General features: G+C 35.1%; 2 pseudogenes; one reads left to right on the top strand and one right to left on the bottom strand.

Annotated features, from left to right (window-relative positions):
- Positions 1–57,822: 57,822 nt before the first annotated feature.
- On the bottom strand, positions 57,823–132,278 carry LOC149554535 (putative pectate lyase 21; annotated as a pseudogene).
- Positions 132,279–134,640: 2,362 nt separating this feature from the next.
- Positions 134,641–140,045, top strand: LOC149554534 (lysine-specific demethylase JMJ13-like; annotated as a pseudogene).
- The last annotated feature ends 4,134 nt before the right edge of the window (positions 140,046–144,179 follow it).

Genomic DNA, 144,179 nt, shown 5'->3' with positions numbered 1-144,179 from the left:
AAACAAATTTTGTGGTCTCACATTAGGTTGATCTGTAGCATGTTTCCTTTTCATCCTTGGATATTGGTTGGAGATTTCAATGCTATTTGTGAGTTAGCTAAGAAGTGTGGTAGAACTAGAAGATTGGATCCTTCTACAATGTTGTTTTGAGACAATATCAATGCCCTAAATCTTGTGGATATCAAACTGAGTAATGGTCAGTTCACTTGGAACAATCGATGGATTGGAGAGTTTTGTATTGCAAAAAGGTTAGATTGATTTCTAGTCTCTTGTTACTAGGTTGGAGGAATGTGGACTTCTTGCTCTGAAATCTTGGATTGGAGAGGTTCAGACCACTGGCCTATTAAACTTTCCACAGAGTTAGCTCAAATGCTTCAGAAACCTTCTTTCAGGTTCCAAATTATGTGGTTACGAAACTCATATTTGTATGACTTGGTCTCTGAGTGGTAGAAGAAAGGTAGACCAGCCTATGGCACTTCAATGTATGTCTTTGCTAAGCTACTTTAGTATGTTAAATTTGAGCTCAAATGGTGGAATCGTTTGCACTATGGGAACGTCTTCCATGCAAAGGCATTGGCCCAGGAAAATCTAGATGGTGTCACTAGATAGATAAGGGAGGATGGGGTAACAGTTGAATTGCTTCAAGATGAGGCTCAGGCTACCAAATTGTTAGAAGAGTGGGAACTGTGAGAGGAATTATATTGGAAACAAAAGGTGTGAATTGAGTGACTTCATGAAGGGGACAAAATCACAGCTTTCGTCTTCAACTCTATGAAAGCTAGGCACCATGGTAACTCTATCTCTGGACTGGTGAATGATAGGGGAGACCATATTTCTTCCTTTTTAGAAATGTCTAGGGAGGTAGCGCAGTACTTTGAATCTCTCTTTTGAGAGGACTCGCAAGGGGGGTCTCCTGAGGAAGCACAAATTATTTCTTGTATCCCTTCTCTTGTGTTTGGAGATATGAATCAGTAGCTCATGAGGGATATCTCACTTGAAGAGCTTGAAGGGGTTGTGTTTAATATGAAGAAAGGGAAAGTGCCAGGTTCAGATGGCTTCCCAATTGAGTTTTCTCAAGAATTTTGGGATATCATCAAACTTGATCTTCTGCCAGTGGTTCATAAGTCTCAACACAATAGGCAGATGTTAAGGGCTCTAAATGCTATATTTCTTGCTCTTATTCCCAAGAATGAGGGGGCTAATAAGTTAAGCCAATTTCATCCCATCTCTTTATGCAGTGTTATCTATAAAATTATTGCTAAAATTATTGCAGATAGGTTGAAGAAGGGGCTTGTAGATTTGATCTCTGAAGAGCAAAGTGGTTTTGTTGCGGGTAGGAAAATTTTGGATGGGATTGTAATTGCAACTGAGGTCATCCATTCTATGGCTAACTCAAATGGAAAAAGTGATGTTTATCAAGTTAGACATGGCTAAGGCTTATGAAAAGTGAGGTGGTCCTTCCTTCAGCAGATTCTGAGTGCTTTTGGCTTTGCAAAAGAATGGATTTAGTGGGTTTGGAGCTGTGTAACTTTAGTTTCCTTTTCGGTGCTTATTAATGGGAGTCATTTTGAGCTATTTGAGGCTTCTAGGGGGCTTCGTCAGTGAGATCCTCTTTCCCCTTATTTTTTTATTCTTTCGGCCGAAGGCTTGGGGAGATGGATCAAATGAAATGTGGAGGATGGTTTCATTCAAGGTTGGAGATGGGGTGGCACCTTACTTGTGCAGACTCATTTGTAATTTGTGGATGATACTGTTTTGATGGGGATGGCTACAATGAGAGAGGCCTCTAATTTGTGAAGGGTCTTGGATGCTTACCTGGTTGCTTTTGGGCAACATATGAATGAAGGAAAATCTTCCATCTTCTTTTTTAACACTCCAAGCCATATTCAACAAAGGATTGCTCTTACTCTAAGATTTCAGATCAGCAACCTCCCTTTGACTTATCTTGGCATTCCCATCTCGGCGAGGAGACCTCACAAGAAGTCTTGGTAGATAATTTTGGATAAGTTTTGAGTTAAAGTTAATCATTGGACTCATCATTGGCTATCCTTTGCTGGTCAAGTCTAGTTGATTAAGTCAGTTGTGTAGGCTCTACCCATTTATAGATGCATGCTCCAAGTTGCCCCTATGGGCTTCCTAGAAGATCTTGATTTTGTGGTGAGACAATTTTTATGGGCGGGATGCTTGGAGTCTTCCAAATGGAGCTTGGTAAGATGGGAAGTGATTTATAGCTTGAAACAATATGGTGGATTAGCTTTGAGGTAGTCGACTATGACTAGGGAGGCTTTGGCTGCTAAAGTATATTGGAGGTGGTGTAATGAGCAGGATAAGAGTTGGGCCAAGGTTCTCTCCCAGAAGGATCTCCCAGATATTTCTCAACTTGAAATTTCTAGGTATCCCCTTGTTGGTAAGGGATCTGTGATATGGGATACTCTTAAGAAAGGGGCTATGCTTATTAAGGAAGGATTATTCTGGATCTGTAAGAGGGGATCAGATGCCCAATTCTGGTCTGATTCTTGGGATGGTTTTCCTCCCATTATCTCTTAGTTTCCCAACTTAGTGGCTCTTTGTCAAAGATTCTTGGAGGCTGGTTGGTCATAGGTGAGCGACTTTAAATCTTTTGTGCCTTGTGGTCAGCTAGTGTTGGCTAGTTAGAAGTCCCCAGATGAGTGGTTGGTTGCAAGTTTGTAAGAGGAATGTGCTATGTTGTAGAACATCCTTTATAGTAGAAGATGTTGCTCTCTCTGGGAAGATGATGTGCTTGCCTGGTCCCCCAATCCTAAGGGGATCTATATTGTAGCCTCTAGCTATAATAGGTTATTGTTTCAGAAGTTGGTTGGGTTTGAAACTCAATGGTGGAAGAAGGTATGGAACAAGCTTTCTTGGCCAAAATGTAATTATTTTGCTTGGATGTTGACCTAGAATAAGTGTTTGCCTTGGGATAATATTCAGAAGAGAGGTCTTTTTGGTCCTTCTATTTGTGTTATGTGTGGGGCTAGTGAGGAAGATTCTTCCCATTTGTTCTTTCGTTGCTCCTTTGCCCTACAACTTTGGCATTTTTGGTGGGATGTTTGGACAACGCCTTGTGTTCATGCTTCTTCTTTGATCGAGTTTTGGCAAGGGATCAACCTCCTTCTGTGGCACCCTTTTTACAGGAGGTATGGTTTGTGGGACCTATCTTCTTATTGTGGAAGATTTGGCTAGAATGTAACCAAAGGATTTTTCGGGGAGAATAGAGAGTAGTGCAAAAAATTTGGCAGAGGTTATTGGGTGTGGTTCAAGAGATGGAGGGAGCCAGATGCGAAGTGGAATTCCCTTTGGGGAAAAGGGATACAAAGTTGGTGCAGAGATTGGGGATTATGGGCTCTTCCTTGGCCTTGTCTAGAGCTAAGAGAAGGTGTTGGGAGAAACAAAAAATTTATAGGAATGGCAAATGGAAACTTCCTCCTTATGGAATTTTGAAGATCAATACTGATGGTTCTTCAAAGGGCAATCTAGGTCAGGCTGGTACTGGTGGGATAGGTAAGGATTCCCTAGGCTCAGTGATCTTCCTCTTTTTGATATATGAAGTAATACAAACCATCAACTTGGTGGAAGGGTTGGCTATTCTAGTCGCTCTTGAGAGAGCTCATGCTTTGGGGTGGCGGAGAATAGTTTGTGAATCTGATTCGTAGGTTTTGATCAATTTTCTTATTGAGCAGAAAGTGGCTAATGTTAGTTGGCAGTTGGCTACGGTGGTGCAACAAATTTTATGGGTAAGTTCTTTGATGGAAATGGTGACATTTGTCCATATCCCAAGAGAATGGAATAGGGCAGCTAATTGTTTGGCAAAATGGGCTTCAGAGCATGCTGAGCGTTGGAGAATTGAGGAGTGGGAATTGGTTCCCTAGGAGATCCACCTTGATTTACTAAATATTCTTGATGAAGATAAGGCTGAGAGTGGCGATAGTTGATGTTGATGGTCTAATGCTTTTGCTTTTACTCAGGAACTCAGTCCCTTGCTATTTTTGTAATGTTGTTTTCTGATCTTCAATAAAGTTTTTACCCCTTTCATTCTAATATGTGTATATTAATATTAAACATATAAACTTGGCCAAGTTAATTAATTGTTATGCCTAAAGTTTATATATATATATATATATATAATTTATTTATTTATTTATTTATATTTGAAAATGAATAGAAACTTCCACTAGTCTACCAATTTGAATTTGATTTGAACACACTGAAATATTAATGACCAACAAGAGTAAGTTATCTAAATAAAAGATGAAGTAAAGCAGGGAAAAGACACTAGGTACATAAGTGAACACATTAGGTATTTAAGTAGGAATATGAATAAAACTCTCAACACTAGTGGTAGGAGAATGAAAACTAATTCTTAGGCACAATCTATAATAGGTTTGACATTGTTATCAATGAGATGAGAGATACTACACAAGATATTAACACCATGTTCATCATCTTGAATTATCTTCCTCAAACACTTTACTAAAAATATGACCTTGGAATTGGAGTTATCTTGTCCTAACCATTTAGAAAATTTTCAAAATCATGGGAATTTTTTTCATTCGCATAGGAGGAAATATTAAGGACTCATCTTCATCATGAGAACAGTGAGAAGAGTTGTCCTCAATAATAGGATGAATTTAATTTGTAGGCATGTTTGTCTCCTTGAGATACCAATGAAAAGAGGACTCAGGAGCCAATAAACCCATAAGTTTGCAACTTCTCCTAATTGGAATGCTATAGTTAGGACACAATATGATAGAACTAATGCATAAGAAAATAAAAGAAAAATAGAGCTAATGTAAATAGGAACTTTCAAAGATATATGCAAACACTCATCACTAAGCACAATTGCACATTTCATGAAAATAAAATGTAACCATCAAATCAAACATGAATATATAAGTCATAACATGCATACACAAGATATCTAGCCACTAAAATTAGAAGAGGAAATGTCACACAGATGGTTCACCAAAATTTGTAATGAGGAGAAACCAAAAGCATGAAATGCATACAAATGATATCTATTGAAAAAATCTAGAAGATGAAATGTTAATGTTGGGTTCACCAAAAATGTACAATGAGAAAAGGGAAGCAATGTAAATGCAATAGATTACTCTTCCTTTTCAAATATGCACACTTGGAAGGAAGATGTCCCAAATATACTCAAGTAGGACTGAAGTGTTGAATGGTACAATGATTTTTCACTAAAAATATGTAAATTATGAAATGGAAAGAGGGAAAATGAAATGATAATGTAATAAAGGAAAATAAATACTTAAATATAGAAATTATAGATTGAAACTAATTGTTAGAAACTAGAAATGAGTTAAATTGTTTATTGGGGTCCAGACTACTGTACGAACTTGTAATTTACACTTGTGTGAAAGTTGTAAGGTACATTTTTTTTAGATGTTGTGTACCTGGGTGTATAATATTATAGATATCATGTACTTGATACTTTTTGATAAAATTTGCAAGGTCTCTACGACTTTTCCCAATCTTCCCAAAAAGTTCCAATGGGTAATTCATAACCTATTCTTGTACATAGAAAAATGAGAAAAAAATGGAGTAAATGTGGTTGCCTTGGTCAGACCTCTATTTAGGAATCAACCTTGAAAATGAAGGAAATTATGTAAGGAAATGTATGTAAAAAGGTAAAATTTTGATTCACCTTGCATAAACCCACATAAACAGATTTAGAAATAACTCATATTCATGAAGATTATTGAGTATTTTTTGAGTTGAAGGTGTTGACCTTGGATTATAAAAAGGAATCAAGGATGCCCTCACAAATGTATAGATCTATGAATGCCACTGCTAGACCTCTTCAACACAAATACACTTGAAAATCACTTGCAATGAAGAAAGAATGCTTTTGGATGGAGGAAGAATCTCCTTGCTTGATTGTGAACTACTCTACTTGGGCTTCATGGGAGAGAAGTTTTTTTTTATAGTGGAGGAGATTACATTTAATTTGAATTGGATGCTTGAAGAAAAACTAGATCTTGGATGCTTTCCTTAAAGGCTTGAATCCAACTACATGAATTTTTGATTGCTTGATCTCTCAAAATGGTTGATTGCTTGCAATTAATCATGAATGTATATGAATGAATTTCAAAATAAGGAGAGATGAGGTGTTTATATATGTTCACCTACATTTTGGGATTAGAAAAAAAGCTAGTCCAACCACGAGATCTACATTCCCACTAAAACCCTAACAATGGGGTTTTGGCCAAATATGAGCCAAAACAAGTGGGTACATATCATTTATAACATTACACACCTAGGTACATAATGTCAAAGTCATTATGGACCTAGGAAAATCAACCCAATTTGAATTGAGTCTTAGGATGATAGGGAAGATGTGAAAAGAATAATCAAATTGCTAGGAATAAGCATACCAGTCATTGGATCTCGAAATCACCAAAACTGTGCCTAATAGAATATCTAATTATGGGTGCTAGCTTTTTATGATGGTGTAATAAAATCTATTGATTTTGATATAATTAATCTAGATCACACATTTATCAATCTTAATTCCATTGCATCTCCAAAAGGAGCATTAACCTCAAATGCTCAAGTCTCCCTTTATGATTATAGCTTAACCTATTCATGTTCTGAATGATTATGATAGACAATCAAAATTTTAGTTTATTTCCATTAGGCTAGGGTCTCATTTTCCAACATCAAACAAATCGCATGAACAAGGACAAGATTCAAGTATCTTCATGAAAGAAAGTTGTCATGCAATCACTATGCTAAGCATCTACTCTCTTTTACATCTATTTTTCATATATCAATGTCTATTATTTTGATATATGTAATTATTGATTACTAATATAACTTGATTTAAGATTGTGTATATTTATTTCATTTGAATAATCTAAATATGAATCATTTAATATTCACAAACTACATCATAAAACTTAAAGTTCAAAAATTATAACAATGAAGTCTCCTCAATGTACCACTCACATAATCTATGAATGTAAGTTAACATTTGAATTAACTAATAGTTACGTTGTCATTAAATGCAACTAATATGGTAATGCATATTTATATCCATCAATCTTTACTAGTTTTAATAATAATAAAATTGTAAATACATAATCTTTTCTTAGATACATGTTATTGAGTTACCAAGATAAAAAGTCAATAAATATGAATCAATCTAATTCAAAACCTTCAAAGAGAGAAAAAAAGATATTATATCATGCTGGCAAATAGTCTTTAAATAATATATAATCATGTAAACTTCATTGTAATATGTGTACATTAATATTAAACATATAAACTTGACCAAGTGAGTTAATTGGTATGCCTAAAGTTAAAAATATATATATATATATAAATTTGAAAATGAATAGAAACTAGCACTAGTCTACCAATTTGAATTTGATTTGAACACACTGAAAAGTGAACAATAAGAGTAAATTATCTGAATAAAAAATACAAGATACTTTTCAAAAGCATTTGCCCAAAATGTTCCTTATCCAATGGTGGCATTTTAAAAGTGTAATCAGCAGACCAAATTGTACCCACTTTTCTACCTTGGCAGCCAAAAAATCGTGTTGTGTCATCAAAAATGAAAAATATCCCGCGTGTATTGACATTGAAGTTTCTGGAATTTTTCCACTTTGGTTTATATCCGTTATACATAGTTTGTTGAATATCATGATCAACGGTAGCATTTAAATTTGGATTAACATAATGATCAACGGTAGTATTTGTATTTGAATATCTTTTATTTACAAAGAAGATGCCCCTTTGTATCAGATTGCAATTTACATATATTTTAGGTACTTGGTACTATTTAAATTTGGTATAATATATTTTATAATGAAGATGCCCTTGGTATCATATTGTTGTTATTTACATAGATTTTATGTATTTGTACAATATTTTTCGACTTTTGTTTGTTTTGTTTTCATTGTAGTGGTAGATGAAAAAAGTGTAAATGGCATTCGGTAACTTCTATATTAAAGTTTAAGGTTGTATATCTAAAGATGTCTTTAAGAATATGTTAATATTTAAATTTGATATAATATGTTTCACAAATAAGATGCCTCTTTGTATTAGATTGTCATTTTAGATAGATATTACTTGTACAATATTTTTTCATATAAAAAGATCATTGGTTTTGCTTTCATTATAGTGGTAGATGAAAAGGCTTAAAGGGTATTGGTCAATTTATGTAAGTATCAAGTTGCGCATCTAAAAGTTTGTCTTCAAGGATGTTAATACAAGGACAAAGTGCTTTAAGGATAAGATTGTGTGTGTGATTCAACATATAAACTACAATATATGTGAATTCTCTATCGCTCTTCCCATCCCTCGCTATGCCCTCTCCCCTCTTTCCTTTTATTTTTAAAAACTACAATAGCCACCAAAATACCTAAAGTATTATAATTCTAATTGTTTGAACAAATGCATTATCTAAAACATAGAATTCCAATTTAGTACTAAAAAAATCATCTTTAATATTTTACTTAGATTATCATTTATAAAAATAAAGATGAGTAAATAATAAACCCAAGTTAAATCAAATGACAATTGAAGAAATCAACCAAATTCAATTGGGAATAGACAAGCAATCTCTTCTCTTCTCTTCTATCTTTGAATTTGAATTGAATATTAGGGAATTAAAATACATGGTGACGGAGACAAGATATTTTCTAATGAAAAGGACTTCGGTGGCAGTTTTATAACCGCTCATTAGATTATTGCCAACAAATGTGGAGAGCAACGTCTCAAAGTCACATATTTCCTGGATTTTTCTGCCGCAATTTCCACTTTGATTTAAAAAACCTTTTTTCATGTGGAATCATTTGTTTGTTTCCATTATTTTTATCTTTATTGATATTTTAGAAATGCAATCAATTATTTGTGGCGTATATCCCAAAGGTTTCAACTTGTATATTTAGAGCTGTATTTAGATACATTTTATTTTATTTTTTAATTGAATGAAGCTAAAGTAAATAAATCTTAGTTTAAGTAGTTATTAGGTAAATAATAGAATATATTTTATATATAACAAAGGGTTTCAATTTATTTAATTTAATAATTATATTGATATATTGTATTTTTTATTTTACATATTTTTATTATCTTATTATGTCTATCACATGATTTAATTTTTATTGTAAAAATCAATAATCTTTCTTTTATTTATAGAAAACTCTTATAATTATATTTACTACCAATTTTAAAGCCTACTTATGAACTTAAGAAAAAACATTTAATTGATTTGAAAGGTGAAATTGAGAAGTTGACAAAATCACAGCCAAAGAAAAGTTTTCGTGGACAAAATTTTTGGTGTGGCCTGGTCTCATGCCTTATGACTATCATTATTCATCTAACATATGCATATGTTATGCTAACTAGTCTAGTTTTGGAATTTGACTCCTACTTTTTTGTCGCAACACTTCAACTAGTCTAGTTTTAGAATTTGATTCCTAGTTTTTTGACGCAACACTTCAACTAGTCAAACTAGTTATAATCGACACTATCGTACAAAAAACATAACACATATTTCCATCCTAGATATTTCACTTTATTCTATATCATCTTACTCAAATCTATTGTTATCGACTATTTTAAGAGAACCTATGGTTTAGTCTGTTATCATATTACTCTCTCAATTCCTTTAGGCACACCTTTATTTCCCTTATTTTTGTTGAACCTATAATTTAAATGCCTAGCCTTTAGGATGTATTTTTTTTTGTTATTAGCCTCTCATAGAATGTATTTATTATTTTTCAAGTCATTATGTCTAATTTTGCATGCCTAAGAAGCTCATTAGGCTCGTAGATCCTATGCATCAAAGCACAACGTAAACCCTTTTCTTTCCACCATAATTACTTTTATTCCTTCCATTTCTTGTGATGATCACATGCAAACTTTTTAGAAGAAAGATAAAATGATCATAATTTTTTCATTGAATTTTTAATATCAAAATAAAGAGGCTACTTATAAGTGTTTTACCCTCTTTTAATCAAATGATTAATATAGATGAGGATATGTGCACTTTGTTTCCAATGATGCTCTCGCCTAGACTCTTCTTAATGATCAACATGACATGAACAAAATTAGGGATTAGGGGGAAGATTTAGTTATACAAGAACTTCTCATATGGTGATATTTTCTTGAACTCTGGGTTCTATCCATCCTATTTATAGTTTCCCAATGGGCTGCCCAATCCTTTGTAAAGCTCTTCTTTAACAATTCTAAAAGCTTAACATAGATGTCACATCTAAGGTGAAGAATTTAAAAAGAAAAAATTTTAAGAGTAGGAAATCAAGAGAGATATGATCATAATTGGGACAATGCAATTATGTGTTAGAAATAAAGAGATTAATTGAGAGGGGAGGGGTGAATCAGTTACCACAAAAATAGTTCCCTATCCCTAAATGTCAAATCAAACTTTTCACTAATAATGCAATTCTTTATCTAGCCCAATTAAAACTAAGTTCTTTCTATAACTTGGTTAACAAAGCACTCTTATGACTATTAATCTATTTTAACCTTTAGTAACTTAGTTGTAGAAATATAAAGCATAAACAAAATAACATGAACACAAATGACGCCAAGATTTAACATGGAAACCCAATTTGGAAAAACCACCATGCAACTAGTTAAGATATTTTTCACTCTTCTAAAGTGAGCCATGTTAGGAGCCAACCTTGTTAAAGGTCACAATACATACTGCTAAGTATGACTTGTTAGATAAGATAAGATAAAGATAAATTTATTAATGTCCAACAAAAGACCACAACGTGGGTCTATGGGACTGGAAGCTTACAAAAAAGAAAAAGCAGACAAATGGAACACCAAACAGTGTCCAAAAAAGAACAAGCACAACAAAAGAAGAAGAAAGCAGGAAACATCACGGAAAAGATTAGGTATCCATCTTTATAGGGAAAAAGTCCAGCAGTGACTGATTTGTGCGGCTACCAGAAGCCCTATGATGAAGCTGAGTGCTACGAGAGGAGTGTCGCTGGCAAAAAGGTCTCTTGCGGGGTCTCACCGATCTGGAACCGCTTGTGCTAGGGAAACTGTACGATCGCTTCACACCCCGAGCTGGAGTTAAGGGCAAGAAGAAGGTCGTAATAAGCTATGCCTGGGTTTGACTCCTGGGAAATTAAAGCTGTAAAGCATGGTCACAAAGTTGTAAGGACTCATGGAGAGAGAGTGCAATGCAACGCTGATCGGTGTACCTGAAAAAATATGAGAGGGATCTGTAATCTCTAAACAGACAGTAAAATCTCCCTCTAATCTTGTAGTATATGGGGCATCTGAAAAGAAAATGAATCTCAGATTCTTCCTCTGCTAAGGTACAAAGTGTACACACCTGATCCTCTCTAGCAATATGGTGAGGATTCCGTTCACCCTATTAGGAGTGGCCTGATTAGAGGTCTTCAAACACTTCAATCTTGAAATGTCACCTTGTTAGAGGACTTACAATCTAACAATTAAGTCAACTCTATTAGGAGATTTCTTCATTACTACAATGGTAAGAAGGTAATAGTAATTTGACCTAATTTATGAATCAACTTCTTTTGTAGATTCGGATCTCTATTTGGCTTGACCTCTGGATCCTTAATGATTAGAATGTTCTTTGTTGCTATCTTTCACACTTGCCTGCTCTTCCTTCTTTGATCACATATCCATCTTCTTCTCCTTCCACATTCACACTTTCATTGCACCTCTTGATCTTTCATATATATCATAAGCTTTTCCAAATTGTCTTGAATACCTTTTCAAATAATCATTAAACATCAAACTAGTCAGCCTTAATTAATAAATAAATTAATAAGTGTAATATGTTGATACTTGGTTAATAATGGGATTAACTAGTTAGTTAACACTATAATTCCTTCATTTCCTAACTACTTGGTTAGTACTGAGATTTATTGATTGCCTGACTAGACTCAACTAATACTATTCTTTCTTCAATTCTTGACTACTCGATTAACACTATGATTTGGTTGGTTAATACTAGCATTTGTGTAACATCAATGACAACATACAATTTGTAGAATTGTATCCAACAATCTCCCTCTTTGGCATTGATGGCAAAACAACGTGTCAATCATAGTGATAAAAGTATGAGCAATTAGATAATATCCTTAATTTCATTATGATTCTCATCCATACCAACTCCCTATGTAATTTTTCTTGGATTTGTCTCAACAACTTCCAAATGAATTCTCCCTCTTTCATCTATCATTACTTTTCTTGGTACTTTTTTTTATTACTCCCTCTTTTCTATATATTCTCATCATCCATATAGTTTCCCTCTTGAGACACTAAACTATCCCTCTTTGACATCAAATTCCAAAGGATACATACTTTGATTATACTATGTACCTTTTGTATTGATTCATATGCAATATGTTCTAAATTTCACATCTATAGTCTGACAATTTGCACCAGCTTGATAAATCTTCAATGAAACTTGGTTGATGCATCACTATCTTGAGCTTTAGTGAGCATTGGATAGGGGAATAACCCCTACTTTACCTCTTAGATAAATAAATGCATCCTTAGTTAATGCCTTGGTGAATATGTCTTCTATCTACTCCTTAATGTTCACATATTCTTATCTCACCTCTTTGTCTTGAACCAATTTCATTAGGCAATGATACTTGAATGCAAATGTGTTTTGTCTTTGTGTGCATCATAGGGTTTTTGGATATATTGATTGAATTTGTGTTATCACAATAGATGACCACTAGTTCCTTGATTTCTTCCTTCATTCTTACCAATAATTGTTTGATCCATATTATGTTAGAACAGTTTACTATTGCAACAACATATTCTACCTCTTTTGTTGATTCAAATATACAATTCTACTTCTTGCTTGTCCATGATATTAATCTCTTTCCAAGAAAGAATGCTCCTCCACGGGTGTTTTTTCTATCATTAATGCTTCCTACCCAATTTGCATCAGTAAAGGTTCTTAACTCAAGATTTCCTCCTTTCTTATACCATAAACCATATTCCTCATTTCCTTTTAGGTACCTCAGAATCATTTTTACTACCATCATGTGATTTTCTTTAGGATTTGCAAAAAACCTTGCAACTATGTTGATTGCCAATGCAATATGAGGTTTGGTGTGTACCACATACTGAAGTTTCCCAATCATTGATCTATAGGTAGTTTAATTTACCTCCTTTGAATCATCATACTTTGGCAGTTTATGACCAAAAGATATAGAGGTAAGTACACAAGTTGTGGTGCCAAAAATATGACAAACAATTTTTTTTTTAATTTCACAAAGCGCAAGCCATAATTTTTTATATATGGGCTGCAAACCCATGACCCATTTTATTATTTTTTGTCTTTACATTGTTTCTCCTTAATAGTGTGCACACAGATTGCAAACGTTGAAGAATTTTTTCACCCACCTTCTCAAAATGCCTCCTCGTCACCAAAAATCAATATCGGGATCACGTAATATGTTTTCTACTCTTGTTTTTGCATTGTTTTGTAAGTTTTTACATTGTTTTGTAGGTTTTTTCAGTTTTTTAAAAAAATTTGTTTATTTATTTAGATTGCAATTGGTTTCTTATCAGTGAATAATGAATCACCAAATCCCCAGCTAGATCAACAAAATCAAAATGAAAACCCTCCACAAGATCCAAATCAAAACTCTCCACAAGATGAAAAAACCCTCCACAACAAGAGCAAGAAATTTCACAACCTCCACTGATTGGAAGACCTCATCCTAGAACCTAAGACAACATAATGAATGTTTAATAGAAAAAGGGAAAAATGAATTAGAAGCACTGATTGGTAGGTTGAAAGCTTGTGGAAAAAGAAATCCAATGAGAGCACAATTGGCATCCTCCCTTGAGTTCATTATGACCCATGTAGCTCCTATTAGTGGTTAGTTTGATATTTGGCATGTTAAGAAGGATAAACAAAGAAGATATTATGCAAAAAAATTATCATATAAAGATGTAAAAAAAGAGAAAATAGCAGAAGGTAGCATTTGTGCATTGTTTAAAAAGCCTGGAGAACAAGACACTATTAAACATACAACTAAAAGGTTCCCCATCCATTGGTGCATACATGATGATATTAGAAATAACTTTTGGGATAGATGATGGGTGGTTTTCGATGCCCATCCTTGCAATAATCACGAGGTTCCAACGTATTTCTTAAATAAATTGTATAGTGAATTTGTACTTGGGGAGATCCCCAATTATTTTGATATATTAGAATCTCAGGGTAGATGTGGGGGGTCATCATTTGAGAGGCAGGGGCACGTCATGACCCTAATGTAGTTAGGGCACATGTTGTCAAGCCACAGGGTGAGCATGTGATTATTCCTTCAGTTGTGAAGGAACATGTAGAGACTAGCACTCTAGGGACTATCAATGCTTTGACATAGACCCTCATTCATTGTGCTAGTCCATTAGTTGAGGAGTGTTCTGTGCATCGCAATCACATGTGCACATTATGTGGATCCTTATGCACATTTGGCAGTCATGCTAGAGATAGTATGGATGATGGGCTAGTCATTGATGAGTTCCTAAGTGACACATTTGGCATTGACACATAGGTAAATTACAATTATAATAAACTAATTTGATCACATTTCATATGTATAGTGAATGACTAATTAATTAGCATGTATTGACATTGTTCAAAATTCAAGGTAAGGATGTTGATGGCCCTACTATAGATTCCCCTATCCCATTTTTTGTCCCATCAATGAGTCGAGAGGTATGTATTGATTTAATTGTTTAAATTAATACATATATTTATTAAGTAATCATATGAAAGATTGACAAAAAAAATTATGCATGTGCATCAGTTCTCTACTGGACCATTGACATTCACAAGGGACTCTAAGCCTAGGCATGATACAACCTTCATAGAGGTACATTTATTTCATGTTAATTTAATTCATTTGATTATATTTGTTTCATGTTTCATGTTACATGTTACATGTAAATTGTATTATATGACATGCAACTGTTGATGTCATAGACTCCTCCTCATCTTCGTTAGTCCATCGATCATAGAGTTGTTGTAGTGATGGCTAGTTCAAAGCCTTTGACCGAGGTATGAAAGAATTTTCTTAGTTATAGTTGTTCTTTATAATAGTTAATATCAAAAAATTTAATGTTATTTATAAATGATTATATTGATTGAATCGTTGTAGGGCCTTATTATACCCGATTGTCCGTGAGCCTTTGATGTGGATGTACATAGTGACTATTTGATGATGGTAAGTATATAATTAATTTTGTTTGTACATATATTTGATTTCAATGTATAATAATTATTGATTCATATCTACTTTATTTGTATCAGCTTGAGTTATAGAAGAGCCTAAACAAGAGGATGAGCAAGCGTGTGAGAAAAACCCCATCATCCCCATTAACTCCCTTCACACAATGACCAAAGACCTCTAGGGATTTGTTTCCTTCCCCTTGTGGGAAGGAGAAGATATAGTTGATAGACACACATGTATAGGCATTAATGGACATATATGTTGGATTTTATGTTAATGGACATATTTGATATACATTTGATTTATATATAATATTTTATATTTGAAGTATGATATATATTTGATGCATGACATTAATAGAATCATGACATTATTGGTTAATATATGATATGTTTGTTCATGTATGACATTATTGGTTATCATAATATATTATATGTTCGTTCATGTATGACATTATTGGTTATCATAATATATTATATGTTTGTTTATGTATGACAATATTGGTTATCGTAATATATATCTTATTTTTCTATTTTATGTTTTAAGTACATTTCATGTATTTCATTTTAATGTAAATTGCATCCAAAATGATGCAGAGTGCTCACACCAAAAGCTAGTGGATTTCCAACAAGAACACTTTTAAGGCAAACTACCTTTCCCACCTTCCTAAGTGTCTTCAAAGACTCTTTCCAACTTGGTTACAACATTGAACAAAATTCTACCCAACTTCACAAAACTACTTGATCACTTTCTCTATTCAAGACTTGGGAAGCAATAAGGAAAAAATGAGCAAATTTGAGAAATGGATCATAATCAACTTCTTGCTTCAAACTAACACCTTAGACACTTCAAGGAATACCTAATAACTATCTCACAAACATCAGTCTGTCATCTATTCCATCATTCCAAAAGATTCTTCAACATCCTATAAGTGAAAACAACCTTCCAACATCCTATGACTGTATTTTATTTGCAACAACATGTAATTTGTTGATTTTTGGACAACTCTTCACTAAGGGAAGTGATTATGTTTAAAACCCATGAAACAACTATTAAGGCAACCAAGAAGATGCTTAACATCTTCCATTAACTCCATTCAGTGATGACATGCAGCTAAAGTGGTGTTTTATTTTGACAAAGTACGAGTTTGTTGTTCCAAATAGGAAGTAATGATATTTGACAATTGTAGACACCTAAATTTGATTACATCACTTTGGTAATCCTATTTAGTTATCTCTGAAGGCATCATTAATTAAATTCTTATTTAATTAATCTTTTGCCATCCCCTAGCTGATTAATTTAATTAATCATCTATAGTCCTAATTGATAAATCAAATAACTTATTATTTATCAATTAAATCCTATTCTCCTATCTAATTCCAAATCCCCATTTATTAAATAAATCTATTTAATAAATCTATCCCTCAAATCTAATAAGCCCCTAACCTATCCTTAACCCTTCATTTAGCCTAATCCACCCCATCCACCCATACTAACCAAGCTTAGTCACTAACTCACCCACCCTCATGAATGTCATCCACTTGCAAATCTCTAACAAGCCTAATCTAATCCTAAATCATCTCTAATCCCCCCTTAACCTTGTCACATTCCCTAAGCAAGCTTAAGACTTTCCTAAGCTAAGCAAAGTCAACAATCTCAACTCCCTCCAAAATATTCCAACCACTAAGCCTTCAATGCTCTTACAAAGCCATAAAGACTCTTACAAGCCCATTCATTACTCTTACAAGCCATTTATGAAAATTTTTTATGAAGATATTATCCCTTGAGCCTCTTTTGTTGACTCATCTTTTCCCTTTCCTCCATCCACTCACCCTATGACATGTGTCACTCTTTGGTTGGTGCTAAACAAGCACAATCCATGTGCTCCCCTTTGAGTGTATCCTTGCCCTCCTTAAGATTTCATCTCTCCTTGCATCTTAGGCCTCCATCCCTCAAGCCCTTAGCCTATAAATTGAATCCCCTCCCAAGCCATTTCATCACAACCTTTGAGCTAAAGTTATAATGCTAGTTTGAGAAGAAAAAAGCCTTAACCATACCCTTATAATGCGAAATTGAGAGCTCACAAAGCTACCAATTTGCCATCACCCATCCTCACCATTGAAGCAAATTTGAAACTTGAGCATACATCCCAAATTCTATCAAATAGACTCATCCCCAAATCAAGAGAACAATCTCATTAAGAGAGCCATTCTATGGCTCATATTCTCATTTGAGTTTTGTTTCCTTTTAGTCTCTCTTAAATTTTATATTAATCTTTGTTAGTTAATGCTTTGTTTCTTTGATAGATTAGTATTACTTGCTAACATATTAGTATACACATTTTGGCACGCTTGGTGGGACCCCACTATGGGTCATTTAATCATCCATTTCAATCTATATGTTGCTTTTATTAACTAACCATCTAATGTTTCTTGTTGTTTGAGTGGATTGTAGGGTATTTTGCTTGTTTTTGTAGGTTGAAGGGCACACTTGGGAAGAAGACATACCCTCTAAAATTTGAAAATAACTAAAAAATTAAAAAATTCTGAAAAAATTCTGCGCATTTCAGTTCTTTTCGCGCAGTGTCGTCTCCATAGATTGGCGTCTACGCCTGCAAACTGTCGTCTCCACTTCTTACTCTGCCATCTCCGCAACCAAACTGACGTCTCCGCAATTTGGCATCTCCACCTAGTCTTCTGCTGTCGACACCGCCCATAAACTGTCATCTCTGCATCTTTTACTGTCGTCTCCACAGATCAGCGCCTCTGCTAGATACTCTGTCATCTCCACTGCTGCCTCTAGTCTTTTGTTATCTCCACCGCTGCCAACCTCAATTGTCATCTTTGCAAATTAGTGTCTCCTCTTGTCTCCTATTTTCTACACCACCAAACTAACCTGTCGTCTCCGCATCTTTTTCTGTTGTCTCCGAAGATTGGCATCTCTGCAGATCAGCGTCTCCAAATTTTGGCGTCTTCGCCTGATGAACTGTCGTCTCTGCCTATTATTGTTGCATAGAGTAGAGGTTTTTCTAAGTATTTTTATGCCTAAGAAAAAGAACAAAAAAAGTTAAATTTTTTTTTCCCTTAGTAAAGTTTCATTTTGGAAGATTTTGGGTGACTAATCATTTTGCTTTTTTGTCTCATTGCAGGTTGGAGCAACGAACTTAATCATGTTTTTTAATTTTTTCTTGGAATAAACTTGCATGGTTAAACACATTTTTCTTTCAATGAATGTTGCTCAAACATAATCTTGAATGCCATGGACTAAAATCAATCTTTCTTGGAATGCATGCTTAAAAAAAACAAACTCAATCTTGAATGCAAAAGATCAATTAACCATTGCAATATCTCACACTTCAATTTTTGGGCATAAAAAGAATCTGCATTCTAGAAACTTTTCAAATTATAAAAAATCAAATAAAGACGCTTTAAGTGAGTTTGTAGTTGGACTCACCCTCTTTAATCACCCATCAATTTAACCATTGGTTTCAATCTCAGCACCATCTATGGGGATGGGTCCACCTAAGAGGGTGTTATGTGCTCCACAAAGATCAAACTTCACTTGTGTTTTTATTAATTTTTCTAACTTAGAATATTCTTTGAATGCACATTAGGTTCGCTAACACTTCATTTGGGCACTAAAATTGAACAACTCTTGACATGGAGGGCCTCCAAGCGCGCTTTTGAAATTGAATTTTACACACTTTTGTTTTAGGCTTAAAACAAACTCACACTCAATCTTGAATGCCTTAAAGAAAAATCAATCGATACTTGACGTGGAGGGCCTCCAGGCGCATAGGTTTACTTTTTTGTTGACCCTAACTCTTCTTCTTGTATTCATTCTTCGATCGATTTTACTTTTGTTAAACGCTTCAAGTTGGAATTGAACATTGTCTCTTAAACACGAGTGCTTGCAAAATCTAGATCAACACACATAAGAGTCAGTTGGTAAAAGAACAACCGTGTTTTTTAGCCCAAGGTCATCCAAATTTTCTCTCCCCTTGTCATCTTTCGAGGCCATCTTGGGTGCATAAGATTAGGATCCAAAACCTTGTTTCTCTTTTTAGGAGGCTTGCTTGAGGATTTCATCACCCCTTGGGATGACATCAACTCCAGTGTTCTGGCAGAGTATAAAGATCGGGAGGTGAATCCAAAGACACCTCTCTTGGAATCAAGATTTTGTCACTCAGGCTAAGCCTCAAGGAACTTTATACCCTTGAGAAGTGAAAGAGGAGAAGTGGGTTACCGCTCCTCTCGGCTGTGTGACATCTTTTTGGTTTCATCTATGGATTTGGGCCTCACGTACCTTGGGTATATCGAGGACTCCCTAGCTAAACCAACTGTCAGCCTTGCAGACAACCATCTAGGGTGTTAATGTGTTTGAAGTAACTGATCAAAACATTTGTAAAACATACACACTCCTTGGCCCAAGTATCACATTCTGAGAATCAAAAAATTCTATCTGGTTGTTCCTATCTATTGCTTAATTTTTTATTTGTTGAATGAATACTTTCCAAACTTGGTCAATCCTAGCTTAGGGCATACTTAGTGTAGTCACTGCCTGTTCTAGAAGTTGAATGAGTTGAAGCAAAATAACTGAGATCTCTCAAAGCTAAGCAGATTCAGGAATTCATGTCAGAACAACCCAAACCCAAAAAAAAGTTTCATAAAACCAAACTCAAGCCATCTCAGGCATACCAAGAACTTTCAGCCAAGAGAAAGGAACTAACACCAAGCCCTCGAATTGCCAAACTCCATAAAGCAGAGGACAAAGCTACCGACAAAGCCCTTCAAGACACCTGGTTAGATTGCACCATCCAACTTAACCAACATCCAAGAGTTAACAATGTTTATGCCTTACCAACTAGGCATGACTTCTATGATTAGACCCCCTTGTTTCTCCACATCTTCTTGCATATGGTCCACTTTAGAGTCATCCTTGTAGGTAAGCCAGCCATCCTTAGTCATCCCCTTAAGCATTTTAGCTCATCCATCTCATTTAGAACCAAACCATCTAGCCAGCAATCCAAAATCTTCACATCCAAGCCTTCAAAATTGCTGTCACCTTGCCAAAAGTTTGCCTTTCCTAACATCTTCCAAATTCACCAGCCTCACCAAGGTTATCTCTTTGACAGAGCTTTGTCTAGGGTAATCTAGCTTTGTCACTTGTTATCCCTCATTACCTTGAGCTAAAGGTTGGGATCTACAAGTGGTCAATCTCGTGTTCTTCCTAAAGGATCATCAGTCTATCCTTAAGTTGACATAATCACCACCAAGCTTGCACATAGGAAAGTAGACCTTTCATGATTTGGCAACATATCTTTGAAGTTAGAATCCCCAACCCAATCCTCCTTAGGTTTTGTCATATAGCTTTGCCTCAACCTAGGAAATCATTTGCATAGAAGAGCCTTCCCCTTTTGCATCCATCAGCATTGTTGCATCTCATCCCTAGGAAACATTCTGCATTTTCATGCCACTCGTCACTCGCTTAGGCAAAAAGAAGAAGGAAACAATGGAGCCCTATCATTTGGATCAAACAGCTTCACTCCCCTTGAGAAGTCAACCATCCTTCAGCCCAGAGAACACTATACCATCACCTACTGACATCGAAGCTTTCATGAACCAACCAGGAAATGCAGTATTGGTGAATGCCATTATAGACAAGAACAAAGAAATAATCATGGCTAACTTTTGAAGGGACAACATAGGAGTCTTCAACTTTGGAAGACCTCCTCCCTTATTAGAACCATCTCACCCATTGTTTGAGCAACTCCCACCACCCATACGCTCTTATGATTCAAATTATCCTCAATATGTGCCAAAAGAAGAGCCTCAACCCACCCCATATGATCCAATAGACCCAAACATACCAGCCTCCACTCAAGTTGAGATCTCCCTTCCACAAGCCAATCCAGCCATCACCACTCCACCATTGGTCCATACCACTCCATCTCAAACCCCCTTCAGCCAAAACACCTCATCATTCACTCCCTTCACTATTGTTGTTGTTGCTCTCCAACCCAGCCTTCCAAATCCACCCATCTCCCAAATCAGTGCTAGTATCTTTGGTCAACCTCAGCAATATACAACCGAGATGCTACCCATGGGGCCAAGTAATCAAACTTTCATCACCCGCAACCTGTTTACCTCAGCTCAGAACACAATTCCATCATTTCCACTAGGTCCTTGGAGCTCAGTGCCATCAGCCACAAATCCACAAGCTACTACCCTCAGTCCACAAAGCTATCAAACCCAAAAAACTACTACCAATGTTCTGCCAAGCTCTCAAGTGACCCAAGCTCCTGCCACCACTCTACCAAGCTTTCAAATCTAGCCACCAAGCTATCAAACCCCATCAGTTCCATTCCCAAGCTTTCAATTCCCACCACCAACTAATCCATTACCTCCTATCACCAACTCTCTTTCTATGCCACTTCTAGGAGGAAATCCACCACCACCAACCACCAATTACTAGGCCTCTTTTGCCATGCAGACACCTTCCCAGATGGGGGCACAACCCACATATCTTGGTCAAACTCCTCAAATCTAAAATCAAGTTCCACAAGCTCCCCAATCCTTTCCCCAGGCTTCACAACCATCTTATACCTTACCTCCACAAAGTAATCCATTTATCCCACAGCTAGCTTATGTTCCTCAATCCCAACCTCAAATTCAATACCAACAGTAAGCCTCGCAACACATGCAGCAATATGTGCCACCTCCACCTCAGCAACCCATCATCCACCATTTAGTTGCCCAAGCCATGTACAATCCCTACCAGTCCATACCTCAAAACTATCCATATTCCATTTCCCCATCTAGCACATACCTACCTTAGGGCACTCCTACATTGGGGGCACCCCAACCATCACCCATTAATGCAGAATGTGAAGCCATGAAGACAGCTTTGAAGAACATCCAGGAGGGAAATGATCCAAAAACCTTCAAGTTTGAGAATGTGTGTCCTTACCCATTTCACAGAGCCATTACCATGATACCATTTCCCAAACACTTTGAGGTACCCAAGTTTGACAAATTCAAAGGAAAAGGAGACCCTGTCACACATATCAAAGAATTTTACATGCACTGCCAAGAAGTGGCATACAATGATGTCTTCCTCTTGCACCTTTTTCCCAAAAGCTTGGCCAGACCAGCTCTTGAATGGTTTAATAGAATACCATATGGCACAATTAAAAACTTTGCTGAATTGTCTAAGGCATTTGTAGCCCAATATGCCCATCTTGTTGAAACAGAGCTCTCAGTAGTTGATTTTGTCCACACTAAGCAGAAAGGTGGAGAAAGCCTTCCTGAATATCTGCAAAGATGGCAAAACCTTACCACCCGCATATCTTGCACCTTGCCAGAGCGCCATTTGGTGAAAATGTTTATTGATAATGCCCATCCCAGCTTGGCTCACCACATGACCATGAACTATTTGCAGACCTACAAAGATATCAAAGAGAAAGGAATGATCCTTGAGCAAGGACTCATTGAAGATGGTGTGGTCAAGATTTACAAAGAAGCCAACCAAAATCAATCACATTCCAATGACAAGTCTAGGTATTGGAACAAAAACAAGCACGTTGCAACAGATGGTGTCACTGACACGAGACATGTGAATATTGTTGGTCCTTCCCAAAATCAGTCCAACCCACCATATCAACCAAACAATCAACAAGCTATCAACTACCAACAGCAGAATAACCAAAGCTATCAAAACTACAATCCGAGACCCAACTTCCAAGGATTTAGCAATCAAGCTAATGCCATCAATGTAGCTATAGGGCAAAAGCCCAGATTCTGACCTGCACCTAGAAATTATACACCCCTTGGTGAGCCATTGGATGTCATTTTTGAGAAATTGACTAAGGAAAACCTCATCAAATTTCCTCCTACCCAAAAAATTGACCCAAGCCAATCCAAAGTTGCATGGTACAAAGACAATGAGTACTGCAAATTTCATAGGGTAAAAGGTCACACCACCCTCAGATGCATGAAACTGAAAGATTATGTGCAAGACCTAATTGATCGGAAAGAAATCACTGTTCGTGCCCAAACCTCTCCCAATGCAGGCTTAGAGATCTATCAAAATGCTTTTCCTCCTCACAACAATCAAAATCCTGGAAAAGCACCTATCCAAAACAACAACAACAACAACACCAACAACTACCAGCCAAACCAACAGCATGGAAAGAACAATGACCACACTTCATCCTATATAGACTATGGTAGCCTCATATGTTATATATCTAAGAAAGAGCCTTTTGTCAATGTTATCAATATCCAAGGACCAAATAATGAGTGTGCAGTCACCACTCGAAGAGTGCGATTTAACATCGTAGGCCTACTAGTTTCACCAGTAGCATCATCTCCATCAAAAAGCCAGTACAATATCTTGGAACACCTTGGGAACATGCCAGCCCAAATCTCCATTTTAGACCTCCACACTAGTCCTGTGTACAAGAACATCCTTGACAATGCTTTCATAGAATCCCACGTCCCTTCAGATATAAACGCTGCTAATTTTCATAATCTTGTTGGATACCTTTCATCCTCATGTGCCCTATCATTCAAACCCATTGACATACCCGTGGTCGAGCTAGATCACACCCTTCCACTTCGCGTAGCCATCATGGTATCCAGTTTTTCTGTAAAAAGAGTAATGATAGATAATGGATTGGCCTTGAATATTTGTAAATTCATAAAACAAGTTGGGTATACTGAGGCAGATATCATCAGTGAGGTTATCACCACCAAAGCTTATGACAATTTGGAAAGAACCACAGATGGAACTATTTTGCTGCCAATCAAGGTTGGGCCAGTCATCCAAGAAACACCCTACCATGTTATTGATCTAAACTTGCCATTTAACATCCTCCTCGGCTGCCCATGGATTCATGCCATGAAAGCCGTTCCATCCACTTACCATCAGTGCGTCAAATTTTTGCATCAGGGCACTGAGGTAACCATCCATGTTGATCCAGAACCCTTTGCTTATTGCAATGTGGTCAAAGCTTCATATGAAAACCATTTCCCTAGAATTGATATCGACACAGCCATCACCAGTTCATCCCACACTTATAATGACCCAGAAACCATCCTCGCCTCCACCCTATCTACCGTAAAGATCAATAACAAAGGTTGTGGAGAGTATAGTCTGTCAGATGCATTTGCTGTCAGGGCACTCCCACTTGATCCACACACCCATGGACGATTGACATATCAAAAAGCTAAGGAGATTCCACCTCCTCGATATAAACAGTTTGGCCCAAAAACCTTTGTATCCTCAAAAATTTCTCTTCATGAGGAGCTCACTCTAGATGTCAACAATTGGTTACATAAGGATGCACCTCCAAGAAATCAAGCACACCTTGATCACTTCAGCCAAAAGTATCCCCAAGAACATAAGCTCATCACTGACAAATGGAACTATCAAGGTGGTGGTCTAGGACCAAAAGAAAGAGGCATGCAATGCCCCATCGAAGCACACCAGTGGGAAACAAAGTCAGGTCTTGGCTTTGGCATACCCACAACTAGGGGCACCAATGAGAATGGTCATGCTTTTTTGAACATTCATCGTGACCTTGTCGAAATTGAAGACATTCTTGAGGAAGTTGAAAAGAGAGCCTACGACGATATCCTAGACCAAATCTCCCTCGGAGACTCTGTTCTCCAAGAACTATCCATCCATTTCATTGACCTACCACTTGCCCATCCACAACTCATAGATTGGGACCAACCAAGTGTCATACACATTGATGAGTTCACATCAGAGGAAGCACTTTTGAGATTCATGGGAGCTGAAACACCTCACAAGCAAACAAAGCTAGACTCAGCATATATCTATAAGCTAGATCCCAAGGGGTATTTTGGAGAAAATCCCCAACCTGGTTCCGATACACCCAAAACTGGAACTAAGGTGAATTCAGGACTAGCTAAAGTAGCAAAGAGAACCCCTCAGCAAGAAAATCTAGAGTCACAAGCAAAGCATGAGGATTTAGCATTGCCTCCTCAAGATAATCGACTAGAGGTGTCTTCTATTCTAATTGAGGACTCTAGAGAAGTCAACATTGGTTCTTTAGAGATCCCCAGACTTGTTCACATTGTTGCATCCCTATCACAAGACCAAGTTAATCTCCTCTTTGAGATCTTAAGAGAGAACATTAGCTAATTTGCATGGTCATATCAGGACATGCCAGGGCTAGATATAAAGCTTGTAGTACATCATCTTGTAGTCGATCCAAGGATCAAGCCCGTCAGACAAAAGCTTAGAAAAATGCACCCCAAGGTGGCATTACTGGTCAAAGCTGAATTAGAAAGAATGTTAGCTGCTAAGGTTATCCGACCTATTGACTACTCAGAGTGGATCTCCAACATGGTCCCTATCACTAAACCTTCCGGTGACATCAGAATCTGCATTGATTTCAGAGATCTTAACAAAGCTTGTCCAAAAGATGATTTTCCCTTACCCAACATAGATATGATTGTAGACCTTACAGCTTAACATGAAATTCTGTCCCTCATGGATAGATTTTTTTGGTATAATCAAATCAAGATTTCAGAAGAGGATCAACATAAGACAACATTCACTACCCCTTGGGGAACCTTTTCCTACAACATGATGCCTTTTGGCCTAAAGAACGCTGGGGCTACCTATCAAAGAGCTATGACAGCCATTTTCCATGATCTTATCCATAGCATTTTGGATGATTACATGGATGATATCTTGGTTAAATCTCATACCTTCATGGATCATCTTGCTTACCTGGAGAAAGTCTTTAATAGGTTAGCCAAATATCATCTCATGCTAAATCCCAAGAAATGTGTCTTTGGGGTCACATCTGGCAAGCTTCTAAGCTTTATAGTTTCTAAACGAGGTATAGAGATTGACCCCAAGAACGTCAAGGCTATCTTAGAGATGCCTCCTCCCCAGACACTACGACAGCTTCACTCTCTTCAAGGAAAGCTCCAATCCGTTCGACACTTCATCTCCCAGCTTGCAAATAAGTGTACGCCATTTACACATTTATTGAAGAAGGATGAAAACTTCAAGTGGGATCCTTTATGTCAATGCGGCTTTGATCAGCTCAAGCAGTATCTCGCCAATCCCCCTATCTTGGTTCCACCAGTTCCTAGTCGTCCCTTGATCTTGTACATATCAACAACGCCTACTGCTCTAGGGGCACTTCTAGCACAGCTCGATGACTACAGCAGAGAAAGAGCCATCTAGTACATCAGTTGAACCCTAGTTGGTTATGAACTCAATTATACTCCTATGGAAAAAGCTTGTTTGGCAGTTGTTTTCTCAACTCAAAAGCTTTGCCACTACATGCTAAGTCATACCATCCAACTAGTCTCCAAGATCGACCCTCTCAAGTATATGCTCTCCAGAACATCACTTACAGGCCATTTGGCCAAATGGGTTATGCTCCTTAGCGAATTTGACATCCAATATGTGGATAGAAAGGCAATCAAAGGGCAAGCTATAGTAGATCACCTAGTTGATGCACCTCTAATGGATGCATATCCTTTGATCACAAAATTTCCAGATGAGGATATCTACCTAATTGAAGAATAGCCCCCTTGGAAATTTTATTTTGATGGCTCATACACATCTCATAGATCAGGGGAAGGAATATTGTTGGTTACACCTCAGAGCGATTACATTCCAAAAGCCTTCAAGCTACAATTCCCTAGCACGAACAATATAGCAGAATATGAAGCTCTCGTAGCAGGATTAAAGATAGCTGTAGAATGGAACATCACTGAGTTACAAATCTTTGGTGATTCTCAACTCATCATCAAGAAAGCCCTAAATGAATATCAAACTAAAGATGAAAAACTATTACCCTATAAAGAGCTAGTTGATCAGCTATCCCAGCATTTTACAAAGCTTCAGTTTACACAAGTACCTCGAATGCAGAACAAAGTAGCAGATGCTATGGCTACTATCGGCTCGCTCTTGGAAATTCCCCAAGTAGTTACATAGTATGAGTTTTTAGTCGAGCAGCTCCTCACACCTGCCTATGCGAATGATGACTCAAACTGTGTTTGTATCTTGGTTGGTCCCCAATCCCCTTGGTACCATGAGATTCACGCTTACCTTAAAGATGGTATCATCTCCCCTCACCTCACACGTACCCAATGCCAAAACCTCATCTAAAAATCATCTCACTATGTTATCATAGCCAATACACTATATCGTCAGGGTTATCACGATACTCTCTCTCGATGTTTAAATGAAAATGAGGCTGCGATGGCGTTAAAAGAAGTACACTCTGGACTTTGCAATGCCCACACGAGTGGTATTGTCCTAGCACGAAAAATCCTTAGAGCAGGCTACTATTGGCCTACCATTGAAGAAGACTCATGTGACTTTGTCAGAAAGTGTCTCCCATGTCAGCAGCACTCAAATCTTGTGCACGCTCAAGCACAAGATCTATAGCCTATTACACCACCTTGGCCTTTCGCTTGTTGGGGCCTTGATCTAGTTGGAACTATCACACCTCTCTCATCTGATGGACATAAATGGATAATAACAGCTACAGACTATTTCACAAAGTGGGTGGAAGCAGTCCCCCTAGTCTCAGCTACAGCAGTTCAGATCTCCAAGTTCATCTTGTACCACATTGTTTGCCACTTCGGCATCCCATCCACCATCTTCACTGACCACGGAGGTAACTTTGAAAATCTCAACATGGAAGAACTATGCACTTTCCTCTGCATCCATCACCACTTTTCTAGCCCATATTTCCCACAAGGTAATGGCCAGGCAGAGGCAACTAACAAAACCCTCCTCAAAATCCTAAAGAAAGTTGTCAATGATTCCAGTCGTGATTGGCACCTACAAATAAATCCAGCCCTATGGGCCTATCAAACCTCCTTTTGTACATCCACAGGCACAACCCCATACTCCCTAGTTTATGATGCCAAAGCGGTACTACCTATAGAGGTTGAACTTCCCTCCTTGCACATATCTTTTCAAGGGAAAATATCAGATGAAGAATACAGAGTAGCCAGACTCACCCAGCTAGATCTCTTAGACGAGAAATGACAACAAGCCTATGATCATCTCAGAGTCTACCAAACTCGTCTCAAAAAGAATTTCAACAAGAAGGTGCTCCCACGACACTTTCAGCTAGGTAACATGGTCCTCAAAGAAAATATGAAAGTCCAAGCTGATCGAGAAAAGAAAGGCAAGTTTGAACCTACCTGGCTTGGTCCTTATGTTGTCACCGCATCCTTTAGCTCCAGATCCTATCAGCTATCTACACCAGAAGGAGAACTCTTGAATGATCCTACTAACATCATTCATCTCAAGAAGTTCTATGCTTAAAGATCCTTGGTCTACCCAGCTTTTGAAAAATACAAAAAAAATAGTAAAGAGAAATAAGCATCCAATGGTGAAAACTTGGCAATTCAAACGCCTTGGATAGGTACCTTAGTGAAAACCTGGTAATTCAGGTACCTTGTGTACTAAGACTAATCCATTATCTATCACTATCCTATCCCTCATCCATTCAACCACCATCCCATAAAACATCTACTTGTTCCCTTGGTGTTCCAACCAAATATTCAAAATCTAATGAAGCTTGTAAATACCTCCTGTACAACTTGTAAATCTTGTACCTCAGCTTGTAAATCTTGTATAATCCATTGTATCATAGCTTGTATATCCAAATCTTGTCCAAATCTTGTATCCTAGCTTGTATCCTATCACATGCGCACAAAGAACCCCATTTTCCTTAAGCTTTTTGCAAACCATCTACCTATCCGCCTATCAACTATTGCAGACATCCCACCCTTCACAAACATTTCCATCTCACAAAACCAAAACATGAACAACCTTATACATTTGTAACATATCTTGGTCTGTCAGCTTGTACATCCTCTTTAGCTTAGTACCATTGTATCTATCCAGCTTTCGTGTCAGTTCTTCCGTGATCAACATCACACAACCCTTGGTTAGCTATTCCAATGCATCCTTTAGCTAGATCTCCTATCACCAAAAGTGTTATCCTTCTTACTTTAGCTTGCCAGATGCATCACTCATCCAAATCCATCAGCTTAGGTTCTCTCCGATAGATCCTTGTAGGATATAGCTTTCCTCATGTCTGATCTTGGTCTATTAGTACCTCATCCTACCCATCTCATTGGCAAATAGTTCTCTTTTGGATTTTTGCTTTCTTTTGATTTGGAATCTTCCGTTTTGGGTCTTGAAATATTTTTTATAAGCAATATTTTTGTTCCCTCTTCAAGGTTGCCATGATCATCCACATCATGGTATAGTGTGAATGGGGCAATCTAAGCATAAGGTCTTGATCAGTTCTTTCATTTGTTTTTCTTTTTTGCTTGTGGATTACCCAGTGTTGGTTCCACATTGTTTCCTCTTGGACTCATGTGTGATGCTAGGGCAATCCTTGCGTGTTTGTTTTGAGTGAGTCCGTCAGTCCTCTGGACAGTTGGTGAAAAGGCCTTGATGTTCTTGGTAACCTTGGCAATTAACCAACAGTCCTATAGCAAATCTAGTGCTCAACTACATGGTGGTACTTCTCTTTGAAGTATCCCCTTGCTCAAAAGCTTCAATGGATTCCCTTCATCTCTATTATCCCCCATATCCAGCATCTGTCTCTCCTACCCTACCTTATGCATCAGTATCTCTTTGAATAAATCATCACTTTTAACTTTAGGGATCCGCAATCCTAGTCTTAGGGATCCACCAATCCAATCAATCCACCAAGCCTCATCTTTCGAGATCCACAATCCTAATCCTAGGGATCTCCAAAACCCATCTTTCGCCAATCTGACTCTTTGAAATCCTGTTGCATCAGCTTTGTCATCCCATCATCCGTCCCCCTGTCCTGGTTTCCTTTTTATAGCACTTTGCTCTTTCCTCCTCCCCCAATCCTGGAAAGTCTTAAGCTTGCTTCCTCTTGTGCCTCTGATTAGCACTTTATCATTCTCTCATAGTGAGAGTTTGAGCTAATTCAACCCCTTCTCTTTGCCAATTTGTGTCTCTGCTCGTCTAGATTTTTGGTGCTTTTCAAGAAGCCGTCGAGCCTCATTTCTCTCTTTGCCACCTTCTTGAGGGGGCATCATCTAAGTCTAGTCTCTCCTCTTCTTATTTGAGACTGGGGCAACCTTGTTGCTAATTTATCTTCCTCATGTTGTCTTCATTCGAACTTCTTTGAAATAGTGTTGTCTCAACACTATGTCAAAGAAGGGAAAAATGTAGACACCTAAATTTGATTACATCGCTTTGGTAATCCTATTTAGTTATCTCTGAAGGCATCATTAATTAAATTCTTATTTAATTAATCCTTTGCCATCCCCTAGCTGATTAATTTAATTAATCATCTATAGTTCTAATTGATAAATCAAATAACCTATTATTTATCAATTAAATCCTATTCTCCTATCTAATTCCAAATCCCTATTTATTAAATAAATCTATTTAATAAATCTATCCCTCAAATCTAATAAACCCCTAACCTATCCCTAACCCTTCATTTAGCCTAATCCACCCCATCCACCCATACTAACCAAGCTATTCACTAACTCACCCACCCTCATGAATGCCATCCACTTGCCAATCTCTAACAAGCCTAATCTAATCCTAAACCATCTCTAATCCCTCCTTAACCTTGTCATATTCCCTAAGCAAGCTTAAGACTTTCCTAAGCTAAGCAAAGTCAACAATCTCAACTCCCTCCAAAATATCCCAACCACTAAGCCTTCAATGCTCTTACAAAGCCATAAAGACTCTTACAAGTCCATTCATTGCTCTTACAAGCCATTTATGAAGGGTCTTTATGAAGATATTATCCCTTGAGCCTCCGTTGTTGACACATCTTTACCCTTTCCTCCATCCACTCACCCTGTGACATGTGTCACTCCTTGATTGGTGCTAAACAAGAACAATCCATGTGCTCCCCTTTGAGTGCATCCTTGCCCTCCTTAAGCTTTCATCTCTCCTTGCATCTTAGCCCTCCATCCCTCAAGCCCTTAGCCTATAAATTGAATCCCCTCCCAAGCCATTTCATCACAACCTTTGAGCTAAAGTTATAATGCTAGTTTGATAAGAAAAAAGCCTTAACCGTACCCTTATAATGCCAAATTGAGAGCTCACAAAGCTACCAATTTTCCATCACCCATCCTCACCATTGAAGAAAATTTGAAGCTTGAGCATACATCCCAAATCCTATCAAATAGACTCATCCCCAAATCAAGAGAACAATCTCATTGAGAGAGCCATTTTATGGCTCATATTCTCATTTGAGTTTTGTTTCCTCTTAGTCTCTCTTAAAGTTTATATTAATCTTTGTTAGTTAATGCTTTGTTCCTTTGACAGATTAGTATTACTTGCTAACATATTAGTATACACAACAATAACTCAATGATCCTATATACAAGTTTAATATCATCAGTGATTCCTTGCCATATAAAAAAAACTTAATAATCACCAAAACTGTATGCCTCCTCTAAATTCATAGAGGTTATTTTCATCATTTGACATCCATTCCAACCAATTAGAATTTTTTTTGATTGGTTAAAAGGTTTATTTCAAGGTTTTTCAAAAAACTGCTAAAATTGCCAAAAAGTTGTCAGAAACTTTTAATGCAAAATGCAATTTTTGCACTAACTCTTCCTATAACTTAACCAAGTGGTTTTTGGTAACACATAGGACCTATATAAGGTTTAATGACTCTCAAAACACTTATTGAGTCAACTTATTAACAAAAATAATAAAAAAAGAAAAATCGTTAGGACTAAGGCAACTTGGGTTTATAGGTGACCTCAAGTTCCCTGACCTAACAAACAAGGATTACCTTATTACCATAAAAAAATAGCATATTCAAAATAAGGTGTATGATCACCCCTTTACCTTCTATCACAAGTCTCCATCATTGAATGAGATGACATATCCAGTTGCCACCATCAAAGATCACTGCCTTATGGCATTTAGTGACTCTTAGGGACGATTTGGTTTGGCATGCCTGAGAATGTTTGAGTGCTCAACAGGATAGGAGGAGATTTGGGCTAGGTTTTACCCAGCCACATAGAGCTAATGAAATAGATAGTTCAATCCCACAACAAACAGTGAGAGAGATTTGCTAGTTGGAAACTTTGTACTAGCCAACACTACAAGTTTTAGCATCACCAAAGATGGGGTTGTAAAATTAAAATAGAATAAGATCTCCAAAAAGTGAGAGAGGTTATTGTAGATCTCTGCAACATAGTCTTATAGCACCTAAAATTACATCCATACCTTGCACGAGCTCCAAGATATGCCCTGTCAAAGATTGTTGCCCTATGGCACTTAGTGACTCTTAAGGACGATTTGGTTCGGTGTGCTCGAGAATGTTCAAGCAGTTAGCGGGATGAGACAACCTTGGGGCTAAATTTTACTAGGCCACTTGAAGCTAATGAAATAGATAGTTCGATCCCACAATGAACAGTGAGGGAGATTCAGCAGTTGGCAACTTTGTACTAGCCAACACTACAAGTTTCAGCATCACCCGAGATGGGGTCACAAAAGCAAAACAGAATAAGATCTCCAAAAACTGAGAGAGATTGTTGTAAGTCTCTACAACATAATCCTATAGCACTAAGAATCGAATCCATACCTTGTACGAGCTTCGAGATATGCCCCGTCAAAGATTTCTACCCTATTGCATTTAGTAACTCTTAGGGACATTTTGATTTGGTGTGCCCAAGAACGTTCGACTACTTGATGGGATAGGATGAGCTTGGGGCTATGGTTGACCTAGCCACCTAGAGCTAATGGAATAGATAGTTTAATCTCACAACGAACAGTGAGGGAGATTCGAGAGTTGGCAACTTTGTACTAGCCAACACTATAAGTTTTAGCATCACCCGAGATGAGTTCGCAAAATCAAAATGGAATAAGATCTCCAAAAAGTGAGAGAATTTATTTTAGTTCTCTACAACATGGTCCTATAGCACCTAGAATCACATCCATACCTTGCATGAGCTTCGAGATATGCCCCTGTTAAAGATCATTGCCTTATGGTACTTAGTGACTCTTAGGGATCATTCGGTTCAGTGTTCTCGAGAATGTTTGAGCACTCAATGGGATAAGAAGAACTTGGGGCTAGGGTTTACCCAACCACTTGGAGCTAACAAAATAGACAATTCGATCCCACGACAAATGGTGAGGGAGATTTGACAGTTGGCAACTTTGTACTAGCTAACGCTACAAGTTTTAGTATCACCTGAGATGGGGTCACAAAATCAAAATAGAATAATCTTCAAAAAGTGAGAGAGGTTATTATAGGTCTCCACAAAACAATTCTGTAGCACTTAGAATTGCATCTATGCCTTGCATGAGGTTTGAGATATTCCTCGTCAAAGATCATTGCTCTATGGCATTTAGTGACTCTTTGGGACATTTTGGTTCAGCATACCCGAGAATGTTTGAGCACTCAATAGGATAGGATAAGCTTGGGGCTAGGGTTTACCTGACCACCTCGAGCTAATGGAATAGATAGTTTGATCCCATGAAAAATGGTGAGGGAGATTCGATAGTTGGCAACTTTGTACTAGCCAACGCTACAAGTTTAAACATCACCTGAGATGGGGTCGCAAAATCAAAATGGAATAAGATCTCCAAAAAGAGATAGAGGTTATTGTAGGTCTCTACAACATGGTTCTATAGCACCTAGAATTGTATCCATACCTTACATGAGCTTTGAGATATGCCCTATCAAAGATCGCTACCCTATGGCATTTAGTGACTCTTAGGGACATTTTAGTTTAGCGTGCCTGAGAATGTTCAATCACTCAATGGGATAGGATGATCTTGGGCTAGGGTTTACTTGGCCACCCAGAGCTAAAAAAAAAATAGTTTGATCCCACAACGAATGGTGAGGGAGATTTGACAGTTAGCAACTTTGTACTGGCCAACACTACAAGTTTTAGCATCACCCGAGATGGGGTCACAAAATGGAAATGGAATAAGATCTCCAAAAAGTGAGAAATTTTATTGTATGTCTCTACAACATGGTCTTGTAGCACCTAGAATTGCATCCATACCTTGTACGAGCTCCAAGATATGGCCCATCAAAGATCGTTGCCTTATGGCATTTAGTGACTCTTAGGGATGTTTTGGTTTGATGTGCCCGAGAACATTCAAGCACTCAATGGGATAGGATGAGCTTGGAGATAGGGTTTACCTAGCTACATGGAGCTAACATAATAGATAGTTTGATCCCACGATGAATGGTGAGGGAGATTCGACAGTTGGCAACTTTGTATAGGCCAACACTGTAAGTTTTAGCATCACTTGAGATGGGGTTGCAAAATCAAAATAGAATAAGATCTCCAAAAAGTGAGAGAGGTTATTGTAGCTCTCTACAATACAGTACTATAACACCTAAAATCATATCCATACCTTGTACGAGCTCTGAGATATGCCACGTCAAAGATCATTGTCATGTGGCACTTAGTGACTCTTAGGGATGATTTGGTTCAGCGTGCCTAAGAACATTTGAGTGCTTAATGGGATTGGATGAGCTTGAAGCTAGGGTTTACCCAACCATTCAGAGCTAATGGAATAGACAGTTTGATCCCACAATGAACGATGAGGGAGATTCAACAATTGGCAACTTTATACTAGCCAACACTACAAGTTTCAGCATCACCCAAGATAGGGTCACAAAATAGAAATGGAATAAGATATCCAAAAAGAGAGAGGTTATTGTAGGTCTCTACAACATAGTTCTATAGCACCTAGAATCACATCCATATCTTGCATGAGCTCTAAGATATGCCTCGTCAAAGATCATTGTCTTATGGCACATAATGACTCTTAGGGACGATTCGGTTTGGCTTTCCCTAGAATGTTTGAGCACTCAATGGGATAGGAAGAGCTTGGGGATATAGTTTACTTGGCTAATTAGAGCTAACATAATAGAAAATTCAATCTCACAATGAATGCTGAGGGAGATTTGGCAGTTGGCAACTTTGTACTGGCTAACACTACAAGCTTCAACATCACCGAGACAGGGTTGCAAAATCAAAATGGAATAAGATCTCCAAAAAGAGAGAGAGGTTATTGTAGGTCTCCACAACATGGTCCTGTAGCACTTAGAATTTCATCCATACCTTGCATGAGCTCCAATATATGCCATATCAAAGATCGTTGCCCTATGGCATTTAGCGACTCTTAGGGATGATTTAGTTCGGCATGCCTTAGAATGTGCAAGTGCTCAACGGGATGGGAGGAGATTGGATCTAGGGTTTACCCAGCCACCTAGAGCTAATGAAACTAAAAGTTCAATCCCACGACAAATGATGAGAGAGATATGAGCAAGATATGTATGCCTAGGCCACTTTGTGCAAGATATGAGCAAAAGTTACTAATTAGGAAAAAATGGGTCTTTTTATTTTTTGGTCAAGATACCCTAGGATTAGGTGTTTTTAGTTGTTTTTTAATAGTTTGGAACCTTTACCAAGTCCTAGAAGTGAAATCTAGTGAACTTTGTAAAAGTTGCACTTTTTGTGCAAAATTGCAAAAGTTGCTTAAAAATGCAAATCTAACTAGAAACCTTCTAACCTTTGAAAATATGTTTCCCATGCTCATATACCCAAGCATGGATAGTTATAACTTCCCAAACTTCCATTTTGAACTTTTTGCAAAAATTGCAAAAGTTGCTCAAGTAACTTTTTGAGCAACATTGCAACTTTTGAGCAATTTTTTCTCTTTACATATTTAGGTCAAATGGGTCCATCTAGGACCCTAGTTAAGATTCTTAGGACCTATTAAGTAACCAAATACCTTAGTTTTCCATGAATATCGAAAGGTCATGAATAAGCAATTGACTACCAGCTACAGATATTTCAAAGACATTGAAAACAATATATATTATTCTTTCAAGAATAATGAGGTACTGATTATGAAAATAAGATTGAAATGATTCCCATTAGTGGCATGACCAAGAACTACCTTTTTAATACAATGACCAAAAGTTGGTCTAACTCCCCATGCCTTCTCATTCCTACAGAGGAAAGCTTAATATATAGAAGAGTTACAACTACATCTATTAAATATACAAAGGAAGATATAGAAAACCTACTTAATAGAGAGATTAATATGAGAGAAAAGGAAATTTCAAAAGAAAATGGTTATATTAGTGCCATCCAGGGTATGCCAATTACTTAAGATGAAGAGAAAAAACCTACAACTATTGGGAAAGAGTGCACATGTACATAGACACAAAAAATTTAGATAGAGAAGTAGCAGGTGCTATAGAATTAGCCATAGAGCAATGTGAAGTGAAGCCTCAAATTGGCTCATTAGTAGGCAAAGAATCTGGTCTTGCACTTTATTATAGTACCACAAATTTTTCAATTAGAAATTCCTATTCATCAATGGCCTTTCATTTATAGGACTTGGGAAGCTAGGATACTCAAGTTGGGCATGATCCCTCGAAGTTTTCATCAAAATATATTAATAATCTTAACAGAACAACAAAAAGCTCATTGCCACCTTTAAATGGAGACTTGAGTTTAAATGGAGGTTTTCAGTTCCCATACATGTCCTATTCAAGTAGATGATTGGTGTAGGAGCACCCACTCTAGACTCATCGAAGAAGGCACCTAAGGATCCTAGATAGTTCACTTAGGATAGGTTGACACATTGATCCAATTGTAAGGCCTAGTTCCAGGATTAGGCATAAATATGAGCCCATGGGTAACTAAGACCAATATGATCAATACACCTAAAAAATGAATAGGATTCTAGGTTTTTAATTGTTTTTAATAACTAGATCCATGTTGGATCACTTACTTTAGGTCTGGAACAAGTTAGCAACTTTATAAAAAAGTGTCAAATACTTTCAAATCCCTTCCTCTAATGGCTAGGTAGTTTAAACTAACCATGTAACCATTAGATAAGTCCTATAAAGCCTTATAGGCTGATGATAGGAAGCATAATTGTAATTTGACATTGAAATCAATACAAATCAACATTTTTCCTTGCAAAACACATGTTCCAAACCCTTGTACAGAACTATACGGACAAGAGGGAATGTGCCAATGTATCTAGAAGTTGGAGGGTTTCATATATTTCATTTTTCATCAAGTCTTATATTCTAATTCTTCATAGGTTGAAAGTTATCAAATTTTCTTGCTTGTTGCCTAAGATTCAGCCTAGAAATCAACACTTTACTATGGCTGGATCATTTTGACACATTCCACCATGGGAAATTGATGCCCTTTGGTGTAATTTAAGGTGTAACAATGTGCTTTCAGATTTTGCAAGTTGTTTTCCAGGAAGTGCAAGGAGTTGAGTTTGCTACCATACCCTAGATGTGCATCACCATGAGTACACCATACAACATTTGTAACAATCCCTTCTATTTTGGATTGGATTCATTAGAGGCTAAAACCTTGGATTATTATTTCTTTTACATGACCCCACATATCCTAATAGTTGGATTGAGTTTCTCCTTTGTAGAAAACACACTTGTAGAGTTAATGGTTCCCTAATTAGGCCTAGGAATCCGGTCTAATGTTGCAACAACAGCAACCTCTATTCCTCTCCATCCTTGGGAACTTTGGCATGTTTTATAAAACCAAAAAGGGCATCCAAATCCTTGGTCAAGTCACCATGTTGTTTGGAAGAATTCAAACTTATGCCTCATTCTCATTCTAGGAGAGCTATAAGCCAATTAATTGGTTTTCAAAGCAACTTGATGCTATAAGTTATCTTTGATGAAATGAATCATTGATTCATGTTAATTAGGACCTAAATAGGCCATATCAATGATTGTACACCAACCCTAGCCTTTGTATCCAATTTTTGGGGTTTGATCCCTCTTTGGCTAAGAGAATCGATTAGTGCATTTTGAGTTTTTGGTGCTTAGAACTTTGGTAGACCTAGTGATTAGGTTAGCTTGTCTTGTGGGGTTGTGATAACCTTCCTATAAGCCCATCTCCATACCTATGATAGGTATTTGGCACTAGGACCTTTCACCTTGGGTGTTGAGGGAATTTGAGAACTTCTACCATTCCTTGTTGTTTGAAGACTTGTACTGGCTACTGCTGCATCAATGACCAAGATGTTGCTTCAGTAAAGGGGATACTAGTTTATTAAGGTATCTTTATGATCCCACTTTCGTTTAATTACTACTTTTTGAGTGGAAAGCCAGTTGCTTCAGTGTGAGATTTCTGTAATATATAATGTCCTCATACAAGTACATGCCATTTTTTGTAAACATTTTCTAGTGTAAAGGATTAGTGAGCAATATCTATAATGTCCATTTTTGGGACTAAATAATATAACTATTAAAATCACAAAGCTTCCATGTTGTTGTAATGGAGATTATGTGCAATATCATTTTGCTAATTCTAATTTGGTCAATAATGCTGCATACATATGTAAGAATAATCTGGTTCATATATATATCTGGTTCTTAATTGTCTGACTATTATGAATGACTTATTGCTTTTGGTTTGGAAAAATATTTTTCATATACAACACTCAATATTTTTATTCCTTTATATTTTTTATTGGTTAATGTTCTTATATGCATATATATCCTTCAATGATGTTCCTTTTCTTTATTGGATGCACTTGTTGGACATGTTCTAGCTCGCCTAAGGCAAGAGGTTGAAATTTCTTGCCAAATTTTTGAAGGGCCCTAATTTTTCCACAATATATTATATTTTGTATACTCACTATCCCCAAGAGGCCGTACAAATCCAACAGTGAGATAGTGAGTTACACCATTATTAATACAAGCTATTGAAAACAGGATAGCAAACTAGTGAAAAGAGAAAGATTTTTAAAACTATGAAAAGAAAGACAATCAAACCAAACTTCCTAAAAAAAAAAAAATTCTAAAAAACCAAATATACCATGGAAACTAGTACAATCTACAAAAAAAATTTCAAAAATGCCTTAAAACTCAGAAACTCAGTAATTTTGCCTTCAAATATCATGCTATAGCATGCTGACCATACACAATGATATTAACTTCTCTCATTTTAGGGTTTGGAAAGTATTTATATCTCCTCCTAGATATTTCCCCTTCATCCTTATGGTTTTCATCAGCCTCCTTCAAGTTTTAAAAGGAAAATCCACAATTTCTTGCAAAATCAACATTTTATAAAAATTGCAAAATTGCAATATAGCAACTTTTGCAATTTTTCTTGCTTGCTCTTCTTAACACTTATAACTTGTTATTTATGCTATCCCTTAGCAATTCAATGCTAGGGACCCTTCCCTAAGCTAATGACTCATCCCTTAGGTTACTCATTTTCCTATGGTAATGCCTTGATTTTTAGGCCAAAATAGTGACTCTTCTAAGGACATTAAATAACATCCAATACCCTAGCTACCACACCTAGGTTCAATGACCCTTATTCTACATACAAGGCTCACATGGAGCATTAAAAAAAAAATGAAAAGGTGAGGGCCCTATGATTCAAGGTGCCCCTACACCACTCTCTCTCCCTCCCTCCCTCTCTCCCTATTCAATGTAATGAACCAACTAGATTTTCTCTACATTTTAATATCTCAAGTATTGCCTCATGATCTGACTCGTGAACTTTCCAAAGATTCTATTTATGTGGTTTTCCACCATATTTTATCAAGTGGATATTTGATGTGATAATAAGTTTTGAATAATGAAGAATCTTCCTCTCTGTTTGCCAATCCTTGAATAACCACAAGTTAGGGTTCTTCATAGAATATCATCTAAGCCATGTACCAGTTACAACCACCGCACCGATATGGTACTCTAAACCTTCACCATCTATAACCGAGTGATCCAATTTTTGTTTGGCTTGGACACAATGACACAAATAATAATTTGTCCCTTCTTCATTGTCTTTAGGTGCAATAACAACAAAAGCATGGCTTGTAGTGATAAATGTACAAAATGCAGTCATTAATTTAGAAAATACTTAGGTAAAAGTTATAAAGTTACATATTGAAATTACAATGATATATATAAATATATATATATATTACTAGGTTGCACTAGATCATACAAGTGGTCAAAGTCTATGGACGAATCCATCTCTACCATTTCCAGTGCTTGTGGAGAACGATAGGTGTCAATTGGATCCAAAACTCGTATATCCCATTCATCCAACCATTCAGTCAACTCACACTCATCCCAATTTTCTTCTACACATAATGGACAATAGCATCCATTTTTTTTGTGTGGATACTCCATGAACCTACATCAAAGCTTCTAAAAGAGTATGACTCACTTGTTCCTATTAGTGTGCAACAATCCTCGTATGGTGCAATGTTCATATTATCTATCAACCAAAAAAATGTATGAACTGTAGACTCACCTTCCTTACCTAGACCCATTGTAGTGTTACACTATTGGACGATGGATTTTGTATTTGTCAATATTGCTCAATCTTTTTACTTTATTTCTTCACGAGCTAAGGCTCTTTTGATGCATGTGTTTGCACCATCATGCTCTCCCTTTCCATTACCAGTCTTTGTGAAATTCCACATATATTAAATTATAGACAACATGTGCATCTTTCTCAACCAATAGAACATCCATGCATTCTTAATTGAGATTCATAATTGTTTGACCAAATAATGTGCTGATGATATGGTATACCCCTGTTAGCCAAATCTCCATAAAATAGTTGAAAACAACCATGTACAAACTCTATAGAATGTGATTGATCATTGCTGATGTAAAAATGGCACTCCCTCAAAATCTTCTTGTCATCCTTTGTACTTGTAGGTGAATGCATGAATGTTATGTGAACAAATATGGAAACATATTGAGAAGTTTAATACTTTTCTTGCAACTCATTTTGTGGTTCTAGTGTGTAGTTCTCTATAAATTCTACAACCAAAACAATGGTATCTAGTAGAAATGTATCCTTGCATAACTTGAATTGAAAATTCAGTCATCGAGCTCTATGTGTATGCCTTGCATACTCGTAAATAATCATTTCACAAAAAATCTTCATGAACTCATACACTAGAATCATTTCAATGACTAAATCACATCTTTTACCCTGTTTCCCATCTTTTAGGGCATAAGTTACTGTCTTTTTTTTTGTAATCTACTATTCCATTTTCAATTGTATTTGTACATGCATATGTTCACAAGTTGATAAAAGTTGCAAAGAACCACAAAATAAGCATGTACCATCCAAGCATAATGTCTTGTAAAAATTTTGGCCATCCCCTATTTCAAATAAAATGTTGAATATGAATTCCCTTGAAGATCTAGGTCACTCATTCATGTCACAATCCTACAAAACAAACTTAGAATGCGAAAATACACATATATGCCTTAAAACATCAAAAAAGTTAGAAAATTCAATATGTATCCTACAAAAACAAGTTGTGCGTGTGTGATTTATCTTTAAATAAAAAGGTTTACTCATCTCAAAAAATCTTTGACTTGTTCAAATTTGAGGATACATACCAATAAATTTTGCAAAAAATTGTGTTTGAGTTGAGTCAAAAAAATGTTTTGCATGTGGGTCACAATTTTGGCTACCAATCCTCCTTCTTACAACATCTCTTTGATTAGGGGAACACGTGTGTTATTTGTCCAAAAATATTCAATCAATGATTTCAAAGCTTCACTAATTTCTTTATCCTTTCATGGTAGTCTACCACTAAATATCCATAACTCATTTTTTGTTGGATCTTCTAATGTCTCATGCCTTAACATGGCTCTCCTTAGAGTACCTCTATCAATTTTTAATATTTTTCTTGTCTTTATCAAGAGTCAAGCTTTCTTCATTTGGATATTTACTATTGTCAATGTAAGTACTTGTCTTGTGATATTACTATCTATGGTGCATGATTTAGAACCCATTGTATCAAAAGCACTCATTAGATTCTTTACAATGCTTTTTTTATTTGAATTGTCCATTGTTCTTAGCCCAAGAGTCTTCATGATAGGCCTAAATTTTAAATCACTCATTATTTTAACAAATAATTGGCATTGATCTATAATATTTAATTCTTCAAATAATAATCTCCATATACAAGTAACTTTTCTTTGACAAGTACACTTGCTAATCTTATCAGGCATTGATTTCAAAATGTTAGTATTAATATCAATCAAATATTTTGGTCTTCTAAAATGAGTTCTAAAAAGTGTAATAATGTCTTCCATTCCCTCAACATTTTGAACATCAACATAAGGTTGAGTGTTTTGCGTACCTTGAACCGAAGATGATGTGCCTTGGCAATAAGATGCAAAAGATGGAATATCACCTACTTGATATGTTGATGATGTGCCTTCAACATGATATGATGGAGTGTGTACATCGTCAGATGTATAAATTAGCCTCTCTTCAACATGAGATGATGATATGACTCCAACATTAGAAGATGGTGTAGCTTCACAATTCAATTATCTTCTTGAATGTAACAATCTCATTCATTCTCTTTGTCTTTCCAATTCTTCCTCTTTGTTTCTTTATATCGGTGGTTCTTGTTCCTCTTCAAAAGAGAATTTTTCATTATTGCTTTGCAATTTTATTTTTCTACATAGTAGTTTCATTTTATCTCTTTTAATTGCCAAATCTCTCTCCCTCTCTTCTCTTGTTTGAGTTTTTGGTTTCTTCCTTGGCATGATGATTTCTATATGTCAAATTATTCAAACATTTAAATTACTTACAATTTTTAAATTAAAAATCATTCAAATACATATGCAAATTACAATTATTTCAATGAATACACAATATATAATAAACAACTTGTCAAATTTTTGACCATTTCCAAATAACAATTCATTCAAACATACACATTTCAATGAATTCACTATATATTAAACAACTTGTCAAATTATAATCAAATTTATCTCTATATAATAACAAAGAATATTTAAAAAAGATTGCCCTAACCTTTTCTATAGATAGAATATTCAAAATGCCTTCAAATAGTGTATCCAATGATTGAATTTGGTGTTTGCTAGCTTCAAATAGAATGAAAGAATGTTCAAAAAGCCTTCAAATAGTGTATCCAATGATTGAATATAGTGTTTGCTAACTTCCAACAGCATGAAACCTGTGTTATTTGTTAGAACAACTAAATATACAACAAACAAAAAATAGAATATGGATCAGTAGGGACCCAAACTTTGGTTATGACCAGTTTTTGGTGTTTCCATATAGTGTGTATCACTATAGCACGTACGCACTATAAAGAGCATGCACACTATAGTGCGTATGCACTATGTGAAAAAATAAATCTTTCCCTATCACACCATCCCCCATCCCCTACTCTCACTCTCTCTCTCTCCCATCCCCTACTCTCTCTGCCACCCCCTACTCTCTCTCTCTCTCTCTCTCTCTCTCTCTCTCACACACACACACACACACACACACATATAAACATCCAAAAATTGGCAAAGACCTGAATTACACAATTTCGATCAATCAACACAAATTAAGGAGGAAATGAAAGGAAAACAACAAACTTTCAAATTAAGAATTACATCGGGTCATTAATCAAGTAAATCATCTATCAAATTAATAAGACCTAAATCAACTTCAAAAGAGGAGAAAAATAATTCAAAATCATAAAATGAAATTCAAAAAGGAGAGGGAAAAAGACAAACTTTTGAAAAAAATGAAATTATTATTAAATCAGTAAATCCATTTATCCTCACAAAATAAAAATTCTCCTTCTATATTATAAAGAATTGAGAAAAATCCACATGTAGCCTCAAACCAAGACTTTTTTGCTCCTCCTCTTGTCTCTTATGAGACATTTTAGTTGAAAAGAAAAATCCACATTTAGCCTCAAATCAAAACTTTTTGGCTCCTCCTCTTGTCTCTTATGAGACATTTTAGTTGAAAAGAAAAATCCACATTTAGCCTCAAATCAAAACTTTTGGGCTCCTCCTCTTGTCTCTTATGAGACATTTTAGTTGAAAAGAAATGCACATTTAGCCTCAAATCAAGAATTTTGGGCTCCTCCTCTTGTCTCTTATGAGACATTTTAGTTGAAAAGAAACTCACATTTATCCTCAAATCAAGACTTTTGGGCTCCTCCTCTTGTCTCTTATGAGACATTTTCAATTTCACCTCTATCCACCATTTAAAGGTAAAACCCAAATTTTTACCCCAACCCCTTCTAAAATCCTATAAATAGAAGGAGAACTCAAGAGCAAAGGGACCCAAGTTTTCGGCATCTGTATTATAAACATATTTAGAGTTGTCCTATTGAGCATATTAGCATTGTTATTCTAGTAATTTTATGTCATTTTGATAGCATTTTAGCTTAGTTTTCATGTTATTTAGCATCATCTTAACACATGTTTAGGTCATTGCATGTTTATTTTGATAGCATTCTAAGAGTTGTTATTTGCATGTAATCTGCATTTTCATCTTAGATCTTGCATACATACTGATAGATCTACATTTTAAGCATACTAGTCATTCTAAAACTATCACTAAGATGTTGGTCTGAGAGCATTCTTTGCGGTTGTAGTTAGAGAAACATGGGACATTTGTAGAGTTTACATTCTGACAATGATTTCTTGGGTTTAATCTAGTTCATTGTCATTTTATCTGCACTCTACATCAAGGTTTCATGAATATGTGAATATACCGTGTACAAAATGGCACCCATTGTGGGGCTTTGTATTAAAACTTCTTTGTTCTTCAAGTTTTCTTGCTAATCTGTTATTTTTCTTTTAGATCCGTTATTATTTTTCTTTTAGATTTGTTTTTTTCTCTAGTTTTGGTGTAGATTTGATCTTCTGCAGGTTTTATAGCATGTGAGAAGCTTCATACCAAGATTAGAAAACTTTCAAAGACATTTCCAAGCTCACAAAGATTAGATCTACCACTCACCTAATGCAACAATGCTTTTACCACAACCACAAGGTAAATTTATTTTTCATTTTTTTACTTTATTATTTTATCATTTTCTTGTTTTAAATTGTTTATTCATTATATTAGTTGTTGTCCAAGGTTTTTTTTGTTATATATATATAGATGTAAAATATATATTTTTTTTTTTAAAAAAATAGTAAAAAAAAAATTTGAGAGTTGTTTTTTTGACTGATTATTTCTTAAAAATAAAAAAAATCAAAATTTTCCTACTATTTTTCTAGAGTTTGTCCCAAATTTTTTTCCAGATCGCACCACCACTACCACAAGTTGCACCACCACTACCACAACCCATATTTCCTTCTCTTCATAGCCACTTTTTTGTTCCTCTGTCGCAACCACTAGCCATCCAAAAAACCTACCCACCTCTTCCCTCCCAGTATACTACCCCCAAACTCCCATCTCTTCATTAACCTTATCATGAGGAGGTCCCTTCTGATTAGCTCTAGAGGATTCACTCTTTTCATGACTCATGAAAGGGTTCTTGAAGGTCATATGGTCTTCATTGTTGCTAAGGTTATTCACTTGGATAGTTCCATCATAGATTAATTGTTGTATGGCCCCCTTAAGGGTGAAAATATTATTTGTTAAGTGCCCCCTATTTTAGTGATAGGCACAAATGTGCATGTCATTCCACCACTTTGGTTTAACTTGGGATTCATAGGGTTTGGCCTCAGGTAGCACAATGAGTTCATTGACCATGAGGGTTTGTAAAGCACTTTCATAAGACACCCTGATAGGTGTATACTCCTTCACTAGTACATTTGAGGCTATTTTCTGACCAATATTGTTCGAAATTTTGACCCAAATTTTGACCAAATTTGACCAAACCATTGGTCACAATTTTCCTCATCAAATTTTTGACCAACCTTCTGGTTAGTCAAAATTCTGACCAATATATTGGTTGAAATCTTGTTAGATTGTGGTGACTGATCAGGAAAGTATTGTACATACTTCATAATTAGTTGGTACTATTCGCCATTCGTAGATTTGCCACTAAAGTTATGGCTAATTATGGTTGACATGTTATAACCCTAAAGTGGTTTAATACTTGTATAAAAGGGTTTAGGGTTAGGTATTTTTCATTATGTGGTGATGCAAAATTGGTTCTTGCGGGAGTATTGAGCTGTAAGGGATTACAGATTGTAATCAGGTTGTAATCACTGGATTGTAATAATATTGGACTTACTGTTTGGTGGACGTAGCCCAGGGATTGGGTGAACCACGTTAAATCTTGGTACCTTGTGTTCATTTCTATGTGAACTATTATTTTCTGTTATTGGTTATATTTGCATGTAGTTTTTATTTCTGTTCGTGGTTTATCCTAACAAATCTTTCATAGTTGATGGTACAATCTCTACCAAGAATTGGTCAAATTTTTGACCAATGTAGGTAGAAGAGTTGGTCAAAATTTTGACCAAAGCTTCTACCTGGATTGGTCAAAATTTTGACCATTTCTTGTGGAAGCATTGGTCAAAAACTTTGACAGTTGATGGCCTAATTTGTGCCAAGAATTGGTTGAACTTTTGACCAATGCTTCTCCAGATTTGGTTGAAATTTTGACCAATTTTGGTGGAAGCATTGGTTGAAAGTTTGACCAAAGTTGTGGAAGCATTGGTCAAAATTTTGACCAATGCTTGGTCAAAATTTTGACCATCAAAAAAAATTTAGGCTCACACTTGTTGAGGTCCACTTCAGCAATGGCCCTTTCTATGAAATTGCTATCTAAAACCTTTCTAATAAGATAATGTGTTATGAGCTCTTCATCAGTGGGATGGAACATGAATCTAGGAGGCAGTTGTGCATCACCCATATCATGATTGTAACTAAAGTTAAGAGCCTCTATTATTGAATTTTCTTCCCTATCACCCATATTCATTTCCTTTTCTATTCATAATTCACATGATGCATTTGTTCTATTTATTTTGATAAATGTATCATGTGAATTATAAATAGCAAAGGAAATGAATATGGGTGATAGGGAAGAGAATTCAATAATAGAGGCTCTTAACTTTAGTTACAGTCATGATATGGATGATGCACAAATACCTCCTGGATTCACGTTTCATCCCATTGATGAAGAGCTCATAACACATTATCTCATTAGAAAGGTTTTAGACAACAATTTCACATGAAGGGCCATTGCTGAAGTGGACCTCAACAAGTGTGAGCCTCAAGGAGGGTTCAATTCCCTCTATTATTATTCACTATGTGTATAATCTCACACACCCATTTGATCTCGAATGATGATATGTACTGAATGTTGGGTGTCTATTCTAAGTGCTCCAAAACTTTCCATTTCATGCCTTCATCTGTACACAATGCCTACCTAGTTGCATGCCCATTTCATTTCATATGATCATCTGAAAATTGTGTCACTCTAAGCTCTCAACTATTTCCTCTTGATTGATCATCTCATAACTGCTAAATGAGAGATCTGGGATAAGCTATAGGCATCCATCAAAGCATAAAGGATTTTGTTAGATGATGTAGATGAAGTAGTAGCATTTTCCTTGGGAAACATGCTTGCAAAATGGAAGCATAGATAAGTCATGTGAACTATTTGACAGGATGCCTGAAAGTAATGTGGTCATCAAAAGTCATGGTTGTTGGATATGCACAAACTGGGAAATGAACATAAGATGTAGCACATATTATACACTCCATAAAAGAAAACTTGTGTTTGGTTAGAACTTTTTTTTTGGCCCTCTATAACAAGATAGAGACTGTTATTTGTGATCATAATACATATGCCTGTCTTCTATCATATAAAACTAATTGCCTTATTCTATCTTCTTTTCTATAACAAATACATTCACAGTGATCTAAAATACTCCCTAAAAAATCTAGAAATGAAAATGAAAAGAAGAAAGCTTAAATCAATTATTGTGTTGTTTTTTATCTATATGAATCTTAATACCTGTATAGCTGCTAGGAGGTGGAGCTTAGCTAGTCATCTACAACATTCATAATACAAAGATGATATGCAACAAAAATAGATATGTCTTGAGAAACTTTATCAAGAGCATCTTCAACAATATGCTCTGATTCAACATCTATAGATGGAGTGGTCTCAGATCAGGGACCTTCAGCAAGTAGCCAATTCAAACAACTTTTTTTTACAAACCATTCAATTTAAAATATGGATAGGTTTTTTTATTGACAAAACTTATCTCTATTTTCTAATAGATAAGATAATTAACACAAAACTTAAATTTTAAACTATCTCTGTAGCATAACTAACTCGAAATTACATATATATTAGAAAAAAATTAACAAAGACCTTGATTTTAGCTGCCTTGGTAGAAACATCATAATCTTTTCCTCAAAGGGTTTGCAAAGCTGCTCTAAACTCTTTCTCTTGTCCAACCTTTGCCTACAAGTGAATTATATAATCAATTGGGATTGTAAAATGGATTTCTAAACTAAAACCACTAAGTAGAATTGTGCTTTGGAATCATGGATTGAGTTTCTCATAGCTTTACTCACTCTATTAACTACCTACATGAATCTAGTATGGTGTTGCCAGCTAATAAGCATGTAACATATCCAAAATTTGGTTTCTTGCACCAAGCATAAGCTATATAAAAAAAAAATATGATTATAAAAGTACTAACAATTCGCATAAATCACTGACCATGAGGAAATTATTAGGAAAAAGGCTATTCAATAACCACCTAGGGGACTCTAGAATAAAGAAGAGACCTTCCCACAAATATCATTCATGACACATATAAGTGGACCAATGTTGAGTTTCCTCAAATGCAAAATAACAATCTCAATGCTGTGATTTTTACTAGACGTGAACCTGGATGGAGACCATTCACTATTTATTGTGATATTTTATTTGATGAAAACATGTAAAGCACATTACCTATAATAGCAAGTTCCCATCATGATACCAACATCCCAAGAAGATATGCTCTTAATATCCCAATGGTTATTGAAAACTATAGAAGAGTCAAGTAACAATGAATCTCATATTTATAGATAGTATTACTTAATTTTAAGTACAATGATGTTGCTTCTAGCATTTAACTAGTATAATTATGTTATTGAGATCATTTTCATATCTAAGGATGAAAATAGCTATTCAGTATTTACAAAGTTGTGGTATATATGATTAAAGACACTGACCCAATTTGTATTTGAGCGCTCCTTTAATTCCTCAAACGGACTTCAGCTATGTAGACAAGAACATAACTAGGAATTGAAAATAAAAGGAACTAAAAAAATTGCAAAAATAAGCATAATCAAAATTCAAAATGCAACACACATCATAAATAAGTCAAGGTTAGCTACACTATACAGATAAAGATGTTGACTCACCCATTTCAATTATAATTCTAGGAAAGGAAATTTTAATCCTACAGCATCGAGATGCTAAACCAAACTGTAACAAGAATTGACCCCACAGCTTAACCTACCAACATACATAAAGGTAAGTTTGTTGAAAAATTAGGTAGTTGAAACATCTCAAGATCTATTAGTGGCATCATCTATAAGATATTATGTATTTGAATTGATGTTCTCAAATAATGATGCATAATGCACCAATATAGAAAATTTAGAATAACAACCCTTGTAATGTAGGAAATTTTGGATGTGGCAAGTGAATTTGATAAAATTACAACATAAAAGACTACAAAAACCAAGCCAGCTTGGTTTGAATTAAATAAACCACTCTACATCATTGTCAAAAGAAATACTAAAAAGAGCAAAATCGATAAACTCTACAAAGAACCTAGGTGACAAAAAAAGAAATTATATGCTATCAATGCGAGATATAAAGGACATCTTTTAGGTTTAGATCATCAAATGGAAAAAAAAAAATGCTTAATTTGTTACAATAACATGCCTATTAACACTCTAAACAAGGTATTATAGGTCCAGAGGATGTATAAGGCTCTTCTAATTTTTCCCATTAATGTGTTTAGAAAGAATAACTTACTTCCATTGAAATGGTGTACCCCAATCTTTGCAGACATAGCATAGTACTCTATTTTTGATCTACGAAGAGGAGGGTAGTTGTTTGCAATTATAATAAGCTTTCCTGCAAACCAATCAAACATGCAGTGGTCAGTAACTTTTCATTTACAAAAGAAGTGTACTTAGAAGCCATACTCATTACATCTGAATATCCCATTCTCTTTAACATCTGGACATGTACAAACATAAATGTAAATCCCATGAACCATAAGTTCTCAACACTCACCACATAGCTCCTAAGATCTCAAAGTACTTAATGTTTAATTCATCTTTCAAAGTACTTAACACCATAGCTTCCACAGTCACTAGATTACATCCTGCATATGATTAGCATAAAATTCATTTTGAGAAATTCATATCCCTAAAACAATTTTGAGACTAAAGAAATTTATATATTTGAACATGATTTCTTTAAAAAAAATGTTGGAACATGAATACAATAAAGCTCTATGATAAAATCTTAGTATAACCCATGTTGAAAATGTTGAAAATTTTGTGTGCTGAAGAATACTTACAGCAATGGAACCCTTAAAAAATTTAGACGTATTTGATGTCCAAGGTATAAACAAAAAATCTGGAACAATGGATCCATATAAATAATAAAATATGAACATAAAGAGCTTGCCAAGTCATGGGCTGGATAAAAAATTTCCCAGCCAAAAGGGATCATCACTTTCCCAATCAAAAATATCCTCATTTCCATCTCCGCTTTGATTAAATAAACCTTGCAATGTTGAGCATATCTGCTCTGCATCAAAGCAATCAATGAAATCAGATGTGGTTTGTGCTTGTACCTCCACTTCTTCACATCTCTCTCCCAATGTAGAAGCTATTAAATTGTTCTTTTCAATATCACTACGTCCTTCTTGATTAGCCATATCATGCCAACCAATCTGTGGAATACATTCAATGGGTTTTACAGTGAATGGCATTATTGAAATATTGAAAGAAGGAGCTTCATGAAATGGGTTACATCCAGAGATGAAAAATTCATCAACACCAATGTGAGTTGGATATAAATTTTGGTTGTTGGAAATAAACTCTCCATTAAACTGAGGTGGGCTTAACATATTGTTTTGAGAAGTGAAGATAACTTGATTGCACCTTTGTTTATAAAGAGGACCTTGTGGAGTGCATTCTCTTTTAACACAACTTGTCCCCTCATGTTCTGAATATCCAATCGGGATTTGGTGGAATGAGTTCATATTTTTGTCCTTGTTGTGGGAAGAAGTACGAGTGTATGTACAAGAACCCACAGTAAATTCTTGTGTACAAATGTGACAAAGAAAGTGAGGCTAGAAGCTGAACAAACAAGGCCAATACAGCCATCCCCACCACAGTATAAAGAGCATTGATGGTGAATTCAAGTCCAAGCTACAAAAGTAAAGGCATTTACATAAAAACTAAGCAACCCTATCTGGCAAGAAATGATATATAGAGATTTATGATTGAAATTACAAATTGATGTTGAAAAACTTAAACCATAAGAATTGTTTTTTAGAATAATAAAACAAATGATGATAGCATACATTTCTCATTTCCAGGCTATTTTGGTGCTCAATGGCAGATTTATGTACCTGTTGAATCATGCTACATAGAATTATATGGAATATTTGATTATTTAATATAATCTACATGCATTATGCAATCATATGATTCAATATCTTACCTAGTCGTACAATATACAAACGATAAGACAATTGACAATGATTTCTGATTTACTAGGATGTAGAATATGCAAATGCCACGACAGTCAAGATTGATCTCACAAAATTTAAGAGGCGCTGCTTGATAGCTTGACTTGTTTCAGAGGCAGTCACAAAAGGATCAAATGTCCTGGAAACAAATCCATTATTGTAATATACCTAACACTTCCCTTAACAAAAATAATATCTGCTACCAATTTATTCCAAATCCAAGCAATCAAATTCAAAATACACTAAGCATTAGATAAAATAGCTGATAATATAATGCAAGCCCCAATAAGCACAGTAACAATGCAAGATCTATAATGGTATTACCTACAAATCAACATTGCACCAATCCATAGGATGATGGGCCATAAATAAGACTTCATAAAATAATAAAAACTGCTCTTCTTCCAATTCCCACAATTTTGCTGCAAAAGATCATGATTTTAGTCATAGTCACTAACTATAATAGGAATTGTTAATGAAAAGAGCATTATTGTTCAGCTAAAATGTAAAATTTATCTATAAAATCACTTTTTGAATCTTACAAGAAGATTATATGGAAAATAAAGTTACATTCAAGAAACATTAGTGTCAATTTCAGGTTTTGGTTTGGAGAACATACATGAAACAATTGTAGAAATGGCCCAAGTTGCCATACAGAAAAAACCATGAGCCCAACAGTAGGAGCACATTGGAGTATAAGTGCATTCTCCTGCATATAATTGTAAGCCATGCACCACTAAGAAACTTGTCAAGTATGTTTTTCTTTTGGTAGGGTTTTTTAATATAATAACATATATGTATAGTATACCCTTCTAAAAACACTATGTTATCAAATACAACTACAAATAAAGTGTTATCTAAATGTTTTTCTCTTTCCTGTAGCATTTTTAATCATATATTGCTGAATTAATAAGCACTAAATAGAGTGAAACAAAGATAGTTGTAAAAACCAATCATATTGTTGTACTCAACAGTACTATCAACAAAAATTTTAATGTGGCATATTTACACCAGCATTGCACTTATTCCATACCAAAAGATTAAGGTCAAAAGAAAGGCCAAAAAACAATCAGTCTCAAAAGCAATGTTCAAAAACAGTCAATCTCAAAAGCCAGCTAGGGGTTTCAAATTTCAATTGTATTGTTGTTACAAAAGCTATTTTCAGTTTGCCACAGGAAAAATAACATTAATACAATAAGTATCAAAGTAAATGGCAGCAAAACCTCATATAATTATGGATTACCTGGTCAATAATATTTCACAAGCTTTGATGGAAAGTAATGTTATATCTTTTGGTTGTCCTAATTGACAAGTGATAGTATTATGAACATTAGGGACTGCACACAGTGGCATGTTTACTTTGTGGGGTAACTTGAGGCTCCAAGAATTATGTCTCTACAAGACAACCCAGAAGAGCACATGTTCAAAACATAAATTTGGTCTAAAAGTGTTGGTGTACAAAGCACAATAATGAAATATTGCTGCACATAAGTTTTGACCATAGATCCTTTGGAAAACTATAGACGATTAAAAAGTTTGGGGTACATCAAATGGAAGAATAAGCTACTACTTGAATAGAGTGAAGGATGAAAATAGTGACAAACTAATTGTTATTGCAAAATAGAAATCTAATCAGTGCAATATAACACTATTTGGTAAAATTATCTCTATATCAAGAGACAATGATGACATTTTAATTCATGAAAATTCAGCACTATAATTAGATACATTGCATTCCAAAAATATGAAAATTACAGAGAATTTGATTGCAAGGAAATTAAAATACTAGAGTGGATGTTGAGAACCCATGACTCAACATGCACATCTGATCTTAATGGTCTAAATTTTAGTAAAACTTTATTGGCCTGCAACAATTAAGAAAGAAGTCAACCTTACTAAATGGAGATGAAATTACCAACCATAACTCACCACCTTACGCAAAACCCCATTTACACATCCTTAAACCACATGCTGACTAAAGCTCACACATATAGAAGAAATGGAAAGAAGAAAGATGAAGAATCAAACACCTGAAGTATACAATGTTGATGCAGCTTCAGAAAGATCGTCCGAAGGACATGATATTGTCAAGCTAAAGGAGCTTTGAGATTCATTACTACACTTGGGAATGGGCTCATCTTCAATCTTCTAAAATATCATACACTTGATTTTTTTCCACATCTTGTTCAAACCATATAATGCAATCTCATCTATGAAGTGTATTAAAAGCTAACAGAGCATCTTCGATGGCTGATCTCCCTTGTGAGCTCAATTGAAAGAGAATTCCTAAAGAAACTCAATCTGCAAATCTATTTTTGATGAAAAGAATTGAAGAGAAAAAAAATCCTTATGCTAAATGAACAAACCAAAAACTCACATGCAAAAATAAAGGTGAGCAAAACCTTTGTTGGCATCTTCCCCGCCCATGCCAAAATGGGAGCTCTAGAGTAGGCATGGACATCCATCAAAGTATGATGAAAAGACTATTATCGTCAAATAATTTTAATTGTTGGAAATGCAATGATAGATACATATGCAAAATCCAGAAGAATAGACAAAGCACATTATTCTTCAAAGTAATGTCATCTCATGGAAATCCATGATTGTGGCATATGCAATAAATGGATATATTAAATATACATTGTTCAAACTTGAAAAATAATAGAATTGGTAATGGTAGTTGTTAGATAAATATGCAAAATATAAGTGATGTCATCTCATGGAAATCCATGAATGTGGGACATGCAGTAAATGGATATATTAAATATTTATTATTCAAACTTGTAAAAAAATGGAATTGGTAATGGTAGTTGTAAGGAAACATTTCACTACTTCTTTAGCCTACTTCTAAGTTGTGGTAAAATAGCACCTTGGGAACATAGTATGGACATCAAGCAAAGCATAGAGGTTAATGGTGGAAGTCTCCCTCTCCAACCAATAAAATCCTATCAAATCTGCAACTGTGCATCAAGATGTTCTAGAATGGGAAGATCTCTGTAGAAATTTGGTGCATAAAGAACCCATAGTCATCTCATATTTAAACCAATATCAAGATTCTAGAATGTCCCCACATAGGACAAAGCAATTCTCCACATCTCAACAAAATTAACATCTAGAATAAATTTTTAAGGTTCAACATTCTCAAAACCTCCAAATATTTTGCAAAAAAATAAAGCTATTGATAGAAAAGATGACTTATTGGGATGAGAAGATGAGAGGTAGATGGATTTGGGTTTTGTGATTCCTTGGTATGTTAGTTTGAGCTTCACTTGGTTTCAAGAATACTATAATATTCTCTACTTAACAAGGCCAAACACGTGAATGTGGAAACTCATCTGGCCTCACCCCCCTCCCCCTAACATCAATCTAAATTTCCCATTAATATCTAATTACATACTTTATTCATTTCATTCATCCATTTATGAACTATAACATTCAACCAATACAAGGGGAGGATTTCTGATAGAAGAACCTCCAAAAACAAATAAAAGGTTGGATCAAAATCTGTCTCATCCAGATTCCCTTCCCAACATATTGGGGATTACAAATAATAGCGGCTGAGAGGGTTACAAATATTAATGTTGGAGGAAATTGGAGCGGCAAAATTTTGAGGAGATCTCTGGTCTGGTTAAAGAAATGGTGGACACTAGAGGTAAATGTTGCAATCCTTGAATAATCTGCAATAAAAAAACAATATTCCACAAGAGCCATATGAGAATGCCGAAGATAGTCACGATGCTAATAGGCGCATCATGACTATCTTTGGCATTCTCCTATGGCTCTTGTGGTTCTAATCTTATAACATGAGGCTTCCTCTTCTTTTTTCAAGCATAAGGTTGATGCGGCCCTATAATAAGAAATAAATGGTTTTAATTCTAATTTTTTTTTTAATGTTATAAGTATTTCATTAATCTAAAGAACATAACATGGATTTTTCTTTACTTGATAAAGTAGCTACAAGAGGCACCAAATCTTTGGTAGAACATGTAAAAGTGGCCACTTTATAGAGTACAACATTAGAATTGTTAGCTATGAAGGCAATGCTTGAGAGTACATAGTGTTTGGGCACAAGATCATGGTGCCCGAAGATGAAGACCTAATAAAAGATTGTAATCCATTATTCTCTTGGCTTCCAAAAATTTGTAATCACACTTGATTTGTTTGCAGATGAATACATTTTATCAGTACAGATAAATAGTGGCAAATTACAACTAGCTGAAGCATTAGAAATAACTTGCACAAATAAGGGAAATATATTCACAATAAAAAATTTCACATCCACAAATAGTTTCACATCCAACTCAAGCTATTCCATATCTACAAATGAAGATGGTATTAGATGCTTAGTTGAACATTTTATCAGTAGAACATTTTTACTTTTACACAACTTTGGATCAGAATGCAATCAAAAAACTCATATTCAGAACAAGATAACTAAACAGGTTCAGGCAATTTGTACTGTAGTTTATAACATTCCTGTAGTAAGTTCTTTTAATGATGTAACTACCTTGAGAATTTCACTTTTCATCTAGCTTTCTCTAACAAATATCTTCTACTGTCACCATTCAATATGTCAACAAAATATTCTACAAACACATAACACTCGAATGCCTAAATATCATGAAGATATATCAATATGCCCACTTATCCAAGTATATCATTTTCTTAAGAATAAAGGATGATCTACTGAAAAAAGAAAAGACCACTTTTTACAAATTCACATAGGTATAAACCCATTCATTGTGGGAAAGTAATCTTAATAATTTTACTATTATTATGCAATTATGGAGGCAACTAATGTGGTTTGTACTGCCAAGTTCCTGAGATAGCAACCAGCATGTTTGACACCTATAGGGGACTACTCCAACATGCTCTCCACTTCTAGGGACTATACCATTGGTAGTACATAATATGCCATTGGTAGTACATAATGTTGTAACATTGTGTGGCTTGTATTGGGTACATTGTACGAACTAACTCTCGCTAAGAAACCCAATAACTTGACATATTATGCCTTATTTAAATAAATCAATTCTCATGGGAAATAGGTTACTAAAAGATGACACAAACAATAAATATTACATGTAGTTGAAATATCACAAAAATAAAACTATTTGAATCATAGTGTCGGGACTTGGACTCAGCACAGACTTGGCAAGCCATTGTTGCTTCAGACTCAACTTTGGCACCAAAACTAAGCACAAACTGGGCAATTGAAAAATATATGTAAAATAAATAAAAAATTAAAAAAATTGTTCTTACTTCAAGATGGATTTCTCATTTTTCACAATTTTGACTGCATCTGACTACCAAGACTCACTAATGTTTGCAGTCAAAATCTACCAACTCTGCAAGTCAAGGCTACTGACTCATTGAGCCTAACTTGGACCCAAATCCACAAATCCTCACTGAGACTCAATGACATGTTTGTGAAAATGTTCTTGAGAAGACACTCCTAATGCTATGTATTAGTCATGTGAAAGTTGAAACTCACAAGTTATCTAAGATATTAATGAGAGCTATAATAAGAACATATTTTGGAATCTATCACATCCTTTACTTAGTAAAAATGGGAATGATGAGTTAGCTCCCACAAGAGAAAGAACCATATGCAAAAGAAATTAATAGTAGTGGGTGAACTGACTGTTTAAAAAATAGTTTCAGCTCAAAGAATAGTTGTTGTCCTAAAGGTATATAGTTTTTAAGAAAATAGAACAATATGCCAAATACACAAATTAGTGTGAAGTTTTCTTCCTGATTTTAAACAGTATCATTGCTATATCATGATAAGAGCAAATATTTTCTCAAACAAAGATCTAGTTATAGGTTTGTCCAGTCCAAGAAAAGAATCTACGAATTAACTAGAGGCATACTAGAAATGCAGTTATATATGCTTGTTACATAATTAAGACTATTAATATATGTGTTATTTTCAAGGTCCTATGGTAGTTGGTAGCTCTTTAAAGCACTACTTGAATCAAACCAAACTAAAAAAGTTTTACTTTACCTTGAGATAGTTATATCACTACTTCGGCGTGTGATATCAATAAGTCCATCATCATAATCACAAAGGCTACAATGATCTATCCATATATGACGTGAATTTGGATTTATTTGAATTCCATCAACATCAGGCACTCGACCACCTTCAAATTCTAAATTGTTTATAATGATATGTTCACACTCTTTTAACTGTAAGCCCTTACCCACTAGCTTTATTCAATGCCCACGTCCATCAATTGTCTTGTATGAGGAAACTCTCAAATAAGACAAAAGATTAATTGTTCCTAACACTTCAAAAACAATCCACAGAGGTTCCTTATGTTTATAGCCTTCACGAAGGGTTCCAGGGCCACTATCTATCTAGGTAACAAGCATTTTTTCAAACATATATTATAGCCTCAATATTTTATTTCTATATGCAATAAGATTTTGATATTGTAATGTTCAAAAGACTTCACTTACAATCATTGGGCACATGTAAAATCATGTTGGTTGACTAAAATTGGTGAAAACATTTTGAGGCTATATTTACACTTGCCCCAAAGCAATCTTTGCTGATCTATGAATTTATCATTTACAAACCAATGAATCCTAAAATAGAAATTCACAATATTTTGTTTTTCTAGCACATTGGACCATCAAACTATTGGAATTTTAGCAAATGACAAAATCTTTCATGTACAGATGCTAAAAAATTCATGTTTTATCTATTTAATAATGAGTGAAATAAGATGAACAGAAATATGTGGAGATGTTGGAACCTAAGAATTGGCAATTTAGAAAATTTAAGACATACATTACTTATACTAGTTTATGTTGAAACATCTTGTCATAAAGAAAACATTTGTTGATAAAAATACACACGTTTCCTTCATATTTGCAGGCTGAAATTGTTTTTAGCATGCAATTTTTATGGCTGAAAAATAAAATAAAGATCTGAAAGCTACTAAAAAGTCTGCAAGGATTTAGATTACATCAGACAAGATATATCACCAAAGGTCCAAAACAGATCCATAAACTTAGCACATCTTAACACTCCTTACCATTAAGGCCCACTTATTTGGCACTCCAACTACCTCATCTCCCAAAGTATTCTCAATACAAAAAACTAGCATGGCTCAGTATTGCTCAATAACAAGGTTATACTGTGGTTAGGATTGTGGACTAATAAAAGGGTTGCAAGTCAATCTAGTCCAAAACTGTTCATTTCTCCCATAATAGGGTTAGAGCCCAGATTTGAGTATTTTCTGATACAAAGGCTCTAGTTCAATCTAGCAAAATGGATAGGCTTGCTTGACAAAAGGCATGCACTTTAGGTTAATCCAAAAAAATAATTAGAGTTCAAATTAAACCAAAACCCACTAATAGAGCTAAATCTCAACTTAATAACAGCGCCTATCTTGAGGAAGAAAGCATCAGTGGCTCAAAGACAAAAATATTAAGATCTAACTTCAAGATATAGTAAGGTAGCAACTGAATATAGAAATCATTAATAATACTAAGGTGTTTGTGCAAGTTGAATACCCTTTAATAATAGTCAACAACATTAAATAAGTGAGAGCTCAATTTTTGCAACCATAATCAGAAAAACAAGCATTTATTCCAATCCATTAAGAATTTTTTACATTCAGTAGCGTGCAAGAACAATTAAATGGCATGCTCTTCAATCAGATCAAGTAGATAGATGGACATAAATTAGAACCTTAGTTTGCTGATATCATTGTCTCATTGGCTAGCATCTGAAGTTATCTCAAATGGAATGTCTTTTGTTCTCACATCACATCTGGAGCTTTAGTTATACAAAGTTATTCTTTCATATTTGATGTTGCTCTTAATGTAGTTAGAATGTCAATGGCTTCATACCAGGATACAACAAAGAAAAAAGTGGGAGTAATTTTATGAGAGGAAAGGACATAATTGTTAAATTTTATTAACCAGAATAGCATTAACAAATAACAAATATATCAAAAACACCATAACACCAAAGATATCCGAGGAAAGCCCTCCTACTTGAGGGAAAATCCTACCAGACCAAATAGTACTCCTTTAATAGATAATAATAATAATGAGTCTCTAACAAAACTCACAAATTTTGAAGCATTCATGCACAAACAAATTACACTTTTTTTACAATATTAGACTATCTGAAACTTCAAGAACAACACACCTCAAGAAAGTTGCATACTATAAACTTTAATGGTAAGTACTGATGTTGCACACATCATGATAATCCCTGCAGTGAAAACAATAAACTCTTGAAATATGAAATATGCAGGGCTTTCAAAGCAACCTTCAAAATTAGCAGAACTCTTCTTACAGCAACCATCAATATGATTGTCAGAGAAAGAGCTATCATACCCAAAATTATTGATTCCAAAAACTTCCAATCAAACAAGAACCGATTAAAATTCCATTAGATGTGGCAAAAGAACCAAAAACCCTTTTCCTACATGTTGAATCATAAACAACCACCCTTAAACATCATAAACTAAGGGAAAAATTAAGCTTGGGAAAAAAAGTCAACTTTGACTATTTAACACTTTTAGTCTAGGAATCAAGTTTAATGTTTGATGTTTAAACCATCTAATCATAAACAATAAATTAGGGTACTCTTTCTAAATAGACATAGTGGCAAAAAAAATAGTGTGGCACATTTGGTGACAGCACTTAATGATAACCGGCGATATCGAAAACCTATCAAATTCTTTAAATACTAACAAGACTCTTCGAATGGACAAAGCCACAACTTTAATGGTTAAGAGATGGGAGACACTACACAAGATGTAGCATATTAAAATACATGGCATGAAGATGAATAAAAATGAAATTGGAGATCATTGCAATGAACACTATTAGCGAATGAAGGACTACGATGACGTAAATGCTTGAGAGATGAATAGAAACAAATGTCAAAAGAAAATGACAAGAGTCATGCGATGATGACCACTTAATCTTTTAGTAGTTATACAATGATGAAGCACATATTCCAAACAATCATGCATGAAAGGTCACCTCATAGCTCATCCAACACGCACACAGAAGACCTATAGTCCATTGTTGAGATCTCTTCAATGACTTCAAGAAGCATAACTCTAATTAAAGAATACAATTCAAAATTGGAAAATCTTCATAGTCTCATAATGATTGATCATGAGAAGAAACCAAACATCACTAAAAAGAGACATTGCTACCACACAACTGGTATGTTGATGAAGTCATTACAGGTATGAAAAATTTCTACTACAACTAAAAACTCTAACAATAAGTCTATATAATGTAGTTTTTTGAGCAACCAATGTAAACCATTGGATTGAATTGAAACCTAGATGGTAAAATCTGGGATTTATAAGTTATATTATCATCCTAGCTAGGCTCAAGCCCAAAAAAAAGTGTGACAACAGAATTAATTCTACCTGAAGTACAATATGGTAACATCTGAGAAAGCCAAAAAAATATTATCTCAGATGAAAGTAATATGTAAATGGTATTGCATAATGTAGGAGGATTGGAAAGAGATGATCTACTCATAAGCATGATCATCATAATGAAATTTTGAAGGTATAAAACCTGGGGTTTTACACCTTAGCATGCTAGCTAGGCTAGAACGAAAATAAAAGTGTAACTACACCAATTACTTGTGTCCAATGTACAATTATCACAAGATACGAGAAGCCCAAATGGCTTAAAAGTTAAATTATCATAGGTAACTCATGATGTAGGTAGATTGGAAGGTTTTGATTCAAGTTGGAGGGTTTATTTATAGTTCATTTGATTGTGGTAGAATTACAAAAGTGTGAGCTCTGAGGAATCCTTATAACTTATATAGATATATTGAACACTTGGAATACTCCAAAGCATAATCATTTGACCAAAAATGAGAAGGCACAAATTAAGATTTTATAATAATTGGAACTACGGCTAACATGGCCTTAATAATTGCAAAAACATTCAGTTGTGCTCAAGGTATTTAACATAAGATATGCAAAATCCCAAATGCCCCAAAACTAGCATTATCACAACGAGAAATAGAATATTAATGTGGGTAGATTGGGAGGGTTCTGGACAATTCTCCAAATTCGTCATTAGATTAAACCCTACATGGTATGAACTAGACCTTTATATGCTCAATCGATATACTGATTAGGGTTCAACCTTGAATATTCTGTATTTGAACCGTTTAATGTGTTCAAAGTTACAATAATACAAGATCTGAGAAACTCAAAAGACAAAAATCTATAATTATATAATAACATTAATTTTATCACACCCAATGTACAATATAAAATTTGAGTCCAAGAAACTCATATGCTCAGTAACTAGAATTGCCCACAGTAAATTCAATCGTACTTGAATCACATTATGTTAAACCCAAATGAACAAAACTAAAACCATCTCAAATGGAAATTTAATTGCACCCAAGATCTATTTTTCTTTTCTCATAAGTGTGATTCAAAACCTTTTTCTTTTCTTCAACTCTTTATCATCGCATTTAGTATGATCTAAAATTGTTTTCCATTTCTTATAGCACTCTATTATTCTAATGGTAGATCCCTAAACACTAGTAGCTTGTCAATATCCCAATATAATGATATCAAATATTTTCAATCTATAATATTTATCCTTCCTATTTCCAAATTAGATTGAGTTGGTATTTCTTTAAATCAATAGTGATTGTACACTTCAACAGTATTAAAAACTCAATTGCTTCAACCTAAGAATCAAGCAACCAACAACATAACATTTTTAGACTCTGCCTTTCTTTTTCTAATTGAGATTCTTGTGCATCTTTTCTTCAAAGGATAGATTAATCAAAAAATTTGTGTCAATTCCAACTAGCTAGCCTAAGAGACAGGGCTGAATCTAATCCCTTGTGAATTGCTATGGTTGGTAAACAATCTTTTGGAAGCTAAAGCCTAACCAGAACTTTATTTCAGCAAGTAGCAATATTTTCTTAGTTTAAAAAATGTCTCCTACAAAAATGTTAATTATTATTTAGCAAGAACTAATATGCTACATCATGAAAAGGGAAAAGATAGTTAACTTATTATAATAAATGCTTTTGGTTAGAGGTAAAACAGATTTTGGAGGGGCCCAGAGCCTTTAATAAGAGACCACAATAGGTCTAGGTTAAAGAAGAAAACATTAAAACATTAATAAACAACAACGAAATAGCTATTCATCAGGCAAGGTCCACCATCAAGAACCAAAGGCCTTAAAAGATCAACAAGAATACAAAAGCCCGCCTCAAAATAATGGTCAAACTTCCATCTATCGAAAGATGCTAAACCTTTTAATAACTAGAAATTTTAGTTTTGAATTGGTCCCCAAAACCTTAATCTTGCCTAAAACAATATCTTTGTTTGTGAAAATCCTAGAATCCTTACGGCACTATCTAGAAAAAAAAAAGAGCTGAGCCATGTGAGCACACCTAGGAGAGGAGTTAAAACAAAAAGAGGACCAACCTTTAAAGGCGACCTCCTCTATGTAAAGTTGTAAACTAATATCATTAAATCTAAGAAACACAAATTGGAAAAAACAAAAATTACCACAAAAGAAAATTTGATTGCGTCAAATGTACATAAGCATAGAAACATGGAGTACCCAACTGACGAAAAAGTAGAAGTATCTCAAAACTAACCCAAGCAACTTAAATTGAAGCAAAAACATATCTTACCAGCTAAAGAAGTGACATGGTAGAGAGATCCATGCAAGCCACTAACAGAGAATCTGCCAAAACCTTCAGCCTAACCTGCCAAGGCCCTCAAATTTGAATCTACGTAAGCATACGGTACACACTCGCCCATTGTTCCTCCTGCACCCCTCACAAATCCTCCTCCTCTGAATGGACCAACTAAACCCAAAAAAAAAGTGCCTAAAACCCTTTTGTTAGGCTTCAATCTTCTACCAAATGTGGGTGCATATCCCTGTGTTTCTAATGCCAATATGTCCTACAAATTAGTGTGATCTCTGCAAGGGTTTTAGAGGGCAATAGGACCCAGATCGACTTGCTTGTTTAATGTATGTGCTAGGTGATTCACATTTGCATTCAAACACCATTTTCTTCCTACTATTAGTGTTAGTTTGTGTGGCTTTGTGGGATGCTATTGGGCATCGATTTCAACCTACATGAAATAAAACTTTTTTGATTTTAACATAACAAGCCCATGTTGGTTGAAATTTCAACCAACACGGGCATGGATTTTTTAAAAAAGACATTTTTCCTTTCCTATTCTGAGCAATTTGACCCCATTTTAATAGATGGTCAAAAAATTTGGTCTAAAAATGGGGTCAAATGTACTAGTGCTTGGGTATATCAGAAGACTAATATCTTCGTGGAGGAGGAGCTTGATTATAAGCAACTTATTAATTAGATGTAGAGGGAATTGTCATATTACATCAGTAATATGGATGGGAATTATCTTGTCGAGGTTTGTTTGGATTGGTGTTGTTGACGACAGGGCCCAGTTGATTTAGAGGGGGTTGAGTTTGAGGTTTGACATGGTTGGCTTCAACCACCCCATCATTGGCGATGTTTTTCTTATTGTTTCTCCACCACAATTTTTGTTTGTCAATGGACCAATCAAAGGAATTGTGATTCTATGTGGAATTGTTGGAGAAACCTTACCATCTTTAGATAATTTAATAATGTCATTGTTTATCAAGATTTCTTCTACCTTAGTGGCATTTTCTAAGGTAGTCTTAAAATCTTTAGGCCCTTGGAGTTGGAGCCAATAATTCATGGGTTTTGAGAGACTATTGATGAAGATGTCTATCTTTTCTTTGTCCAGTATGTCTCTATGATACTTGGCAAACGTGTGTCTCCACCATTGTAGCAAGACCTTGAATGATTCACTAGGAAGTTGTTCTGTGTTACACAAATTGATCATTGTAACTTCCCTTTCGATGTTATAAGAATATTATGTTATAAAAATGGAAGCCAATTGTTCAAAGGTTTTAATATTGGAGGCTAGCTTGGAGAACCACTCCATGGCTTGCCCCTCATGGCTCTTGGGAAATAGATGCATTAGGTAAGTCGTGTCATGGAAAAACTCCATACTTAGTGCATAGAATTGTCTAAGGTGATATTGTGGATCTGATGTACCAAAATATTTATCATATTTTGGTACCTACACATTTTGAGGGAAAGGTGTGAAGGTAATTCTTTTATTGAAAGGTAGAGGACACACCTTTTTGAGAAATAACTCTACGGGTTGTATTTTCCCTCACTTCATCCTTTCCATTTCCAATTGTAAGTCTTCTAATTTTTGTGTGACAATATCTAAGGGTGACTCTTCTTCATCTCATTTCAGATTGGTCAGATCAAAGTTAGATGATAATTTTTTGTCTTGTTGTGCTAATCCTAGTATGTAGCATTCTTTGTGTTTCTCAAGTATCTTGTCCATGATATCGACAAGTTCAAAATTTTGTTGAAAGTCTTCAATTTTGGTTTCAATGCTCTTTTTATCCCATATGTTAGATGAACCCATTTTGGAAAAGGGTTATGAGCTTTGGTTGAACAGGGGTGACTCGTGAGTAACTACGTTTAGTGAACAATCTGTTGGCATAACAAGTTCGATGAGATCCACAGGTTTCATTTGTTTGATGGTTTTGCTCACTATTCTGGCACTCGCCTGTATAGGTGATTATTTTGGCTTCGTGGCAACACTAGTTTTGCATAGTGGCATGAGAAGTGAATAGGATTCCTCTAACTCTTATGCATTTTCACAATATGAAGATTTTTGTTCACCATGATTCGTTAGGAGTAACAAGTTAGGATAGACAAGGTGTTTGGAAATATTGATAGGATAAATTCATTCTTGTGAAGTCAAGTAGGGAATGGATGTTGTTTCTCCAGACATTTTTGACTTGATATATGAAATGAAGCAATGGGGGTTGTTGGATTAATAATATCATTCATAGCTTTTCTTGTTTCAAATAAATGGTTTTGGTCAACTTTAGGATCTCTCAGTCTGGAGAATATCAATGGGAAAAAGGGTATCCAATTTTGTCATTTGTTTGCAAATGTCGAGTATACAGATAGCCTTTTTTTTAGGTTCTTTCTCAGATGCATCACAGGATTGATCAAATGCGCTATTTCATTGATCATATGCATTATTTCACTGATCATAAGCACTCTTTAAATGTTCAAATGCACTATTTTATCTGTCATATATGTTGTTTTGCAAGGAAAATGCACTATTTAAAGCTTTAGATGCATTGTTTTGCAATTATATGTGTTATAACAAAGTTCAAACACATCACAGGATTATCTAGATGTGTTGTTTGGAGTGTTAGATGCACTATTTTAGAGTCTTTCACCATTGTTTTAGAGTCTCTCACGGATGTTCTAGTTTTGAGCTTGGTTTCTTGTTATGAGTTTATAGTCACATTTTTCAAAAGGACTGTGATTCGAGTTGGAGTTTGTTATTTTAAAAAAAAAACACATCCAATCACAATAGTAGATGCCAAAATAAAATATAAAACCACGTGCACCTAGAAAATGGAAAAAAGGGCTTCCTAACAAGGTTATCTAGAGCTGGTAACTAGTGGGTTTTAGTATTTTTAACTATCAATGTTCAGATTTAGCTCTCTTGTAACAAAGAGCTTCCCATGAATACTAAGGAGGTTTGGCAGAATCCCTTACAGGACTATTAGAGGAAGGCTATGTTCTAAACATAGGTGGCTTGCATTCAATTAAGAATGCAAGATTGGGAGGCATTCCCTCTCACCAGCCTTGCCAAGGCAACTCAAGAGGTAGCCTGTCTAAAGCTAAATAATCCTACCTAGTAGAAAGCAGGAAAATGGAAATCATAAAAAGGTCCAAGAATTTGATCACTCTAGGATAGTGAGAGCATATCCCTACTGTTCTGACCTCCCAAACACAACAAACAAATTTTGTTCAATTCCAATCCCTTAATTATAGTAGATAAAGGGGCTCCTAGTTAAATTATGTGTTTGTTCTTTCCCTATTTGACTGTTACTAACCCTCATAGAAGGTTTGGCATTCTAATCAACTCTCATGAGTTTAGAGCATAGGCCTACTTCTGATTAGATCAGTGAGGTCAAACATACTACTTAGATTAGGTTATGGACTTAAAAGAAAATGTTGCAATCTAATTCACAAGGGTTTTGATATACTCACCTGTTTTATTGCTAGCAAATGCTAGACACATTTTTGAGCGTCTTCATTCTTGTCACACATTTCTAGTAGCCTAAGAGTTATTTATAGCTTATATGAGGCCTAAACAACATCAAAATCTAATAATACCAACACCATCATGATGGCCTTGGAACCAACTTTCTGACGATATTTCATTTTTTGAAATCAGAGTCCAGATGCTCAAAGTATGAGCGAAAAACCGAACATTGCTCCTTACGGCTTAAGAGGGCATCTACAAGGTTGGTGATGTAGTGATGACATCAGCAATCTACGAGCATAAATTTGATGGCCATATGGTTGTCGCTTACAAAAGGAAATTACTTGCCAAAAAAAAAGCCTGGCTGCCTAAAAAAATAGGTGTCAATCGTCGGGAAACCTGGGCGATGGTGGTTGAAGTCTGGCTGTGAGTACCGAAGTAGGTTGCGGTAACAAAAATGTGCAATGTAGAGAAGGATGTGGGGAAGAAACTAGAAGGGAAGAGGCAGGTAGGTTTTTTTGATATTCTATTTAACCTACCTTTCATCTCATCATATTTCATTTATTACATTTCATTTCATTTCATCATTTTCATTACCATTAAACATATTTCACTTCTCACATCAGATATATAAAGTCCATGATATAACAAGTACACCATTTTGAACATCAAAAAGCTCAAATATCTCAAATATCCAAAGGATAGGATCATCAACATCCAAAGGTCATCAACATCAACATAATAAGGTCCTCATCATACATGACATACATGATAAGCCAATAAAATGAACACAAAAGCTCTACAAATCAATTTTGTGTCGTGCCACTTACATCATCTATCTGTGTCTGATCCAAAGGTTCCTGCTCACTGGAGGCACTCATCACATCTTGAACAATCAAACACCAAAAAATGAATTTAATTTTTCATCACAAGTGATCATCCTACATCAATCAAATCTCAACATCTAGCTATTTAGCTAATGGTTCTATCTTGAACTTGTTATTTGTCCTACTCTATATCCTGAGATGGACATGTTTGTTTTCCCCTACTTTGCATCCTAAGGGGGGCACTTTTTCTATCTACCCAATATCATCTTATTGATTCTGCACATCATGATGTGACTACACATTCCCTATCAACTGTTCTCATCAACAATTTTAGAAATAAAATTGGAATATTCTATTTTGCACATTCATTTTTTTCCAATTTCATTTCTAAGGGGGCAATATACTGGAGCATCAACAGTATACCAAGTCATCAAAAAAATTCAAATACAAAAAATGTTCTACCCTGGGGCATCAAAATTTTCAAATATCAACCCCAGCCAAAATTTTAAATATTGAATAAAACAAAACTGGGGATCCAAGCAAAACATCACAATATCAAAATATTGAATCAACAAAACCAATGACACTTAGACATCAAATTATTGACAATCATACATCATATCAAACTTGAAATATCAAAACATCATCGATCAGAAATTCAATCATAAGAATTTGACCTAAAATTAGAGAATCAAGACAATCTTTGAACTATTATGCTTCACATATAAACTCACAGAAGGGCATTTGTAAACACCCAAAATTTGGGAAAGACCTGAATTATGCAATTTCAATCAATCAACACAAATTAAGAAGGAAATTAGAGAAAAACAACAAACTTTCAAATTAAGGATTACATCAGGTGATTAATCAATTAAATTATCTATCAAATTAATAAGACCTAAATAAACTTTAAAAGAGGAGAAAAACAATTCAAAATCATAAAATGAAATTCAAAAAGGAGAGGGAAAAAGACAAACTTCTGGAAAAAAAAATGAAACTTTTATTAAATCAATAAATCCATTTATCCTCACAAAATGAAAATTCTCCTTTTATATTATAAAAAATTGAGAAAAATCCATATTTTGCCTCAAAACAAGACTTTTGGGCTCCTCCTCTTGTCTCTTATGCATTTCAGTTGGAAAGAGAAATCCACATTTAACCTCAAATCAAGACTTTTTGGCTCCTCCTCTTGTCTCTTATGAGACATTTTAGTTGAAAAGAAAAATCCACATTTAGCCTCAAATCAAGACTTTTGGGCTCCTGCTCTTGTCTCTTATGGGACATTTTAGCTGAAAAGAAATGCTCATTTAGCCTCAAATCAAGACTTTTGGGCTCCTCCTCTCATCTCTTATGAGACATTTTCAATTTCACCTCTATCTACCATTTAAAGGTAAAACCCAAATTCTTACCTCAACCCCTTTTAAAATCCTATAAATAGAAGAACTCAAGTTTTAGACATCTACATTATAGGCATATTCAGAGTTGTTGTATTGAGCATATTAACATTGTTATTCTAGCAAGTTTATATCATTTTGATAGCATTTTAGCTTAGTTTTCATGTTATTTAGCATCATCTTAACACATGTTTAGCTCATTGCATGTTTATTTTGATAGCATTCTAAGAGTTGTTATTTGCATGTAATCTGCATTTCATCTTAGATCTTGCATACATATTGATAGATCTACATTTTAAGCATACTTCTCATTCTAAAACTGTCTCTAAGATGTTGGTCTGAGAGCATTCTTAGCAGTTGTAGTTAGAGAAACATGGGACATTCCTAGAGTTTACATTCTAACAATAATTTCTTGGGTTTAGTCTAGTTTATTCTCATTTTATTTACACTCTACATCAAGGTTTCATGTTGTGTACAACACACACTCTCATCCCCTACTCTCTCTCTCTCTTGCTCTCCCTCTCCCACTGCCTACTCTCACTTACTCTCTCTCTCCCATCCCCTACTCTCTCTCTCTTTCTCTCTCTCCCTCTCTCTCCCACCCCTACTCTCTCTCACACACTCCCATCCCCCTCCTCTCTATCCCCCTCTATCTCTATCTTTCTCTCCCTCTCCCACTGCCTACTCTCTCTCTCTCTCACTCATACACTCTCTCTATCCCATCCCCTACTCTCTCTCTTGGGATACTCTCTCTCTCCTCTCCCATCCCCTACTCTCTCTTTCACACGCACACTCCCATCCCCCCTCTCTCTCTCCTCTCCCATCCCCTACTCTCTCTCACACACACCCATCCCTCCTCTCTCTCTCACTCTCCCTCTCCCACTCCCTCTCCCACCACTCTCTCTAACTCTCTCTCTCCCATCCCCTACTCTCTCTAGCTACTCTCTCACTCTCTCTCTCCTCTCACATCCCCTACTCTCTCTCTCTCTTGGGCTACTCTCTATCTTCCTCTCCCACTCCCTCTCCCACTACCTACTCTCTCTGACTCTCTCTCCCATATCCTACTCTCTCACACACTCCCTCTCCCACTACTTTCTCTCTCTCACTCTCTCTCTCCCCCATCCCCTACTCTCTCTCTCTCTCTCCCTCTCTCTCCCACCCCCTACTCTCTCTCACACACACACTCCCATCCCCTTGCTCTCTCTCTCCCTCTCTCTCTCTATCTCACTCTCCCTCTCCCAGTATGTACTCTCTCTCCCAACCCCTACTCTCTCTCTCTCACTACCTACTCTCTCTCTCTCTCTCATCCCCTACTCTTTCTTTCACACACACACACCATCCCCCCTCTCCTCTCTCTCTCTCTCTCACTCTCTCACTTCCTCTCCCACCGCCTACTCTCTCTCTCTCACTCTGTCCTCATCACGTACTCTCTCTCATTCTCCCACCCCTACTCTCTCTCCAACCCCCTACTCTCTCTTACTCTCTCTCCCATCCCCTCTCTCTCTCGCTCTCCCTCTCCCACTCCCTTTCCCACTGCCTACTCTCTCTCTCTCTCTCCCTCTCTTTCTCCCATCCCCTACTCTTTCTCTCTCCCATCCCCTCTCTCTCCCATCCTATCTCTCTCTCGCTCTCCCTCTCCCACTTCCTACTGTCTCTCTCACATCCCCTACTCTCTCTCACTTTCTCTCTCCCATCCCCTACTCTCTATCTCTCTCTCCCACCCCCTACTCACTCTCTCTCTCCCTCTCTCTCTCTCCCTCTCTACTCTCTCTCTCCCATCCCCTACTCTCTCCCTATCCCACCTTCTCTAATCCCCTAATCTCTCTCTCTCTCTCTCTCTCTCTCTCTCTCTCTCTCTCTCTCTCTCTCTCTTTATTTCTCCCTCCCTCTCTCCCTATCCCACCTCCTACTCTCTTCCCATTTTCTAATCTCTCTCATTCTCTACTCTCTCTACCTCTCTCCTTCCCTCTCTATTAAAATTTAGGTTTCAAGATTGTGTGTGTACACTAAAGAGCGTATGCACTATTAAGACCTAAACTTAAAAAAGCTTTAAATAGCATGCATGTGTTATTTAAAGCTTTGCATTCTACCAAGCCTAAGGCTTGGTTTTGCCTTGGGGATCCAACCCAAAGGTTTGGAGTCTCTAAACTAGTCTGAGACATGTTTTTCTGCAAACATACAAAAAATGATTGATTTTTTAGTGTGCTCTCCTTCAAGTTTCCTCGTGGTTAAGCATCGATAAAATCAGGTTACATGACATTGTAGGTCTTTTTGTTAGCTATATAACCATATAATTTATTTTTTATTTGAACTATTTCAAGCCTTTCAACTATAATTTCTTTTGAATGTATGTCCATTTTCTGTCAAAAACCAACATGTACTAATTGGGTTGTAGATTTTAGCTTAGTCATCGAATTTCACAAGAACTTACTTTTTAAAAACTATACTCCATTCTACACACTTTTAAAAAAAGAAGTTGTGATTTTAGATTAGTTTTTAGTTATTTTTGGGGGAGCACACAAATGTTTCATATTTTTGGGATGTGTCCAAATAAAAAATTCATTAAAAAAATACACATTATAAAATTACCCAAAAAATATGGAATAAACTACATAGTGTTAAGTAACTTTTGACCAAAGTGATTAAAGAATTTCAAAAAAAAAAGTTAAAATTTTAGGGGGGCCACACTTTGGACTATGTTATGTTTTTTTTTGAATAAACAATACCACTTTCTATGGCCCCCTTTTTTGAGGACCTAAAACTAAACCATTTAAAAAAAAAAATTAGTAGTTTAGAAACTAGATTCAAAGGACTACTACTTTTTTTTTTCATATCTTAAAATTTTGAGTGTAACTATCTTCAAATTCTTGTTGAAGTTTAGAAATTACTAATTTAAGAAAAAATGTGTCCACTTATACCCCGTTTTGGCACCACAACTTGGTGCACTTACCCATAGGTGTTCCAACTACTTTGGAATCTTCCATTCCAAATGCTTTCAATATTTGCATAATGTAGTTTGACTAAGTGATGTATGTTCAATCCTTCATTTGATGAACTTGTAGGCCAATAAAGAAATTTAACTCTCCAAACATAAACTTTTCAAATTCTTTCCTAGTTTCTTCCAAAAAGGTTTTGCACAACATCTCATGTCCTCTTAATATAATGCCATCCAAAAATATTTCTACTAGCAATATCTTGTCATGTGATTCTTCCTTTATTTAGAAATTGATATTATCATTTGTTCTTTCAAAACTAATTCTTACCAAATATTCATGCAACCTTTCATACCATGCTCTTTGAGCTTGTTTCAATCCATATAGTGCTTTGTGTAGTTTTCATACCATGTCTCTTTTGTTTGGTCAATGAAACCTTCAGGCTATTCAATGTAGACTTCTTCCTCCAGGATTATATTTAAGAAAGTTGAATTTACATCCATCTGATATACTTTGAATCCTTTATGTGCAACATGTGTTAGTAGTATTCAGACTCCTTCCTTTCTCATTCCATTTTTTTTTTGAATATTCATTTTGTACCAATCACATTATTATCTGTAGGTCAAGGTATAAGAGACCAAGTATTATTCTTTTCTATTTTCTCAATTTCTTCTTTCATTTCTACTATCCAATCTTCATTGTCTAAAGCATCTTTTATAGATCTAGGTTCAAATTCACTAAGCAAGTGTGTACCTATTAATTTGTTCTTTGTTAATATTCCATGGGTCTCTCCTCCAATCATTTGTTTAGGTGCATGATGTCTTCTAACATATTTTGCAAGTTTAGGTTTTTCTGGCTAGGTTCACTTGGTTCTCCATACTTGTGATCTTTGGCCTTTTTCTTAGGCTCCTCTGTCTATGACTTGGGTTCCTTTCTTTGAATTGGCTACAACTCAGGTTGCACTATCTATGACTGGATAGGTTCATTTTTTTGTTTCTCAACTTCCATTGTACATGAGTTGGGTAAAGTCTTAGGTTCCTCCTCATAGTAAACAAACTTTTTGTAGTCTTTAGGTTCGTTGTTGCTCTATTCTTCACTTTTTTATGAAAACTCATCAATCTTCACATGTACATGTTGATATGAGATTGTTTTGAAGTGAAGAACCTATAATGGTAAAATCATTATTTTGTCAATGATGTTAAACCTACTACATGTTGGTGAGACAATTGCTTTTTGGTCTGAAAGCTATCATTTAATTGATTGGTGAAGAGTATTTGAAAAGATGAGATAACAATAGCACCTAGAGGAAGGTTGAGTTATTTGGTATGTAAAAGAAGCACTAAGACCAAGTAAGACATTGATAATATAGTGTATCATTTATCTAATTAAATTTTGAAATGAAAGATTAGTCAAGTTAAGATTGGAAGAAGATCAAGTATGAAAAGTGTCAGTCAAGCCTCGTTGAGTAGTCAGTGCAAGCCGAGTAGAAATCAGTGGAAGTTGAGTGAAAAATAAGAGGTGTTGAGCAAAGATGAAAAATAGTGCAAGCTGAGTGATTATTAGTATATGTTGAGTAAAGTTTAGTTGATGTTAGGGATCAGTAAACTTTAGTGTTGGCCGAGTGACAAAACAATATAGAAGTTGAGTGAGAACATATTAATGCCAAGTGCCAGTAAATATGTTAAATCAAAGATTTGATGAATTTGAGCTAACCATTTTATTTTCTTGAATTGTGTGAAGCGTGTGAAGAATAACTATGATGAGTTGGTGGCACAAAATTCAAGGTAAATTATTTTGAGTCAAATTTAAGAAGGATCAAAGAAGTTTCTAGAGGAACCAAATGAAAAAATGGGTAGATTCATTATATCCTACCTAACCCTAGAATGGATGATTGTGGTTAAGTAGAAAAAGATCTTAATTCTCTATTTATAGAGGTGGTTGGATAGAAGAAAAGGTTGCCATGTGCTAGAACCTAAGGAAGACAAGAAGTCTAGGGTATTGCTTCATTTAGTGGCCAAACATAAGTGACTACAATTGGCATGCAAAGCAAGAAGGCTTAAGAGTATGAATGCTTGAAGGGTGAACAAGCTATCAAAGCTGAAGTGTGTGAATGCTAAGTATAATGGAGGACTAAAACAGGGATCTATAATCTATAAGTGAGTTGTAATTTTTTATCAGATCAAGCCTTACTATTACTTTCTAATCATTGTATTAGTCTAGGGTAAATCCTTTGGATTAAGGTTGAACTAAAATTTATTTGTAAATCTTTTAATCGGGTGACATTCTAATAAAATGGTCTAAAGTCCTCTAACAAGGCTCACTCCTAATAGGGTGATTTAAATCCTTTGACCAAGTCACATTTAACAGTGAGTATTGTAACCTTTAACAAGGTTGGCCTTTCATAGGGCATCACTTCAAAAGAGTGAGAATTAGTAGCATGTTATAGGTGGTTTTTCCCAAATTGGATTTCTACATAAAATTCTTGTGTCAAATGTGTCATTGAATCTATTATGTTTCATGTTTACATTTCTGCAAAGTTGTTTTGACCTAGGACAATAACCTATAAAGTTTAAGTATTGTATGATATAATGGATAACTGATTCACTCCCCCTCTCAATTATTTTAAAGAATTCCAACAATTGTATCAGAGCACTATAGTGCTTAAGAGGACTAGTTTGAAGGTACTATAAGAAAAAGACCAAGATGTCTAAAAGAGAGGTACCCAAGCTCAATAAGGAGAACTTCCCTACATGTAAAAGTTTAATGAAGCTACACTTAGGAGGTTTTGGAGACCACACACAATCTACCATCACCACTGATCATGTTAACCCTACTGAAGCCCTAACTACTAATGATCTAAAAAATAAGAAAGAACATAATTAGGAAATGTTGGAGATTGCCTCTACCCTAAGTTATTCTGTGTTTGATGACATCAAGAGTTGTGATAGTGCAAATAATATGTGGGATGCTCTACACACCATTTATGGTGGAGACACAAATGTTTTGAGAGCCAAATCTAATTGAATTAGAGGTAAGTTCAATGGCATGAGGATGCAAGAAGGTGAGAATATTGCTCAATATTGCTCTAGAACAAAATATTTCATTAATGCTATAAGAGCATCTAATGGTAAGATTGATGATGAGAGTGTATTAAGCAAAGTATTGAGAACATTGTTGCTCAGTTATGCTATTAGAGTCTCTACCATACAAGACTTAAGATATATATCAAGTTCTAATTTGTCTCTTGAAGGTCTAGTAGGTAGGCTCACTACCTTTGAACTCTCTAATTTTGATTACTTTAAATCTGAGAATGTTGAATCTGCTTTCAAAGTGAAACTATCATTAAAAGTACCTAAAGAGAAGAAGAAAAAAGTAAAATATGTTTATAGTGATAGAGATATAGATGAGGAGGATGTGGAATAGCTTGAAGAATTTCTAGCAAGGATATTTCATAGAGGAAAAGACATATTCAAAAGTAAATTACCTATAATGTATTTTAATTGCAATGAGGCTGGTTGTATTACTATTGAATGTCTAGAGAAGAAGAACAATAGAAGTGGAGACAAATATAGAAGCAAAAGAGATGAGGATAACAAAGATTACAAAGACAAAGGCAAGAAGTCTTGCTATATTGCAAAAGAGGAAACCAAAGATTGATATGATGAACATGATGATGAAGTGGTGTATGTTGTAATGAAGGACGATTTTGATGAGGATGAGGTAACTGCACTAGTTTCTTATGTGAACAAGAGTGACATATGGATCGTTGATAGTGGGTGTTCACATCACATGACTAGAGATAAAAGAAATTTTATTACCATAAATTATTATGGTTTAAAAGTGTAAGGTTTGGTAATGATGCACCCTGTCTAATAAAAGCTAAAGGATCTATCAAACTCACAAAAAAGATCATGTTTGACAATGCTTATTATGTAGAAGGACTTAACTATAATTTGTTGAGTGTATCACAACTGAATAGTTCAGGTTGCAAAGTTGAGATTGAGAACAAGATAGCAAAGATCCATGAAACTTATGGGAAACTAATAAGGAAAGGTGGTCATAATAGAGATAATATATTCTATTTTGATATGGATGATGCTACTTGTCTTGTTGTATAATTTGATGATGTGTGGTTATGGAACAAGAGGTTATATCGTTTTAACTTTGATAACTTGGTCAGTATCAATAACATGAAAAGAGTTAGAGGTTTGCTTAAACTGAAGAAACTTGACAACATGATATGCAAACAATGTCAGTTAGGCATGATGACAAAATCTAGTTTTAAAAGTAAGACTCGCAACTCTAAAGAAATTATGGAGATTATTTATAGCTTGTGTGAACTAATTGATGTGCAAAGCTACAAAGGATACAAGTACATTATTCTATTTGTTGATGATTATTCTAGGATGGTGATAGTTATGTTTCTAAAACAAAAATTTGATGCTTTCCAAATGTTTAAGTGGTACTTAGCTAGAGTTGAGAAGGAGATAGGCAAAATATTGAAATGTATGAGATCTAAAAGAGGTGGAGAATTTACATCAAATGAGTTTGAGATGTTCTATAATGATAGAGGAATCAAAAGACATAAATTTGCACCAAGGACCCCTCCATAAAATGGGATTGCTGAAAGGAGGAATGAATCTATAATGGACTGTGCTAAGACACTCATGATGGAGAAGAATGTTTCTTTGAAATATTGGAGAGAGGTTGTAAGTACAACTATCTATACCTTGAACCATCTGCAAGTAAAGAAAGGTACTCATTCAACACCTTTTGAATTATGGTATGGATACACACCCAATGTAAAATATTTTAAGGTATTCTGAAGCAAGTGCTACATTCTTAAGGATTTCAAGAATGGTAAATTAGATGCTAAAAGTGAATAAGGTATATTCCTTAGTTATTCCACAAGAAGTAAAGCTTATAAGTGTTTAAATACTAACACTAATAAAGTTGTGGAAAGTGCAAATATGAAGTTTGATTAATATATAGAGGTACATGAAGCTAAACCTATGAAGGAACTTGAGGAGTAAAAATCATTTGTATACTTTTATGAAGGTATGCCTACTGATGAAGATGTTGTAAACCAAGTTGCAAATCAATAGCAAGTTTTAGTAGCTATTGAGTCACATATAATTAATGTTGAGTTGCATTCAGGAACTAAGTTATAATGAGGAGTTGAGTTGCATTTAGGAATTGAGTTAGAGACAGAAGTTGAGGTACATTCTGATTCTAAGATAAGTTTACATGAAAGAGATGTTGAATTGACTGATAGAGAAGGACATAGTGATTCATAAGTTGGTAGACCTAATGAGGAAAGAAGAGTAGAACCTAGATTGTCAAAGTATGTCAAGAGACATCACCTTGCTAAACAAATTATTAGAGATAAAGATGCTAAACCAATGACGAGAAACATGTTGAGAAGTGATACATTTTTGTTGAGCATGCATGAGTCTAAGATAATGAAAGATGACTTAGAAATTGAGGACTAGAGTAAAGCCCTAAAAGAAGAGACTGAGCAGCTACTGGAGAACAAGACATGGACTCTAGTTCTTAGACCAGAGGACAAGAATGTGATTGGAACCAAGTGGGTGCATAGAAACAAGTTAGATGAAAATGGAAAGATTAGTTTTCAAAAGGTATGCACAAGAAGAGGGAATAGACTATGAAGAAACATTTTCCCCTTTTACAAGATTGGAAGGAGTAAGAACTCTGCTTGCTTACTCTACATACAAAGGTTTCAAACTTTGTCAGATGGATGTGAAGTCAACATTTATAAATGGTATAATAGAAGAAGAGGTTTATATAGAATAGCCAAAAGGAATTTTTGATGCTAACAAAAAGAACATGGTATTTAGACCACACAAAGCTTTATATAGTTTAAAGAAAGCCCCAAGAGCATGGTATGAAAGGCTTCACAATTATCTTGTGAAGATTAGTTTTGAGAAGACTAATGATAACAATAATCTATAATTAAAGATAGAAGGAGGTAAAGGTATTTTACTAGCTGAAATTTTTGTTGATGATATCATATTTGGAGGTCAAGATACTATATGTAAGACATTTACAAATGAAATGAAGAAAGAGTTTGAGATGTCTATGTTTGGAGAGATCAAGTTCTTTATTGGTTTACAAGTATATCAGACAAAGTATGGTATATACATCACTTAGTCTAAGTATGTGAAGAAAATATTGAAAACTTTTGGATTGGAAGCTTCAAAACTAGTTAACATAGCTATGGTGATAGGACACAAGTTGTCAAAGAATAATGATTCTGCTAATATGAATCAAACATTGTATAGGTCTATGATTAGAAAATTTCAATATGTAGTACATAACAAACTTGATATTGCATTATCTGTTGGAATTGTTGCAATATTCTCTGCAAATCCTAAGGAGAATCATTTGATGGTTGTTAAGAGAATAATGAGATATCTAAAAGGAACAGAAGACTATGGTCTATACTACAAGAAAAATGAATTTTTTTATTTAGGAGCCTACACTGATGTTGATTGGACTGGAAACATTAATGACAAAAAAGGCACAAGTGGTGGAGCATTTTTCTTAGGAAAGAGGTTGGTTGCCTAGACCAACAAGAAATAAAATTGCATATCTCAATCTACTACTGAAGCTAAATATATGGTTGCTGAAGTAAATTGTACAAACATTGTATAAATCAAACAACTACTCAAAGGTATGAAGGAGGAAATCATTAAAACTATGGTACTTTATTCTGATAATACAAGTGCTATAAATATATCAAAGAACCCTGTGATGCACACAAAGACTAAGCACATTGTAATCAAGTATCATTACTTCAGAGAATCAATTCAAGACAAAGAAGTGAGGATGAAATATGTGAATACAAAAGAGTAGATAGCTGATATCTTCACAAAAGCTTTACCTAAGGATGCTCATGAGTATCTAAGAGGTAAACTAAGGGTCATACCCCTATCCAAAGCTACTTAAGAAGCATAAGTAGTCCCCTACATCAACTAAGTTGAATGTTGTATCTTACAATGTGATGCAGTGGATATTACTTTAGGAGCTACCTAAAGTAATGAAGAAGCTGAATTAGAAGATTTACAGTCACATGAAAGGTGACAGAGGGAGAAACTAATTGATTATACCTACATACAATGATGACAAGTCTTTGGCATTATTGTTAAAGAGGGAGATATAAGCCTAAGGGAAAAGAAATATACATCAACCTAGTAAGAGGGAGAAAGTACTAAGGGAGATATAAATATAGAGCAAACAGAGATGGATGCACCTAAATATCCAAAAGAGGGAGTGATGTTCTACAAGAGGGAGTTATGAATCAGAAGATACAAAAGCAATAAAGGAACTTGACAAAGCTCACATTACCCTACATAGAGGAAGGACATATACTACACTGATAGAGGGAGAAATTTCAAAGATTTATTTTATTTTTGGTGTTGTTATTTGTATTGCTTTGCCATCAATGCCAAAGAGGGAGATTGTTGATATGAGATTATTTTGAAGTGAAGAACTTGTAATGGTACAATCATTATTTTTCCAATGATGTCAAACCTGCTACATGCTAGTGAGACAATTTCTTTTTGGTCTAAAAGTTATCATTTAGTTGATTGATGAAGAGGATTTAAAAAGAAGAAATAACAATAGCACCTAGAGAAAGGTTGAGTTATTTGGTATGTAAAATAAGTACTAATACCAAGTAAGAAATTGATACTATAGTGTACTATTTATCTACTTAAAGTTTGAAATGAAAGGTTACTCAAGTTAAGACTAGAAGAAGATCAAGTATGAAAAGTGGTTGCTAAGTCTTGCTGAGAAGTTAGTGCAAGCTGAGTAGAAATCAGTGGAAGCCAAATGAAAAACAAGAGGTGTCAAGAAAAGATGAAAAATAGTGCAAGTTGAGTGATTGTCAATATATGTCAAGTAAAGTTTAGTTGATGTTGAGCATCAATAAACATTAGTGTTGGCCCAGTGACAGAATGGTATAGAAGTTGAATTATAGCATATTGATCTCGAGTGCCAATAAATATGTTAAATCAAAGATTTGATGAATCTGAGCTGACTATTTTATTTTCTTGAATTATGTGAAGCATGTGGAAGATAACTATGATGAATTGGTGGCATCAAATTCAAGATAAACCATTTTGAGACAAATTCATGGAGGATTGAAGAAGAAGTTTCTAGAGGAACCAAATGTAAAAGTGGGTAGATTCATTGTATCCTACCTAACCCTAGAATGGACAATTGTGGTTAAGCAGCGAAAGATCTTAATTCTCTATTTATAGAGATGTTGGTCAGAAGCAAAGGTTTCCATGTGTGAGAACCTAAGGAAGATGAGAAGTCTAGAGTATTTCTTCATTCAGTGGCTAAACATAAGTGACTGCAATTGGCATGCAAAGAAAGAAGGCTTAAGAGTATGAATACTTGAAGGGTGAATAAGCTATCAGAGCTTAAGTGTGTGAATGTCAAGCAGAATGGAGGATTGAAATAGAGATCTGTAATCTACAACTAAGCATTGAAATTTTTTATTTGTACATTTGGACCTTGGATAATTGATTCACCCCCCCCCTCTCAGTTATTCTAAATAATTCCAATAGTACACTATCAATAACTTTATGAGTAGTAAGATTCATACATTTGTATGTCTTACTCTTATTAGAGTAACTTAGGAATATACCTTCATCACTTTTTGCATCAAGCTTTCCTTTCCTTATATCTTTTAAGATATAACATTTTATTCAAAATACTTTGAAATAACAAACATTAGGCTTATAACTATACCATAATTCATAAGGTCTTTTGTCTATACCTTTCTTTAGTTGAACTCGATTTAGTTTATGAAATATTTTATTTCTTTTTTCCAATATTTAGGTATAACATTTTTATTAATCATTAGTGTTCTTGCACACTCCATGATAGATCTATTCATTTGTTTTGCTATGTCATTCTACTCTGGTGTTCTAGGTGTTGATACTTGTTTTTTGATTCCTCTTTCATTTAAGCACTCATTTAATTCATTTGAGATGAATTCACCTCCTTGATATGATCTCAGGCATTTTATATTCTATCCTATTTCCTTCTCAACTCTAGCCAAATACCATTTGAACTTTTGAAAAGCATCCAATTTATCTTTTAAGAACATTATATTCATCATCCTAGAATAATCATCAACAAAAAAATAAAATATATGTCTCCATAGTAACTTTCTATGTTGCCATCTCTAACTATTGTTGTTTATTAGTGTCAAACACTTAGTCATATACTAGGCAGAGTTAGTCAGTCTTCATTGTGACCAAGCTACTCTATATAAGTTGAGTCATGAAATACTCTTGTGTATAAAATATGTAAATGTCAAGCTCTATAGGATTTGAGCAAGTCTTTATTCATCAAGTATTTTCAATGTAAGTCGAGTATAATGTTTATCGAGCGATTTGAGCACATTGAAGCTGAGTTATACAAAAGGTGTGGAGCATAGTAGAGACTGAGTATCATCATCTTATACAATGAATGTCGAGCATTAGAGAAAGTAAATGCCAAGAAATGCAGAATTTACATTCAAGTCAGGAATTATAAAAACTTTGAGGTAAACCATTTTAGGTTGACATGGACAAGATATTTAATACTTGTGAGGTTGTTACAGATATTTTTATGCATTTTATGATGTGGATCACAAATCCATATGTTCTATGATGAACTGATCAGATGAAGAGGCAAAATCAAGAAGCATCTAGAATTTTTTTACAAAATCTTTAAATAGAGAAAATTTTAACCTAGTTTTGAAACATGGTGAAGCGTATGGAGATGAGAAGAAGTGAAAAAGGTATTTGTACAATCACAAAGAAGATTAAGTGTGATAGTGCGAGCATTGTAGAAAAGACAAAGAGGTTAGAGTAGGAGAAGCAACCTTTTTAAAGTAGTGAAGGACAATAAAGCTAAATCAAATAAGAGATTAGATCAGATAGAAGAGAGGAGATCCAAAAACAACTTATTTAGAGAAAATCAAGGATCAAGTACTGAGTCAGTTTTAATAGATTGAGTCAGGCATAATCTACTAATAGAGTGGTCTTAAAAAATCTCTTTAAATCTCCTAACAAATTCCTTACTTTGTTGTAATAGGGTAAGACCTAATAGTCTCAAACACTTTTAATAGGGTAGACCCCTCATAGGGTAGATCATTGGATATGGTCAAACATTGTAACCCTAATAGCATAACTTTATTATTGTAGTATTGAAGATTTGTGGGTTTCATCCTTACCCTAGTTTTACCTTCACCTCGAAGGGTTTTTGGGTAACCATATCTATGTGTCATGTGATTACTTTTCATGCACGTGATTGATAGACTATATTTTTATGTTATTATAGTTTTATTATATAAATTATGCATGTAATTGGATATGAGATGGTAAATGTGGTGAATGCACTATAGTATAGACAAAAAGTTAATGTGTTACAGATCTTGGTTCACTCCCCCCCCCCCCCCCCCCCCTTTTCCTAGTAACTTGGTTTCCAATTAAGACTTCCAACAATTGGTATTAGAGTTGAGTTCTCTTGGAGAAGTTTGACAACTTGGAGTTAAGATCTTGGAGATGAAGGCTTATAAATTGTATAAAGTTATTGAAAATCAGGTGATTGACATCCATCTCATACTGCAACAACTTGAGATAGCAAGGTAGGAACTAAAGAAATCCCTAAAAAGGAATAAGGAGTTTACTACTTAGATGAGTTTTGTCATGAAGAAGTTGAAACCGAAGGACTGTTTGGCACTAGAAGTTTAGGTGAGAATGACACAACATCTACAAATCTTCTAGAAAAGAATAGAATCCTAAATGAAGAAGTTAGAGGACTAAAAAGGGAACATGGGATTCAATTAGTAAGGCTATGTGAAGTGACTGAGCAAAATAAGAAATTTGAGGAAGACAAGGTTGTTGATAAGGAGGACAAAAAGAAAATGGAAAATAGACTTGAAGAAAGGATATATGATGTACAAAATCTTACCAACATTCAACTCATGATGAATCAACTAATTCTTTCAAATCAAGAGTTGAACATAAAGGATGTGGAAGTAAAAAATCTGAAATCACAGAAGGAATTATTGAAGAATGAACTAAAAACTAAGAAAGAGGTTGTGGAAAGATTCAACAAGCCTAATGAAGCAAATAAATACTTTGAAGAACTTATGAGGCCATTTGTCATCACTGTTGGTTGGGGACATTCATCTACTAAGCAAGGATAATCATCTAAGAGTGGAGAAATGAGAAATGCAAAACCAAAGGGAAAACCAACATGTTATCATTGTGGACAACTTAGTCATACTACAAACATCTATAGAAGAAAAAATGGTATGCAAAATTCTAAACCTAAGTTTACTGGTTATTTTTTTTATTACAAGAAGCAATGACATCAAATACATGAGTATAGATCAAGAATGAAGAATGTGTTGGAAACAATTGATTAATTGTGTATTGTCTTTGATGTTACACAAAATGTCATATCATTGCTAGCTAATGTATGTCGAGGTCACTCAAGCAATGAAGACAATTTTCTATGCATGTTGAGCATTCCAAAGTTTGCTTAATTTAGAAAAAAATATCTACCAAGTTCACTCGGTCGCCAAAGGAAAGTTTGCAGAACTTGAGTGTTAACTGAGTGAGCTCGATTAATGAAGAAAATGTTTGATGAAACCAATGTTAACTGAGATCACTTGGTTACCAAAGGAACTTTGTGAATATGTAGTGTTAACCAAGTTCACTTGGTTAACATAGGAAATCATTTCTGAGTTAGTGTCTACTAAGCATGGTTGACTAATGAAGGATTTTCTTGTTTTGGCATATTGAGTTAAATTGATTTAGTTTTTGGTTATAGCCAATTGAGGAGATGAATATTAAGTATTCTAATTTGTATTAAGCTAACTTGACAATGTGTAAGATATAAATATAAGGTCAAGTTGAGGAATTGAATAAGAAACATAAGTGGAAGTGATAAGAAGATTTGATGATGCTTAGAGGAAGTGAATTAGAAGGATAAGCAGAATATCCTTGTTGAGCTGCAAAGATACATTTGATCAAGAAGGATCAAGTATACAAGTTAGAATTAAGACTTTTAATCAGCAATTTAGTTGCATAAAAAATTAAGTCATCTCATTGTTACTCTCTAACCATTGTAGCAGTGATCTAAATCTCTTAAACCAAGTTGGCTTAACAGCTATTTGTAAATTCTCTAACAAGGTGGCATTTCTAATTGAATTGTCTAAAGACCTCTAAAAAGGCTACTCCTAACAAGGTGGTTAAATCCTCTAATAAGGTTACACCTAATAGTGTGATTTGTAACCTTTAACAAGGTTGACTCCTAATAGGGCTCACTTAAGAAGGAATCAGTAACTAGTTGCAATTGGTGGTTTTTCCCAAATTGGGTTTCCACATTTAATCTTGGCGTCACTTGTGTTCATGTTATTTCTTTTATATGTATGCAACTAAGTTAAGTAAGATTAATCATAGATAATATCTTAAAGATTTCATGTGAAGCAGTTTTCAATTTATTTCAGTGTTTACCAAATCACAACATTTTCTAGTGTAAATCGAGTGCATGTGTGTTTGCCAAGTTACAAAAAAATTTAGTTTATATAAAGTATTGATTTGTACTAACATCTAAGAGATCTGGGATTTATTTTTGTAGTAACTGATTCACCCCTCCCCTCTCAGTTACTCCTCTTATATTTCCAATAATTGGTAGCAGAGATTTTTCGCTTGTAGAAAAGGTTTCAAGAACCTAAGCTAAAGATCAGGATGTCTTATAGAAGGGATATTCCAACGTTGAACAAAAACAACTTTGTAGCATGGCAAGAACTCATGAGGCTACACTTGGAAACCATTGGAGATACAGGGCTAAAGAATCTAGACAAAAAATACAAGGCTCCTATTGGAACTATGACTCTTGAAGAAATTGCAAAGAAGAAGAGTCATAATATCATGATGATTGATATTGCTTCACTCTCAACTATGTCAAATTTGATGAAGTCAAAGATTGTGGAACTAATCATGAAATATGGACCCAAACTAAAGGATATCTATGGAGGAGATGACAATGTAAGGAGAGCCAAAACTAAAATTCTTAGAGGATAGTTTGATTAGTTGAAAATGAGAGAGGATGAAAATATTGCAAAATATGTTGATGGAATCAAAGTCAGTGTCAATTCTATCAAAGCCTCTGGTGGAACAATTGATGATGTAACAATGGTAAGAAAGGTACTCAGAACCCTTCTTCCTATCTATGCAATCATAGTGTCTACTATTCAAGAGATGAGATGTAATCCAAATCATACTATAAATTTAGATGCTCTAGTTGGAAGATTGGCAGCATTTAAACTAGACAACTATGATAATTATACTCCTAGATCTAGCAATCTTGAGTCTTCATTTGAAGTTAAGGTATCACTCAAGAAGAAAGCTAAAATTTCTAAAAGAAAACAATCTGAAAGTGAACAGGAAGATAGTTCTAACACTAATCTTGAAGCCACTGAATCATTTCTTGCAAGAAGGTATCCCAAAGGCAAAGGAAAGTATAAAGGTAAGATTCCTTTAATCTATTTTTCTTATGAAGAAGTTGGACACATTGTTGCAACATGCCCAAACAAAGAAGACAAAGATGAAAAGAAGAATAGTAAGTTCAAAGTCAAGAAGGATTTTAATAACTTCAAGGACTATAAGGACAAAGGTAAGAAATGTTTTTTTATTGCTAAAGATTTAGATACTAATGACGATGATGAAATGGTTTGCATTGTTGTAAAAGATGAATCTCACAATGAAGGAGATAAAATGGCACTTATCTCTCATGTTAGCAAAAATGATACATGGATTATTGATAGTGGCTTCTCACATCATATGACTAGTGATAAAACAAAATTTGAACACATGGAACATTATGATGGTGGTAGATTGAGATTTGGAAACAATGAACCTTATTGCATAAAGGGAAAAGGTTGTATTTCACTAACCAATGAACTCAGATGTGACAATGCTTATTGGGTTGAAGGACTAAAGCATAATCTAATGAGTGTGGCATAGTTGAATAGCATTGGATTCAAGGTAGAATTCATGAATGGGAAGGCCAAACTATTGGATGGAAAGGGAAATCTGGTTGGGTTTGGCAAACAAACAAAAGGTAACCTATTCTACCTAAATGCCGGTGAAAGTTCATGTTTTATTGCTCAAGTAGAAAAAAATTGGTTATGGCATAAAAGGTTGTGTTATGTGAACTTTGATAATCTTGTCTTGATAAGAAAAAATAGAAGAGTAAAAGGTTATTCTTAATTTGAGGAAACCCGATATGGGTCTATGCAAAAATTGTCAAATTGGTAAAATGTGCAAGACAAGTTTTAGAAGCAAAGACTATCATTCAAATGAATTCTTGGAGCTAGTACATATAGACTTATGTGGGCCTACTGGAATAGAGAGCTACAGTGGAGATAAGTATTTTATTTTTTTTGTTGATAAATTCTAAAATGATGACTGTAATGTATCTAAAAGAGAAATCTAAAGCTTTTCAAAAGTTTAAGTGGTATTTGGAAAGAGTAGAGAAAGAAACTAGAAAGAAGCTAAAATGTTTGAGATCAGACAGAGGTGGTGAATTAAGAGACAAAGGAATTAAGAGACAAGTATCAACCCCTAGTACACCTCGATAGAATGGTATAGTTGAAAGAAGGAACAAATTCATCATGGATTGTGCAAAAACCTTGATGATAGAAAAGAGTGTTACAATCAAATACTAGAAGGAACCAATTAGTACTACAGTGCATACCTTGAATAGAGTATAATTGAAGAAAGACTCAAATCAAATTCCTTATGAAATATGGTATGGCTACAAACCCAATGTAAGTTACTTGAAAGTATTTGGTAGCAAATGTTATATCTTGAAGGAATCTAAGAAAGGTAAATTTTATGTCAAAGGTGATGAAGGCATATTCCTAGGATACTCCTACAGAAGTAAAGCATACAACTATATGAATCTAACTACTCACAAGATCATAGAAAGTGCACATGTGAGGATTGATGAATTTGCAGAAAAATGTGAAGAGGAAAGCAACAAAAAACCAAAGGATTATAGAAAGTTTGTTTATTATGAACATAATAATATACCAAATCTATCTAGAAGTCAGGGGGCCTCACCTCTCAAGTCACTAAACTCTCCAAAAGCTATCGAGTTCCATCCAATGCAACCCAAGTCATAGTCTGAAGAACCTAAGTCATAATCAAACACTACTGAACCAGTGCCTGAGCAAACTAAGTCAAAAGGACCCAAGTCATAGACAGTAGGACCCGAGCTTAACATAGAATATCATGAAGAGGTTAATGGAATGTGTTCCAAATCCAAAGTACCTATGTTAGCAAGATATACCAAAAATCATCATGCACCTGATCAGATCATTGGAGACAAGTAAGATGGAACAATGACAAGAAACAAATTGAAAGGTACATGTTTGCTTGCTGAATTTGAACCTAGATTTTTTAAAGATGCTTTGGGTAATGAAAGTTGGATTAAAGATATGAATGAAGAAATAGAGCACATAGAGAAGAATAAGACTTGGACTCTTATTCCTAGACCCAAGGATAAAAATGTAATTGGTACAAAGTGGGTATTCAAAAGTAAGCTAAATGAAGATGGAGAAGATTCAATAAAAAAAGAAAGGTTAGTTTGTAAAGGTTATTATCAAGAAGGTATTGATTATGGTGAAACTTTTTCTCTTGTTGCGATATTAGAAGGTGTTAGGACTTTACTAGCATATGCAGCATACAGAGGATTTAAAATTTAGTAAATGGATTTAAAATCTGCATTCTTGAATGGAATTCTTGATGAGGAAGTCAGCATTGGACAACCTAAAGGTTTTGTAGATCCTAGCAAAAGAGATATGGTCTATAAATTGCACAAATCTTTGTATGATCTCAAGCAAGCTCCTAGAGCTTGGTATGAAAGACTTCATAACTACTTAATAAAGACTAGTTTTCAAATAACAAATGATAACAACAGTCTGTATATCAAAGAACGACTAGATCAGAAGATTGTGTTGGCAGAAATATTTGTGGATGACACTTTATTTATAGGAAATGATGACTTGTGCAAGTCATTTTTAGTAGAGATGAGTAAAGAATATGAGATGTCCATGTTTGGAGATAAAATTCTTTGTTGGATTGTAGATCTAGTAGAAGAAAGATGGTGTTTATATTACTCAATCCAAATATATCAAGGAGATACTTAAGAAGTTTGGGATGGAAAACTCAAAACCTCTTGGAACACCTATGTCTGTTGGACATAAGCTTTCCAAAAATGATGATTTCGAAGAGGTAGATCAAATCACATACATATCAATAATTGAAAAATTGTAGTATGTAGTGCACACAAGGCCTGATATTGCGTTAGCGGTTGGTATGGTGGCAAGATTCTTTGAAAATCCTAAAGAAAATCACATGATGGAAATAAAGAGAATCATGAGATATCTAAAAGGTACTGAAGAACATGGTTTATGGTACAAAAAGGGAGGCAACTTGGATTTGAAGGAATTCATAGATTTTGATTGGGCAAGAAGTGTTGATGGCAGAAAAAGCACAAGTGGAGGAGCATTCTTTTTTGGTAAAAGACTAGTATCTTGGACAACAAGAAGCATAATTTTATTTCTCAGTCCATTGTAGAGGCAGAATATGTGGCAGTAAGAGTTAATTGTTCTAATATTTTTTTGTTCAAGCAACTGTTAGTAAGTATGAAGATAGAGATCAAGAATCCAGTGGTTATCTTCAATGATAACACTAGTGCAATCAATATATCAAAGAATCCTATGATGTTTACCAAAACCAAGCACATTGATATAAAATATCATTTTTTGAGAGAATTGGTACGATAAAGAGGTAAGACTGGAATATGTGAATACAAAAGAGAAAATTGTAGATATATTCACTAAACCATTACCTAAGATGCATTTTTTTATCTAAGAGGTAAGTTAGGGGTCATCCCCCTATCTGAAGCTCACTAAATATATTTTAGTGGTGCATCAACCAAATTATATTGAAGATCAGGTAGTTGATGGAGTATTGACAAAAGCACATTGCAAATGAATCTATACATAAGGTACATTGATATTCACTAAATATTGTCATTGGCATGAGATTTCAAAGAGGGAGAGTGTGGTTTTCATATCAAAGAACTTTTGTTTGGCAATGTCAAAGAGGAATAACTTGGTCTGATATCAAAGGAGAGTTTTCTATCAGAAGAAGATGTTGAAGGCAGATTTTTGCTAACAAAGGGAGAAACTAAAGGAAAAGGGAGTTCGCACTGATAGATGGAGTTCTCATGGATGAGAATCAAAATGAAACCAAGGATATGTTCCTGACTTTATTCTTGCTCTAAAAACTTCATTGTATTATGACATGTATTGCCATCAATGTCAAAGAGGGAGATTGTTGGAAACAATTGACTAATTGTGTATTGTCTTTGATGTTACACAAAAATGTCATATCATTTCTAGTCAGTGTATGATGAGCTCACTTAGGCAATGAAAATTGTTTCTTGTGTCTATCGAGCATTTTAGAATTTTCCTAATTCAGAAGATAGTGTCTACTAAGTTCACTTGATCACCAAGGGAGAGTTTGCAAAAGTTGAGTGTTAACCAAGCTCTCTCGGTTAATGAAGAAAATATTGGATGTAACCAATGTTAACCAAGCTCACTTGGTTACCAAAGGAATTTTGTGAATATGCAGTGTTAACCAAGTTCACTTGGTTAACACTGGAAAATCCTTTTTGAGTTAGTTTCTACCGAGCATGGTTGGCTAAAAAAGGATTTTCTTATTTTGGCATATTGAGTTCAATTGATTTAGTTGTTGGTTCTAGCCAACTGAGGAGATGAATATTAAGTATTCTAATTTTTATTCCAGCTAAATTGACAATGTTTTAGATATAAATATAAGGTCAATTTGAGGAATTGAATAAGAAACATAAGTGGAAGTGATAAGAAGATTTGATGATGCTTAGAGGAAGCAAATTAGAAGGATAAGTAGAATATCCTTGTTGAGTTGCAAAGATACATTCGATCTGGAAGGATCAAGTATACAAGCCAGAATCAAGATCTATAATTAGTAATTTAGTTACATCAGAAATTGGGTCATCTCATTATTACTCTCTATCCAATGTAGTAGTGATCTAAAACTCTTAAACTGAGTCGGCTTAATAGTTATTTGTAAATCCTCTAACAAGGGGACATTTCTAATTGAATTGTCTTAAGACCTCTAACAAGGCCACTCCTAATAGGGTGATTAAACCCTCTAATAGGGTCACACCTAGCAATGTGTTTTGTAACCTTCAATAGGGTTGGCTCCTAACAGGGCTCACTTCAGAAGAGTGAAAATCAGTAACTAGTTGCAATTGGTAGTTTTTTCCAAATTGGGTTTCCACATTAAATCTTGGTGTCACTTGTGTTCATGCTATTTCTTTTATATGTATGCAAGTAAGTTAAGTAAGATTAATCACAGATAATATCTTAAATATTTCATGTTAAGTAGATGCCAATTTATTTCAATGTTTACCGAGTTACAACATTTGCTAGTGTAAACTGAGTGCATGTATGTTTGTCGAGTTATAGCAGAATTTAGTTTATACAGAGTATTGATTTGTACTGACACCTAAGGGATCTAGGATATATTTTTGTAGTAACTAATTCACCCCTCTGCTCTTGGTTACTTCTCTTATATTTTCAATAGAATGCACCTAGATTTGAAGGCTATTGTTATAACTTTCAAAAGTATGGACATAGAGAACATGAATGTAGATCACATACAAAACCCTATTGGACTAATCAAAGGCAGATTTATGCACCTAGCAATGTATGTTTTGAATGTCACAAGTTTGGACACTCAAGAAAATATTGTAGAAATCAAGTACCAACATCAAATAACAACACCAAGGTTAAAGGAAAAGTGGACATTGATCAAACAAGGAAAGAGATGAATCAAACATGGAAGAAAAAGGAAGAAGATGAAAATAGTGGAACAAATAGAGTTGAGATCACCCAATCTAATGGAGAAAGTGATCTTATCACTTTGAACTAAGCAAGAAAGGTATATATGGAACTATATATTTAATGATACATCTTACATCAGTTCCAAATATAAAAGAAGCTAAAAGTTCATATTTGCATGAGCAAAGATGCATAAGAACAAATTTATGAAAGGACTAGTGTAAATGAATGAGACAGTGTCAAACATCAATAAAATTGTCTATATTGACCGAGCATTGCAATATAAACTAAGTACTTTAGACACTAAACTAGTGTATAGGCTAAGTTAGATGGAAGAGGTCGAGCCATATAATGAAGACCTAGTTCTAAGGCACAATATCGATCGAGACAACTAGCTTCCACCTACCTGAGTACAAAGCATTAATAGAGACCCTATATTGAGAAAAAGGAAGTATATATCAAAATTTGAAGACATTATTTTATACCTTACATTCAAAATTTGAGAGCATAGAGATATTTGAGTGAAGCAAGATCCTAAGGCAATTTAAAGAGGAATTCTAAGACATAAACTTCACCGAGTGAAGGTTTGAGTGGTGCTGAGTTACCCAAAAAGAATAAATTTCAAACCCTATCAAACAAATATAGTAGCTTCATCATCCACAAGAAAGAGTCAAGGAGTAGAGGTTAGTAACATTCAATTGGTAAGGAGTGATGCTTGTCCTCCACCTAATTTTTTTGCTATTCCAGATATTGGGATGAATGGTGACTCAATGGGTGTGTTATCCTTGATACCACCTAAGATAATTAGGATACATGATGTGCAAAGTTTTTATATGTGTAAGATTGGAGAATTTGGTGATTTTGATATTCAAGAGGTGTATGAGAAATTGTGTGATGAAGGAGTTATAAATGATGAATTTAAAATTGTTGAAAGGAAAGGGTTAACTCATGCCCTAGAGTTTCCAAGGAATTTCAAGATCAAATTGATCAAGGTTGTACTAAGCATGATCCACAATACAAATTTTGGCTACATAATGGACCAATTGAGATAATAAAGAAGATGATTCACAAGGTTACTAGTTATCCCACTCTAGATAAGAAGAAGACTATGCAATTTCTAAGCCAAGAGGAAGTTGAAGCTAACACAAGAGTCGAGTGGAATGGATGAGAGTTTTAGATTAATGAAAAAATAGGTTTTGAGGGGACCTGAAACCCCATACAAAAATAAAGATATACAAGAAGGATACCAAGATTTACAAGGACCTAAAACTAGAAATTTTAAACATAGTAGTAACCCAAGTTGTAATGCCCCGCCCAGAGATCCTTGGAACAAGGATTCAATACAAGCCAAGATAAAAAAATTTACAAGTATGAATGCACATGACAACATCATATAGGGATCATAAAGATTGCAATGGAAGACTTCACCACAATCCTGGCAACTAATGGATCTCTGAATGCTACTACAAACCAACACATGCAAACAAAAGCCAACAACAACCATGCACAAGATGAGGGCTCAAAGAACTGGCCACTCATCAACAAAACACCAAGCTGGGGTAGGATGCAGAATCCTAAAATTTGGCTAAGTCTAAAATCCTAAAGCCCTGAAAATTGGCTAAGTTTGGATTTCTAAAGCCTTAAAATTTCTCAGAATCTTTATCTTATCTCCAAGAGGTCTGAAACCTATCTCAAAAGATTCATCGCATATATTAAAATATATCTATATACGTCAACTTATACTTAAATGATATATTTTCGACCCCAAGAGACAAACTACTAAAACACACACAATAGAAATAAAAAAGAAACACCATAGGGTTGAAGAATGCCAAAGAGGATATCCAAATCAACTCTCAAAAAGTTCAGACTAGACCAAAAAGTGCCTGATGCTTGCCTGCACAAGTTTTTACAAAAACTAGGCGATACTTTAATACAGCATAGAAAAGTGTTGCATGAAATTTCTAAAGAAGGAAGGTGACCCTTTTAGGGACTGGGTGATACTTCTCCTTAAGGCGTGTGACATTTTAAAGGTGTTATATGACATAACTTACAAGGAGGTGCGATACTTTCCAATATCACGCGATATTTCTCCAAGAGGCATGCGATAGAATCAAGGGACACACGATAAAGTTTTAATGGGCGTACGATACATTTTTGTGTTGCACCATGCTGATAAAATGTCGCCCATAGAAACATAAAAACACTTAAAAGAAAACACAAAAGGGGAAAATCAAAAAAAAACTAAGTTCAGAACCTCCACACCAAAGAGTACCAGATCCACAAAGATTGAGGAGCAAACACTCAAGTGCATAAACAACAAGATGCCATGATCAAGAAGGAGATACATCTATCTATCTAAAACTACAACAAAAAAGAATGTACTAAAAGCAACATCACAGAAAACATAAACAACATCGCAATAACTAAACAACCCAACTAAGTACATGGTTCCTCCCAACTGTCAATAGCATCATGAGACCATCATGGATCCTAGCCATCCCCCGCACGTAACATCCCAAGCCACCAATCAGATTGTTGATACTATTGTAATAGGGATGTCACTACTAAACATGCTACAATATAAGCATAAGGAAATCTAACATGCTAGTAGTACAACAGAAGATAAACTTGCAAGTAGATAACATCACCTATCACATGCTAATCATCATAATAAGGAATGTGTCAAAAATAAGATCATCTAAACACAATAAACAACATCCCAATGAAAGCATAAATCAAAAGAAATCATACTCCAAAACCTGAAGCATCGAGTGAAAATATCCAGCAACATTCACACTAGGATAAAAGGTCGTCTCTATACACTGATCCATAGTAGTGGTGAAAGTAGCTATGCCTTCCAACCACGTGGCACCCGTAGGTCCACACCCATCGTGTTGATGGAGATAAAGATCCAACCACAAACACACAAAATAACATCCATGGCTAACACTCATGCCAAACAGTATGATGGCTATAACCAAGAACCTAAGACAACACAGGTAGTATAGGTACTGGTCAAATACTCAAAAGGCTACTAAGTAGGGGTTGACATCATGGAGAGTCACTTGGCATCCAAAAGCCCAAGCTCAAATCACATGTGGAAACACTCTCAAGGTACTCCCTTGGAGGCCATCACACGAATGTGGACACTCACTCAAGGTACTCCCTTGAAGGCCAACACATAGAATTTTTTCATTATCTTAAGTTTTATTACCATTCACACAGTTTCTTTAATTATCACTTGATTAAAACTTCCTCTGCCAACCCTATGGGACTGAGGTCACCAAGCTGCAAGATAGAAGCCCCCTCCATATGCTATCCTACCCTACCCATGCTCATCCTATGACAAGTGCCCATAGGCATGCATACTCCCATCCCAATCTCAATGATCATAACTTCCAGAAGTACCATGAAAGATCAGGTCTTGCAAGTCACCCTACAAATGTACGCGCATGTATTCATGTGTGGCGCACCACCATCACGAAGATCAAAACACAAGGACAAGATGAGAGCATAATGCAAAAGATAACACCCAACTGAAAGCAACATAGGAAAGATGGATTCTACATGAATCCCAAAGCCAATAAAACCATACATCATGAAATCACTCAACTAGCCTAATCTAGGAGTATGGATTCTACATGAATCTCAATGATGCAGCAAGACCAAACAACATGAACTCACTCAACTAACCTCAATCTGGGAGCATAGATTCTACATGAATCTTAGTGTCCACAAAACAATAACAAAGGTCCAAAAGAAAACATAAAACCAGGTATAAAATCACTCAACCAACTACAATGTCAAGAGTACGGATGCGACATGCACCCCAATGCAACATAAAAGTGCAATAGTGGTCTAACTAATATCCAAATGGATCATCAAGGTCCATGACCCACATTGTGCCAAGAAAACTTGAGAAAATAGGGTGGCACGTAAAATGAGGTAAAAATTCTAAAATTTTAGAAAACTTCAAAATTAAAACCCATTTGGCCTTTGGGCACAAAAACCCCCAAAAATTCAAAAATAAACAAGTTTGAACACCATATGTAAAAATGGCCAGCATAATGGCATAAAACTCCAAACCCTCATCCCAAAAAATAGGAAAATGTTCATACCTACCCAACCGGGTAGAACTAGCATACAGAAATGGAGTGGAACACTAGTTCTCAGCCTCCAAAAAAATGACTACCAAAAATAGAAGCAAAAACAATAAAATAGGAAAGGCCTAGCTCGCAGCCAAAAGGGAAAAACGAGAATCTAAACCATAAAATAAATAGCCTGCAGAAGTAGCTAAAAATCATGGCAATCCATGGTTTCCCCAAGTTGGATCCAATGAGCCCAACCTCGTGACGATCCCACGCCCATAGCTCCCACAACGAACAAAACAGTAAATCCTCATGAAGAGAATTTTTGGGTTTTACTCTCCAACTTTCTAATTCCAAAGTGAGAAGTGAGGAATTAAATTCCTTTTTGGATATTTATTCACTATTTAAACGAATAATTGATTAGGGAAATTAACTAGCCAACCTAGTTAAACCCCGAATTGACCCAAACGAAAATAGGCTATACCTAGAAATAGGAATTCAACTATGACAAAGCTGCCAAAAATTAAAATAAATCAATTAAAAAGCCCAAAAACCCAAAAACAAATAAATTTCCTTAATAACTTTCACGACAATGTGAACCTCTAAATGCACAGACATGCTTATTGGTCTAATCACATAATGCAAATGAGTTTGGATTTAATAATCACCGAAAGGTTTAATAAAACAATTAAAATAAGGATATGTCGACCATATAAGGATGACATTGGTAAAATATGAATGGCTGAATCACTAACTCCATGTGCCACTACCAGGGATATAAATCCTACACACTAAACAACGTGATCAAGTGCAATTGCATATAATAACATAGCTACAGCAATAAATGCATTAAATTATATAATTTAACCATTTATTTAATTATATTGAAATAATCTATTTACATCACTCACATTCGCATAAAGCATAACAATGTAGAAATGAAGTAAATAACCATAGCATTAAATCTATCACATTACATAATTAGTGATATGTCCAAATACCGGATAACCAAATATCATCATAAAACACATTGTTGTCTCAAAATGACATCATCATGCAAAATGATCAACTGAACAGCATAGTAGTCTAACATCTATGATACTAAAATCAAGGTATAACATCTAACCCTCAGGTCCTCTCAAATATAAAACATCACACAAGTAATAGATATCTCTTAGATCAAAATATAACAAGGTAAATGTCTGCAGCACATAACCAAATAATTAAAATGAGCAATCCATTTCTAATTATTTAAGCATTTAATAATGGTTGATTAAAGAACAACAAAAAGGCACTTTAAACACATAAGTAAACACGGTCATAAACATGACTAACCACTGCTACAGGAACCTAGTCCAGTGTAACATGGTAAAAAGTACACAGTGCAATCTCTACACACATCTCAAGGTAATCACGAAACAACCTCATGATACCACATCGATCCTAGTAATCACTGGCACAACCTCAGTGAACTATAAGTCGCATCATAATCTCATAACTCAACCATAAGCATAATCAAAGCAACTAATGCAGAAACATAAATCCAAACACCTCGACAATGTAGACCACTGATGGTCACAATCATGATCCATCACAACAAAAGATCAACAAGGTTGCATCCATCAGGATGACTTACAAAAGTCAAATGGGAGAGGCACTACACAAGTTTTACAAGGACCTAGAACCTAGAGTTAAAACTATAAAAAGCTGGAAACAAAAATAAATAGGAAACCAGAATCAGCAGCCTGACCAAATACCAGACACCTGCAAACTAGACTAGTGGCTAAATTAGCTCTTTAATGACCTTAGCTAATTCCTTGCTAGCCTCTACTATGTTCTAAAGGATACCTTCCACAACAGAACCAGGAGCCTAAACAACGACCTTCTTTGTACTATGTCCAGTTCTTTTGCTCAACCCATTTGGAATCTTGGCCACCACTGCATTAGGAGACATGATCCCTTCATCACTATTTTTTCGTAAACTAGAAACCACAAAACATAAGCTGGAAGTCACCATCTCCATTTTTTGCCCACTTTCTTTAACCAGTCATTGAAGTTCCATTTCATACTCTTTAAGTTTCTTAGGTATATTCCCAACTTTATTTTCTAGGTGGATTCTCTTAATTTTTTCTTCTTCCAATTCTTTTTGCATGTCACCCATTTTCTTCTTTAGAATGGTAATTTTTTTATAGAGCCAGGAGTCAACTTGGAGAGAATCATTCACTTTCAACTTGCCTTTGTGAAGGAAAGATAGCTTCATTGCATTTGTTTCACCTCTAGTCTCATCACCAAACCTTTTACCATAATCATTGGTAATTTCTTAGGTTTCCTTGAGATGGAGTTGATTCTCAAAATTTATACCCTTTTGTTCTAATATCTCCTTTTGATTCTCTTTATTCAAGCATTGATCTTTAATGACAAGGGTTTTGCCTTTATCATTCTTCTCAACTTCTATATCCTTTAGACTCTTAATGTCAAAAATATCCCTTTTTGTGGGTGTGGGTTGATCACTCTAGTTCCCCTAATTTTGCACTGAGACTTTAGAGTTTTTGACTCCATATTCCTATCTTTACTACTCCCCCCTCATGCTTAACCATAGAAATACCCCTACTTCTAGAGTACCCATCTAGATTAGAGCTCAAGTACCCTATTTCTATATTATCCTCTTCATCTCCAGTTTTCTTAGATTCCATCTCTTCCTCAATAATTTTCTTCTTTTTCTCCCTCTTAATCTCCTTCTTAGAATTATTTCTATCACTAAAACCCTCCTTAGTTTTAATCTTGATTTTCGTAGCACTCATCTTTTCATGAGGCACACTACCAAGTGATTTATGCTTCTTCTCTGTAATCGAAGAGGGTTTTACTCCATTATTTTTTTAGTAATTTTCAATTAATAAAATAAGCCCCTCATGGAGCATTGGTCTAGATTCCTTCTTCCTATGGGCCTTAAGATTATGAAGCAAAGAGAACTTCAAATAAATAGGGAAATGCATTCTATCTTTATATCAAAATAGTTTTAAAATATGGAATGAAATTTATGTACCCTTTTAGATCTTTCATCTAGAATGAATTATTCATGAATTCAAGATAAGACATCTTTCCATATAGCCTCGAGTTGGTCCAGGTCATAGAAATCCCCAATATTCAACATCCTTTTCTCCTCATCATCATTTTTTTGGAAATTTCTTGAAAGTTGCATTTGAAATGTTTGTTTCCTTTCTCAATTTTAGCACCCCCATAGGAAGACTAGTGATCTCCATAATGAATCCCTCTGTCAAATTTACTATAACTCCATGTATTATAACCCTTTCTTTAGTCCAGATCTTAAAGAAGTACTCAGTGGTATGGGGCTTGTAGCCATGTAATATCTCAATATACTTAGTCACTTTGGCCTTGGATAGTATTTCCCACACCATATATTTTGCCTTCCACTCCTTGCAAGTCGTCAGCTCTTTTTTCCTCAACTCTCCACCCATCATAAATCTTGCTCTGCAATTTTTTTTGAGAAATGGTAACATCAACTAAAAACAAGGTATGTTTAATCTCAAAAAATTCTTTACCCTTGAAATGTGCAAAGTACTTTTAATGATGACTCAATAATACCTCCTTGAGATACATAAATAATCCATGATAAAATCATCACTTATCATAATAAATTGCTCCATCTTATGTAACCTTCCTTCAATAGCATTAGTAATGTCATTATTAATCATTGGCACCAGCTCACTCTCCTAGCTAAGGTAATCATGCCAAGTCATATTTGTGTCCCTGTAAACTACTTTATTTGTAATCTAGTCAACAACTTTATTGCCTTCATGGAAGATGTGGGTTATAATAAATTTGTGAAGTTTTTTAATAAGATCTTTAATTTCCATAATGCTACCATCAATACTCCACATGGTTGCACTCTTGTTATTTAGCATATTGACAATATTAAGAGAATCCCCTTCCAACCATAAATTCATATATCCAGACTCCACTACCATCCTTATAGTATATAGACCTGCAGTAGCCTCATCTTTATGACTAGTAGAATGACCAAGATGAATAGCAATAGCATCCACCACTCTACTATAATGGTCTCTTAGAACACCACACCCCAATCTACCAAGATTCCCTTTGGTTGATCCATCATAATTAGCTTTCAACCAACCCAAAGGAGGAGATCTCAATTTCACATATTGTCTTTGGTCATCTTCTTTAGTTTTAGTTCCTATACCATTCATAGGATTTTTTATTTGGGGTTCATCACTATTTTTGTTTTGAGATCTAAAATTTTGTTTAATGGCTCTAAGGATACTTTTACCCACAACCTACTCAATATTTTTTTTATTTCTAAAAATTATATGGTTCATTTTTTTCCAAATACTCCAACAAAGATGGGGAAGAGAGATCTTCCAGAGAAATCGAACTTCATTTCCCTTAATAAGACAAATCCAATTCTTAAAGCATTGACCAATATTATCAAGTTGAAGCCACCAAGTATTCCAATATTGATGGAGGTATCCCCAGACATTCTGGCTATATCTGCAATTTATAAAAAAGTGATTCCTATCTTTCAAAACTATTTTACAAAGACAAGATCTATTCACCAAATAAATACCTTTTTTTTATAGATTATCTAGGGTTAAATTTTGTTTTGAAGCAAAGTCCAGAAGAAAATATTAATTTTAGGGATGAGACCCTTAATCCAAGCTTTAGCCCACATAGGGGAATTGATCTTATTCTTAGTTTTAAACACAAAAGAGACCTTGAAACAACCACTAGATTCAATCCCCAATAGAGTTAAATCCTCCTGATTAGGATAAAGGCTACAAGTATTAAGAGAGATTTGGATGATGGAAAAGCTTTGGTTAATCTTAGTAACAACTATTATTAGACCAATAATTATTCACATATTCTCCATAAACCTATTTATATCTTTCAATAGATATCATATCCACAAAAGCATCAACTAAAGGGTGATCCAAGAGCCACTCATCTTCCCAGAATCTTATTTTACATCAATTACCAACTTTCCACTTACAACCTTTATTCAATATATGTTTGGCACCTTGGACAACACCCCAGATTGTAGAAGAACTATGGATAATAAGGTAGAATAAAAATTAAAAATAGAGGGAGCATTATAAAGATACTTATGTTTCCAAATAGAACTTCATTCCTTATCATCATGATACACTCTCCACCCTTGTTTGGTCAACAAAGCTTTATTCATACTTTTGATAGATTTGATACCCAATACTCATTCTGTCTTAGTTTTATAGAGCTTTTCCTAGGCTATCAGAGCCAATCTCTTTTTTTCCTTGGTTCTAGACCATAAAAATTTCCTTTGAATTTTATCAATAGCATCTAGAAATTTAGATGGAATCCTAAAAATACTCAGAGAAAAAGTTGGGAGGCTTTGAAGACAAGATTTTAAAAGAATTAATTTAACTACTTGACTCAGAATGTTACCTTTCCATCCAACTAATTACTTATTGAATTTCTTGACTAGATCCTCCCAAAAGGTTTCAGAAGGACTAAGCTGCAGAGGAATACCTAGGTAAGTACTCAATAAAGAACTAATAGAACACCCAAGAATATTAGCAATTTTCCTTTGTCTATGATCAGTAGTGTTGATAAAAAAGAGAGAGCTCTTATCCCAATTTATCAACTACCCAAAGACAATAGAATAAAGATTCAAATCTTTTTTAAGACTTCTAGCCTCCCTTACATAAGCTTTTCCTAAGAAAATAATATCATCCACAAATTGTTCATGAGAACAAATAAGAAAATGAGAAGTTAGTGTCACACCTTGAATTTCCCCTCTCAAAACCATCTTCCTATATACCTACCCAAACAATCAGCCATAAAGTAAAGTTAATAAGAGAAATAGGATCACCCTACATCAGACCCCTGGAAGGAGCAAAAAAATTAGATGAACTTCCATTGACCAAAACAACTAGAGAAGAGGTAGAAACAAGTTTAAAAATTAGCTTAGTAATAGAATCATTAAAGCCAAAAGAACATAAGACCTTTTTAAGAAAACTCCATTCAAAACAATCATAAGCTTTAGCAATGTCCACTTTCATAATAAAACCCTAGTTTTTGGATAGAGATTAAGAATGGATGTTTTCATGGACTGAAATAATTGAGTTCAAGATTTGTCCTCTAGGAATAAAACCATTATGTTGCTCAGAGATAAGATTAGGAAGAATACCCAATAACCTCAAAGTCATAACTTTTGAGATGATTTTGTAAATCGAGTTACAAAGACTAATAGGCCTAAACTATTCAAGGGAATCAGCTCCATGCTTCTTTTGTATGAGACAAAGAAAAGTAGAATTAATCTCCTTCAACATTCTTTTAGCTCCAAAGAACTCTTTAACTACATAACAAACATCTTTACCTACCATTTTCCACTCTTTCTGGAAGAAGAACTTAGGAAACCCATCTGGGCCTAAGGATTTATCTCGTTCAAAGGAACAAAATGCTTTATAAATTTCCTCTCTATTGGGAATAGCTATCAACATTTTTTTCTACTCACTAGAGACCACATGAGGAATAGCTTCAAGAAGCTTAAACTACCTGGAACTATCTACATTTCAGTCAAAAGTCAAAAGAGAGGAAAATTAGGATAACATTTCATTAGAAATCTCAATTTGATTAGTAATTTTCTCTCTTCTCTTTGAAAGGCTTGAAATACAATTATTGGCTCTATGTTTCATAGTAGTTAGATTAAAAAAAATTGTGTTTCTATCACCTTCTTCCAGCTAGATGGATCTAGACCTCTACCTCTAAAATTTTTCCTCTTTAGAAATAATGTCATGGTATTCAACTAGTTTCTCATTCTCTTCTTTAACCAACTCTTGTAAATAACCTTCTTGCAGAATTTGATCTTAGATGGTTTTTAGATCATCCTTTAGATTCAATTTATTCTCAAATATATTCCCAAAAGACTTCTTATTCCATTCTCTAACTCTTCTTTTAACATACTTAAGTTTGGATACAACTCAAAACTAATTTGTTCCTTCAATATTAATATTCCACCATTCTACCAACAAAACCTCAAAATTAAGGTGTTGCATCCACATTTTCTCAAATCTGAAAGGGAAATTCTTCCTTTCTTGAATAGCTTCAACCTTTAAAAAGAGAAAAAAGTGCTCAGAAGCAATCTTCTGTATTGCATTAAGAGTACAGACAAAATTTTTGGTCCAATCTGAAGAAATTAGAACTCTATCTAAGTGATCTTGAATACATTCATTTCCAACTTTTTTATTACTCTAGGTAAAGTCAATCCCTTGGAGATCCAAATCCATTAAACCTTCTTTATTAATAAAATACATAAGATCCAACCTTCCTTCCAATTGACTAGAATTTCCCCCTTTTTTTCACGGTCATAGAGAGGAACATTAAAATCTTCTAGAAATAACCATTTTCCATTATAATCTAAAATCTTGAGCTAAGAAAGAGATTCCCAAAACTTTTTCCTAGAATTTTTGTTATTAAAAGCATACACATTAAGTACATACCTTTTTTTGTTGAAAATAGATTGATACAAATGTGAATAATGTGTTTCAATCATTATTTTGTCATTGATGTCAAACCTACTACTTGTCGGTAAGACAATTTCTTAGATGATTTAAGTACTATCATTTGTTTGATTTATGAAAAGGATTTGATCAAATGAGGTAACAATAGAACCTAGAGGAAAGGTTGAGTTATGATATGGAAAAGCAGTACAAGGATTAGTTAAGACAATGGTATTATAGTGCATTGATAATCTACTTAAGGTTGTAAAGGATGGATACATTGATTAAGTTCAGAAGAACAAGTTAACCGAAGTATGTCTACCAAGCTTAATAATCTGCACAGTAGGTGCAGAGAAAATTTAGTGTAACCCAAGAAGAAAAATTAGTAGGAGCATAGAAAAGTAAATTTCAGTGTATTACAAGTGATATAGTGTAAGCCGAGTAAAGTTTAGTTGATGCCAAGCACTAGTAAACTTTAGTTCGTGTCAAATGTTTTGATAGTGGATGTTGAGCAACAAAGTATGTGTTGAGTATCAAAAGCCAGTTAATGTCGAGCATCAGCATTATGAGAAAGATCATGAATTTGATGAATCCAACAAGTTTGATTTCTTGGATTGTGTGAACCGTGTGGAAGATAAGATTGATGAGCTGGTGGCATAGAATTCAAGATGAACTATTTTGAGGTGAATTCAAAGATGATTGAAGAAGAAGTTTCTAGAAGGGAATAAAATGCAATGCTAGGTAGATTCATTGAATCCTACCTAATCCAACCTAACCCTAAAATGGACGATGGAGGTTGAATGACAAAAAAAATTAATTTTCTATTGATAGAGATGGCTGGTTAGAAGCAAAGGTTTTCATGTGCAAGAACCTAAGGAAGATAAGGAGTCTAGGGTATTGCTTCATTCAGTGACCCAAGAGAAGAGACTGTTATTGGAAAGTAAAACAAGAAGGCTTAAGGGTACAGATACTTGAAGGGTGAACAATCTTTTAGAGCTAAAGTGTGTGAAAGCTAAGCAGAATGGAGGACTAAAAACAAAGATCTATAATCTACAAAGTAACTTATAAGTTGTTATCAGATCAAGCCTTACTATTGCTTTCTAATCATTGTACCAAACTAGGGTAAATCCTTTGGATTAAGGTTGACCTAATAGTCATTTATGAATCCTTTAACCAGTGACATTCCAAGTGATTGATCTAAATTCCTCTAACAAGGCTCGCTCCTAATAGGGTGATTGAAACCCTTTAACCAAGTCACATTTAACAATGTGCATTGTAACATTTAATAGGGTTGGCCTTTCACAGGGCATCACTTCAGAAGAGTGAGAATAAGCAACATGTTACTGGTGGTTTTTCCAAATTAGGTTTTTGTTGGCCAAAAGTGCCTTCCCACCAAGGATTGATTTCAAATATTTAAACCCACCCAATAGTCACAAGATTCAATTCTATATTATATTTTAATCCCAAAGCCGTGACAAGATGGTATGGTCCCAATCTTACAATAGCTCATGTATCAAAGGATTGTCGAGAAAATCAAGTAGTGATAAGATGTTATGAGGCTCCTATGAGTCGAGTGGTCAAGTTTTCATGACATCGCAGATAGTTGAGAGATCATATTCAAAAAAAGGGTCTTACTCAATGTTACAATAGTAAGCAATCATAAGATCATATGTGTTGCAAGGATGTGTTCTAATGCAACGAGGGTTAATGATTGAAGGATCAATGGGTTGACTTCCTAAGTTGTCAATGCTACAAAGGGAAAGGTTGATCATATGATCTTAAAGCTGTACGGTCACAAGCACAATTGAGGATGCCTATCAAGGTCAGAACAAAAGATGGTCAAACCACGATCCTAGGATAGTTAGGATTATTGCTATGGCCGCCACTATCACAATGGACTACAATCATAAGATTGCAAAGGTCAAATCAACCATGTCATGATATCACAAGGAAATAATAATGGTACCACAACCTTATGCTAGGGGCGTTAAGGGGCCATGCTATCATGAGATCGTAGGATCTTGTTGTTGTCGAAGGATCACAAAGAGAATGAAGGATGGGCTCGATGCTATGAGATATTAATGATTGTAATATTATAGAAGTCAAGTTTATGAACAAAAGGTAATATAATGGGTTTTGATCATAGTTGATGCTCATAGGATCGTGAGTTTTGTGTTGACCAAAACATATAAAGAGTTTCACCTACCAAGTTAGATGAAGAGGAACTCCCAACCAATCGAGTAGTAGGAAAGGTATAGAGCGATAGTTGAATACAGTTGACCTATTATTTCCACCTAATTTGGTAGGTTTATGATAGGGGAAGTAACTCTTTGATGATATATTTTATCTCCTACAACCACTTTCATCATTCCCTAGGCCTAATAATTGCAACAAAACACTCCATCACCGTCAGTTGATCCATCTACTCAATCAGAAGGTTAATGGTCATTGTTCTTGTCCTCTCAAAGATTATTTGGTGGATAAGTGATCTTATCACATCTAGATTTGTGCTATGATTAGATCTTTTCCATTTTTTATAGTAATTATTCTCTATAAATTTGATTGTAGTGGTTGAATTTTATCTTAGGGTGGAAGCTATTTGAGTTATGCTTACACTATAAAGGTAGATGTTGTACTCTTTCTTAAGGTTGGATCTTCTCTATTTCTCTGGTATAGCCATGGCATACTAGTGAAAATTATCTCTTTGCCTCTGACTTATATGACATCATGTCTTATCTTCTTCAGCCATCGATGTATTGTGCAAGCTTTATCTTCCTCTCTTCGATGTATTATGGATATCTATAATCTAAATTTTTGTATCTATTTTGGCCTATGAATGATAAGAAGTGAATCTCTTTTTCCTCATGTCACTCATTTGATTATCTGATCTATATGTGGATAATAGATTAAAGCAACTCTAAATATGTATATCTTTGGAATGTCATGATAATTGTATTGTGCATGTATAGGCAAAGATTGGTTTGAACACCCTATTTTGGTGCATCACCTCCTTAGAATAGATTAGATAGTTACTTTCATACTTTCCTTCTCCCTTTTCTCTTCAAGAATAGTTTAAAGTGCATACTAATAGTAGAAGAAGCCAACCTTCTTTGGAGACTCAACCTCATAGTTCAAGTCCCATAGCTTGGAGGTTGTTTCCATGTTTCACAAGGTTGTCCTTAGGTAAAAACTTTGGACAAGGGTGCAAGATTTTGTGACAACAATTTTTGGCATGTCTAGTGGGACATAATATTAAAAATTTAAAGTTCAATGGCACCAAAGAAGGATTCCATGTCATACTAAGGAGGTGGTATTGCCTTCAGTATAAATCCTTCAAGATGCTCATTCGTTCAAAGGTACTTGGTGACTCCAAGCTTCAAGCACAATCTAGTTTCAAACCAAGTTGTTGTGACTCATGCCCAAGACACACACAAGGACATCTTCTAGAGGTAATTTCCAATACCAGGAGCTTTCTTTTTCTAATCCAAGAAGAAAGGATAGGGTATCTCTATCACCAGTTAAGAGTGTGATAGTAACACATACCCCTACAAGAGCCATCTCCACTCCTCATGTTGTTAGGTCTCAGCCTAGAATACCATCTTCTCATATTAATAAATCACTTACTTAAATGGATAGAGCTCATGCTTTTTCCACCTTTAATGGTGGAAGCCCCATCCTATTAGCCCAAAGGCATGCCATACTAGTATAAGCTCTTAAAAGTATACCTAAGTTTACTATTGAAACCTCCATCTCCTCTATTGAGCATACTTAAGAGGTGTCTAACGTCTATAATATTCATAGCATCACCAAGGATGACGTAGCAGTTAGGCTTTTGGCCTAATCCTTGAAAGAGAATGTGCTACAATGTTATAGAGGTTTGCCTAATAACTCTATTATTGATTGGGATGGGTTAGGGGCAGCCTTATGCAAGCATTTTAAGGACAAAAGTGATCACCTATCACTTTTAGAATAGATGAAAACTATCAAGAGGGCACCCCATGAATGTATGACTAATTTTAATTATAGATTTTAGAAGACATGGGACAGAATATCTACTACAATGAAGCCCTCTCCTTGTAATGCATTCTTGTATTATCTCAGAGCCTTCAACAATGATATTGCTACCACTCTGCAATCTATGGGAGGGGACACTCTACTAAATGCTTATGAGGTTGCCATAAGAGAAAAAATATTTTGATACAGGGAGGGAAGTTAGCTCCAAGGCCCCTAATGCCTTTCTTCCCTGACATGCCCAATCATCAGCCTACTGTAGCCCCTATTCATATTTTCTCTGCAAGTCAACCTCTTATTGTGATCCCAATAACCCTTGCATCCTATAATGAAGTTGATAGTATTGAGGCCATGGTGCAAACACTTATACAAAATGTGGATAAAAGGATACAAGATCAAGAAAAGAAGATGGAGGACAATAGTATAGTAGTGCAAAAGATGGCAAATGATTTGGTAACTATGAAGAGGCAACAAGCTCAAAATAATAGACCTCTCTAACTCTAGAGTCAAGGTCTCATTCATGGTAGACCCCCAAACCTAAGTCATCTCTCGTACAATCAGAATAGACCTATCGACCACCTCTAGAATTCAAACACCAACCTAAATAGGGCTTTAATTCCTCATAACAATCTTGCCCAAGATCAAGATTTATGCCCTTCTTGTAACTACTCCTATGGATATTGCATGTGTCAAAAGGTAGAAACTTACTTGGCATTGACTGTACCAAAGCAAGCATTTTCCCAGCAACACAACACTAATCAACTGGTTGATACTTTTCAGTGGGATGGTTGTTCTTTCATGAACCATATGGTGGAAGAGCATTGTAAGGTAAACTAGGATTATTGTGCTTACAATACCAGGAGCAAGAGAAGAGCTATGGAAGAGGTTACTCCTCCTCCTAATTAGGCTTCAACATCAAGTACAATATTGCATGTACAAGCAGTCACCCAAAAAAAAATGCAAAACAACCTACTAATGTCCCTTGGTAGTAAAGACAAAATGAAAGCAAAGGAGATGCAAATAACCCTCAAGTTGTTTCATCTCAAGATTCTACATCTAGGGATTCTACCAAGACATCTAATGCATCTTTTAGTGTGGCAAACTAAATGAGGAAGACCAATGTGAACATTTTATGTGGGGATGTTGTTGCTACTATACCATCACAAAAGAAGCTACTACAGAAAGAGTTGGAAAGCATGGAACTCAAAGATTAGTTGCCTAACATGGAGAATGCCATGATTTTGGTACAACCATCAAAGGAGGTAGAAACAAGTAAAGAGGTTAGACCTCCTCCATTTTATGTTTCTTTGATTATAGGAGATAAGTTAGTCCACAATTGCATGATTGATTCAAGGGCTAGTAGTTCAGTAATGCCCAAATGTGTTGTTGATATTTTAGAACTGAAATATGAACCCATTGTTAAGGATGTATTGCAATTAGATGGTAGTACTGTCAAGACTATGTGAATCCTTAGAAATGTTGAAATGGCCTTACATGCATGCCCTGATTGTACTATAGTTCAAGATATATCAATTTCCGAGGTTAAACCACACTTTGCCATTTTCCTTTCAAGAGATTTCACTACCCAAATAGGCAGTTACATATCCTCTAACTGGTCATATATGTTTTTTAGAACCAGATACGGAACCAAAACTTCAATCAAAGTAGAACCATTAGCCCTCCATCATATTGAGCCCTACACTCCTAATCTCATCAATATGAACTGAACCATCCTAGAAATAGATGAAAATGATACAGTAAATGAGCCTACCACCCCCCTAATAGAGATACCTAATTTCCTCTTAGATGAGTGGGACAATACATATTAGTTTGATCCTATGTCAGAAACCTTAGAGGGAGGCTTTGGCACCTATTGTATATCAAAAAAGGATGCTCTTGTTCCAACCTTAATGAAAATCAAAGAAGACACAAGTGGGACCTAGAGTATGTATTGTGATGGACATAAGAATACAAATGGATCAGGGGTCGATGTGATGTTGGTTTCTCCTACACTAGATAGTTACTACTTCTCATTTAGGCTTCAATTTAGTTGTACCAATAATGTGGCCAAGTATGAGGCATTGATATAGGGTCTCTTACTTGCTCAAAAAAGAGGAATTCAAACATTAAGTGTATATGGAGATAACAAGCCGGTGGTCAATTAGGTGAGGAATCAAAATGTTACTAAGAATGGTCTACTTAGGTCTCATAAACATAGAGTATGAGATTTTTCTTAAAAGTTTCAATACCTTTAATATGCAAAGCATCCCTAGGAAAGGAAATAGACATGCTAATAGACTTGTGGTAGTGGGTCATCTTATGATGTTCCAAGAAGCCTCACAAATGAGAAGAAGCAGAATATTAAAGTGGTGGTCAGACCCGCTCTCCCTGATAATAATATCAATTGGTAGTTCTTTGAATCTGATGCACAAATTATGAGTTTCTTGTAGAATGAAGTAGAGTTCTCATATAGAAATCAGTTGAGATTGCATGACCAATATGGTGATCAAACCATCAACCTCAGCTCCCATAAATTTCCTAAGGGTCTCATTACCTTAGAAAGTTTTTTCAATCTTGATGATCAAGCAAGGGATAGAGGCACAAATCTTGCTGCAAACAAAGGAGATCATATGCCAATTGCAGTTGTTGATGGAAGAACACTAAACATGGGGAAGGTATCTTTTGAAACTGAGCAAGAAAGTTTTGTTCATCTATGTCAAGAATTTAATGATGTATTTACTTGGACATATGATGATTCAAAGGGTTTTAACCCTAGTTTGTTTCAACATACTATATATCTAGTTGATAATGGCAAGCCTATTAGGCAAAAGTAGAGATAGTAAGTCCCAAGATTGAGCCACTAATGAGAAATGAGCTATCCAAATTAATTGAGGCCAATATCACTTTCCCTATTAAGAACTCCTCTTGGGTGGCAAACCTTGTCCCTATTAGGAAAAAGAATGGAGAAATTAGACTGTGTGTATATTTTAGGGATCTCAACCAAGCCTCCCTTAAAGATCATCATCCTCTCCCTTCCATGAAATAAATATTGTCCAAAGTTAGTGGTTCAAAGAGATTCTCTTTCTTGGATGGATTTTCAAGTTATAATCAGGTGTTAGTCAAAGAGGCTGATAGATATAAGATCCCTTTCACTACCAAATGGGGCACCTATGCCTATAGTAAAATGCCTTTTGAACTAACAAATGCAAGTGCCACATTTTGAAAGGAAATGGAGATGGCCTTCAAAAATATGATTGAAAGGTTTGTGTTGGTTTACCTTGATGATATCACAGTAATTCAAAAGATGTAGCAGAGCATTTTGGTTATTTTAAACAAGTGTTTATAATATGTAGAGAGCATTGAGTATCTTTGAATCCAAGAAAGTGTGTCTTTGTCACTAATGAAGGGAAATTATTAGGACATATTGTATCTAAGGATGGTCTGACCATTGATCCAAAAAGAACAAAGGCAATACTTGCCCTTTCCCTTCCTAGTCAAAAGAAAGGTCTGCAAAGTTTTCTTGGAAGAATAAATTTTGTCAGAAGATGTATTCCTAATTTAGCTACCATGGTGAAACCTCTTATATCCATGCTTAAAAAGAACATGGTCTTCTCATGGACCAAGGAAGGGAAAGCAAGTTTTAAAGAAATCAAAGTAGCCATCATTTTAGCCCCTACCCTCATTAATCCAAACTTTGATAAGGATTCCATTATTTACACCTTAGGAGGTGAGTCAAGTATTTATTTTGTTTTCACTCAATTAAATGATACAAATGAAGAGCAGCCTATTGCTTTCTTTAGTGAAGGGCTGAAAGAGTATGAAAATAAGTACAACTATGTGGAAAAGTAGGCCCTTGTAGTTATAAGAGCTTTGAAGAAATTCAGACACCTTCTATCTCATAATAAAATCCATTTGTTGGTCCCTCATGCAAGTGTTAAGGATTTCTTGTTAAGTAGAGATATTTGTGAGAAAAGGGAAAGTTGGATTAGTAAGGTGATGGAGTATGATGTGTACATCCAGATTATCAAACTAGTAAGAGGGAAAGAGTTGTGCAAACAAATGATCTCATCTCGTGAACTTGATGAGGAAGTTGTCTTGGTATTGGAAAAATAGCAATAGGTAAGGAATGATGATCCAAGGAATTGGATAGATGACATGAGGACCTTCTTAGTTGGAAATGGATATCCTCAAGGATTGGATAAAGCTAAAAGAAGATAAATTAGATTGAAGTCTATTCCTTGTGCTATAATTGATGGTGTTCTTTTTAGGAAGGACTTCAATGGAGCCTTGCTAAGATGTATTGATGTAGATCAAGTAGAGAGAATGATTAACGAGCTTCATGATGGTCCTGATGATGGACACTTTTCAGTAAGAACCACTACAATGAAGATCACAAGAGTCGGTTACTAGTAGCCATTCTTGTTCCATGACTGCCACAAACATGTAAGGAAGTGTGAAAAGTGTTCTTTCTTCTTAGGAAAATAGAGACTTGTAGCCCTTCCACTTCACCCCATCCAGGTTGATCAAACTTTTGCTCAATGAGGATTAGATTTTATTGGTCCTATTAATCTACTTTCTAGTTTTGGTCACAGGTGGATTTTGGTTGCAACAAATTACTTTACAAGGTGAATAGAGATAGTAGCCCTAAAGGATTCTACAAAGGCTTTAGTTGTAGAATTCCTTAATGGAATTGCTACCAGATTTGGTGCTCCTTCCACTATAATTAAAGACAATGGAAAATAATTTCTAGGAGCTCATATTTGTGCATGGCCAATTGATTATGGCATTTACTTAAGCACATCTTCCAATTACTACCCCCAAGGTAATGGTTTGGTTGAGTCCTCCAATAAGAATTTGAACAGAATCATCAAGAGGACTATTGAAGATAGTTAAAGGTGTTGGCACTAGAAATTGAGGACTACCCTTTGTGCTGATAGAATAACACCTAAAAGAGCTATTGGGAACTCTCCTTTCATCCTGGTATATGGTAGAGAAGCAAGGCTTCCTATCTCATTAGAGTTTCCAACTCTTGAGCTGGCTCATCAATTGAAACTAATTAAAAATGATGTTATGTCTATAAGAATGGTAGAACTAATGGAGTTGGAAGAAAAGAGACATCAAGCAATGCAGACCTTAGAGATACATTAGTGACAAATGAAGAGGAACTTTGATAAGAAGGCTAAGGTTAGAAATTTCAAGGAAGGTGATATTGTTCTCAAATGGAACATAGACAAAGAAAAAGCAGGGAAATACTCAAAATTTGATACCTATGGAGTGGTCCCTATGTGATTATCAGTTGTAAACAAACCAATGCTTTCTAGTTAAGCAAACCTAATGGTGAATTTTTTCCTATTCCAGTAAATGGAATATATCTCAAGCTCTATTTTTGAGAAAAAGATGAGGTTTTCTATACATAGTTAGAGTATTTGCTTTCTATTTTTTTCTAGTTTCCAAGAAGTGTTGAGCATATGTTTTGTTGCAAAGATTTTTGGTTCCAATTTTGCAGAGTTACAGAGGTAGAAGGGTATGTTTTATGGCCCAGAATGTGGTAGAAGTGATGAATTTGATGAGTTCATGGTTTCAAAGACTCCATAGCCCAATGGATATTTTGGTGGCCACTGGTCATATGCTAAGTAGGATTGCATTGCCAAAACTATTGGCCAAAATTTTCTTCCTACCAAGGATTGATTTCAAATACTTAAACCCACCCAACAGTCACAAGATTCAATTCTATATTATATTTTAGTCCCAAAGCCATGACAAGATGGTATGGTCTTGATCTTATGATAGCTCATGTACCAAAGAATCATCGGGTGAATCAAGCAATGATAAGATGCTACGAGGCTACTATTGGCAAGTGGTCAGGTTGTTGTGACATCACAGATAGTCAAGAGATCATATGCCAAAAAGAGGTCTTGCCCGATGTTATAATAGTATGCGATCATAAGATCATAGGTGCCGCAAGGATGTGTTCTACGCCACCAAGGTCAACGACCATAGGATCATGGGCTTGACTTTCTAGGTTGTTGATGCTACAAAGGGGAAGGTTGATCGTATGATCTTAAAGTTGTAAGGTCATAAGCACAAGTGAGGATGCCTCTCGAGGTCACAACAAAAGATAGTCAAACTATGATTGCAAGATCACAAGGGTTATTGTCATGACTACCGATATCACAATGGACTACAATCATAAGATCATAAAGGTCAAATCAACCATGTCATGACATTGCAAGGAAATAATAATGGTACCATGACCTTATGCTAGGGGTGTTGAGGGTCATCATTTTGTCGTGAGATCGTAGGATCTTGTTTGCTGTCGAAGGATCATAAAGAGAATGAAGGATGGGCTCGATGCTATGAGGTATTGGTGATTGTGTGATCATAGAAGTTAGGATTATGAAAAAAAGGTAATATAATGGGTTTTGACTAGAGTTGATGCTCATAGGATTGTGAGTTCAATGTTGGACAAAACATATAAAGAGTTTCACCCACCAAGCTGGACAAAGAGGAACTCCCAACCAATCAAATAGTAGGAAAGGTATAGAGAGACAGTTGAATATGGTTGACCTATGCTTTCCACCTGATTTGGCAGGTTGATGTTAGGGGAAGTAGCTCTTTGGTGATAGATTCTATCTTTAAATCTCCTGCAACCACTGTCATCATCCCTAGGCCTAATAAATGTAAAAGAACACTCCATCACCGTCGATTGATCCATCTACTTAGTCAAAAGGTTAATGGCTATCATTCTTGTCCTCTCAGAGATTTTTTGGTGGATAAGTGATCTTCTTGCATCTAGATTTGTGCTATGATTAAATATTTTTCAATTTTTGCAATAATTTTTCTCTGTAAAGTTGATTGTAGTGGTTGAATTTTATCTTAGGGTGGAAGCTATCTGAGTTATGCTTACACTATAAAGGCAGATGTTGTACTCTTTCTTAGGGTCAAATCTTCTCTATTTCTCTAGTATTTCCCTAGCATACTATTGCAAATTCCCTCTTTGCCTCTAAATTATATGACATCATGTCTTATCTCCGTCAACCACTGATAAACTATGCAAGCTTTGTCTACCTCTCTTCAATGTATTGTGGATATCTATAATCTACATTTATGCATCTCTTTTGGCCTATGAATGATAAGAAATGAATTTTTTTTTCCTTGTGTCACTCATTTGGTTGTCTGATCTATATGTGGCTAATAGATTAAAGAAAGTCTAAATCTGTATATCTTTGGAATGTCATGATAATTGTATTGTGCATGTATGGACAGAGATTGGTCTGAACACCCTATTTTGGTGCATCACCTCCTTAGAATAGATTAGGTAGTTACTTTCATACTTTCCTTCTCCCTTTTCTCTTCAAGAATAGCTTAAAGTGCATCCTAATAGTAGAGGAAGCCAACCTTCAAGTCCCACAGCTTGGAGGTTGTTTCCATGTTTCACAAGGTTGTTCTTAGGTAAAAACTTTGGACAAGGGTGCAAGCTTTTGTGACAAAAATTTCCATCTTAAAACATTATGTCAAATGTGTTATTGAATTTGTTATGTTTCATGCTTGCATTTCTACAAAGTTTATTTGATAGTAACCTACAAGTTTAAGTAATTGTATGATCTAATGGATGTAGGCATGATGAAAAAGTTTTATGGATACGCGTTCACTAAGTTCTAAAAAGTTTTATTTGTATATTTGGACCTTGGATAATTGATTCACCCCCCTCTCAATTACTCTAAATAATTCCAACAATTGGTATTAGAGTCATTTGCTTAAGAGGACTAGTTTGAAGGTACTAGAAGAAAAAAGATCAAGATGTCAAAAAGAAAGGTACCTAAGCTTAATAGAGATAACTTTCTGACATGGAAAAGTCTAATGAAGCTACACTTAGGAGATCTTGGAGATCATGCACAATCTATCATTATTGTTCATAATGTTAATCCTGCTAGAGTCCTAACTATTGAAGATCTGAAAAAGAAGAAAGAACACAACTAGGCAATGTTGGAGATTGCCTCTGTCCTAAGTTATGCCAAGTTTGATGATATCAAGGGTTGTGACAGTGCAAAGAAAATGTGGGATGCTCATGCAAATGTATTAAGAGCCAAATCATAAATTCTTAGAGGTAAGTTTGATGATATGAGAATGCAAGAAGGTGAGAATACTGCTTAATATTGCTCTAGGATAAATGATCTTGTTAATGTTATAAGAGGATCTACTAGTAAAATAGATGATAAGATTATACTAAGCAAAGTTTTGAGAACATTGTTGTCTATTTATGCTATTAGAGTTTGTACAATACAAGAACTAAGATGTGTACCAATTTCTAATCTAACTCTTGAAGGTCTAGTAGGTAGGCTCACTACTTTTGAGTTATCTAATTTTGATAACTCTAAAACTGATAATGTTGAACCTACATTCAAAGCTAACATGTCATTGAAGTAACCTAATGAGAAGAAGAAGAAAAATGTAAAATATGTTTCTAGTGTCAGTAATACAGATGAGGAGGATTAGAACAACTTGAAGCACTACTAGCAAGGAGATTTCACAAAGGTAAAGGCAAGTTCAAAGGTAAGTTACCCATCATTTGTTTCAACTACAATGAGGTTGGTCATGTTTCTACTAGATATCTAGAGAAGAAGAGCTACAAAGGTGGAGACAAGTACAAAAATAGAAGAGATGAAGACAACAAAGATTACAAAGACAAAGGCAAGAAATCTTGCTACATTGTTGAAGAGGAAACTAAAGATGGATCTAACAATCATGTGATGATGAAGTGGTGTATATTGCAATGAATGATGAATTTGATGAGGATGAGGAAATTACACTAGTATCTTGTGTAAACAAGAATGATAGATGGATCATTGTCAATGGATGTTCACATCACATGACTATAGATAAAAGTAAGTTCATTACCTTGAATTATTATGATGGAAATAGTATAAGGTTTGGTAATGATGCACCCTATCTGATAAAAGGAAAAGGTTCTATCAAACTCATAGAAAATATTTTATGTGACAATGCTTATTATGTTTAAGGACTTAACTATAATTTGTTGAGTGTATCACAACTAAATAATGTATGTTGTAAGTTTGAGTTTGAGAACAATGCTAAGATATATGATGCTAATGGAAAACTAATTGGAAAAGGTGATCAAACTAGAGGTAATCTATTCTACCTTGATATAGAGGGTGCTACTTGTTTAGTTGTAGAATTTGATAATGTGTGGCTATGGCAAAAGAGGTTATGTCATGTTAATTTTGATAACTTGTTTATTATCACTAACATGAGAAGAGTTAGAGGTTTGCCTAATTTGAAGAAACCTGACAATATAATATGCAAACAATGATAGTTAGGAAAAATGACAAAGACAAGTTTTAAGAGTAAGACTCATACCTCTAAAGAAATATTAGAGATTTTTCATACTAACTTGTGTAGACCAATTGATGTGAAAAGATACAAAGGAGATAAGTATATTATGCTATTTTTTGATGATTATTCTAGAATGATGACAGTTGTGTTTCTGAAACAAAAATTTGATGCTTTCCAAATGTTTAAGTGGTAATTAGCAAGAGTTAAGAAGGAAATAGGTAAAACTTTGAAATTATTGAGATCTGATAAAGGAGGAGAATCTACATCAAATAAGTTTGAGATGTTTTGTAATGAAAAAGGAATCAAAAGACAAACATCTGCCCTTAGGACCCCTCCACAAAATAGAATTGTTGAAAGGAGGAATGGATCTATAATGGACTATGCTAGAACACTCATGATTGAGAAAAAAATTACTTTGAGATAATGGAGAGAAGTTGTAAGTACAACTGTCTATACCTTGAACCATGTGCAAGTAAAGAAAGGTACTCATTTAACACCTTTTGAACTATGGTATGGGTACTCATCCAATGTAAAATATTTTAAGGTATTTGGAACCAAGTGTTATATTCTCAAGGATTTCAAGAATTTTAGGAATGCTAATTAGATGCAAAAAGTGAAGAAGGTATATTCTTTGGTTATTCCACAAGAAGTAAATCTTATAAGTGTTTAAATACTAACACTAACAAAGTTGTGGAAAATGCAAATGTGAAAATTGATGAATATACAAAAGTACATGAGGCTAAATCTATGAAGGAACTAGAGGAATACAAATCATTTGTATACTTTTATGAAAGTATGCCTATTGATGAAGATAATGTAAATCAAGTTACAATTCAACAACAAGTTCTAGTGACTGTCGAGTCACATACTATGAATTTTGAGTTGCATTCAAGAACCAATCTACATTCAAGTGTTAAGTTACAAAATGAAGTTGAGGCAATTTCTGATTCTGAGATTAGTGTACATGAAAGAGATGTTGAGTTACCTGACATATATGTACATTGTGATTCAATAGAGACACCAAATGAGGAAAACAAAGTAGAACCAAGATTATCAAAGTTTGTCAAGAGACATCACCCTACTATACAAACCATTGGAGATAAAGATGCTATACCAATGACAAGGAACAAGTTGAAAAATGATACATGTTTGCTTAGCATGAAAGAGCCTAAAATAATGAAAGATGCCTTAGAAGATGAGGACTGAAGTAAAGCCATGAAAGAAGACATTGAACAAATTGAGAAAAATAAGACATGGACTCTAGTTCCTAGATCAAAAGATAAAAATGTGATTGGCACCCAGTGGTTGTACAAAAAAAAGTTTGATCAAAATGGTGAAGTCACAAGTAACAAGGAAAGATTAGTTTGTAAAAGATATGCACAAGAAGAAGGGATAGACTATAGAGAAACATTCGCTCTTGTTGCAATATTGGAAGGAGTAAGAACTCTACTTGCATACTTTGCATACAAAGGTTTCAAAGTTTATCAAATGGATGTTAAGTCTACACTTCTAAATGGTATATTGGAGGAAGAGGTATATATAGAACAACCAGAAGGATTTGTTGATGTGAACAAAAAAAACATGGTATGTAGACTACACAAAGCTTTATATGGTTTGAAGCAAGCACCAAGAGCATGGTATGAAAAACTTTTCATAATTATCTTATGGAGATTGGATTTTAGAGGATCGTTGTTAACAACAATTTGTACTTGAAGATAGAGAAAGGCAAAGGTATTTTATTATCTAAAATTTGCGTTGATGATATCATATTTGGAGGTGAAGATACTATATGTAAGGCTTTTGCAAATGAACTGAAGAAAGAATTTGAGATGTCTATGTTTGGAGAGATCAAGTTCTTTCTGGGTTTGCAAGTACATCAGATGAAATATGATATATACATCACTCAGTCAAAATATATAAAGGAGATACTGAAAAACTTTTGGAATGGAGGATTCCAAGCCAGTAAGCACACCTATGGTGATAGGACACAAATTTTCAAAGAATGATGATTCAGCTAAGGTGAATCAAACATTTTATAGGTCTATGATAGAAAAATTACAATATATAGTACACAAGTGACTTGATATTGCATTATCTATTGGGATAGTTGCAAGATTCTCTACTAATCCTAGGGAGAGTCATGTGATGGTTGTTAAAAGAATAAAGAGATATTTGAAAGGAAGAAATGACTGTGGTCTATGCTACGAGAAAAATGAGAAATTTGAATTAAGAACCTACACTAATGCTAATTGGGCTGGAAATATTGATGACAAAAGGAGCAGTAGTAGAGGAGCATTTTTCTTAGGAAAAAGGTTGGTTACATGGGCTAGCAAGAAACAAAATTGCATCTCTCAATCTACTACTAAAGTTGAATATGTTGATGCTACAATAAATTGTACAAACATTGTATTGATCAAATAGCTACTCAAAGGTATGAAGGAGGAAATCATTAAACCTGTGATACTTTATTATGATAATATAAGTGCTATAAATATATCAAAGAATCTTGTGATACATATAAAAACTAAGCACATTGCAATCAAGTATCATTACTTGAGAGAGTTAGTTCAAGATAAAGAGGTGAAGATGGAATATGTGAACACAAAAGAGCAAATAGTTGATATCTTCACAAAAGCATTACCTAAGGAATCTCATGAGTATCTAAGAGGTAAACTAGGGGAGATACCCCTATCAAAGGCTATTTAAGAAGCATTAGAAGTTCACTGCATTAAATAAGATGATTGACATATGTTACACATTGATGCAATGGATCTTACTTTAGGAGTTGCCTAAAGTAATCAAAGAGATGAAGCTACAAATCAGTCACAAGCTAGGTAATAGATGGAGAAACTGAAAAATGTTCATATATGCATATTAAGATACAAAGTCTTTGGCATTATTGTTAAAGAGGGAGAAAATCCTACTGAAGGAGAAAATGAGGGAAAAATCTTGACTCTTGAGGGAGAAGCATAAATACAGGGAGAAAGAAGATACAAAAGAAACATGGAATACCTAGTCAAAGGGAGATAATTTCAAAGGAGATATAAGAAGTGATCTAGAGGGAGTCATAAGGATGAATTTATTGATTGTCTATTGATCACAGTAGAATTTTGTAACCTATTCAAAATATGAAAGTTGCTGATAGATGGAGAGATTTCAATATAAGGAATTATTTTCTTTTTGGTATTTGGTTGGTTGTACCGATTAAGTTTGGTTTTCCATCAATGCCAAAGAGGGAGATTTTTGAAAACCGATTGATACAAGTGTGAATAATGTGTTTTAATCATTTTTTTGTCACTGATGTCAAACTTGCTACTTGTTGGTAAGAAAATTGCTTAGATGATTTGAGTACTATCATTTGTTTGTTTGATGAAGAGGATTTGATCAAATGAGGTAACAATAGAACCTAGAGGAAAGGTTGAGTTATGATATGGAAAAGAAGTATGAGGATTAGTCAAGATAGTGATATTATAGTGCATTGATAATCTACTTAAGGTTGCAAAGGATGGATACACTGATTAAGTTCAGAAGAACAAGTTCACCGAAGTATGTTTGCCAAGCTTAATAATCTACATAGTATGTGCCGAGAAAATTTAGTGTAAGCCAAGCAAAAAAATTAGTTGGAGCTGAGAAAATTAAATTTCAATGTATGTCGAATGATAAATTTATGTTGAGTAAAGTTTAGTTGATGCCAAGCACCAGTAAAATTTAGTTTGTGTTGAGTGTTTTGATAGTAGATGTTGAGCAACGCACTATGTGTCGAGCATTAGAAGCTAGTTAATGTTGAGTGTCAACATTATGAGAAAGATCGTGAATCTGATGAATCTGAGTTGACAAGTTTGATTACTGTGTGGAAGATAAACCTGATGAGTTGGTGGCATAGAATTCAAGATGAACCATTTCAAGGAAAATTCAAAGAGGATTGAATAATAAGTTTCTAGAAGGAAATAAAATGCAATGATGGGTAGATTCATTGAATCCTACCTAATCCAACCTAACCCTAAAATGGACGATGGAGGTTGAATGACAAAACATCTTAATTTTTTATTTATAGAGATGGTTGGTTAGACGAAAAGGTTGTCATGTGCAAGAACCTAAGGAAGACAAGGAGTCTAGGGTATTGCTTCATTCAGTGACCTAAGAGAAGAGACTGTTATTGGAAAGCAAAGAAAGAAGGCTTAAGGGTCTGGATGCTTGAAGGGTAAACAAGATATCAGAGCTGAATTTTGTGAAAGCCAAGCATAATGGAGGACTGAAAACAAAGATCTATAATCTACAAAGTGAGTTTTAATTTGTTATTAGATCAAGCCTTACTATTACTTTCTAATCATTGTACCAGTCTAGGGTAAATCCTTTGGATTAAGGTTGACCTAACAATCATTTGCAAATCCTTTAACTGGGTGACATTCCAAGTGAATGATCTAAAGTCCTCTAACGAGGCAATTGAAATCCTTTAACCAGGTTACATTTAATAGTGTGCATTGTAACCTTTGATAGGGTTGGCCTTTCATAGGGTATTACTTCACAAGAGTGAGAATGAGTAGCATGTTACTAGTGGTTTTTTCCAAATTGGGTTTCCATGCTAAATCATTGTGTCAAATGTGTTATTGAATCTGTTGTGTTTCCTACTTACATTTCTGCAAAGTTGATTTGACAGTAACCTACAAGTTTAAGTGATTGTATGATCTAATGGATGCATGCATGATGAAAATGTTTTATGGGGATAGGTTCACTAAGTTGTGAAAAGTTTTATTTGTATATCTAGACCTTGAATAACTGATTCACCCCCCTCTCAGTTATTCTAAAGAATTCCAACATTTTTGAACCTGAGATAAATTATGAATCTTAACCACAATGAAGTATTAATTGGCATACATCAGGGTACTAGAAAACATATAATTCTTCCACATTATCAAAGTACCACTTGATGCTTCTTCAGAACTACTTGCCATGATACAATAGTTCTTGAATGAGTTCAAATTCTTCTCTTTACCTTTGTCCATTTTTGTTTCCTAGATCACCACTATATTGGGATTATGCTCTCTAACAAAATTTTGAACAACATCCAACTTATGGATGCTATTCATCCCCCTAATATTCCATGTAATGATTTTCTTTATAACTTTTTAGGGGTGAAATCCACAATAGTTGCTTGCTTCCCATCAACAATATTCTGCATACTTTCAGCTTCTCTCCTTTTTTTGGTAGTTTTTATTCTAGATTTTTCTAGAGTTCTAACATTTGGTTTCAATTTTATGGAATTTCCAATTTGCTTATTTGAATCGCAACTCCTGTAGGAAAGGGTTAGATTTTTTATCTATTTTTTTTCCTTTGAACCTATTTTTATTTTGGTTCTTCCTTCTCATTTATTAGGTCTAGATGTTTAGAATCTAATTCACTTCCATTCAAAGAGATTTCTTGACATAGAGGTTTCAATAGAATAGGAATTTCTTCATTCTATAAGTCCTCCAAAATATCAGTCTCATCCAGTTGTCCAGTCCTTTCCTCTAGGATTTCTCCTTCCTTAATCTCCTCTAGCTCCTCAACCTCTTCCAAATCCTCTTCATTATCCTGATAGATAACCAACTGGTTTGATAATGTTTTAGAGTTCTCAGTTTCCTTAATGGCAAGTTAATTTTCCTCATTGCTCCAGATCTTCCTCTCTTCATCCTTCAACATCTCCTTCTTTTGATAAGCCTAAGATTTAAGACTTTCTTCCCCTTATTGGCCTTGCAATTCAGGTAAAACTTTAGGTTTGTAGACCCATTTTAGTACCTTATTTTCCACATTTACCATCTTTTGTTTGTTTTTAAGTTTCAACGGACAATTTTTTGTCTAGTGACCCAATTTTTTGCAAACAAAACATGCATTAGGAAGATCTTCAAAAGAGACTTCTTAAGTCCACTTTCCTAATTTTGAGTTAATTTCCACCTTCTAAGGAAGGTCCTTCAGATGCACAACTTTCACATAGATTCTAGCACAACGAAGTTTAGATCTAGAAGCACTCATATTACCAATAGCTATAAGTTTTCCAAAAGAACTGGCTATCACCTTTAAAATGTCTTCATGCTAAAACTCAAGAGGGAGACCTAGGAGTCTTATTGACACGGAAGTAGTTAGGAAGAAAGCATCTGATAGATCCATATTTAGTTCCCATTTTTTAATCATTAAGGTACTATTACCAAATAGCCAAGGTCCACCACATAAGATCATATTTAGATCTTCCTTAGAAGTAAATAAAAAGGAGAAAAACCCTTTCATCATTAGAGAAATATCCACTTGACCATTGAGGGCCCATTTCCTATATAACTTCTTAGGGGTGAAATCCACAATAGTTGCTTGCTTCCCATCAACAATATTCTGCATACTTTTAGCTTCTCTCCTTTTTTTGGTAGTTTTTATTCTAGATTTTTCTAGAGTTCTAACATCTGGTTTCAATTTTATGGAATTTCCAATTTACTTCTTTGAATTGTAACTCCTGTAGGAAAGGGTTAGATTTTTTATCTATTTTTTTTCCTTTGAACCTATTTTTATTTTGGTTCTTCCTTCTCATTTATTAGGTCTAGATGTTTAGAATCTAATTCACTTCCATTCAAAGAGATTTCTTGACATAGAGGTTTCAATAGAATAGGAATTTCTTCATTCTATAAGTCCTCCAAAATATCAGTCTCATCCAGTTGTCCAGTCCTTTCCTCTAGGATTTCTCCTTCCGTAATCTCCTCTAGCTCCTCAACCTCTTCCAAATCCTCTTCATTATCCTGATAGATAACCAACTGGTTTGATAATGTTTCAAAGTTCTCAGTTTTCTTACTGGCAAGTTAATTTTCCTCATTGCTCCAGATCTTCTTCTCTTCATCCTTCAACATCTCCTTCTTTTGATAAGCCTAAGATTTAAGACTTTCTTCCCCTTATTGGCCTTGCAATTCAAGTAAAACTTTAGGTTTGTAGACCCATTTTAGTACCTTCTTTTCCACATTTACCATCTTTTGTTTGTTTTTAAGTTTCAACGGACAATTTTTTGTCTAGTGACCCAATTTTTTGCAAACAAAACATGCATTAGGAAGATCTTCAAAAGAGACTTCTTAAGTCCACTTTCCTAAGTTTGAGTTAATTTCCACCTTCTAAGGAAGGTCCTTCAGATGCACAACTTTCACATAGATTCTAGCACAACGAAGTTTAGATCTAGAAGCACTCATATTACCAATAGCTATAAGTTTGCCAAAAGAACTAGCTATCGCCTTTAAAATGTCTTCATGCTAGAACTCAAGAGGGAGACCTAGGAGTCTTATTGACATGGAAGTAGTTAGGAAGAAAGCATCTGATAGATCCATATTTAGTTCCCATTTTTTAATCATTAAGGTACTATTACCAAATAGCCAAGGTCCACCACATAAGATCATATTTAGATCTTCCTTAGAAGTAAATAAAAAGGAGAAAAACCCTTTCACCATTAGAGAAATATCCACTTGACCGTGGAGGGCCCATTTCCTATATAACTTCTTAGGGGTGAAATCCACAATAGTTGCTTGCTTCCCATCAACAATATTCTGCATACTTTCAGCTTCTCTCCTTTTTTTGGTAGTTTTTATTCTAGATTTTTCTAGAGTTCTAACATCTAGTTTCAATTTTATGGAATTTCCAATTTACTTCTTTGAATTGTAACTCCTGTAGGAAAGGGTTAGATTTTTTATCTATTTTTTTTCCTTTGAACCTATTTTTATTTTGGTTCTTCCTTCTCATTTATTAGGTCTAGATGTTTAGAATCTAATTCACTTCCATTCAAAGAGATTTCTTGACATAGAGGTTTCAATAGAATAGGAATTTCTTCATTCTATAAGTCCTCCAAAATATCAGTCTCATCCAGTTGTCCAGTCCTTTCCTCTAGGATTTCTCCTTCCTTAATCTCCTCTAGCTCCTCAACCTCTTCCAAATCCTCTTCATTATCCTGATAGATAACCAACTGGTTTGATAATGTTTCAAAGTTCTCAGTTTTCTTATTGGCAAGTTAATTTTCCTCATTGCTCCAGATCTTCTTCTCTTCATCCTTCAACATCTCTTTCTTTTGATAAGCCTAAGATTTAAGACTTTCTTCCCATTATTGGCCTTACAATTCAAGTAAAACTTTAGGTTTGTAGACCCATTTTAGTACCTTCTTTTCCACATTTACCATCTTTTGTTTGTTTTTAAGTTTCAACAGACAATTTTTTGTCTAGTGACCCAATTTTTTGCAAACAAAACATGCATTAGGAAGATCTTCAAAAGAGACTTCTTAAGTCCACTTTCCTAATTTTGATTTAATTTCCACCTTCTAAGGAAGGTCCTTCAGATGCACAACTTTCACATAGATTCTAGCACAACGAAGTTTAGATCTAGAAGCACTCATATTACCAATAGCTATAAGTTTTCCAAAAGAACTGGCTATCACCTTTAAAATGTCTTCATGCTAGAACTCAAGAGGGAGACCTAGGAGTCTTATTGGCACGGAAGTAGTTAGGAAGAAAGCATCTGATAGATCCATATTTAGTTCCCATTTTTTAATCATTAAGGTACTATTACCAAATAGCCAAGGTCCACCACATAAGATCATATTTAGATCTTCCTTAGAAGTAAATAAAAAGGAGAAAAACCCTTTCATCATTAGAGAAATATCCACTTGACCGTGGAGGGCCCATTTCCTATATAACTTCTTAGGGGTGAAATCCACAATAGTTGCTTGCTTCCCATCAACAATATTCTGCATACTTTCAGCTTCTCTCCTTTTTTTGGTAGTTTTTATTCTAGATTTTTCTAGAGTTCTAACATCTGGTTTCAATTTTATGGAATTTCCAATTTACTTCTTTGAATTGTAACTCCTATAGGAAAGGGTTAGATTTTTTATCTATTTTTTTTCCTTTGAACCTTTTTTTAATATTGGTTCTTCCTTCTCATTTATTAGGTCTAGATGTTTAGAATCTAATTCACTTCCATTCAAAGAGATTTCTTGACATAGAGGTTTCAATAGAATAGGAATTTCTTCATTCTATAAGTCCTCCAAAATATCAGTCTCATCCAATTGTCCAGTCCTTTCCTCTAGGATTTCTCCTTCCTTAATCTCCTCTAGCTCCTCAACCTCTTCCAAATCCTCTTCATTATCCTGATAGATAACCAACTGGTTTGATAATGTTTCAAAGTTCTCAGTTTTCTTACTGGCAAGTTAATTTTCCTCATTGCTCCAGATCTTCTTCTCTTCATCCTTCAACATCTCCTTCTTTTGATAAGCCTAAAATTTAAGAATTTCTTCCCCTTATTGGCCTTGCAATTCAAGTAAAACTTTAGGTTTGTAGACCCATTTTAGTACCTTCTTTTCCACATTTACCATCTTTTGTTTGTTTTTAAGTTTCAACGGACAATTTTTTGTCTAGTGACCCAATTTTTTGCAAACAAAACATGCATTAGGAAGATCTTCAAAAGAGACTTCTTAAGTCCACTTTCCTAATTTTGAGTTAATTTCCATCTTCTAAGGAAGGTCCTTCAGATGCACAACTTTCACATAGATTCTAGCACAATGAAGTTTAGATCTAGAAGCAGTCATATTACCAATAGCTATAAGTTTTCCAAAAGAATTGGCTATCACCTTAAAAGTGTCTTCATGCTATAACTCAAGAGGGCGACTCGGGAGTCTCATTGACACGAAAGTAATTAGGAAGAAAGCATCTGATAGATCCATATTTAGTTCCCATTTTTTAATCATTAAGGTACTATTACCAAATAGCCAACGTCCACCACATAAGATCCTATTTAGATCTTCCTTAGAAGTAAATAAAAAGGAGAAAAACCCTTTCATCATTAGAGAAATATCCACTTGACCGTGGAGGGCCCATTTCCTATTAATCATTTTTCTTAAAGTTGCAATATTAGATTAGGCCCCCAAAAATTTCCCAACTAGGGTTAAATCTATAGTAGAAATAGAATAATCTACAATCGAATCCAGGATAAAAATCTAAAACTCACTTTTTTCCCAATAGGATTTAGAAGTAATAGGAGGAAAAGAAGACTTGCCTCCTAGCCTTTTTCCGAAAAAAGAAGACCAATTTTTTTGACCTACTTCATTGTCCTCCTTCTTCTTCTCCTTAACATGTACTCCTTCAGAGTTCTTACACACACCCATAGAAGGTTCCCCTTTTGAAATATTCATCAATGGGTCCCCTATAAGGACTGGGATCTTAGACAAAGGATAAGACTAATAACAATCAGAAACCCCATGTCTTCTAGAGCCAAAACCTAGAAAAAATTTCTTCTTCTTCATGTTCTAGATTCCCATCCAATCCATTACCATAATCCTCTACCGCATTCCCTACAACACCCTCTGAACTCCCTGCATCCAGATTCCCTGGAAAATAATATGCGATCCCCACAGCTAAATTCTCTCCTACCAAATTCCCAACTAAAGAGAATGTTAAATTATCACTAGAATGGATGAGAGTTATCCATCTCAAACATTTATAATTCATTGATTGAATTTGCGATGAGAGTGATTTCTCAAAAATTCTATCAATCAAGGAAATTGAATAGTGTGTCACATATGTAAGTGGATTGGACATGGAAGATTCACATGAAAAATATGACCTTGTTGAGTTATATAAACTAAAATTTGTAGAAAACCTAATATCTATCACGAAGGTGAAGAACTTAATGTGTAAGTTTGGAACGCTTATCATGTGTATTTTCTTTTATATATTCAAAATTATTTCCTTGGTATTTGCAATACTATTTAGGAACAAGGAAAACTAGTGATAAGGCAAATCAATGAGTACATAACTCAAAAAGGAGAGAATTTTGAAAATTTCATGGATACATATTTTGAAGAATTCAAAAAAAGAATGAGAATGAGGATGAGAATACTAGAAGAGTTAGAAGTGTAACATTACAATAATGTATGTTTGTTAGTGGATACAGATAACACATTTGTGTAGGTAGTAAATCTGAGGAAGGCATGGCTACAAGCATTTGGTTATTAGGTTGATAATGATATAGTTAATGCAAATTTTGTTGCATTATAAAAGGAAGAAATTGATACTAAAGAAGAATGTTTTGGTAAAATATGAAGAAGCTAAGGCTAGAGTAAATGTTTATATTAAAATAGCTTCTAAGGAGAAGAAAAGGAAGAAAATGATTGAAGACCTAGAGGTGAAGTTTGGAACCCAAGGAAAGAGCAAGGAACCCCTACAAATCATACAAGATCTTGGAGAAGATAAAGAAAAAGGTAGTGGTGATGAGGAAGAGGATGAAGAAGGAGTTGAGGGTAAAACCCTAGTTGTTGTTACACCACTCATAAACAAGGCTAAAGGAACTACAAAGAATCTAGTGGTGACATCCCTCTCTCCTCCACTACCAACCAAACCAAGGACCAAAGCAATAACTAGCACTAAGTAGTATATAAAGCAAAGTGTAGTGGATACCACTGAGTCTAGTAGATCAAAACCAAAGAGAAGAAGATTGGTTAAAGGACCAGCCATAAGAAGAACAAAAATATTGATGAGGTATGTATTGACATATGAGGTTCTATAGGTTTATCTAGTTTTGGATATGTCAAATATGACACATTAAATGATGAGGACAAATCTAAGATTGAAGAAGCCATGGTGGACATGGTGACAATTTAGAAGTTGACTACTTCTAAAATATATTTATACAATAGACTTGATAGGAGGTGGCAATAGACAACTGAAGAAGAGACAAAAATTAGATGTGGCACATTAGCCAAGGTTATGCCTAATCTATCACAAGAACAAAAAGAAACAGTGGAGAAATACAAGAATAGATCTGTCCCTAAGTTCAAAAATTTTATGATTTTGCAAAATAAGACTGAAGTTGTAATCCAACAAAATGAGTTACTTTGGAAAAGTATTTTTGGTCTCATAAAAAATGAAGCAACACAAGAAAAGGACATTAAGATAGTAACTATTCAAGAACATGAGGGTGATGAAATGAGTTTAGGTGTGCAAAGTCTACAAGACAACATGTCACCAATTCATACTGACACCCCTGACACTCTAGTTACTAAGAAAGAGAAGCCCTTAGATGAAGACAAAGAGGAGCAAGAGGTAGAAGAAACTAATAAAGATACAAGTGTAGACATTTCTACCATAGGTCAAGAAGGACCAAATGTATTAAAACCTCACATTAACGAGAATAAGGGGGGAAATTAAAAAGTGTTGAGTGCTACTATTGTTGTCTCTAGCACAAATGTACAAGTAAGACTGAGTGGTGATGCCCCCTCACCATCTCCTAAAGTAGTGTTGAGCAACAACACTCCATCACGTACAGGGAAACCAATAAAAGATTGCTCTCCAAATATTCAAGTAAGTCTAAATGAAGTTATTGAGATGTCACAATTGAATTTGGAAAATCTCACTTTTGAACAAACAATTTTGTTGCAAGAGATTTTGGCTAAAAAGAAGAAACAAGAGGAGATAAGAAGAGAACATCAATAGAAGCAGGTATTACATAATGTCAAGGAATTTTTTTGAGGCATTTGATATGCAAATTTTTTATGGGCAAGCCCCAATCAATCTAATACATATGTGACATGAACAATGATTAGTGGTGATGGGGGCGAGATTCAATAGCTTATAAGATTCATCGTTTCTATATGAAATGTATTCTTTGATTTATTGGCTCTTTCTAGTATTTGGTGAAGAGAAGGACTATATATGGATTATAAGGGTCTATTAGATCATACAATGATAACTTAGTTGGGTTGTTGATATAGGTCTATCAATAGAAGAACCTAATGGAGATAACATTATAATTCTTTCATAGAATAACTATCTGTTGAACTTGGATATGGGTAATGATCATGTGTTGCTGATCCAAAATACCTGTCATTTGAGTACTCCAATGAGTGGGCTATGACACTGCCTGATAATAACAACTATTGCAATGATCTCTACAAGCAATGTGGCAAGTTTCTACTGGATGTTCGGCACATCGCTAAGGAAAGAGGGGAGAAATGTCCTACAAAGGTATTTGTTTATAATGTTCTACAATCACCTCAAAAAGATAGTGCATAGAATTTAAAACCAAATCTTGATTCTTTTATTCAAATAAGATTAGATAACTCTATTATATTGATATTGATGTCTGCAATATTGAACAGTTTTGTAGATCTCTAGAAACCATAAGTGGAACTTGATGGAAAACCTATGTTGTTGTTGGGAAAAGTGGTCTCATGGCTTTGTATGATAATTTTTTTAGTCAAGTTTACAATAGCCTTAATCTTATTTATGATTTCTATTTTTCTAACGCTCAATATACTTTCTTGGGAGATAAATAGGAAAGAGAATTTATTTCAATACATTAAACAAATTAAAGTATGTCTTGCTATCATGCAGCTAGATGTTACATCATCCAAACTTCTTGTAACTAATAATGAATTAAAGGATTCAAAGTTCATAAAAAAATTAAGTGAAACTATAGGTTCTTTGCTAGAGCTATGCATAGTTCCAATTTTCAATTTGGTCGGCTTCTTATTGTATCAAGAACATGTTAATTATGGTGTATATTCTTATAGTGGTGGGGTGTGGAAAGAATAAGGTGACTCAATAAAAAGTGGTATTTTGTAATTTATTGCAAATTGCTTCATTAATTAGATAGTGGTGGGGTGTGGACTTTACTTTTATGGCTATAAGGGAGTAACAACTTAATTCCTTTCACAGAGCTTTGCAATTATTATTTTGATATGCAACAATGAATATACCCTAATACATCATTCTCCACTATTCAACAAAGTTTCTTGGCCAACTGATATGTCTAGGGCTTCTCACTACACCAAAACCTCAAGTTACACTAGGAGGCCTAAAAGGGGCTCAATCCTAGCAGCCCTATTTTACCCACAATAACTCTAAACTACCCTTACAAACAAAATTATGAATAAATTATAGAAATTTTAGTACATGAGAAACCATTAAATCCCAAATATGGGTTTAGGATCTAGACTCTAAAGTCCATTTCCTCTCAAGCCCTAGTTTTAAGGCTTTATGGCTTGAAATTGTTGTTTAGCCTTGTAGGCTTGCAACCTCGAAACCAATGAAGGATTCTTCTCTCCCATCACCATTGGCATCATACTTTCTTATTTTCTACTGAAGCTCCATTTTCCACAGCTCATAAAGAAACCTTTGTGCTATGTTCTTGGTCAAAATTAGCTCATCAAAAATAGAGATAACAGTCCTTGCATGTGGCTATTGTATCTCTGTCTAATAAAGAGCATCAAGAAATTCACCATGCATGTCACTTACACATCCAAACCTTCCTTTTCACCAAGTACCAAGAAGTTTCACCATGGGTATTAAGAGAAAACAATATGTACAGACAAACTCTTATCACAGTCTAGAGCAAACAGTAGGTAAAGAATAAGCCAAAACTAACTATTACCTTATCATATTTGAACAACACAATCATTTCCTTCATTTAAGAACAAAGATAAAACTTTCTAAGAATGGATTTAGTCACTTAATATCACCCTACAATAAAATAAGTAAAGATGCTTGCTGACTGTGCATAAATTCACTTCAAAAAGTCTATATTAGCCACTCCAAATCCGTACATAGCATATCACCCCCTCTAGGTGGAAGATAAACTATATATATACATATAATGTCCCAAGCTCTTGATGGATCAATTAGCAAATGTTTAACAAAAAAAATTTTGTAATTACGTTCTTGAATGGGGTCTGTACGGACTGTATAGCTACTTGGAGGGAGCCATATGGTGTTATGAGGAGCAGTTGTAGTGGCATTCTGGAGGATAGTATAATGAAGGCTATACAGAGTCAAGAAATGATGCAGGTTAGCCATATAGTGAGAAGTTGTACAGTAAGAGTGGAGATAGACTGTGGCCGTATGGTGAAATAGTCTATCGTACTATGAATTTATTAGTTGTACGGTGACCAAGATTGGTCGTACAAGGACTAAAGATGGTGGACATGGGTCATGGAGAGTGGAATGTATGCAAAAGCTTCAAGGGATCTATACGGTATGATGAAGAGGCCATACGAGAGTGTATGAATATGCCCAACATGTTTTGGATGTTAAGTATATGGTGAGTGGAAGGAGGGTACAAGGCAATTTGATTGATACCACTTGAAAATGCAGAATGCAACATACAAATTGTAGATGCATAGCCAAAAGATTCACCAATGATATTTCCACACACAATTAAGTCCTCAATTTGTGAGATATAGACCAAGTTGAACACCAACGGAATAGGGTGAGGGTTGAATCCCATCGAAACTACACGAGCCAAATAGGGAAGATCTTTCACTTCTGAAATGGCAAACAACAAAGAACCCTAAACAGGAGTTCATAGTATAGAGAAATATAAACCAAAAGCATCCTAAGACTTCCTACAAGCTATGCTTAAATACCCATCGGGAAACCATTCTGAGGGTGTACAAAGATAGTCGACGGTGACACAAACTTTGAACACAAAAAAAAAAAAAAATGGGACTGAGATAAATTAAATCAATCAGCCCATTACAAAGTTTAATTAAATATATTTATTTTATGACGGGGACATTACAATCCTCCCATCCCAAAATTTTCTTGTCCCCAAGAAAATGCAATGTCAAGTACTGGAGGATGTGCTCGCCTTCCCACATTGTGTCATCCAATAGTAGGTGTCACCAACATACCTAGTACTCCTTCATAGTGTGGTTCCATAGGATGTTTTCATGTACTTTGAGGATCTTGGCAGGTTCCAAAATGAGTTTCCTTTCTTCATTGAGTGGTAGAAGGTCAGTAGCAACTGTGAAGTTTTTCCCTATGGCTTTCTTCAGACAAGAAACATGGAAGACATTATGAATATGGCTCCCCTCCAGAAGTTCTAGTTCGTACGCTACCTCACCAATACGACGGACCACACAATAGGAACCATAAAATCGTGGTTTCAATTTCTCCTTTCTTATTCCCTTTAATGAAGATTATCGGTATGGTTGGAGCTAGAGATAGACCAGATCCCCCACTTCAAAACTCTTCTCTATCTTACGTCTATCGGCGTACACCTTTTGTTGATTTTGTGCCTGTTGTAGGTTTTCTTTCAAGCTCCTCAGTATATCATGTCCCTCCTGAAGCCAGTCCTTTGCCCTTGGTGCACGACTATCATCCAGAATTGTGTCGATAAAGGAGAGGGGTTTGTACCCATACAAATCCTTGAATGGTATCATTCTGATAGACATGTGATACGTGGTATTCTAGCAATATATGCTCGTTGTTGTGTCGAGACACAATTCTGAAGGTAGCCTTCAAGCCATTTGTTCACAATCTTGGTTTGACCATCTGTTTGCAGGTGGTAACTCATGCTTAGCAATAATTTTTTCCCTGCCATATGAAATAATTATGTCCAGAATATATTGACAAATTATCCATCCTGATCACTGACAATATTTTGGGGTAATCCGTGCAGACGAAAAACTTCTCTAAAAAATAGATGGGCAACTTGTGCAGCCTGTAGGTCTGAGGGTATGGCAAATAAATGTGCATACTTTGTTAATCTGTCAACCACCACAAAGATACAATCCTTCCCGTTCACCTTGGGAAGACCTATTATGAAGTCTATTGATATACTTTCCCACTTATGTTTGAGAATTGGCAAAGGTTGTAGCATCTTAGTAGGAAGAGTGTGCTCGAACTTGTTCTATTGGCAGACTGTACATTCTCTTACATACTACAACACATCCCCTTTAAGTCCTTTCCATGAAAACCTCTCCTAAAGACTTATGTAAGTTTTGAGGAAACTTGGGTGCCCAGCTGGAGGTGAGTCGTGCATTTCCTTCAAGATCTTCTGCTTCAATTTGGATTCTGGTACCAGGTATATCTGGTCTTTATAGTAGATGATGTCATCTACCACTCTATACTAATCATCATGGGTGTGGTCATCCATTATTTCATAGGCAAGTGTATTTTTGGAATATTCCACTAACAAATGCACCTTCTAGTCAACAAAAATCTGGTCTACTGAGCAGATGGTGGGTTTTGGGACAAGGCATATGTAACCACATTTTTTTTCCCTATCACGTATTCAATATCAAAATTAAAACCTTGAACTTTTCTTACCCATTTCTATTGCCGTTCGTTCAAGTCTCATTACTCTAGAAAATATCTCTGGTTGTTGTGAACTGTACAGACGACAAACTTGGGACCTACCAAATATTGTCAAAACTTGGTTAGTGCATGTACGATGGCCAAAATTTATTTGTTGTAGATGGAATATACGCATTCTATAGGTGTTAGCTTCTTGCTCTCATAAGCAATGGGATGTCTATCTTGCATCAATATCACTCCAATGCCTTTCTCAGACATGTCGCACTCCAAAATGAATGGTCAGGTGAAGTTAGGTAGTGCAAACACAAGATAAGTTCTCACAGTCTCTTTTAGCTTATCAAAGGTGAGTTGTGCTTTTTCATTCCACTAGAATTACCCTTTCTTTGTCAGATTTGTTAAAGGTGCACTGAGCTGGGAGAATCCTTTAACGAACCTCCTATAGTAACTACACAGTCCAAAGAATCCTTGCAAATCTGTGAGTGATTTTGGGGGAGGCCAGTCAAGGATAGCCTAAATATTCTCTTGATGTACTTGAACTCCATATTTACTAACGACATGCCCCAAGTATGATATTTCTATTATACCAAATTCACATTTGGACTACTTGGTGAACAAGGACTATTCTTCCATGATACTTAGAACTTCATTCAGATGCTTCAAGTGCTCCTCCCATGACCCACTATAAATAAGAAGATCATCAAAGAATACCAATAAATACTTACACAATTGTTTGTTAAAGATGTGGTTCATGCATGATTGAAATGTAGCAGGTGCATTGGTCAATTCAAATGGCATGACCAGGAAATCATAATGTCTGTAGTGGCAATGGAAAGCCATTTTCTCCACATTTTCTTCCCTCATTCCGATCTAATGGTATCCAGAATGGAGGTCTATTTTTGAAAAATAGACCGTGCCATATAGTTCATCCAGCAACTCATCTATCCTTGGAATGGGGTACCTATTCTTTATTGTTTTCTTGTTCAACACGTGATAGTCCACACACATGCGCATCATCCCGTCCTTCTTTTTTACCAACACTACAGATGATGTGAATGGGCTGGAACTAGGACAGATCCATCCTTTCTCTAGCAATTCCAAAATCATCCTTTCAATCTCATCTTTGAATTTCTTGTGGTGGCAGTACGATGTGGTTATGACTGGCTTTGCCCCTAATTCCAACTCAATACTGTGTTCAAACCCCCAGTGAGGTGGTACGCCAAGAGGAATATCCATGAAAACCTTTTCATGTCTACTTAAAATATCTTGGAGCTCATCATCCTATAGAGGCATTCTTTTCCCCTTTATAGGTTCTGCCGAGAGAAAATAGTGCATAGCCCATGCAATGTCATCGTGCCACAAGATTGCCTCCATCTAATGCGCAGAAACTTCCTTCAGACCTTTATTTTCCATTCCTCAAAGGACAACCTTCTTTCTGTCAACCACAAAAGTGAAGTCCATCCACTTGAAACTCTAAGTGTATTCATCATGGGTCTCCATCGACAGTATGCCCAGAACAACTTCCATGTCAGCCAGGTCCACTATGACGAAGTCCTCAGTCACCGTGTGATTCACCATAGTGATGCTCAGTTGAGGAACAAGGTGCATGTAAGGAAAGAAAGTACCTCCAGTAACATTGACCTAAAAGCTTGCATGCACCTTTGTAAGGAGATTTCTTTGTCTTACCAAGGATGAGTTGATGAAATTTAGAGTAGTGCCACTATACAACATCACCATAACCCTTTTTCCTTGAAGGGTACCCCATACACAAAAAATTGTGCACCTTGGGCTGCCAGCCAATGCAATGGCTCCTCCGTGTTGTAACAAAGCAGAAACCCTCTCCGTAGGTTTCAAACTGATGTTGGTGTCATGGTGGGGTTGGTTATCTTCAGCCAGCATTCCTTCCTATTCATCCTCATCATCGGACATGACCTTAATGTAATGGATCTTCCCCTTTCTGAGGCATTGGTGACCCAGCTCCTAAGAGCCTTTGCAATTGAAACACAATTTCTTCCTTCGGAGTTCCTATCTGGTAGCTTCATCCAATGAAAAATTCTTGGGCAGAGGTTTGTCCCTTGGAAATGTTAGTGGTTTAGGATGTGATTAACTTTGAGAGGATGAGGATGATGTCGACGACAATGCCATACTTTGTGCTTTACTAATTGCCTCCGACAAGGTAGCCAGATTGAATCCCTTCACCCAACCTATCAAGGGTTTAGTCAGTCCATCCATGAAGAGCACTACCCGCCTTCTTTCATAAATGTCCATGACCAAAACAGAGAAATTCTAAAATTCTACAATGAACTAATCTATAGATCTAGTTTGCCTCAGTTGTGCCAATTCTTTGAAATTGAGCTCTGGATCTTTACCATCAAATTGTTCTATCAATCTCTTCATGAATTTTATATAAATCCTTATTTGATCATGCCCTAATGTGATGGTGTCCTGGTGCAACCACTCGTGCATAACTCCCTCCAAGTGTAATGTGGCAAATTTGATTGCTTCTTCTTCTAGCATAGGATTTAGCTGGAAGTAGGTATCAACTTTCATAACCCATGCTTGTGCTGATATGGAACTCGATCTATCAAATGGTGACAAATTTACTTTAATCAACTTTCTCCTGAGATCACCATTAAAGTATCCTCTGTTTCTGCCTCCCAAATATCTCATTCTCAGATATGCATAATCTTTATAGGATATATCTTCTTCAAGGTTTGCATTCTTCGAGTCTTCCCTCATCTCTTCCAAACTTGGTTGTCTCCCTCTGTGATGTGCCTCCGTCTGTGGTGAAAAATTTGGCATGGAAGGTCAGGACTGTGTTGGCTAAGGGATTGATTTCCCCGACACCGAGTCTGTGTTGTGACCATTTTGTTCTCCAGATATTTTGTTCCCCACCAACTTCTTGAGAGTTTCTTCCATAAGTTGTTGCGTGTCAGTGATCTATACTTGATTCCTGGCAAGCTCCCTCAGAAGAGCCACAAGTTTGGTAGCGGTCAATTCTCGTTCGTCAGCCATTTGATCAAAAAAATGTGCCCTTCTCTTCTAGCTATAAACTCGCATTCACTATCCATAGGCTAGTAGGATCAAAGGCTCTGATACCACTATAATGTCCAAGCTTGTGATGGAGCAATTAGCAAATGTTTAACCAAAAAATGTCTATAATTATGTTCTTGAATGGGGTTTGTACGAATTGTATAGCTACTTGCGGGGAGTTGTACGGTGTGATGAGGAGGAGTTATAGTGGCGTTCTGGAGGATAGTATGGTGAAGGTCATACAGAGTCAGGAAATGATGTAGGTCAGCCATACAGTGAGAAGTTGTATGGTGAGTGGAAGTAGACTATGGTCATACAGTGAAATAAGTTTGTTGTATTGTGAATTTGCTGGTCGTACGATGACCAAGGCTAGTTGTATGGGGACTAAAGATGGTGAACAAGGGTTATAGAGAGTGGAATGTATGCAGAAGCTTCAAGGGATCTCGACGGTATGATGAAGAGGCCATATGGGAGTGTCTGAATATGCCGAGCATGTTTTGGATGTTAAGTATTTGGTGAGTGGAAGGAGGGTACAAGGAAATTCAATTAATACCACTTGAAAATGTAGAATGGAACATACAAATTGTAGACGCAGAGCCAAAAGATTCACCAATGATATTTTCACACACAAATAAGTCCTCAATTTTCCAAATACAGACTAGGTTGAACACCAAAGGAATAGGGTGAGGGTTGAATCCCACCAAAACCGCACGAGCCAAATAGGGAAGATCTTTCACTTCCAAAATGGAAAACAACAGAGAACCATAAATAGGAGTTCAGAGTATAGAGAAATATAAACCAAAAGCATCCTAAGACTTCCTACAAGTCGTGCTTAAATACCCATCAGGAAACCATTCCGAGGGTGTACAAAGATAGCCGACGGCGACACAAACTTTGAACACACAAAAAAAAATGGGACCGAGATAAATTAAATCAATTGGCCTGTTACAAAGTTTAATTAAATACATTTATTTTATGACAGGGACATTACTATATATATAGAACTTACAACTTCACCTACCCATTTTTAATCCAAATAGAGCTTTGACTGTTGAGCTTCCAAAATTTTGCAAGGAAAGTTGCATGACAACTTTTTTTGCAATTTTTGCAATTTTTACATTTTTTTCCAAAACCTTAACACAAAAACTTCACAATGGATACCCAACTATACCAAAACATAAAAAAAGTTTATTAAACTTTAAAATGATGATTTTTGGTGAACTCCCAATGTTTGACCAATTGTTGACCAGCCTTTGACTTTTCTTGTAACCTTAGCATAACATGAAATCAAATTGCCTAAATGCATAATAAGAATGCATCAACTAACTTGTGTCATCTTGGACACCTATTGAACTTCAATATTCTCCTCCTTGGTGTTTGACCACCTTATTTAGGACCTAGGGCCCCTGCACCATTTTTGCACGTAATTTGTCCAAGCTGATTATTTATGGATCAATGGAACTCTAAGTATTTTTGTTCATTTCTTGTAGTTTTTAATGATGGTAACTACAGATCATGCATTACTCATGGTCTTATAGATGCTTTTTATGGAAATACTTTATGCCACAAGTCTCTAACTTCTTCTACTAATACCTTGCCTTTCTTGGGTGCATGTAGGATATTTCAAGACTTCCAAAATCTATTTTGTGCCTACTTGAAGCTCCAATTCCAGTAATATTTTTTTCTATAGCTCATCTAGTCGTAGTGAATATGAGCAGTGCTTTCATTAGTTCAAAATATCTAGCAACTGCCATTTTTGTTATTTATACCCAATTGAAGTTTCATTCTGATCAGTGCAAGGGGTGAGTGATCCAATGCTTTACATTGGAATGCTTGTTAGTGTGTTTGCATGGCATCCTAAAGATCACTACTTATACAGGTAAGTCTAATATAAAATCTATTCTATTTTTTATTCTTTGAGGATGATCATATTTGACATGATGACAGGCATTATTGTGACTTTAAAATTACACTATTTTTGGAAATTAATTTATTTAACTGTTCTCTTTTCATGGCAGCATTAACTATCACCATTATGGTGCATCCAAGACATGGTATGGTGTTCCTAAACATGCAGCTAATGATTTTGAGAATGTAGTTGTGGAACATGTGTATGGCACAAAAATGGCCATGCAAGAAGAAGAAGATGCAACTTTTAGTTCGTTGATAGGAAAAACAATAATGTTTCTGCCAAAAATATTATGTGAACATGGAGTTCCTATTTATAAGGCTATACACGAGCCTAGGGAGTTTGTAATTATGTTTCCTTAGGTATACCATGCAGGCTTTAGTCATGGGAAAGACATAAGAAAGATTATTTTGTTGAGTGCATTTTGTTAACTATGTCTGGTTGATTTCTTAAAATTGTTGATTGCATTACTCAAGTGAAGTAAATTTTAATTGACATATTAAAACATTGTTGTAGGTTTTAATTGTGGTGAGGCAATAAATTTTTCATTAGTTGATTAGTTTCCATTTGGGGTAGCAACCTATAAACGATATGAAAATCTAAATAGAGTACAAATATTTCCTCATGAGCAACTATTGTATAAAGAGGCAATGCTTCATGCAAACAATAGACCAGGTTCTAGAGGAGTGCAACACTTGATGAAGATTGGATTTTTTCACCTTATAAGACATCAACATCAATCCTATTGGTTACTGAAGAAGCAAGAAGCACATATATTTTACTCTCTAGGTTATGACGAAAATGTGCTATGCAGTGTCTACAATCACTGGTGCTATGTTTCATTTGGCATATGCCAATCCAACATGCACAATGTGTGTTTAAATCATGGTATGGATTTCTTTTCTTTGTTAGTTTTGATCATTCATCCTTTATGTTTCATTAGACATCAAAGATGATCCTGAGATAACTTTTACTTGTAATTGTTGGTTTACATCAAAATATATTTTATTTCATGAAGTAGCAATTTGACTAGTAGTTACAAATGCATTCTCTATGTGGTTATCTTCTGTATACACAATATGGCTTTCAATGACAAATTGTTTACCATGAAAATTGGCATTAACTATATATTGGACTCTTTAGTGATTTTCTACATGCCTTGGTATTTTTTAATTTGTGGCAATAAAATGTGGACGTGGTTGCATACGAACCATCTACTTAAGAGATGATATATCCACAATGGAAGCTATAGCCCAACTTTTTGAACAAGAGGAGAGGGTGTTGGAAGAATCTTCGAAAGAGTTGTTTGTCTTTCCTGATGAACATAATGATTATGTTCCATACTCTAGTGTCATTTACGAGCAAAATCAAAATTATGTTCTTTCTTCTTTAGTGTGCTACAGCCAAAATAATGGAACCTCCTCTGGTTCTAACAAGGAATCTTCCAATGAGGTTGGTTTGGTATTTTTACTATTCAAATTGCTTGCTTACAAGTTTGCTTTTTGCTTTCATTGTAGATTATGAACAAAGTAGATTATGAACAAAGCAGATTATGAATGTCAGTGCTAAGAAACCTCTTGATTGCAATTCAACTTTCTGATATATATTGCTTCTTCTCTATGGAAGTCTTATTATTGAGCCACCAAATGGCTACAATAAAGTTCTTAAGTAGGAACTTGCATTTTTTGTTCTATGAAAGCGTGGTGAAAAGATTCCTTACAGGATAGATGATATAAAGGGAGCTCAAGACATCATAATTGTACTAATCCAGTTTTAATTTGATTCTTTGAAATTCATGTTGATGATCTTTTCGTTAAATAAGATTAATGTTGTGTAGGTTGAAGGGGAAATAGATAAACTTTCCATGGAAGAAGATGGGTATAAAAATTGCATTAGTGTACCCAATGGTGCTCCATCCAAGATTTTATTAAAAGATTTACCACCTCCATGATAGGTTTGTCCTACTATGTAATCCCCTTGAATACCGAATATTGATAACATATATTTATATTCATCTGCTAATAGGTCACCATAGGAAGTGTTTTCATAATTACTTCTGGCTAAGATTTTTAAGATAATGACTTTTTCTTGAATAAATTTAATTATAACTAGGTGTTATATACAATTTATTTGGTATTAAATTTCAAGTTTTTAACTAACCAGTGTTTAAAGCTCTTTGTATTCCTCCCTCGGCATGTACTTTAATGTTGTCTTGTCATATCATAGTCATTATCTTATCAGAACATTTGGAAGAAATTTTCAAGGAAACAAATAAGGATGCAAAAATTGGGATATGTAAGACCATGATTGGCATGCAACCTATAAAAAATGTAATTACATTTCTTTTGATTAGGCTTTGAATAGCTTTTAACACTATTCTCTTGTTCATTGGACTGAGTTCTTCCTTTGAAGTCTCTCTTAGACTAATTTCATGTAACCATATCCTTTTGAACTTCTACTACCATTGTTATGCATCACCTCAAAAAGTTGTTAACAACCATAGGATTATCTCTTTATTCTTCACTTATCCACTATGACTATTGCAGACATAGATATTAATTAAGTTTTTCATGCTTTATGACTTTCATTGTTGGTGTGCTCTAGATGCTTTATGGCTTCTTTTGATTATGTTTAGTAGTAAAGATTAAGATGCAAATGCTCATGATATTAAATGTTTTAGTGAATAGGTCATTTGACTATTTGTGCTCCCTTGCTACTGCTTAAGATGTGTTAAGAAGCTCCATTGATACTTAACTAGCTTTTGGTAGTCTTCTTGTTCATTGGAATAGGTAATATTTTTCGAGTTCCCTTGTTGCTTAAGATGTGCTAAGAAGCTTCATTGATATAGAAAATCAAGATAAAAAATAAAATACCAACCCTATTTGCATAACTGTAATGAGGAATGATCAATTTGTTTCTACCCTGGGACTTTTGCACTTATTGGAATCTAAACCTAGAGCATGTGACATTTTGCAAAGAATCGAAAGAGGCATATGCCAACTTCTCTTGCAAGTAAACAATGAAGCATTTCCAGAAATATTAACAATCCCCAAATCATTCCCTAATCTTGTTGGTCTTAGAATGGTTTTGACATTTGAGTATTAACACACTTAACCACTTTCTACATAGAAGCCGAGTACACTATGTATATCGAGCTATAATATGTGCCGAGCCAAAATTCCAACAGGTGCCAAGTAACTTTAGGTGTCGAGCATTATACAAGTGTTGAGTGATATATAGGTGCCAAGTCACAGTTGATGTTGAGTAAGTTAGAACACTTCATGTGTCGAGTGTGCTAGAACTATGCATGTGTCAAGCAAGAAAGAGTGTAATAGGTGTCAAGCAAACCAGGATCAAACATATTCCGAGCACCAGTAGTCCAGTATGTGCTGAGTAACTCAGAATTAGCATATGAGTTTGTGCCTTCACAAACTCAAATGTAAACCACTTTTTGAGCCAACATAGAAGGGTTTTGAAGGATAATAAGGATAAGAATGAATCTTTTATATTTTCTATGCAATTAGCATGCAGCCAATAAGAAAAATGGAGAAGGCATGCAGCCAATGAGAAAAGTGCAAGGAATGAGTAGGAATTGAAGATTCAATATGGATCATAGATCCATACCTAACTCTAAGTCTATGAAGTCTTTATAAGAAGGCTTAGACCCCATAATTTCATGTTGCTGAATAGAAGTCAAGGAAGTTGCTAAGCAGATAGCAAAAATTGTAGAACAGGGCAAACAATAGGAGCATCACAAACTTAGTGAATTGAGTAGCAATTACACATCTAGTTGATCAAAACAGTACAAGGGATATGAACAAATATCAGATCAAGCAAGGATCACATCAAAATGAACAGATCAAGTGCCTAAAATCAGCAATTGAAGATTGTGAGCCATCAAGTCAAAGATTTATAATACTCTCTAGCAATTGTATTAGATAGTGGAAAATCCTATGTTGATAGGTTAGCTTAACAGCTATTTTGTAGATCCTTTGAAGAGGTGACTAAATCCTTTAACAAGGTGACACTTCATGTAAACTGTTTGTAAATCCTTTAACCAGGTCACTATTGACACAGTGTAAAGCCTTTAATAGGGCAGACCTTTCATCAAAAGTGGTCAAACAATTATTGTTGTAATGATTTTGTGGGTATCATCCCCACCCCAGTTTTACCTTCTTATTCCTGGAGGGCTTCTGGGTTACCAAATTCTGATGTCATGTATTTACTTGCATGTGTTTACTTCATGTTTATTTGATATATTTGCATGCATGCGGTTTACTTCCAGTTATTTGTTTTAAAAGGATTTGAAAAGATTAAAGTGTGGTACTTTTAATTCAACCCCCCCCCCCCCCTCAGAAGTACTCTTCCCATTTGAATATCCCAACAATTGGTATCAGAACCAAGGTTCTCACAAGGAGAAGCCTAACAACTTAGAGAAAATATCTAAAAATGGAAGTCTTCAAACTTGGGAAGATCATAGACAATTAGGTGATATGTGCATCTCCCTCTACACAAATTGGAGGAAGCCAGAGGGGAATTGAGAAAGTCTTTGAAAAGAAGGAAGGATATAGCCATAGCTGAAAATGACATACACTACAAGGAGATTGATACCACACAAGTGTTTTCCAATGGAGATTCCAAGGAATTTGATGTAGCAATAGCAAAATTTTTGGAGAAGAACAAAGCTTAAGCAGAAGAAATCAAAATACTCAAGCTTGAACAAGAATCACAAGCCATAATGCTTTGTGAAGTGACTGAACAAAAGAAGAGAGCTATTGAAGACAAGGCCATGATAGAAGATGACAAGAGAAATCTTACCAATAGACTGGAGGAGAAGACAATTGAGTTTGAAAGAATCTCAAATATGCAGCTTGACACCTTAAGCCAGATGATGAATTCTCATCATGAGCTAAACATGAAAGACATTGAGATCTCCACCTTGAGAATGCAAAATGAACAACTACAAAATGACCTGAAAAGAGAGAAGGAAGTTGTAGAAAGCTTCAATAAACCCAATGAGGCTATCAAGTACTTTGAGAAATTACTAAAATCACCAAAGGCCAGTAATGATACCTCGAGATTTGGTTACACCAGCACTAAACAAGGAGAATCATCCAAGACTGCAGAAGAAAGGAGTAACAAAGGTAAGAATACTAAACCTACTTGTCATTTTTGTGGTAAAATGGGACATAACTCTAATGTGTGCAAGAGCAAGGATGGCCATCAGCATGATAAGCCTAAGAATGCAAGCTTTTGTCACAAATGCAAAAAGCAAGGACATCAAGCACATGAATGCAGGACTAGGACTATAAGAACATCAAGATTTGAGGGTCACTGCTACAACTGCAAGAAATATGGACATAGAGCTTATGAGTGTAGATCAAAGCCTATGTGGACACCTAATCAGCCTACAAGGAAAAATAGCCATGCACACAACTACAACTGGGATTACAATACCAATTATAGCTATCACTACTATTAGGAGCATGGGCACATCCCTAAAAATTGCATAAGGACACATTTCAGAGGGAACTATAGTAGGTGGTTTAGTCAAACCACATGTTTTAGTTGCTTGAAGACTGGCCATATTAGTAGGAATTGCCCAACAAAGTCAAAGGCACCCAAGTCAGAAGTGAACAAAGGAAAAGAGAAGGTAGATGTTGAACAAATTAGAGGGCAAATGAACAAGACTTGGAAGAAGAAAGATGAAGCAAGCACATCAAATGGAGGGATCACTTCACCCAAGAGGTCAAGTGATCACACCTCATCCAACTAAGCATGAATAGGTGTATGGGACTGATATACATAGTTATATCATGCATCAATCCCAAGACAAAGAAGTATTGCAAAGAAGAAATCAACATGAGCAAAGATGCCAAGTCAAAATTTGAAGATGTCGAGTAAAGCTCCAGTGCATGCCAAATAGTTAGTAGCGATCAAGTTGATAGTTAGTGCCGAGTTGAGAAATGTTAATAGAAGCCAAGTGAAGTGGAAATCTAATGGAAGCTGAGTGAACGAGATCCAATGGAAGTCAAGTCATGTTGAAACCTTCAAGTGTCGTGTTTACAACTGTATGCACTAAGCA

The sequence above is a fragment of the Cupressus sempervirens genome, chromosome 5, assembly GCF_028749045.1.
Source record: "Cupressus sempervirens isolate cs-2001-9-10 chromosome 5, ASM2874904v1, whole genome shotgun sequence".
Classification (NCBI taxonomy): Eukaryota; Viridiplantae; Streptophyta; class Pinopsida; order Cupressales; family Cupressaceae; genus Cupressus; species Cupressus sempervirens.
Note: the sequence above shows the minus strand (reverse complement) of the source record. Positions and strands in the feature narration are given on the sequence as shown.